The 127,778-nt window shown below is 43.3% G+C and overlaps 3 protein-coding genes, 1 non-coding gene and 1 pseudogene across 6 annotated transcripts in view; 1 reads left to right on the forward strand and 4 right to left on the reverse strand.

Annotated features, from left to right (window-relative positions):
* The first annotated feature begins 31,738 nt into the window (after window positions 1-31,738).
* Window positions 31,739-110,229, forward strand: TBC1D8 (TBC1 domain family member 8). The gene is made up of 20 exons (XM_077749190.1): window positions 31,739-31,913; window positions 39,346-39,501; window positions 58,006-58,124; window positions 62,206-62,434; window positions 65,743-65,983; window positions 75,637-75,844; window positions 77,869-78,063; window positions 79,029-79,205; window positions 80,807-80,957; window positions 83,699-83,913; window positions 84,859-84,976; window positions 87,333-87,618; window positions 88,363-88,492; window positions 88,644-88,742; window positions 89,422-89,490; window positions 94,835-95,075; window positions 95,626-95,691; window positions 107,182-107,271; window positions 107,640-107,737; window positions 109,132-110,229. Exons 1-20 carry the CDS (start codon window positions 31,739-31,741, stop codon window positions 109,591-109,593), a joined length of 3,525 nt encoding a protein of 1,174 aa, XP_077605316.1. The 3' UTR covers window positions 109,594-110,229.
* TRNAR-UCG (transfer RNA arginine (anticodon UCG)) lies at window positions 67,030-67,114 on the reverse strand. Its single transcript has one exon. It is a non-coding gene; the product is annotated as a tRNA-Arg (tRNA).
* RPL31 (ribosomal protein L31) lies at window positions 93,232-120,281 on the reverse strand. Of its 3 annotated transcripts, none has more exons than XM_077749316.1 (6): window positions 120,201-120,280; window positions 119,695-119,801; window positions 113,393-113,518; window positions 111,999-112,111; window positions 111,662-111,713; window positions 93,232-94,018 (listed from the first exon to the last, which is right to left on the reverse strand). In XM_077749316.1, the coding sequence occupies exons 2-5, from the start codon at window positions 119,799-119,801 to the stop codon at window positions 111,682-111,684; spliced, it is 378 nt and encodes a 125-aa protein (XP_077605442.1). In that variant the 5' UTR covers window positions 120,201-120,280; the 3' UTR covers window positions 93,232-94,018; window positions 111,662-111,681. The 3 variants fall into 3 exon arrangements, with proteins under 3 accessions (XP_077605442.1, XP_077605443.1, XP_077605441.1); XM_077749317.1 differs by lacking the exon at window positions 93,232-94,018 and adding an exon at window positions 109,103-109,390 and having other exon boundaries at window positions 120,201-120,281; XM_077749315.1 differs by lacking the exon at window positions 93,232-94,018 and adding an exon at window positions 110,447-111,474.
* On the reverse strand, window positions 99,656-102,696 carry LOC144219321 (chromobox protein homolog 3 pseudogene; annotated as a pseudogene).
* A 5,402-nt stretch (window positions 120,282-125,683) lies between the features above and the next one.
* Window positions 125,684-127,778, reverse strand: part of NPAS2 (neuronal PAS domain protein 2) — a 145,362-nt gene continuing 143,267 nt past the window's right edge. Inside the window, exon 21 of the mRNA XM_077749382.1 lies at window positions 125,684-127,097. Within this exon, the coding sequence (XP_077605508.1) occupies window positions 126,927-127,097 (171 nt within the window). The 3' untranslated portion in view covers window positions 125,684-126,926. The remainder of the gene's footprint in view (window positions 127,098-127,778) is intronic.

Consider the following 127,778-nt stretch of genomic DNA (forward strand, 5'->3'; position numbering starts at 1 on the left):
AACTCCAGGGAAAATCAGCCATTGTGTAGGTTAGGCCAGGTTTCAGAGTTTTACTATAAAGCTCAGCTCTCAAATTCAAGAAATAGTGATACAATCAGAGAGGTGAAGGTAAATGCAAAAAGAATCCATTACGAATGGGAAGTGGTTCCCTTCAGAGGCTGGGAAGTGGGGAGTAGGGAAGGTCATGAGGGAGTTGTGTTTCCAACTGAGCCTGGTAGAATTATGTTTTTTTACATGCACATATAAATTGGATAAAATCTAGACTAAATCTAAAATTGCGGAGAGCTTGGCAGTTTTTCTGGTTACCATCACTGTATGAGTAATGGGGAGAAGGAGAGGCATTGAAGCAATGTTGCATTCTTGCCTTATGGACCATGATTGCTCTTGGATTACCCGTGCTTCAGATACTTGTTCTCTTGGTAAACTATATTTAGCCTTCAAAATGTCTAGCATGTGTGGGGTGTGTCAGTTTCACTGAGGCTTAGGAACTATTTTCAGAAATGCGTCTAATCTAGTCAGGTACTTTTATTTGAAATTAAAAGATAGCCTGGATTTTTTTTCCTCTAGAGAAGAAATTGGTTTAGAGTTACAAGTTTATGATTTTTATCTCTTACCTAGCTTCAGAGATGTGGTTCTGTGACTAATCCATTCCTTCTGGGGCTCAGTTTCTTAACCTGAAAAACAATTATTGTTGGTGTTACTTTAAGAGGTTTGTAATAACAGTAGAAGATTTTGTACTTCAAATTGTTATATTTTTTAGATATGTTGTCAATTCATTTATTTGTTTTTTTAAATATTTATTTTTTGAGAGAGAGAGCAAGTGAGCACATGCATGCATGAGTGGGATAGAGGCAGGGAGAGAGGGAGAGAGAGAGAATCCCAAACAAGCTTCATGCTCAGGTTAGAGCCCAATGTGGGGCTCGATCTCACAACTAGGAAATCATGACCTGAGCCAAAATCAGGAGTCGGATGTTTAACCAACTAAGCCACCCAGGCACCCCCGTTTAATTATTTGTATTTAAAGAAGAAAAAGCCAAAAAAACCAGTTCATTCAGCAGTGCCAGGCCCTGTGTTCTCATGCAGCTTATCATCTAGAAGAATGGGAAAAGCTAGTGGTAGTAATGGAGTGATTATTAAACCACGAAAGACAGAATTATAGATTGTGGTAAGTGCAGAGAGGCACGGGCGATGAGAGGGAATAATGGGGAAGCTAATTTAGGTTGGGAGTGTCAGGAATCATTTTTCTGAGGACCTGTGATCTCATCTAAGACCCGCCAGGTGCATAGAATGATGTTAGCTGGGTAGAACATGGAGGAAAAAGCCTTCTGAGCAAAGGAAAGAGCATGTATGAGAGCTCTGTGGACTCTGAGAAGCTCTTCTGGACAAGTTCAGTTTGATGTGCTTGTGAGCTTTCTAGAAAGGCTTGTAGGGGAGAAAAACACAGAGGGGACAGAGGAGTGGTCAGGAGGAAATGAGCAGAGTGTATTTCCAAGAGGCCAAGAGAAAAGTGTATTCAAGAAAGAAGTAGGGGAGAGGGATGGACTCTGCAGTATGGTATGGAAAAGGTTTCAGGGACATTGGCTCCCTCAGGGAGAGCAGTTTGGGTGCAGGTAGGCATGGTGGAGTGGATGGGTGGGAAGGAAGTAGGTGTGCACGGGGAGGCAGCTTCATCAAGGTGGGATTCAGTTGGTTTTTAGTCATTATTGTAAATTTATTAGTTGTTGGAGCTCCTGGGTCAGTCAGTTAAGGGCCTGACTCTTGGGTTTGGCTCAGGTCCTGATCTCATGTTTCATGAGTTCAAGCCCCACATTGGGCTTGGCACTGACAGTGTGGAGCCTGCTTGGGATTCTCTTTCTCTCAAAATAGAGACTTAAACAAAGAGGGGGAAAAACCACAAATTTATTATTTGTCAGGAAATGGAAGGTCTGTTGAATGTTGCGTCTGTAGCTGCTGGGCCTGGAAGTGAGCCATGGCTAGGCTTGAATAGGTCAGCAAAGGAGGTAAGGCATTCAGGTGAGCAGGACCTCAGGAGACAATTCCCAAGGAAATTTTGATTTGGGAATAAGGTTAAATACTAAGTACTGGGGGAAAAATCCCTCAAAGAATCTGTAACTGGTCACCAGAAGGATGAAGTATTGTAAATGGATCCCAGGGATGCGGTCAGCACTAGATGGTGCTTGTTTCACCAGGCAAAAGAAATTCTTCAAGAAAACCATGGCAACTTAAAAATGGGTTGTTTCTTGCTTGACATTTGATGCCATGTTGAGTTCCTGTGTGTGTGGGTTACCATTTATTTACTATATAAATAACCTTTTATTATCAATAATGTTACTGGGATTCAAACAATAGGATTTATTTCTAGAAGGAAAATACAGATTAAATATCACTTCAGTAAATTACAGAGATTGATCAGGAAGTTTCGCTATCCTGAATTATCAAGTCCATTCAACAGAGTTTTAAATAAATTTGTGGCCCAGTGTTTGGGATATAGGGATATTTTCATAAGGAAATGTGTTAGCCTTCTAACTTGGAAGGAACTCCTGGACTTTTTCACTTGAGAAGCAGTATTTGCTTGACACACAATTTTAAAAGGAAGAAACAGCATAGTTCAACCTCAGGTAGAGATTTGGGTATTACACTTAGCCTGGGAGCATACTGAGCTATTAATGCTGGATTTTGAGTTTCTGTTATATTGCTGTTATAATGAGAAGTAAATGTAAAATGTAAGCAAGGCATTAAGATTGCTTTAAGAGTGTATAGCTCATGATCTTCTATCTGTTAATGATTCAATCACAGCAAGGATTTGGGTGGAGAAATTAGGTTTTAATAAAACCAGTGTCCCAAAACCATGTGTGTGGGTGTAGCTGCGTGCGTTTTGCTTGCATTTTGCGTGCGCCTGTGTGTTTTTGTTTTAACCTTTAGTTTCCCTTACGGTTTTGAAGTAAAGGAGAGTTTGGACACTCATTCAAGTTTCAAAGTGGATACTATTTAATCTCAATATAATGGAGCTGCCTCTTAATGTGGGTATTAGGTTCCAAAATCAACACGAAGGACAAAAATTGCTTGAAAAATTACCCTTATGATCAGCAGGGCCCCTTTCTTGGTAATCTCATGTTACAAGGAGTTCCTGGGAAGTTGGGGGCCTCTGTGGAGCCCAGGGTCTCCAGCCCCCCCCCAAGGGAGCTCACAGCGGGGCCTGTGCTCCTTGATTGACGGGCAAGGCGATCGGCATGAGCAGTTGTATTCCCTCTGCGTTTTGGCCAGGGCATATTGTTGAATTTGGTAAGTTAAATACGAGATGTGTGTCTGCTGTACCGCCACTTGCTAGTTGAAGTAAGGTACTTGAGCCAGCTTCGTGGCCAGGTGAGGCTAAGAATGATCACATTACACTTTGTTGTATTAATTTGGGAATTGCTGTTAGGTGAGGCTGATGTAGCTGAAGCTACAATTCTGAGGTCTACTGCTCAGATGTTGCTAATGCATTGTTGTTCTATCTTGCAGCCTTTTGCTTATATTCATTTATCCAAATAAGACATTTAAGTATGAAGAAATGGTGTTGGAGAGCCTCTTGTAGAACTGGGAAGTTCTCTTTGATAGGATGTGTATCCCACTGCAAAAGCTACTTTTCTTGTGTGATTTTTTTTAATTTCCTGTACCACCTGGAAAGCTGGATTTGAGTACTCTATATTTCATAGCCAGAAGTTAAGTTGGAACCATGTAATAGTACACTTACTTTCTTTGAATTAAAATTTGCAGAAACCTTAACTATAGGCAAAGCCAGAAATGTGTTGCTAGTGCCTGAAATCTTGGTAAGATCCAAAACGAGAATTTCCACAGGTGAGCATCCATTTATACCAGAAGGATCATTAGAAAGTCTGTGTGTGCATGGGAGGAAGGGTTGGAGGGAAAGAATGGAAAGCGAAAGAAGCAGGGAGAGGGAGGGAAGGAGAATCTCAGAGAGAATTGAATGGCAGATTTACTCACACTGAAAGAGATCATAATTGCAGAAGCTTTGAGAACACATGCTCTAATCTGCTATATTTATAATCCTGCTGCATACATTCCTGAAAAGTTTTATTTAGAATCCGAATTGTATAAATTGGACGATCTTCCCATCACAACTTCAGAGAGGTACATTTTAAGTACAGAACAAATGATTAAAACTGTGTGTAAAAACCTATACATTTGAATAAAGATATTTCAGATGTGAGCATGTTTTTATTACAAACTGAAAATAGGGGAGCTTAAGTTGGTTAAGCTCAGACTCTTGATTTCCACTCAGGTCACAATTTTATGGTTTGTGGATTTGAGCTCTGCATTAGGCTCTGTGCTGACAGTGTAGAATCTACTTGGGATTCTCTCTTCCCCTCCCCTGCTTGTGCTCATTCTCTCTCTCTCTCTCTCTCTCTCTCTCTCAAGAAAGGAAAGAAAGAAAGAGAAAAACTTGATCAAAATTGTCAAAACAAAAAAAGGGGCATGGGGGCCTTTGTCTTCAAAATGTCAGTTGTAAAAGACCAGGAAAGGCTGAGGATTAAAGGCAGCTAGAGACGTGACTAAACGCAATGCCCAGCCCTAGAATGGGTCCTGAACTCAAGAAGAAACATGCTGTGAAGGGTGTCCATTGTCGGGTCAGTGACCAAACTGGAATACAAGTGGTAGATAAAAGTACCATGTGTGTTACATTTAGTGAGGTTGATAATAATGGTATTGTTGTGTAAGAAAATGCCCCTATTCATGGGAATAGGCCTCCCTTCGAAATGATAAAAAAAAAAGTGTGTGTGTTGCCCCTATTCATGGGAATAGGCCTCCCTTCGAAATGATTAAAAAAAAAGTGTGTGTGTGTGTGTAATTATGTCATATCACATCATATCAAGAGAAAGAGCAGATACTACAGTAAATGAGGTGTGCTGTTAACGGTAGGCAATCTGATTTTTGGCAAAAGGTGTATGTTGTTCTTTGTCCTATTTTAATTCCTGAAGCTTTTCTTGAAGCTTGAAGTTATTTCCAAATAAAAAGATAAATAAAAAAATAATCTTAAGTGTGAACCCAGCAGCACTTGTCTACTTTGATAGAGGTATTTTTAGCCCATAATAAGAAAATATACACCTGTAACTTAACAACAAAACCCATTAGTAAATTTCAGCAGGAAAAATAACTTTATTATGAGTCTGAACTAAGCACCTTCTGTTTTTCTCCTCGAAACAACCATTTTGGTAATATGCTTTCTAAAGAGTTGAGGTTTGTTGGGGGTCCCAGTTACTATGTGCAGCAAGGTGGATGGCGTGTATAGATATTCCCCACCTGCCCCAAACTGTAAGTGACTGTGACATAAGATTTTTTAATATCATGTGTATACATTATGGTGTTAGGCTAGGCCTTGGTTGTGGTCAATAAATAGCTGAATTTTAAGAGAATGAAAATCATGGAAAAGAAATTCATTCAGCAGGTACTTACTGTGCGCCCATGTGTGCCTAGCTCTTTTCCGCGCAGTGAACAGAACAAAGTCCTGCCCTCAGGGAACTTACTCTAATTAATCTAGAATGATTTTTTTCTTGTAATTACTAACTCTGGTAATTAACCGAGGACTGGAATTCTCAGGTGTGCGCTGCAAATCCCCTTCACTGTGTTAACCTCATTTTATTTTATTATTTTAAAAAATTTTTTAATGTTTTTTATTTATTTCTGAGAGAGAGACAGCATGAGCAGGGGAGGGTCAGAGAGAGAGAGAGAGGGACACACAGAATGTGAAACAGGCTGTAGGCTCTGAGCCAGCTGTCAGCACAGAGCCCGACGCAGAGCTCGTACCCACACTGAGATCATGACCTGAGCCGAAGTCAGGCGCTTAACCAACTGTACCACCCAGGCACTCTTGTTAACCTCATTTTAAACTTCCTTTATTAAATCATTTTATGTTGTTTTTGCCACACTATAAGAGGGTGGCTTTTGTAGTCCTTGCTCTTAAAAACTGAAATACTTATTAGTCAAATAAGTTAGGCCTTTGAGTCCTACCTTGTAGGTTCTTGCCAGCCTTAGGGATATTATCTGTGAACCCTGTGGCACTAGCTTCTGGCCCCTTGAAGTCTTTCTGACCCCTCGTTCTCATCAGGGACAGAGGCCCTGGAATACCTGTGAGGACAGCTTGACTCCGGGCCCTTCTGGTCTCTGCCTTGGCCCTGGGGTATGGACACCCTCCAAGAGCTCGGCCCTCCTGTGCTCTGGAAGTGTCGGCACAGTGGGCCCCTGTGGTGTTTCCTGGTGCCCCTTTCCCTTTTGTAGAAGCCCTCTGCAGCCTCCTGTGGGTGACCAAAATGAGGCGGGCTCCTTTTCCTATTTAAAAATAACCTCAGCAGCTGTGGGTTTGTGTCTCCCAGTCACCAGGATGGCCTCCATGCCGCTGCTGCGACTCCCAGNGCAGGGAGCCGGGATTTTGGAGACTACCAGCCACATTCCTTCGTGTACAGATGAGGAGCTGATCTGAGGCAGCGATGCTCTTGCTGTTTTCACGTGACTGGGCTTAGCTCTTTCCAGGAAGGTGAAGGGACTCCTGAGACCAGAATCCCTCTGGTTGCACCCCCCAGCCCAGCTTAGCTCCTCCAGACCTGCTCCCCCCTCGTCCTGTGCTGGGCTGGCATCTGTTGAGACCCTGTTTTGTGTATTAAAATGGCTTAGGTAACAAATTTTTTAAAACTTGTAAAATATACAGAACAGAAATCTTACCATTTTAACCATTTTTAAATGTACAGTTAAGTGGCATTATGTACATTCACATCATCACCACATCCATCTCCAGAACTTTTTCATCTTCCCAAACTGAAACTCTGTGCCCATCAAGTACAATCTCCCCATTCCTCCCTCCCCACAATCCCTGGCAACCCGCATTCTACTTTCTATTCTAGGAGTTTGACTACTCTGGGTCCCTCGTATAAGTGGTTTCACACAGTATTTGTCTTTTTGTGTCTGGCTTATTTCACTTAGCATAATGTCCTCAGGGTTCATCCATGTGGTAGCCTGTGTCAGAATTTCCTCCTTTTTTTCCTTTTAAGGCTGAGTAAGATTTCATTGCATGGATATATCCCATTTTGCTTGATCAGTCATCTATTGATACACATTGAATTGCTTCTACCTTCTGGCTATTGTGAATAATGCAGCTATGAATGTAGATGTGCAAATATCTATTCCAGTCTCTGGTTTCTGTTCTTTTAGATATATACTCAGAAGTGAGATTGTGGAATCATACAGTAATTCTATATTTAAAATTTTTTTTAATGTTTAGTTTTGAGAGAGAGAGAGAAACAGAGTGTGAGTAGGGGAGGGAAAGAGAGACACACACACAGAAAAATCGAAGCCGACTCCAGGCTCTGAGCTATGAGCACAGAGCTCGACACAGGACTCGAACCCACGAACTGTGAGATCATGACCTGAGCTGAAGTTGGATGCTTAACCGACTGAGCCACCGAGGCGCCCCCAGTAATTCTATATTTAATTTTTGAGGAAACTCTTGATTTTTACATGTGGTTCTCAGTTTCTTCTGGCTTCTGTAGACTTGACTGGATGGCTAGAGCTGTACTCAGTTTGCTGGGGCTGTAGCACCTGGTCCCAACTTCTCAGCTTCCTGAGTACCCTCCGTCTGGCTCCTGAGACCCTTGTTTCTCTTCCCATTAGAGCTGAGTGGAGAATTGAAGGGAAGAACTGAAACTTGTTTAGAGGTGCATTGCAATCCATTAAACAAACAAACAAACAAGAATTTGAATTTGAGTTAGGCATTTTCAGGTTTATTATTATGTTGTTTGTTTTCTATTTCAAATGTATTTGTTTTTCAAAGCTAAGATATGGAGTAGAATGCTTAAGGTGAATTTGGTTTTGGTGGATTTTTTACCATGGTCCCAATCACATCTATATCTCATTTCTTTTTTTTTTAAATTTTTTATGTTTTTATTTATTTTTGAGAGAGAGAGAGAGAGATCATGAGTGGGAGAAGAGCAGAAAGAGAGAGAGGGAGACACAGAATCGAAAGGAGGTTCCAGGATCTGAGCTGTCAGCACAGAGCCTGATGTGGGGCTTGAACTCACAAGCTCTGAGATCATGACCTGAGCTGAAGTCAGACGCTTAACTGACTGAGCCACTCAGGTGCCCCTATATCTCATTTATTTAAGCATTGTTGGGGAAAAGGATAGGACTGTTAGGAGTTAGAAAAGGAGAGGAATTCTTTCTTACTTGTATGACCTTGGGCCTTAGTTTCCTCTTCTGTAAAGTGGAGCTGATATTACTAATACAAATTGTTGTAATTATGATAGTAAGTAGCAAGAAAAAAAAAGGTTCTAAAGTACTAGGACAGTGCTTGACAGCTGCAGTGCTTAGTTAATATTAGTCACCCTCCCCCCATTATCCTGGAATAATTGGAAGTTGTAGGTGAGGGCATGAGGCGGTCCTCACTTTTGAAGGGTGAACACCAAGCAGTGGGAGAAGGTGGGGGTGGACTCAGGGGTTTGGCTCCTGTCTCACAGGTGTAGTTAATTCCCGTGCTGTGGGACCCCTCAGACATCTGCCCAACCTCGTTGAGGATCAGATTCCTCACCTGTCAAAGGCAGAGGCTAGTCCCTGTCATCTCTGTATTTCCTTGTAGCTTTAAAACGTTAGCAATTTCAAAGAATACTCTTTGTGTCTAGTCTTTTTTTTTTTTTAATTGAAATGGAATGGACATATAACATGATATTAGTTCAGGTGTACAGCACAATGGCTTCATGTAGGTGTATACTGTGAAATGATCATCGCAATAAGTCTAGTTAACATCCATCACTGTACATAGTTACAAGTTTATTTTTCCTGTGATGAGAACTTTTAAGATTTACTCTTTGCAACTTTCAAATATACAGTACAGTATTATAAACTGTAGGCACTATGCTGTACATGATATCCCTGGACTTATTTATTTTATAACTGGAAGTTTGTATCTTTCGACCCACTTCACCCATTTGCCACCTGCCACTCTCCACCTCCTCCCTGCATAGTCTTCTGACTGCAGAGTTCATTCTTTTCTACATAGGCAAGCCTGCTCTTCATAGGTGGTGGACATATCCCCTCTGTGGTATGTGAAATGAACTGAGAATTTCTGGCATTTGGAGATCTGCCTCTTTAGGGCCTAGATTAATTTTACTGTTACCAGCTTGGGTGCCAAGTCTCTGGCTCTTGCCTCAAATCCCAAATACCTGTGTCTTTGGGGCTAGCCACATCTAGCAAGTGAATAGCAAGAGTCCTTCTAATCTGAGAGAGGAAAAGAAGTAAAGGGGAGGAGGAGGAGGAAGTAGAAGGGGCTGTGGATATAATTTTGACTTGCTCAGAAATAGAGTGAAGCTGTCTTCAAAGAATTAGACAGGAAAACTCTCTTACTCAAGACTTGACCAATGTCTACAATTGACCTTGTCTGTCTTTATTACTTACAGTTGTCTGTCTTCATTTTCTCCAGGAAAGAACAGCCAATTTAGAATGCCTTTTTCTTCCAAACTTCCTGTTTTTATAAATAGTATTGCTTATTGCTCTGCAATAATAATACAGCATTTTGCATATTGTATTGTACTTTTCATAGTGTTTTCATCTACTTAACCTCATCTAATCTATACATGAAGATTTGTCTAGGCCACTGGGTATTTTCATCTGGCAAAATGAGGTTGGTATGGCCATCTGATTTGCCAAGCTATTGGTTACAGGGTCCTGGCACTTTGTCTTTCTCTAAAGCTGATCAGTCAGCAGCATCAACAAGTATTTATGGAAGGTCCATATGTGCCCAGCAGAGATGCTTGCGATAGAGAATTCTTATTCTTAAGGCATTATAACCTAATTGGGTCTTAAGGGGAGGGGGATGGAGTTAAAGTTTTTTACCTGTAATTAATTAATACAGTTAATTAATGCCAGGAATTAAAATGTCTGATGGATGAAGGAAGAGCTGTAAACTCAAATGAGGTTTGGGTCTGTCTCTGAATTTAATGTGTATACATATTGGTTACTCTGCCTGACTCCGGTATTAGGGAAAGGTAATGGTTTTTATTTTATTAAAAGAAAATTTTTTTTTAGGTGAAAGTTTTTAAACAATGCATTTAGATATCCCTAAACCTCTGGGCTCTATATCATAGTGCTACGCTGTAAAAGTTGCTATACCTCATATCTGCAAGCTAGTTCACACTATTATTAGGTGTAAAAAGACAGGAAACTGTGCCTAACATAATTTATTTCTGATCTTGAGGGCTTGTGGTTTTGGTTGCTTTTTTCAGAGGATTACTGGAGGTAAAGGCAGGACTTTATTTGAAACAAAGATTTTTTAAAAAATAAATGAAGTTTGAATAGATTAGAATCTGCCTCACTTTGTAGAAATAAACTTCTGCAAGAAAGCTTTTTTTTTTTTTTTTTTAAACCTCTATAGGTCTATTTTGTCAGGTTTCTGACTTTGCAGGAGCTTCATAAAGCTGTAAAAATGCTGGTATTCGGGTCTGGATACATAAGGCATGGAAATGGGCTAGTCTCTACAATTTTTTTAAAACAGTTCATTTTGTCTACTCTTGAGAGGGAGTGGCTGTGAATAGCAGGTTCAGGAATGTGGGACTCTGTTCTCAGAATCTGAACCCTGGCCCTGGGCACCCCACGGGCCTCCAGAGGTGCTGGGTTGCCCAATGTACTTGTTGGCTGTTGGACAGAGGAATGGCCGGAAGACCACTCGATTGTTTGGATGATGAATGCATCTTTCATGGGAGACCAGTTGTTTTTTAAACAGGCATAAAAATATTTGCTCAAAGGAAATTAGTCTGCACACAGATGTCATGAACGTATAGCTCGTGGTGATCTGTATTGTTCATTTGTGAGATAGTTTGCATATTGAAGAGCTTAGTTCTAAGGCACTTAACAAGGTGAGGGCTCTGAGTCTCTGCTCACAAGCCCATTTAGGGGAGTGCTGGTCCTGTCCTGCTGTGGGGAAGTCCTACAGAGTGTCTGCAAATATTTTACTTTTACCCAGTTGGCCTTTTGTGACTCTTTGTAGGACATTCACCCCCTCCACCCCCTCAGCTTCCTAAGTAATAATCTGCAAGTACTATAGGCAGCTGGTAGACCTGGGCTANCAGGAAGATTGGAAGAAAAAGTTATGTTGGGTCTGGTCCTCAAATTCAGTCTTGCTTTCCGTGAATTTCTTGGGGAATAACTCTTGCTGACCTTCTGTCAGCTGAGAGTTTACTCCCCTTTAGCTAGCTGAATATATATTGAGTTAACAAGAAGTTTTCCCTTCAATTTGAAGAGGTTTCTTTTTAATGTTTATTTTTGAGAGACAGAGACAGAGCATGAGCAGGGGAGGGGCAGAGAGAGACAAACACACACAGAATCGGAAGCAGGCTCCAGGCTCTGAGCTGTCAGTGCAGTGCCTGATTTGGGGCTTGAACTCACGAGCTATGAGATCATGACCTGAGCTGAAGTCAGATGCTCAAACGACTGAGNTTAGGAAATTTGAAAGCATTTCTCATAGAACCTTGGAATATCAAATGAATTTTTCTTAGACACACAGTGCTTATATACTGCATTTACATAATGATGAAAATACTTTCTTAAATGTATATAAAGTAAAAAGGTTTTGGGCATCTGGGTGGCTCAGCTAAATGTCTGACTCTTGATTTCCCCTCAGGTCATGATGTCATTGTTTGTGAGTTCAAGCCCCACATTGGTCTCTGCTCTGACAGTGCAGAGCCTGCTTGGGATTCTCTCCGTGTCTCCACCCCAACCCCTCACCTCAAAATAAATAAGCTTAAAAAAAAAAAAAAAAGAGAAAGGAAGAAGGTTTGGGTTATCCTGTTGTTGGAGATTACTTAACAGTGAATCTTCTACTTCCTCCCTTCTGCTGTTTCTGGCAGCCTCTGACCATGTATTTGTTAGGTGCTAGGTGGAGATGTGGCCAGTGGCTGTGGGAGAAATGTGTTCTCTGGCTTGCGGAGAATTCCATGAGCACCTCACTGAATCTAGACAACTAGCTGTCTATTATGGTAATGAATCCTCCTGTCTTTGATAAGATAGGCCTGCACCAGTGACCAGGTAACCCCACCACACAAACATGAGTAAAATGGTCTGTCTTAGGAGTAGTGGTTAGAATCACAGAATGAAAAAAGGCTCAAAAACACCAAGCTTTCACAGATTGTGAAGGGACAAGTTGAGAATGAGGCGGATACCTTACCCAGCCTTTGTGCACAGTTTTGGGAACGTGCTTGAGACGCTTACTACATCTAGAGCGGTGGGTCCCAGTGTGGTTGGCGATCACGTGTACGGTGAATACTGCTGGAATGTGGCTCAGCACCTTGGCAACAGTGACAGCCAATCACTGCTGTGGTGTCACACCATCTCTTGGCTCTCATGCCTTTTGCCGGTTTGTGCTTTGTGTCTCTGTCCATCTCTGACTCTCCCATGCTGTCTCATGTGTTCGCAAGACCTTGGCCTTGTGTGTTCTGGTGAACATAGGTACTGCCTTGACATTCTCCGGTGCCTCTCACCTTTCATTTGCTGTAGTTTATACACCCACGTAACATAGCTGCTAGGCCTAGTATTTTGTTCAACAGATACCACAGTGCAACTCTGTATTCCTGGCTGTGGCAAAACACATTTTACACATGGACCAACATTTGGAGCCACTGCGAAGGGCTTGCAGCATGATGATGTGAGCTGTGCATTGGTGAGAACACGGGTGGACCAGTCTTCCAAATTTGGGAGCACTGTTTTGTTTTAAAAAGTAATTTTAAAGCCTTTGCCTGGGATCTTGACTGGTCTGGAAGTACATCTAGGTTCCGTGTACAATTTTATGTAATATGCAGCCACAAGAGCTGGCTATCCTTGGCACGTAGACTTAACAAAAACAGTCAATGTAGTATAAAAGAGATAATTTCTGGTCATAATTTCATTCTTTAAATTAGAAAACAAAACATTAAAAACAGTTTGTAGTGGGGTGCCTGGGTGGCTCAGTCAGTTGAGTGTCTGACTGTTGGTTTTGGCTCAGGTCATGATCCCAGGGTTTGTGGGTTTCGAGCCCCAGTCAGGCTATGTGCTGGCAGCACTGGTCCTGCTTGAGATTCTCTCTTTCCATCCTTCTCTGCCCCTCTCCCACTTGCACGCTCACATGTGCATGTGTACTCTCTCTCTCAAAATAAACTTAAAAAAAACACACAACATTTTGTAGTGATGCTTTCTCCCATGAACTTGTAAATAAATGCTGCTTGTAAGACATTGGAAAAAATATAGAAAAACAGAAACAAAACCCCAAATCCCACAGTTAACAGTTTTGAGTTGATTTTCCAGCTTTATCCATTGTTTATATAATCAAGCTCATATGGATATGCAGTTTTGTACCTTGTTCTTCACCTACAAGAATAATAGCACTGGAAAGTGTGTCACAACATATTTTGTGTGTTTGTATGATCTACTCTCCTCCCAGCAGACTTGTGCATCAACACCTACTTCCTTTGCGTTCCCCAGACCTGCCGTCCCACCCAGCTGCCTGGGATGTCGACACAGTGGGCTCCCACCGGCCTCATGGTTTTGAAGCGTGCTTATTTTTGATCCTCGGTTCAGGCCTGTCTGTGAATGGGACCCTTGTGTTTTGGATGAGGAACTTGAGACTGGAGAGGTGGCCTGCGTCACTCCTGGTATCTCAGCTTTTCTTGACACTTGGTACTAGACTGTGTCAGTGACTTGCTCGTGGTCGCCCAGGTAATGAGTAAATAACACTCTGTTCTTCCTTGTCATGGCATTCAAACAGGATGGTTAAGAGGCTTGTGTAGAGTTGTCTTCCCAAGGTCACTGCTAAAAAAAAAATATGGATGTGTTGACGAATTGGGCCTGTTTGTAGTTGGATGGTCCTCTGCACACATACTGCCTGTCTGACAGGATTGTTGTCTTCACCTTTTAAGATGCTTGTGATATCGTTTGTAGCTTTTTGTTTTTTTATATTGTTTTTGGATGTTTGTTTATTTTTGAGAGACAGAGTGTGAGCAGGGGAGGGGCAGAGAGAGAGGGAGACACAGACTCCGAAGCAGTCTCCAGGCTCTGGGCTATCAGCACAGAGCCCATGCAGGGCTCGAATTCACAAACCATGAGATCATGACCTGAGCCGAAGTTGGGTGCTTAACCGACTGAGCCACGCAGGCACCCCTCTCGTTTGTAGCTTTTAATCATTCCTTTAATCATCTCCTTGGTGGTGACAGTCCTGAGTGGTGGTGAGAGCTCACCTTGCTACCAGTGACTGGATTTCATGTGTAGTCCTGCGAGAAGCATTATGCCTTGTTAGGATTAGGACAGAATTCATACTCACCCCATATTTTCTCTCTATCTCTTCTTGTGAGATAGGGAATTCACTCCTGAACGGACAGCCCACATTTTGCTTGGTTGAATGAGAGTCAAGTAATTGCAGAAATTCAGGCTGGTTCCTCCTGGCCCAGAAGCACAGGGGACACATGTGTGGTAGGTGCCAGGCATGGACTCCTGTCAGACCCTTTTCTCCTTAGGGACCTGGAGTGTAGGTGAAGGCTGCCCAGGGGCTCTCCCTGGGTTCAGGGTTCAAGATTCTCTGTGATGGCATGGGGAATGTGTATGGGTGTTTCCTGAGGGAACCTTCTTCCCCCTCCAGTGAAGTGACTGCTCTATGGCTGTGCCTCCCTGACTTTCAGAGATTCCTCATTTAGTGAGTAGCCTGCTGGTGCCAGGGGCCCATGTTGCCACTCTATTGTCTCTGCTCAGAATACGAGTTTGGTCTGCTTAGAAGCACAGGCAGCCAGTCTAAGCATAGGAGGTAAGAGAGGCTAGTTTGGGGACAACTTCCCTGGATGTGAGTCCTGGCTCCTCACCCACTCATTTGTTTTGTGACCTTGTACCAGCAGCATAATCTCTTTGAGCCTCAGGAGTGAAACCATTTAGCATTGGGAGTCTTAAACCAAGGTAATAAGCGGGAAAAGCTTGTTGAAGTCCCTGGCACTATGTGTGTGATAATGTTATGTGTGTGATAATGTGTTAACTGATGACAGTAGTAATGATGTCCACAACCTGGGGATGCGAGTGGGGGTTGGGGGGCTGAAATGGCTGGTGTTCAGATAAGCCCAGCTGGTAACAGTGTAATAAAGGATAGAATACAGTATTGCTTTGTATTTCTTCAGTAAAGCTCTTTGAAGTTGTTTTTCTCTGGCTGTATTTTTCTTTCCTCTCAAAAGAACTCCTTGGTAACTTGAGATGGGTTCCATCAGGAGTGATGGAGTTGCTCTGTCATAGACTCTGTTAGGTGAGGCTGGTCAGTGTTGTCATGTGACTTGTAAGGTCACAATTTCCGGGCTGCTAAATTTCATAAGGGCTAGGAAGTTAAAAAATAAAATACACCCTTCAGGGGATTGCTGGTGTTTCACTCTCATAATGGGGGTCAGCTTCTGAACTTTAAGCATAACTGACCCCAGAACTTCTTCCAGGTGCGTGAGTAGTATGTGCTTATGCCCTCTGACTGCCTTCTTTCCAAAGACCATATGCCCTTAGCCCAGTGTTAGGGTCACACGTGAATCAGCTGCCCTGTTTGTCCCTGTGTCAGTCCAGAGCTTTCCTGGGATTGTGTGTCTTATCCACTGTTTCTGCTGCCAGATTAAACCTGAGATTGGCATTTCTTGCATGGGCCTTTTGTACTTGCTTACTTACTTGCTTGTTTGTTTATTTATTTATTGTACTTGTATATTTAGAGAGAGTGTGAGTGGGGTAGGGGCAGAAAGAGAGTGGGAGAGAGAAGTTCCCAAGCAGGCTCCTGGCTGTCAGCACAAAGTCCGACGTGGATCCCAAGAACTGTGAGATCATGACTTGAGCTGAAATCAAGAGTCAGACGCTTAACGGACTCAGCCACCCAGGCGCTCCCCCTTCTTGTACTTTTGCATTTAGTTATTTTACTAAGGAAACTGAGAGGTGGTTCTCTCCTAAATGTGGGTTGGTTTATTCTTTTTTTAATTGAGATATAATTGATATATAACATTGTATAAGGTGTATAATGTGTTGATTTAATACATTTATAAATTGCAGCATGATTACCACTGTGGTGTTAGCTAGAACCTCTATCCTGTCACATAATGATTATTTCTTTTTTGTGGTGGGAACTATTAAGATCTAGTCTCTTAGCAACTTTGAAGTTTATAATAGAGTATTGTTAACTGTAATCACTATGCTGTGCATTAGCTCTCCAAAAATTATTTATTAGTTGCACATGTATATCCTAAAACATCTCCACAGTTTCCCCACCCACCAGCCCCTGGTAACCACCATTTTACTCTGTTTTTAGGAGCTCAGCACTTTTAGCTTCCATGTATCAGTGATACCATACAGTGTTTGTCTTTCTCTGTCAGCATAATGCCTCAGGGTCCATCCATATTGTAAATGGTAGGATTTCCTTCTTTCTCCTGGCTGAATAATATTCCACTGTGTGTGTGTGTGTGTGTGTGTGTGTGTGTGTGTGCGCGCGCGCGCGCACGCGCACACGCTACCATGTCTTTTATCCATTCGTCTGTTGATGGACACTTAGGTTGTTCCCATGTCTTGGCTATCATGGATTGGTTTGTTCTTACCTGCACTTTTTGTTCTCTTTAGCAGCTTCATTGGATAATGAAGGCCCCTACCTGTTGTGCAAATAATAGTCCAGAACCAGTGATTCAGGACCCTGGAGAGCTCTCAACAGCCCCCCATCCCAGGCCATACCACACGTCTCTGGATTGGGATTTGATCTCTCCAGAAGATTCCAGGGCTCAGGCAGGTTTGAGAACCTGTGGAGTGACCCACGGCTAATCCTGAGATGTTGCGGGATGGATAGGTGGACAAATGCAGATCAGAGCCCCGGAAGGGTGTGTGAGAGATGGTTTGTGTTGGGAGCAGTGGCTGGAAAGGGTCAGGATGGACCTCAGCATGTGTGGGTGTTCATGTCAGCCCTATCTGGTCTAAAGATTTGGCTCTCAGATAATAGAGTATCGCTGCTGTTGGCCCCCTGCCCCTCTGATGGCAGGAGTCAGAGGTCCTCCCTGAACAGTGGGCACAAGGTCCCGGACAAAGGCCAGGAGCAGCCAGGAGCATGGAGACCAGGATTCCACGCCAGTCATTTACTCACTTGGCTTATTTTGCCTGTTTTGTGGAGAGACAAATCTTAGTATTATGTCACCTTGTTTTATCTGGTCCTTACCATGACCAGTGAGGGTGGTTATTATCCTCATTTTACAGATAAGAAGACTAAGGCTTGAATGGAATGAGCCATGTGTCAGAGACATGGTCGTTGTCCTTTCAGGGACCCCCGCAGAAGGATAGACTGGATGAAGGCCAGAAGGAATGGATAAAGAAGAAAGGGAGTGGCAAGTGTGTCAACTATTCTGCAACTTTCAAGGTGAAAGTAGTGAAACAAAAGAGCAGGTCAAGGGCAGACTAGCAGGGTCAAGGGCCTTAGGGACTAGGAGAAGAAGATGCTGGGATGGCAGTTTTCAGTCTTGCCTGCACAGCAGAATCACAGGGGAACCTGTAAGAGTGCTGGTGCCCAGGCAGCATGCCAGACCTGTTAACGCCAGACTCTGGGGCGGGGCTCAGGCATCCGTATTTTGGAAGCTCCCCAGGCTGCTCTGCATTAAAGCCAAAGATTGGAGGGAACACCTGGTTTAGAGATTTAAAGGAGTCATTAATGCAGCATTGGGGTGGAGAAGACATGAGGGCTTCTCAGTCAGCAGGGAGGTAGGGACCAGATGACTGGTGTGAAGGAATCTGTGAATAGAGTGGTTTGTATCTTCCGGGCCCCGGAAGCCCCTTCCTTGCTTCCTGTCTCTTTGGGCCCATCGACTAGAAGTGCCTTTAGGTGGGCGGCCCCCAGGTTTGTGTGGAGTGGAAGGGATTTGGACCAGCTGTTGGTCTTCACCCCTCTGCACGGCAGACCCCCTGAGGGCACTTAGAAATGCCAAGGCCAGGCCCTGAGGCCCACAGGACTTGAGTCTGTGGGCAGGGCCTGAGGTCTTGGCCATGTTCCAGGAGCGATGAGAGCCCCCTGCCCCCCACCTTGAAGTGGGCCTGGTCCTCACCTGAGTATGATTCTGTGGCTGATGGGAACTATGATAACTGTAGCTTTGGCTATTTCAGGAACTTTTTTTTTTTTAAGTTTACTTGATTTTGAGAGAGAGAGCAAGGGAGGGGCAGTGAGAGAGGGAGACAGAGAATCCCAAGGCTTCTCACTGTCAGTGCAGAGCCCGACTTAGGGATCAAACTCACAAATTGTGAGATCATGACCTGAGCCGAAATCCAAGAGTTGGACACTCAACTGACTGAGCCACCCAGGCACCCCTATTTCAGGAACTTCTGTGAATCAGCTTTGTGTTCATGTTGATCATGAGGAAGTTACCAAGAGCAGACTCTCCAACTTCCATGGGGGGGGTCTATCCTCCCAATCCCCTTATAGGGAAATTGTTAGGCATTCACTCTTCTAAAGGCTTAAAAAATGTTTTTCCCTCTAAGCAACTGACATTGACTTTGAATGAATGCATGCCTCTTCCCTGAATTTGTCTTTTTCTGTACTTAGATTATTGACAAGCCAGGACAATAAGTAAAAGAAATAACGTTAACAATTAGTAAATAGAGCTTGGTTATGAAATCCACTTTAGATTTAGGAAGACGGTTGTACATTGCATGTTGGAAGCTCTCCCACTCTCTGTGTGCATGTACATGGACCAGTAGGAAGTCTTTCCCAGTTGGTCATTGCATTCATTTCCTGGGGCTGTTGTAACAAAGAACCACAAACTGCATTGCTTAAAACAACAGAACAATAGTTCTGGGGCCCAGAAGTCCCAAATCAAGAAGTTGGTGGGGGTGGGGGAGGTGCCCATCTAAGGCATGGTGCTGGTGTGGTGCATGTTGTACTGACCCCAGCAGTGGAGTACCCCTCAAAGAAAGTGACATAGCAGGCCTGAAGCCATGAACACTGAACTGCAGGAGTCTGGGAGGAAAAGACACAGAGTCTACTAAGAAGATAACCTCACAGGTGCATGAGTGCGAACTGGGGAAGATAAAAATGGGCTGGGACCCGGAGACATGAGGAAGGGAAGGGAAACCCCCTTCATGGGGAGCCTCGGAGAGTTGAGGGGAAGAGAATGAGTGGCTGAAACTGCTCATAGAACTGTCCCTGGAGAAGAGAAAAACCTCGGCTTGGGGTGAAGAGTGATCCTATTTCTGGCTGTAGTGCTGACTTTGGGCTGGGTGCCCCGATCCCAGGCAGCACCAGGAGAAACTACTCTGCTCTTCTCTCGGCTCGATCCCCGGCAGGGAAGCAGCTTGGCCTGAAACTGCTCTGCTGCTCTCCCAGCTTCATCCCAGGCTGGGAAGAGGCCCAGCCTGCGAGATTACATTTCAGGCAGTATCAAAAAAGTGCTGACTAAGACCTGGAAACAAGGCAGGGCTTGGGACATAGAACACGGCCCACCTTGGCTATGCTGAGGCACAGGGAGATGGTACTCAAAAGAGTGATTTGCAATCCTTGGTTTGAGAAGGGACTGGGGCGCCACCATTTTTCTCCCCACAACCACCAAGGCAGGACCTCAGGGAGCGGCCCATAGGACCAGAGTGGAGGCTAAGACCTGCCTACACCAAACCGCGCCCATCCCCGCTAGAGAGCTGCCTTTTTTTTTTAAACCGGACCTGGAGGCAAGACCAGCATGGGTGCACTACTGTGATTAATTCTAGATCACTTCTTTCTATTCAGATATATTTTCCCTTGTCTCATTTGTATCCCTCCCCTCTCCTGGACTGGGCACTCTGGTCATTGGTTTGCGTAAACAGTCACATTTAATCCATTCTCTAGATGTATATTCTACACCTCCACTGCTACCTTTCTGTCTCTCTCTGGAGTAATCAGACCATATAGTTTTTCTGAGTAACATTATCTTCATTTCTTTCTCCTCGCCTCCTACATATTCTCCTCTTTTTCTCTCTGAATTAAGCCTCTTAGTCTCTCTGCCTGGTCATTGTCCAGTTTCGCTTTTTGCCGGCCACTGTCATTTCTCTCTTTGTATATGCTCTTCCCTCAGCACTGCATACACCCTGCTCTTCATTTGTAGTTGGGAATTCTGGTTTTATGCTTTTAGACTGTCCTTTGTCTTTTGTTTTTCTTTTTCCCTTTTGGTTTGCTTGCTTGTTGGATTTGTCTGTGCGTTTGTGTGCCTTTGTTCCCTGTGTGTTTGTCTGTGTGTTTTCCTTTCCAAGGCTACCTCAAGAAACAACCCAAAGTACACATAGTCGAGAGTCCTAGATACCACTATGAGTAGGGAAATAAAATAACCGAAGTCTCAACAAGAGAGACCAAGAGAAACCATTCAGAGAACTCCTCCTGAATGGACAGGCCCTGGACAGTCAGTGAGCCTTCTTTAATATAGCAGTACTCACAGGTGCAGAGCACATAACAGGCTTTTAAAACTAACGAGACAGAAAGCTAGCCAAAATGACGAAATGGAAGAGCTCTCCTCTAAAGAAATTCCAGGAAGAAATGACAGCTAAAGAACTGCTCAAAACAGATTTAAGCATCATAACTGAGCAAGAATTTAGAACAATAGTCATAAAGTTAATCACTGGGCTTGAAAAAGGCATGGAAGACATCAGAGAAGCTATTGCTACAAAGACTAAAATAGTTTAGTCTTTACTAAAATAGGTAAGACTACAAAGCTTAAAAATAGTTGTGATAAACAATGCCATAAATGAGGTTCATAATAAAATGGAGGTGTCCAATGCACAGAGTGAAGAGGCAGAGGGGAGAAGAGGTGAATTAGAAGACACAATTATAGAAAAAGAGGAAGCGAGAAAAAAAGACAGAGACTGACCCAGGAACACTAAAGGAGAGTTCAAGAGCTGAGTGATACAATCAAATGGAACAATATCCATATCATAGGAATTCCAGAAAAGGAAGAGAGAGGGAAAGGTGCTGAGGGAGTCCTTGAACAAATTTCTTTCTGGGGAAAGAAACAGACATTGAAATGCAAGAGGCACAGAGAACTCCCCTCAGACGTAACTTGAATCGCTCTTTGGCATGATGTATCATAGTGAAATTGGCAAAATATAAGGATAAAAAGAGAATTCTGAAAGCAGTTAGGGATAAAAGGGCCCTAACATACAAAGGGAGACCTATCAGAGTAGTTACAGACCTATCTACTGAAACTTGGCAGGCCAGAAAGGAATGGCAGGAAATCTTCAATGTGATGAACAGAAAAAATATGCAGCCAAGAATCCTCTATCTAGCAAGCCTGTCATTCAGAATAGGAGGAGAGATAAAAGTCTTTCCAAATAAGCAAATATTGAAAGAATTCGTCACCACTAAATCAGCCCTACAAGAAATCCTGAGGGGGACTCTCTGAGGGAAATGTTACAAGGAATGCAAGGTACCAGAGACACCACCACAAACATGAATCCTACAAAGAACACAATGACTCTAAACCCATATTTTTCAATAATAACAGTGAATGTAAATGGACTAAATTCTCCAATCAAAATACATAGGGTAGCAGAATGGATAAAAAACCAAAATCCATCTATTTGCTGTCTACGAGAGACTCATTTTAGACCTGAGGACACCTTCAGATTGAAAGTGAGGGGATGGATAAAAATCTATCATGCTGCTGGAAATCAAAAGAAAGCTGGAGTAGCTATACTTATATCAGACAAACTAGACTTTAAAGGCAGTAACAAGGGATTATATAATATTTAATATATATATAATATATATATAATAATTACAGGGTCTGTCCATCAGTAAGAGCTAATAATTATAAATGTCTATGCACCGAATACGGAAGCACTCAAATACATAAAACGATTAATCACAAACAAACAATCTTATGGATAAGAATGTGCTAATAGCAGGGGACTTTAATACTCCACTTAATGGCAATGGATAGATCAGCTAGACAGAAAATCACTAAAGAAACAATGGACTTGAAAGACACATTGGACCAGATGGATCTGACAGATATATTTAGAACTCTACATCCTGAAGCTATAGAATTCACCACCTTCCCAAGTGTGCATGGCACATTCTCCAAGATAGATCACATGTTGGGTCATAAAGCAGTCCTCAATAAATATAAAAGAATTGAGGTCATACTATGCATAGATCATAATGCTATGAAACTTGAAATCATTCACAAGAAAAGTCTGGAAAACCTTCAAACACATGGAGGTTAAAGAACACCCTACTAACGAACAAATGGGCCAATCAGGCAATTAGACAATAAATTAGACAATAAATTAGACAATAAATTAAAAAGTATATGGAAACAAATAAAAAAATACAACAATCCAAGCTCTTTGGGATGCAGTCCTAAGAGGAAAGTACATTGCACTTCAGGCCTATTTCAAGAAATTAGAAAAAGTACAAATACAAAATCTAACAGCACACCTAAAGAAGCTAGAAGGAGAGCAGCAAGAGCACCCCAAACCCAGTAGAAGAAGAGAAATAATACAGATCAGGGCAGAAATAAACAATATAGAATAAAACAACAACAACAACAACAGTTGAACTGATCAATGAAACCAAGAGTTGGTCTTTTGAAAAAATAAACAAAATTGATAAACCTTTAGCCAGGCTTCTCAAAAACAAAAGAGAGAGCACCCAAATAGACAAAATCATGAATGCAAATGGATTTATTACAACCAATTTCTCAGAAATATAAGCAGTTATCAGGGAATACTATGAGAAATTATATGCCAACAAACTAGACAATCTAGAAGAAATGGACAAATTCCTAAACACACACAGACTACCAGACTACCAAAATTCAAACGGGAAGAGATAGAAAATCTAAACAGACCCATAACTAGTGAAGAAATTGAATCAGTTATAAAAAATCCCCCAACAAATAAGAGCCCTGGGCCAGATGGCTTCCCTGGGGAATTCTACCAGACATTTAAAACAGAATTAATACCCATTCTCTGGCCATGTGTAGCAACATGGATGGACCTTGAGGGTGTAATGCTGAGCGAAATAAGTCAGGCAGAAAAGGACAAATATCATATGTTTGCACGTATAGGAGGATTAGGAGGAACTTAACGGAGGACCATGGGGGAGAAGAAGGGGCGAAATAGTGGGGGAAAGGGGGAGAGGCAAACCATGAGAGACTCTTGAATGCTGAGAACAAACTAAGGACTGATGGGTGTGGGGGAGGGAGGAGATGGGCATGGAAGGGGGGACTTGTGGGGATGAGCACTGGGTGTTATATGGAAACCAACTTGACAATAAACTATTTGTAAAAAAATAAAATAGAATTTTTGCTGGGAAAAAAAAGAATTAATACCCATTCTTCTCAAGGTATTCCAAAAAAATAGAAATGGAAGGAAAACTTCCAGACTCATTCTATGAAGCCACCATCACTTTGATTCCCAAGTCAGACAAGAGACCCAGCAAATAAAGAAAACTATAGGCCAATATCCCTGATGAATACGGATGCAAAATCCTCAACAAGATACTTGCAAATCAAATTCAACAGCACATAAAAAGAATTATCCACTAAGATCAGGTGGGATTCATTCCTGTGTTATAGGGCAGGTTCAGTATTCGCAAATCAATCAATGGGATACATCACATTAACAAAAGAGAAGATAAAAACTATATGATCCTGTCAGTAGATGCAGAAAAAGCATTTGACAGAACTCAGCATCCCTTCTTAATAAAGACCCTCGAGAAAGGATAGAAGGAACTTACTTAAACATCATAAAAGCCATTTATGAGAAGTCCTCAGCTAATATCATCTTCAATGGGGAAAAACTGAGAGCTTCCCCCCTGAGATCAGGAACACGACAGGGATGTCCACTCTTACCACTGTTGTTTAACATAGTGCTGGAAGTCCTAGCGACAGCAGTCAGACAACAAAAGGAAATAAAAGGCATCAAAATTGGCAAAGATGAAGTCAAATTTTCACTTTTCGCAGATGACACAATACACAGAAAACCCGACAGACTCCACCAGAAGCCTACTAGAACTGATCCATGAATTCAGCAAAGTTGCAGGGTACAAAATCAATGTACAGAAATCAGTTGCATTTTTATACACCTATAATGAAGCAACACAAAGAGATGTCAAGAAACTGATCCCATTCACAATTGCACAAAAAAAGACAAAAAATACCTAGGAATAAACCTAACCAAAGATGTAAAAGATCTGTATGATGAAAAATATAGAAAAGTTATGAAAGAAATTGAAGAAGACCCAAAGAAATGGAAAAACATGCCATGCTCATGGATTAGAAGAATAAATGTAGTTAAAATGTCTTTACTACCCAAAGCAATCTACACATTCAATGCAATCCCAATCAAAATTCCACCAGCATTCTTCTCAAAGCTAGAACAAACAGTCCTAAAATTTGTATGGAACCACAAAAGACCCCGAATAGCCAAAGTAATCTTGAAGAAGAAAACCAAAACGGAGGCATCACAATTCCAGACTTTAGCCTCTACTACAAAGCTGTCATCATCAAGACAGTATGGTATTGGCACAAAAACAGACACAGAGACCGGTGGAATAGAATAGAGAACTCAGAATTGGACCCACAAATGTATGGCCAACTGATCTTTGACAAAGCGGGAAAGAGTATCCAATGAAAAAAGAGGTTCTTTAACAGATGGTGCTGGGAGAACTGGACAGCAACGTGTAGAAGAATGACACTAGATATCTTTCTCACACCATACGCAAAAATAAACTCAAGATAGATAAAGGACCTGAATGTGAGACAGGAAACCATCACAACCCTAGAGGAGAAAGCAGGAAACAGACTCCTTGATTTCAACTGCAGCGATTTTTACTTGACACATCCCCAAAGGCAAGGGAATCAGGAGCAGAAATTGGCTCTGCACGGCAAAGGAAACAATCCATAAAACTAATAGGCAACTGACAGAATGGGAAACGATAGTTGCAAATGACATTATCAGATAAAGGGCTAGTATCCAAAATCTGTAAGGAACTCCTCAAACTCTACACCCGAAAAACAAATAATCCAGTGAAGAAATGGGCAGAAGACATGAACAGACACTTCTCCAAAGAGGACATCCAGATGGCCAACAGACACATGAAATGATGCTCAGCATCCCTCTTCATTAGGGAAATGCAGGTCAAAACGACACTGAGATACCTCCTCCCACCAGTCAGAGTGGCTAAAATGAGCAAATCAAGAGACTATAGATGCTGGTGAGTATGTGGAGAAACAGACACCCTCCTACACTGTTGGTGGGAATGTAGCCCCTCTGGAAAACAGTGTGGAGGTTCCTCAAAAAATTAACAGTAGAAATCCCCTATGACCCAGAAATAGCACTGCTAGAAATTTACCCAAGGGATACAGGAGTGCTGATGCATAGGATCACATGTACCCCAATGTTCATAGCAGCACTCTCAACAATAGCCAAAACATGGAAAGAGCCTAAGTGTTCATCAACGGACAAATGGATCAAGGAGATGTGGTTTATCTATACAGTGGAATACTAGATGGCAATGAGAAAGAATGAAATCTGGCCATTTGTAGCAACTTGGATAGAACTTGAGGGTGTTAATGCTGAATGAAGTAAGTCAGGCAGAGAAAGACAGATACCATATGTTTTCACTTACAGGTGGATTAGGAGGAACTTGACCATGGAGGACCATGGGGGAGGAGAAGGGGAGAAAATAGTGGGGGAGAGGGAAGGAGGCAAACCATGAGGAGGCTCTTGAATGCTGAGAACAAACTGAGGACTGATGGGGGTGGGGGACAGGGGAAGGAGGGTGATGGGCATGGAGGAGGGCACTTGTTGGGATGAGCACTGGGTGTTATATGGAAACCAACTTGACAATAAACTATGAAAGAAAAAAAAAAGTTGTGGGCCATGTTCCCTGATGCCTGTAGGAGAATACTTTCTTGCCACCTCCTTGCTTCTCGTGATGGCTGGAAATCTTTGGGACTTCCTGCAGCTGTGCAGCTCCAGTCTGTGCCTTCAGTATCACATGGCATTCTCCCCGTGTGTCTGTCTTCTCATGTGGACACCAGTCATATTAGAGTACCCCAGTATGATCTCATTTCAGCTCATGACATCTACAGAGCCTCTATTTCCAACTCAGATCACACTGTGAGGAGCTGGGGTTAGGATTTCAGCATCTTTTTTTGGAAGATACAACTCAGTCTGTAACAGGTGTGTGCTCCAGGCACTCTGCACATGTTTCAATATCCACATGGACCTCACTGGACGGATGAGGGAGCAGAGACTGACAGAGATGAGGAAGCTTATCTAAGCCACACAAATAATAAGGGACAGAGTCGGGATTTGAACCCGGGACTTTGGGACTCCTGATAGTATGACTTCCCTAGTTTACACCAACTGAGGGTTGGGTACTGGGCTATTACTTTGCCGCTGTCTTTACCTTTCTCCATCAAATCAATATCACCCTTTTGCTAGAAGGAAGCACAGAAATATGAAGTTAGTTTGATTTGTTGATCCAGTGAGACTGAGTGGGGATTTGTCATATGTTTATTTTTATTTCCACTCTTGATGCTCTAACAACTTAAAATCCTCCTAAATGGTATAAAGAGAAGACTTTTAGATCTTGGCTACCCAATACCCTGCTGAAAGTTGCTTGTCTCTTGGGGTCTTCTCATGTCCTCAGCCTGTGAAAAGGACTTAACCCTGTTTCTACTGGTGGCCAGGCTCTCCAGCACAAAAGTGCTCTGAATGGAAGAGCCAGGTCATGAGATGTCCTCGTTCCATCATTACCACAGGGTGTATGTCCACAGAATAAATGTCTGAGTGTTTTGCCAACAACTGCTGGCTTGTTAAGGATCCAGGGTCTTGAAGCCTGCTGCAGCTTTTCCTAAGTGAGGAGGGCTTTGGACGGATTTAAATATTAGAATTCCCAGTAGAAAACTCCTGCAGTAAAACGTTGTCCATGAGTCTGAGAGAGTAAATTGCAGCTGCTAAGGCTTTTCTATTCCATCTTATTAAAATTTAACTTTATTAGATTTTTTCCCCCTAATTACTGGCTCCAACTTTGCTTTTTCCCACAGGTTTTCTCCCCATGGACATTGGTAGACATGCATCTTGGGTTCAGAAAGAAATGTTTTCTAAAGGGTTAGGAGACCACTGTTACCATGATGTGTGATGGCTATAGAGATAGGGGCAAGCTGTCATTTTATTTGCTGTCCCTTTCTTCCCTCATTCTGCTGTGGACACTATCATGACCCGCATATGGCTAAGCCCTGGTCCAAGGCTTTCTTAGGACCTGAAGATGGCAACAGGCTCTGTGAGATGTGCTGACTGGCAGCTTGTTACAGACTAGGTCTATAGTAGCGTCTCCTGATGGGGAAGGCAGAGCATGAGCCATGGGAGTAAATCTCACTTCCTTATTTCCATGGGATGGAATACCTGTCCTTGGGGATATAGGATATTCTCCTTACTCTCTAGCTTGCCCTGTTTTCCTGTTTTTTTCCTGCCTTTCCTGAATTAATGGTTAAATTCCCATCTGTTTGACCCTAAAGAAGGAAGAGCTAAGCAGAGTATGTATTTAGTACAGGCTGGGACTTGTGTGCCGCGTGCTTTCTTCTAACAACAAAACAAAACAAAAAATAAGAAAATCTATTTAATCCCTGAGATAAACTGAGTTACTGAAACACTTACCTCCTGCCTACTTTGAGGTAAGATTGATTAGAGGAGTTCTGTAACAGAACCATGCAATTGTTGATATGTTGCAAGTCTCTGAAAGAGCGTGACAGATGGCAGACTTTGAGTAATCGGATTTTAAGATCAGAATCCACAGGGAGCAAAACTCCAGCTACTTGTAGCTTACGGAAAAATAATTTCTTTCAGGCAAACTTTTAAAGAAATGTGTTCTTTGATTTTATTTTATTCAGAGGATTTGTTAAGCAAATATTTATTAAAGGCATACCAGGGGCCAGGTACACCGGGTGTTGGGAACGGATAAAGGATCCCTGCCTTTCTCTTGTAACCCCTCATATGTGCATCTAAAGTAAGAAACTTCTGGTAGCTCAGTCAATCAAGTTTCTGGCCCAGGTCTTGATTTCAGGGTGGTGAGTTCAAGCCCCGCATTGGGCTCTGCGTTGGGCTCCATGTTGGACTCCATGCTGGGCTCCATGCTGATCATGAAGCCTACTTTAAAAAAAAAATGTGTGTGTGTTGTGTTTATGTATTTATTTATAAAATAAGAAACCTCTGTAGGTTGTAAACATCTAACAGTTATAGCAAATTAGGTATAATTTGATACCTAAAAAGACTTGTTATCAAGGACAGAAATGTTGAAACCAAAGTCAAAAGTATGGGCTTTATTGCAAAGGTAGTAAAGGGTATTGTAAACAATTGTACCAAACACTGGTGTGCTAAAGCTTGACCTCTTTTGGTATATCTGCATACTCTCAAGATGAACAGAAGCCACTGTGGCCTCACTAGCTGCACTTTAAAAATGATAAGAATACCTCAGGGGAAGGATTAATCAAGCTTAAGTGTGTCGGACACACAGTAGGTATTCACTAAAAGTGTCTTAAAAATTGCACGTGAGTTGCTGTATTGAAATACATGTAACTTGGTAAGCTTGATGAAACAGGCAGACTCATCCCTTTTAAGACTTGTTTGCAGTTTTACAGGCTCCCAGGGGGCTCTTTCCATGTGAGGAGCTGGAATCCAGTGAAGTGTACTGTCTTTCATTCTGAACTTGAGTCTGTGGTAATGTCTTGCTTCACTGACCCTTTTGACTTTCACATTGATTTCCATTCTGCAAAGGAGGTACTATTGCCTTGCCTTATTTATTTATTTTTCTGTGATCCTTGAATGCCCCGAAGCTCCATTTCCTGCCTTTAATTATGTACAGGGCCATTAAACAAAAAGAGGTTGGCAAGGTGGTTGTGACTGTAACAGCATAAGGTGCTGTTAGGCAGCCGGCTGTAGTTAATGAAATTTGGCTGGTAAACTGGTTTGCGCACCACATGTGAGTCTTGTTGAACAAGTTTAACAGCCTTTCGGCAACTGCCTCTGAGCAGGAAGGGACAGTTCTTTGAACTTCATGCTCAGCCTTGTTTTTTACTTCCTTTCTTCAAAATCCTCAATGTGGGAACGGAATAGTCTTCATCTGTGACTAGTTAGAAAAAAGGCCATAGGGACATGTACCAAGGGTTATTGTCAAGGGGCAAGGTGTGAAATAAACGTTCTTCTTTGTGGTTTTATATATTTCCCAAAATGTCTTCCAATAAAAATATATTTATTTTGTAATCAAGAAAAAAAACACAGGCTGCTTTAGAAGGGCAAATTGAGACTGAACTTTATTATTTTAGAAAGATTTTGGGAAAAGATAATCTTTATAACTGGTTCTCTTAATGCGATTTTGGGAGTACAGGCAATACCGGTTGGGCTTGTTAAAACATGGGATGTCAAAAGTGATAAACGATTACGTCACAAACAGGAAGTCTGCTGTTAAAGTCCGCAGGTACCCAAGTGCACCAGGTTGTTTAAGGACTTTGGCCCAAGCAGATAGTTTCTCAACAAAATAGAGAGTTCAGAGATGTTTTGTCAAAGGATTTTGGTTCTTTTGAGGAAGGAGAAACTGCCAGGGTCATATAGTTGCTTCTGTTACATTTGAATACACCAGGGTCAGTATAAAATAATTTTGTGAATTTTTTCTTTAAAGTTTATTTATTTATTTATTGAGAGACAGAGTGGGAGGGGCAGAGAGAGAGGGAGAGAATCTCAAGCAGTCTCCGCACTGTCAGTGCAAAGCCAGACTTGGGGCTCTATCTCACGAACTGTGAGATCATGACCTGTGCAGAAATCGAGTCGGATTCCCAACTGACTGAAACACCCAGGCACTCCTGTGACTTGTTTTTCTAGGCTTCTTGGGTTAGGAGATGCATCGTTCTAGTCTTCACTGGTTAGGGGTTCCTGGAATCTAAGAGAGGAGGTTTCAGAATTAAAATGAGTACCTTCAAAGAGAAGGGAATCCTGCCATTTCAACAGTGTGGATGACTCAAGGACATTTTGTGAAGTGAAATAAGCCAGTCACAGAAAGACAAATTCTATATCATACCACTTTTGTGGTGAGTCTAAAATAGTGAAATGCATGGGAGCAGAGAATGGAAGGGTGGTTGTTAGGGGCTAGAGGGAGGGGAGAATGGGGAGGAATTAGTCAAAGGGTACAGAGTTTCAGTTACACAAGATGAGCGTGTCCTAGAGGTCCACTATTCAGCATAATGCCTGTAGTTAACAATATTGTGCACTTAAATATTTGCTAAGAGGGTAGGGCTTATGTTAAATGGTCTTATCACAATGTTCTGTATTAATGATTATGAGAGGATGGGAGGAAGCTTTTGGAGGTGATGGACATAAATTTATGGTTTATGGCATAGATTATGGTGATGGTTTCATAGGTGCCTACTTTGAACTCATATATTATGTATACCATTTTGTACTTTAAAAAAAGGTGACCAGTATCTGGAAAGCGCTGAGCAGAATGGGAAGGGCAGGTAAGCATGGGGCTAGATCCATCAGGATGGTGAGCGCGTGGTCCCAGAGCACTTGGGTCCCATTTCGTAGCCATTGGGAGGGGCCAAAAGTGACATGTTAGTGTCCAGGGAAGAGCTGTGGGCAATCCCAGACTGTGCTGGGCTTGGCAGTAGAGGCGGAGCTGGTGACCATCCCCATCCATTCTGGGTGCCCCTGGCAGCTGATGTTTCATCTGGAGATGGTATCAGGCCTTAAAGTCAACTTCTTGGTTACTGTACCCCTTACCTTTCCTTTTATAGCCTTGACTCATCCCTGCACTGTAAGAATTTAATCGTAATTGCTTTACATAATCATCATGCCTGAAGACCAGATATATGGATGGTCAAGCAGATGGAAATGCTGGAGAGTTTTCAAGACAGTGTTCATTATATCCACGGTAACATGTGTCTGTTAAGGCAGGGCAGTCACTGTGTTTGGAACCGGCTGTCATGATGGTGTTTTGTGTAGGATTCTTGTTGTCAGGCACTTCAAGCATTACATCACCCTGCTTGGAGGTTCACCATGACAGGATCCTTATGTTCGGTCTGAGCCAAAGCAGGCAGCTTGGTTCCCATCCAAGGATTATTTATGGAGCCACTAGAAGAACGTGTCAGGGTTCAGCAGTGTGGACCCAGAGCGTATTTATGTTCAAATGCATTTATGATTCGTCACTTGGGGAATGGAGTTAGGAAAAGTCATTTTTATATTTACTTTAGGAGCCCAACTGTGGACCTTTCTGACCATTCGAATTAATATGCTTTTTATTTTTTTATTTTTATTTTCATTTTTATTTTTATTTTTTTTTACAAATAGCTTATTGTCAAGTTGGTTTCCATATAACACCNTTAACATGCTTTTTAAAAATTGTGGTAAAATACACATAATGTAAAGTTGACCATCTCGACTGTTTTTAAGTGTACAGCTCAGTGGTATTAAGTGTACAGTTCACATTGTTGTGCAGTCATCACCAAGGACTCTTTTCATTTTGGAAAACAGAAACTGTTCCCAATGAAGAATTTTCACAGCTTTTGAGTGAAGGCAGAAAGAATTCATTCTCCCTTAATTCCAGAATGAACAAGACCTAACGGTCTGCACTTGTAACTCTTCTTGGCTGAGCAGAGCTACCCACTGTATGCACCGTCCTCTCTTGGTTTCCTGACAAAGTGTAGGGTCATTGTGTGGCTGTCCTTGTCCCTGTGTAACCGGGATGCAGCGTGCAGTTGAGGGCCTAGTGGCTGCCTGTCCCGTTCTCGAGAACCGGGGCCAGAATCCCTCACTTGTGGTGCCCTTGAAACTCTCCTCTCTGGACCCACACTTCCTCAGGCTCATGTTGTGGATTTGGCAGGCCCAGCCTGTCACCATGATGGGCATGCAGCTGCTGTGTTAGGCATTTCGTTACAAAGATGAGCTCATCAGGTGGCCGGCACCCGAGCTTCCCGTGTGAGTCAGTTACCCTGTGGCTTTGCCCACCAATTGACTGCACTCTGAAAATAGCACCATCATCTCCTGGTTTCGTGGAGATTTGTGGGAATCATAAGGGACTCACACTGAGAGGTATATTGAATTATATAAAATGCTTTGTAGAAAAAAGTCGGAGTCTGGTAATTTGGGTTATGAATTTTACTTTGAATAGGTAGAGCCTTCTCATCAGAAATGCAAATATCCCCAATGTTTATCTTCTCTTTTCAAGCCTAGAAAGAAGGGCTTCATGTGATCTTTTACGTTATTTATTACTTTTCCCAAGTAAAAGTTTTTTTCCATTATTCTGGTTCTTTATTTGCTTTTTACCCTAAGTCTCCAAAACAGCCATAGCAGCCAAACCAAACAGCCCTAATGTGAAGACAGAGCTCGAGACCAAATTAGTTTCCCAACTGTGGATTATGGTGTTGAGCTGTGCTGCACTGTGGGTGTGCCGTCACATCAACGGCTTGGGTATAATGATGAGAAGCTCTTTACTGGAGTAAAAGAATTTTGTTTTTGGTCACGGGGCTGCTGAGGTCTATTCTAAGCCCAAAGCCATTAGGGAGACCTGCTTATTTCAGTGCAGGGGGTAAAACCTAAGACTGTTTTCTGTTTTTTTTTTTTTTAAACTTAGAGTGCTTTCCATGGGGGCTGGGTGTTGCTGTTTTTAATGGGTTTTACTATGCAAGGGTGCTGTTACTAGTGAGAGCAGAGCAGTTTGTCACTGCTGCCTGTGGTTAAGTCCCAGGCCCAACACAGAGGTTATATAAACCAGGAGGCAGTGGCAAGGCTTCTCCAAGTGTCCTTGTTTGTTTGATGTCAGTAGCTGCCATTTTGTCTTAAACTCGGTACCACCCATGTGCATGAAATCCAGCCAGAAGGAAAGATTTGTAGCATTATCACCTAGAAGCAAATTATTCATAGGCCCCTTTTGGGCCCTCATTATAAAACTTGTCACTCGACATCTATCTCAGCCAGAGTTGTTATTCTAATAGCCTAAAAATAGGAGTGTTGCACTCACTGTGCCGCCAGGAGGGTTTTCCTGTAGAGCCAGACAGGCCATATGGAGCTGCCACAGAAGGCAGACCAGAATGCTCCCCGCAAGCTGCCCTGCGTGTGCGGGGATTTGTTCCTAGAGACAGAGCTACAACTCAGCCAGGCGGGGCTTGGGAGAGCAAAGTCAGTCTGAGCGTAGTTAGAAGTGTAGGTTTGTGGGTGGTGGAGCATTTCTGAAAATAATTGTTAGCCTGTCTTTAACTGTTTTTAATGTTTATTTTTGAGAGAGAGAGAATAATAAGTGGGAGAGGGGCGGAGAGAGAGGGAAAGAATGAGTGGGAGAGGGGCCCGAGAGAGATGGGGACAGGAAGATCCCAAGCAGGTTCTGCGCTGACAGCAGAAAGCCAGATGTGGGGCTCAAACTCAGGAACCGTGAGATCATGACCTGAGCCGAAGTCTGACACTTAACTGACTGAGCCCCCCAGAGCCCCCTGTCTTTAAACAGCCCTAGAGCAGGGGAAGAGGGGGCCAGCTTTGGAGCTCGAGCTGGGGAGGGCCAGTCGTCCTCACTGCTCAGAGCCTAGCCACTTCACCCCTCCCTCCAAAGGTGGCCATGAAAATTCATGAGAAAATAGACTTCAGGTTTTTTTCTTTCTAATGAGCCTGAGTCTGGCAAATAAATACGGCCTCAGAGCCATCCATGTGAGTTATCTTCAGCTTCCTTATAAAAAAATAAGTAGGGCTGCATACTCTGTTGTTAGGAGCTGTGTGTAAACATTTTGCCGTATATTTGCCCTATAGATATGTATGTGTGTATATATTTCTGTCTTTGACCTGTGTGAAATTTGTGGACACCATACCCTGTTTTCTAATGACTTTGAATGATTTCTTTGCCACGCTAACCATTTTCCTTCACCATTCAGCAGAAATTTCAGGATGCATTTTTCTTTCGATTTTTCATTTCTCATTTTGGTTTTCCTGCTGAGGACTCTCACTGGTCTGTCTCCCACTCGTGCATCCTCTCTGCCATCTTGGACCCTCATCTGCTGCTTTTGTGTTCATGCTTTGGTTGGTTCCACCCCGAGTGCTCGCTCTGGTGTACCCCGGATTCAGAGCCGCTGCCCGCCCCTGAGGTTCCTGCAGGGGTAGTCTGCATTTGCTCAGGCGTGGAGTGGGGCGGCCCTTGTCTGCAGGCGGACACTGGCGGACCTCACTCCCCTTGTCACTTCAAAAAAAAAAAAACCCTAAACTTTATTTTTTAGAACAGTTTGATTTATAGAAACATTGTGAAGGTAGTATAGGGAGTTCTCATATACCCTACATCCAGTTTCTCCTATTGACATATTAGTGTGGTGTATTTGTTACAACGAATGAACTGATATCTGATGGATTATGGTGTTAGGTTCCATGGTGTGGGAATTAAAGGGTGTAGACAGAATTCATTGGGTTGCTAGTCAGGGGACCTGAATATAAGGAGATGCACTCAGATTATCTAGGGGGGCCCAATGTGATCACAACGGTTTTTTAAAACTGGACGAGGGTGTCATCTTGGTGTTGCTGGCTTTGAAGATGGAGGAGGGGGCCAAGAGCTAAGTGTGGGAGCTAGAAAACACAAGCAAAAAGGGGTGCCTGGGTGGCTTAGTCGGTTGAGCATCCGACTTTCGCTTAGGTCATGATCTCGCGGTTCTTGGGTTCGAGCCCCGCATCGGGCTCTGTGCTGACTGCCGGCTCAGAGCCTGGAGCCTGTTTCAGTCTGTGCCTCCCTCTCTCTCTGACCCTCTCCTGCTCATGCGGTCTCTCTCTCTCTCTATCCTAGAAATAAATAAAACAATAAAAAAAAAGAAAAGAAAAGAAAAGAAAACACAAGCAAAGGGGTTCTCACCTTGAGGCTCCAGAAAGGAGGTTGTTGACACCTTGACTTTAGCTCAGTGAGATCTATATCAGACTTCTGACCTATGGAATGGTAACATAATAAATTTGCCTTCTTTTAAGCTATTGTGTTTGTGCTAACTTGTCACAGCAGTGGTAGAAAATGGACAGTGATTGTTAACTAAAGTCCGTGTTTTTAAAAGAAAATTTCATTTTTAATGTTTATTTTGAGACAGAGACAGAGCGCGAGTTGGGGAAGGGCAGAGAGAGAGGCACAAGAATCTGAAACAGGTTCTGAGCTGTCAGCACAGAACCCGATGCGGGGCTCAAACCCACAAACCACAAGATCATAACCTGAGCCGAACTTGGACTCTTAACTGACTGAGCCACCCAGGCGCCTCCCCCTCCTAAAATCTGTGTTTTATTCAGATTTTGCTGGCCTTTTTTGTACTCCAGAATCTCTTTCAGAATACATCTCACATTTAGTTGTCATCTTGGCTGTGACTGTTTCTCAGACCTCCCTGGTTTTTAATAGACTTTGATAGTTCTGATAGTACTGGTCAAGTATGTTTTCTGTGTCACACATGAGCCTCATTCTGATGTTTGCTTTGTCTCTTTAGACTGTGTTTTCTTGCCTTTCAGCATTCTTTGTAATTTTTTGTTTGAAAGCCAGACATAATATAAGGAGTAACAAGAACTGAAGAAATAGTTCTTTAGTGTGAGTTTTATGTTATTCTGTCTAGGACTTGGGTTGTCTTGGACTTCTTGGTGTAGCTACAGATGCCCAAGGTTTTCAGATTACTCAGGTGTCCTTGCCTTGGTTTCTCTCATTGTCTTTGGGCTTCTTTAAGAACAAACTCCATGACACCTGGCTGGCTCAGTTGGCAGAGCATGCAACTTTTGATCTCAGAGTTGTGAGTTCAAGGTGCGCACTGGGCTTAGAGCTTACTTAAAGACATTTAAAAAAATCCAAGAACTTGAACTCCTCACATGGAGTCTGAGAGTCTTTCAGTCCTTCCCAAGTGTCATTATGTCAGAATCTGCTGATGTGGTGGTAAAGTATGGTGAGAACAAGCGCCCTGTAAATCTTATCAAAGATTCTTGGTCTTTCAGTGGGTCTATGTCCCTGGGATGTGCTCTGGACAGTGTTTCTTGGAGGCCTCTCTTACCCTGACCCCTCCCCATTCACCAGGTGAGACCAGAAGGCTGAAGGGAGCTGGAGTCAGAGAAACGCCCCTCCCCCAGCTGGGATAAGGTTCTGGAAAGTCTCCACCCCTCACCAGAGAGCAGGCCTGTGTTACGGGGAATGTTCCGGGAGACCATGAGAGGTTTTTCCTGGCTCTTCAGAGCGAGAACTGAGTGGGGTTCCTGGTAGTGAAACCTGTACAGGTAAAACCTAAGACTGTGGCCATCAGGAGTTTCTTACTCTCCTGCTAGTCCACATTCAGCCCCCCAGCAATTTGTCAAAACTGCCATCTAAGTGTTCCTGTCAGTTTATGGCCCCAGCGGCTTCTGCTTCAGGTGAACAGATCTGGGCCTGTGACTGGATTGCCTCCTCTCTCTGGATTTCTGGGTTATGATTTTGTCCTGGGCCCTTCGGTCTCTGAAGGGTCCCAGAAAAGCCACGGATGTTCAGATTTGTTCAGCTCCTTGTTAGGATGGGAGTGAGGACTTCAAATTCCTTACGTGGTGGAGCTGAAACTAGAAGTCGCTTCCTTGTCATCCTCCCCGCCTCCCCGCCAGGTTGGTTGTGTTGGTATAAAACATCCTGACCATCACAAAAGCTCTTGAGTCTTGAAGAAGAAGAAAAGAGCACTGTTTCCAATCAGAAAGGCTTCCGCTTCTGTGTTATGGCGACACCAGGCTATTGCCCTCCCTTCTCACGTCCTTCTTTTGTTGCTCAGGTTCTTCTTACTAGCAAACTAGATAGGGCTTCTACAACAGATCTCTTAAATTGGGAAGTACTGGGTCTGCGTGTGGGATGGGTGGGGTTTTTAGCACCTTTCTAGTCTCTGCTTCCCTATCACTCACCGCCTCCAAGCCTTGACAGGCAAAACTGTTTTATCAATCTTACACAAATGTAACTTTAACTTGACCTGTCCCTCGCCTTCCTGCCTGTGCTTTTTTTTTTTAATAGTTTATTGTCAAGTTGGTTCCCATATAACACCCAGTGTTCATCCCCACAAGTGCCCTTCTCCATGCCCATCCCCCTTCCCCTCCCCACCATGGTTTGCCTCCCTCCCTCTCCCCCACTATTTTTCCCCTTGCTTTTTTAAAAGTTTTATTTTTAAATTTATTTTGTGCACGCGAGAGAAAGAGTACAAGTGGGGAAAGGGCAGAGAGAGGGAAATACAGAATCCCAAGCAGACTCCGTGCCACCAGTGGAGAGCCCATTGTGGGTCACGAACTTATAAGCCATGAGATCATGACCTGAGCCAAGATCAAGAGTCCTCAAGAGTCGCTTAAGTTACTGAGCCACCCAGGTGCTCCCCACCTGTGCTTTTGATCCCAGAGCTCCCCTAAGCAGATGTGCAAGTTCTGTGTTAAAGCAGCAGCTCCTGTATTCAGCTGACAGCTTTCAGGCCCCCTCAATTACATGTTAAGTCAAGAACAAACCAGTGAGGGGCGCCTGGGTGGCTCAGTCCATTGAGCATCCGACTCTTAATTTCAGCTTAGGTCATGATACCAGGGTCACAGGATCAAGCCCCACTCTGGGCTCTGTGCTGAGCATGGAGCTTGCTTAAGATTCTCTCTCATCCTCCGTCCCTCTCCCTGGCTCATGCATGTGTGTGTTCTCTCTCTCTGTCCAAACAAACCAATAAGGCAAAAATACTGAGTAGCTTAAGGAATAATTGCTATAAAAATTCATGCCCCCTTCCTTCTTTCCCTAAAGCCATTAATTGGGACAGATCAGGGTGATTGTATGCGTGGGGTGGATGGTCATTTGGAGCCTAGATAGGGGGCAGAAGGCATCTGTCAGAAAGGGGATAGAATTGATCAGATAAGTAAATATATTAAGAATAATGAAAGCCGAGTTCCTGTGTTGCTGAAGAGTTGGAAAGAAATATGGAAAGAAACTGGAATGACCCTGGTATTGGATCACAACACTGGTATTGGATCGTACTTGGAGGTGTTGGTGTGAACTCAGTTTTTTATGTATATAATCAGTATAAAAATGAAAATGTCAATGAGTACATGTGTGTATACATATATAAATATATACCCATACTTATACGCATATACATACGTATGTGTACAGTCCCAAGCTCTGTCCACTGAAAGGTTTTGGGAGCAAGCACCCCCAGAGCAATAAGTGTACCCGGCTCCCAGATCTTGGCTTTTAAATACCATTCTTCACTAAATGAACCAGGGCTTCCTGGAGAAATGGCTGATTCCAGGGCTAGAGCAGGAAGAGTACAGGACGAACTTGGAATATTTGCCAGAAAGTAGAATAATGGGAACATGTCCAAAGGACACAGAAACCAGTTTGAAGGGGCACCCACCGGCCAGGTCAAAGACGTGAACAATCAAAATGATCGCAGTGCTATATTGGATAGGGTAGGGAAACACGAAACCATACTGATAGAAATAAGTAAGTTAAATTTAAGGAGGAATATAGTTCCAAAGAACTTCATAGAATACTTGTTAATTGCAAAGGGAAAAAGGAGTAGCTTTACAGTGCAGAAGCTTGGCAAACACTTGTACGAGGAATGGGACAATACAGAATCGTCTGCCCCCTGGTGTGTGGGTGTGCGTGTGTGTTTGCTGTGATTCACGAACAGAATGATAGACCTTTACTTTGTATACTCTCTGGTCCGTGAAGGACTTCAATATTTTATTTGCTTCTCACAGTCCACTTTTAGAGTGGGCAGAGATGATTCTCTTACCTTTGAGGATATGATATGAGAGCAATGGTAGTTCTTATAGCCAGACAATAAATAGTCTAAGAACTTTGAATGTTGCATACATTAATTCTCACACTTACCCTATGAGGTAGATATATCATGATTTTTCCATTATACAAATGAGACCAAGGCACAGAGAGGTTAAGTAACTCGCCCAAGGTCACACAGCTTACAAGTTGAGGATCCAAGACTTGGGTCAGACATTCTGAGTCCAGATCCCCAGCTCTTTATTTACAGAGTCCTGTTGCCTCTGTAAGTGAGATGCTGAGGAAAGAAACACTTAGCTAGGTTAGGTGATTTGTCCAGGGCCCCTTGTTCCTGTGGTCGTTGGATTCTGCAAATCTGTACCGAGTGCCTGTTAACGTTGGGCCCTGTTTCAGCTGCCGGGTGAGTGGTACTAGGCAGCCAGAGCCCTGGGCCTCCTGGAGCTCAGGCTCTTGTGAGGTGAGTTGAAGAACTGGACACGAGCCTGCTGGTTACTGGTGTGAAGTCTAGACACAAAGCAGACTGCCTTGTCTTGCAGGGAGTGGGCAGCTGGTCAGTCTCCATGCTCAGTGGTGCACTTTCTTTTTTTCTTTTGAAGGTCGCCTGGTAGGTGCTCTGGATGCAGTGCTGGATTCCAATGCACGGGTCGCTCCATTTCGAATTCTGCTTCAAGTGCCTGGGTCCCAGGTTTATTCTCCCATAGCATGTGGTGAGTTACTGAGTGGATCAGACGTTTACTGGGCCATAGCCACTGGTGAGTTTTGTTCCGGTTGGAATATTCCAAACCTTAAGGTCTAAGCATGCTGAGTATCTGCATGTTGGTGAAGCTTGAAGGTAACTCCTTTTAGAAACTCATCTGCTTTTATGAGCTCCTTTTTCTTTCTTTCTTTCTTTTTTTCTTTTTTCCACCTATCAAAAGCACATAAAAGCTACAAGCTTGGGCATGCCAGGCTTTTTGCGTGGTGTGCTGTTCCAGGGGGTGCTGTATATCATTGAATATGAGTGGAGCCCTTTTCTCCTGAATCTTGTTTCTGACATAACGAACGCCTTCCTGGGTGTATGCACCTATTATAATGGTATGGGGAGCAGCGGAAGCGTCTGAGGGCTGGGTCTGACTTAGGGGAGTCTTCACCCCCTTGTTCCACGTTTGTGCTGCATCACCGGACTGCTGCACCCCGTGGGAATTTTGCAGTCTCCCTCCCCTGTCTTTCTGGTATTTCAGTCCTCCTGCACCGTCTAATGCTCTGCTTGCCACTCCAGCACCTCTGGGGCTGGGGATCAATCGTTACATCCGAGAAGCCCCTTCTATTAAAAAACTGAAGCAAGATGTGTCTTTTTTTAACCGCACAAGTCATAAACGTTCACCTTCCGGAAATTAAATGGGTAAGAGAGAAGGAAAAGAAATCTTCTGTACCCCTTTATCAGTGCTGATCACTCTTCTGAGTACATGTGCTGATACACGTAGAAGCTTCTAGTTTTGGTTTCAAATGATAAAAGCCATGCATGTTCAATATACTCCATGAACCCTTGACAAGTTCAAAGAAGAAAACGTCTCTCGCCCCACATCCTAGCCACCCAAGGTAACCTCTGGCCACACTGGGTTCACCTCATCGAGAGCACTTGATACTGCACTTAGGACAGGTACAACACTCGTTTTGGAGATGGTCAGAGGTACCTTTGTAAAAATGCAACCTACCTGACAGTGCTGCTTCATAATAAAAGTGTTATGGTTTTACTTGCTTTCAGTAAACAGGAAGCTGAAGTAAAACCAGAGAAACTTCAAAAATGTTTCCTTAACGTGAGAGCTTATTTTCTAAAAGGTTCATCTAAGGTTAAGGGAAGAGATTTGTGAAAGTGTCACAGGAGTAGGATTGCAGCTTTTTAGAGCAGTGTTACAACTCTGACCGTGCCTGTTGACTCCTCAGCCTGGAGGACAGGATGCCAGCCTTTTTATGCACCCCCTCTTCCTCTCCAGTCTCTCATTTAAAAATGTGTTATTATTAACTTGACGTTGTAATTTTCATTCCGCCATCATGCTGTCCATCATTCTTTGGCTCTGTCCTCTATTTAAATTGATCTAATGCTTTTACTCAGGTAGGGCTTTCCTAATATAGACTCTTTAATTTTGGTTCATCTCTTGATTAACTAGATGACAGTTTTCTCCCCCCAGTTAGGTCTCACATTTGTAAGTGCCTGTCCCTTGCCTTTGGACTTGAATGACACCTTGGCTGGGTATGATAGTCTCTGGCCATCCAGAGTATAGTGACAATTGCTCCAGGGTCTTCCTGTATTTAAAGAGGCAATGGGAGAAGTCTTAGGCTGGCTTTTTTTTTCCCCCTCTCCTTTTTATCCCCTTGTAGGTGATGTGCTACTTTGCACTTTTAACTGTGTGTATCCTTGAAGTTAAGTAGTTTAGCAACTTAGTTGTGATCCATTACTGCCTTGAGTACATTCTGTTACATTTTTCTGGAACTTGATGTGCTCTTTCAGTATGTAGATTGAAGGGCACCTGGGTGGCTTAGTCAGTTGAGCATCTGACTTCAGCTCAGGTTATGATCTCACGGTTCGTGAGTTTGAGCCCAGCATCGGGCTCTGTGCTGACAGCTCATAGCCAGGAGCCTGCTTCAGATTCTTTGTCTCCCTTTCTCTCTCCTCCTCTCCTGCCCATGCTCCTTCTCTCAAAAATAAAAACATTAAAAAAATATATAGATTGATTTCTTTAATCATTTCAGGACATTTTTTTGTTCTGTATATGTATTTTTGAAGATGTGTTTTATGTTTCATTTATTGGAATCCCTGCCTCAAAGATCCTTTATGTTAGAGAGCTGTTGTCTGCTTTTCATTCCTGGTTTTCTTGATTTGTCTTTTCAACTTGCATCCTCTGTACTGTTCATAATCCTTTCCTCCAAGTTAATAATTGTGCCCTGGATCCCACACTTTGCTTAACTTCCTCCGTTTGCTGTTTTTTTTAAAAAAAATTTTAAGTGTTTATTTTTGAGGGGGGGTTGGCGGGAGGGAGGGAGGATGAATATGAGTGAGGGAGGAGCAGAGAGAGAGGAAGACACAGAGTCCGAAGCAGGCTCCAGGCCTGAGCTGTCAGCACAGAGCCTGATGGAGGGCTCGAACCCACAACCCGTGAGATCATGACCTGAGCCGAAGTTGGATGCTTAGCTGACTGAGTCACCCAAGTGCCCCTTGCTATGTTGTTTTTGATCAGGATTTTCTTAGGTGTCTGCTCTGTCTTTCATGTGTAATTTCATCATCTCATCTTCACGTTCTTGTTTTACTGAATTCACGTTCTTACTGTCTTGGAGCATGAAGCATTTGTGAGAATTTCCCTTCCTTCCTTGAGGGTTCCATTTTTTCTAGGACACAGTCTCTGTCTTTTGAACACCTTCTGTTCATCTGTTGATGCTCTTTTGCTGTCAGATGTTGGCTTGGTTGCTGTGCTGTTCTCTGCCTCCCTGGACGTGCTCATGCTTGGACATGGTTATCTAAGACTGACACTGTTATTTATACCAGTGTTGCGTGACTTTCTGACTGGTGTTTAGGGGACATAGCAGAGAGGACGGGTGTGCTGCTGGGCTGGATGTGTGATGTGAGGCAGCAGGGCTTTCTGCCTTTCTCTGGTTTCCTTTTGATCTCTCTCCCCTCACTCTACCCCAGGCCAAAGAGTTGGTCTTGCTCTCTGCATTTAGGCTTTTGCTGGGAATGTCTAGAGTGTGGTCTTCTCACTAGATTGGCTTCTGGGGAGTCTATGGAGTCCTGCTCAGTTCCTGAATCTCTGTACCTGGGAGGCCTACAGAAGCCATTGGGGAGCATTTTCAGACCACAGTGAGTTGATGGCGGCACAGCACTCAACTTTACTCATCCAGTCCTTCGTTAGATACTTCATTGATTCTGATGTTTCAGTATTTTAAAAACTTACATGAACATCCATACACTTAAATATTATTTCAGGGTACTTCTTCATCCTCAAAGTCCATTCATGTGACATGTTGGGTGACTGCCACGTACCAGACATGTGCGTGGTGTCCGGGTTCCTTGGGGAGTGCGTGAGGGGTTCCCCCCACCTGGCATTACCGGGCCCTGGGGGAATACAGAGAGCAACCTGGCAGTGGCAGGTATAGCGGGCCCGAGGATGAGGAAAGCAAGAGCTGGCAAGGCCCTTGACGAGCACATTGTGTCAGGGGGATGTCCTTTCTAAGGCCTTCTGTACATACACTGGAAAACTGNTTCTCTTGAGCCAGGATCTGCTTTTTTTAGTTTCCACTTGGCTGAGTATTTGCTTTGGACCTGACCCATGGCAGGCATACAGATGCTTCATGTTCTCGAGCTGTATTGCCCACAGAAGGTCCCCTGTGTAAGCTGCGGTTCTTTCCAGGGCTGCTTTTCTTGGGTTAGGGAGGAGAGAGCAGGGAGGGTATTTGTGTCTTGGGCTTGTGGTATTGATTTAGATACTTAGGCCTCTTCTGGGAGTTATGTGGGCATCCTGCACTGTGATATTGACTCACCATATTTAATATTTTATTGTGTCTTGAGCACTGAGAAAGGATCCCTGCCCAGGATTTTAAGGCTCAGATAAAGCACAAACAAGAACTGTAGGAAGGGCCTGGGTGGCACCAGGACGTGGGCAGGGACAGGAAGAGTGGCCTGCAGGAACGATTTATATCTTCATTGGATTTTGGCTGTTTGCACAGCAGGATGGGGAGACATAGGAGAGCTTTGGAGAATAATTTTTTTTTCTATTTGCTTTTAAGCAGAGGTGGAAGAGCTAGATAGAGCATTCCATGGGTGAGCAATATTAGTTGCCAGCAGATCTGTAGATGAATGTGGTTAGAAGGCATAAGCAATAAGTCACTATTCTTTTTTAACTTGCATGGACCAAGGAATATCAAGGTTTTGTGGACTTCGCTGGCCTCGTCGGATAAAAGACACATGTTGAGAGAGCGGTGAGGACTTGTTTAGAAGAGGGGGAGGGCTATGCCATGTCTTTCAGGTTGGAGCTCAGATGCCCCCTTCGAGAGACCCCACACCATCCCCTGCTAACCGCCTCCCCCACTCTGCCGGTGGATTCCCTGCAGCACTTACCTCTGCTGTCACTCAGCTTTCTTTGTTGCCTGCCTCTCTAATGAAAATAAAAGTTTTCTCAGGGTCCTGCTCACCACTAACCCCTCAGTGCCCAGGGTAGATAGAGCCCTGTATTCGGCAAATAGTAGGTGTGCAAATAAGCGAAGCAGTCAAGTATGGACTCCTGCGTTAGGTATGAATAAGTAGTTGGTTCCTCAGAGAAGGTGATGGGCTCAGCATGTCAGTATCCTGTCCGTGGGGAATGAGAGATGGCGTGCAATCACAAATAAGACTTCTTGGCCCTTTCTGAAAAGCCAGGGCAAGGAAGTTCGTGGCTGGGTGAGGAGGGTCAGGAGCTCTGTAATGAGCCACCAGCACCATTGAACAGTAGAAAAACTTGCAAAAGAGGGATCTTGGTTTCTTCAAAACAACAATAACAAAAAGAAAAACAAGCATGCAGTTTTTTTTTTATTGTGGTAAAACAGATAACCTAAAGTTCTCTATCTTCACCATTTTTAAGCGCACAGTTCAGTGGCGTTAAGTACATTCACATTGTTGTACAACCATCTCCACTGTCCGTTTCCAGAAATTTTTCATCTTCCAAAGCTGAGACTCTGTCCATTAAGCACGACCTCCCCATTCTTCCCTGCCCCCCAGCCCCTGGCAACCCTACATTCTACTTTCTGTCTCTGCAAGTTTGACAACTCTAGGTGCCTCATGTCAGTGGAATAGTATAGTATTTGTTGTTTTATGACTGGCTTATTTCATTTAGCATGGTGTCCTTAGGGTTCATCCATGTGGCAGCAGGTGTCAGAATTTCCTTTTTTTTAAATGACTGAGTAACCTTCAATGCGTGTCTGCTTTCCCTTTGAAATTGGATATAGTGATTGGTGCATGAGTGGGAAGCAAGGCCGTGGTGAGGGGAACTAGGAGAGTCAATTCCCGGGAGCCAATTTCTGGTCCAGGTTGGGAGAGGAGGGAAGAGGCAGGGGGAGGAGATGAGGGATCTAGGGCTCCAGCCTGGGATGGGTCTGCTTCTGACCGAATTGACACCTAAGCCTGAAGAACTGTTGGGGACCCTGGAATAGCAAGGAGACTTTGTTGGGGTTTCTCATCTGATGTCACAGGGTATACTTTATCCTGCAGTTGAAAAGTCCAGGCCATGCCAGGCTGTGAGTTAGTGATTTATCATTTCATGTTCCTGTTAGTACGTGACTCTTCTGTGCTATTGCTGTGTGCAGTTTTCACCTTCGTAGCAAGGTCTAGGCCCGTGGTTTTGAGTGAAATGAGGGAGAGCAGGAAAATGGGGGAAAGGCTAGTAGGTGAGTGTGACAATGCCATGACACACCTTATATCAGTTCAGAGATTTTCAAGCAGACCAGAGGGAGATACCCACCTGGATGGGCAGAGGAATACCTACATCTTGAGAGGGAGTTAAGTGGGTAGTTTGAAAAAACGTAGTTAATATTTTCAACTTGGAAAATGAAAAAAAATACAAGATTTTGAAATTTCCGAGGTCCTTAAAGGAAGCTGTGGTAGTTTTGGTAACAAAAATGTGTGGCCATATATTTTTAAACATTGAGAATCACAGGAGTTAGGCTTTCCAGCTTAAAAAATGATTTCCTTTCACAGGCTTTCCTTATTTGTTCTTTTTTAACAATGTATAGGTATGTATGATTACTGACTTTGGAGACGGAGGCAGCAGGCCTAAGTTGCTTAGTAACTTGCCAGGGCCACATCTTGCGTCAGGAGGGGCTCTCTGGGTGGCTCAGACACAGGCCCTTCTAGAACGTTCTCTCCAAGTGTTCTTTCTGATGTGTCATTTCTTATCTCTGCCCTTGACCATGGCTGGCGTTTTAGTTTCTTGTATTCTGCATCACCGTTTGCTTTGTCTTTGGAGAGAGAATTTCATTACGGGAGGAAATGTTCCAGGGTGGATCAGATTAGTGTCTCAGTGAACTTGGTGCCAGGGCAGCAAAGGAAGTGCCAGCCAGATCTTTTTTCAAGAACAGAACTCACTGTGCACTTCAAGGAAAAGCCGGGAGGCAGCCCTGCAGGAGGAAAGTAAGAACTTTCTTCTGGGTGCACACTCTGAGGTCACTCAATGTGAGTTGTCACATTTGTTTTCAGTTGCTTGGGATTTCCTTCATTATAACTAGCTGGCATTTTCCATGTAGGATTTACACTTGGAAATGGCCAAGGCATGCCACGGCTAGTACTGCTTTTGGGGAGCTTCTGTCACCAGGCTTCTACTGTTTTAAATAATTTTGCTTTGTGCTTAAAGAATTAAACTCACTGAAGATGTTCGTCAACGAGGGATGTTGCATATTATAATTATTTTTAAAAGCAGGAAAATCCTGAGTGTAACTTTCAGACTTGGTAAATTTGAAGGTCAAAAGTCCTATTTAAAAAAATGCATGCTTTTGGGGCGCCTGGGTGGCTCAGTCAGTTAAGCATCCGACTTTTGCTCAGGCCATGATATCATGACTCGTGGGTTTGAGCCCCGCGTCGGGCTCTGTGCTGACAGCTAGCTCAGCCTGGAGCCTGCTTCAGATCCTGTGTCTCCCTCTCTCTCTGATCCTTCCCTGCTCATGCTGCCTCTCTCTCTCTCTCTCTCTCTCTCTCTCAGAAATAAATAAAACATAAAAAAAAAAAAGAAATGCATGCTTTTAACCCGAGTAGATACTTGTAGACCACATAGTCTTGCGTTCCCCAGGTAGCCACAGCCCCCTCCCTCTCTTGCAACAGGCCCCGTTTCTTCCTCTTGAAATAATTCTTCCCCATGAAGTCTCTCCTTACCTAAGTCCTTATTTGTTGCTGGACGTATGTCAGAATAAATATGACCTGCATTAAATCTCAGAGTTGTGAAGCTGGGACTCCGACTTCTCTCTCTGGCATCTCACAGATTGCCCGACATCTGTGCAGAGCACGACCTGCTGGACCATGGAAAGCACCGGGAGGGCATCTTCACAGACATCTGGTTTCATGCCTTCTGTTTTAGTAGATGCGAGGAGACTGACCGAGGCCGATGGGTTTCAAAATAAGATGACTTTGGCAAATGGTTTTTTATTAAATGATTCCTTAATGATCAAAAATGAAGGCAGAGCTTGGGAGCGGAAGCCTCCAGACTCACTGTGGTGCCCAGAGCGCTGCCTCTCCCTCAGGTCTGGCTGGCCTGGGTGTGTTGTCTGCTGGGGTCACCCTACTCTCCACGCCATCGAAGCTGTCTACATCCCCGATGGCTCACTTCAGGGCCTGCTGTCGCCCTGGTTTCTCAGACCTGCACTGTGAACCTGATGTATCTGAGTGGCCTTGGCATGAGAGTGATCCTGACTGAAAAAATTCATGTTTTCTTGCTCTATTTTCACTTCTGATTTTACAAAATACTCTTCCTCAGGTGTGGAGGTCAGCTTATCCAAGTTGATGACATTTTTTTTTTGTTAAGAAGAGTTTTTAAAGTGTTTCTCATTGTGAGGATTTTGGAACATACCCCAGAGTACTGAGGGCAGTGTAATTACGTCCTCCAGGCCCATGCGTCGGGATTGGGACACGGCTGCACTGGGGTCATGGTTTTCCCCACTTGGCTTTATTTCTTATTCTCTGCCTTCCCCTCACCCCCGATGTGTATTTTGTGAAGCATAGAAACTGGTATTTCACGTCTGCGTATTTTAGTAGAGATCTCTGAATCTATGGCCCTTCTTTTGCCCCTCCAATGGCATCGTTAAACTTGTGGAGTTAATGGGGACTCTCTGATGTCATAGGGACTCTCCGTTCCAAGGTTGCCTGTCTGCTTAAAGAGTCCTTCATAGGTCTGGATGATTCTAATCCACATTCAACAAGGACCGAACACCTCATTTGGTGATTGTGTCTCTTGTCTCCTTTAGTCAGGAGATCCTCCATTTCCTCTCCCCCACCCTCCGCTTTTCCCTCAAGTCATTGACTTAGTGAAGAAATTGGGTCAGCTTTTATGTAGGATGTCCTGGGTCCTACGCTTCTCTTTGTATGGTTCACCTCCTTGTATGTCCCCCTGACTAGTGGGTACTTGGAAACATTCAGTTAAATTCAGGCTCAGTGTCTTTAAATGAACTTAATTTTTTAAAGAGAGAAAGTGTGAGTGGGGGAGAGGGTCGGAGGGAGAGAGAGAATAGAATCTCAAACAGGCTCCCTGCCCAGTTCAGAGCCGATGCGGGGCTCCATCTCACAACCTTGAGATCATGACTTGAGCTGAAATCTAGTTGGACTGATTAACCAACTGAGCCGTCCAGATGCCCCCAACAGCTTAATACTTGATAGGTGGTTCCACCTCTTTAATACCAGGTCCTCTCAGCAGGCATGTATCCCCTGGATGTCTTACTCTTAGTGATGCTTAGACTAGCTAATGAGTTCAGGTGGTTCTTTTTATCGCCTCCATCCCCATCAACCTTTCACTAGTGGTTTCCCCTGTTATAGACACCTGCCCAATGAACTTTTTCTCCATATGTCACAAAGTGGTGATTCCTACCCCCATAATTCAGTCTGTGCTTTCACAGCCGTGAGCTTCAGCTGGACTGTGTAGAAGAACTTTAACTCCTTAACTGGGGGTTACTTGGTCACCCTGAGACATAGTACATTCAGAAAAGGGGGAGGAGAATGCTGATGTTGGCCCTTTATTTGCTTCTGGTTAGCATGAAGAGTGGGTGCCCTGGTGATCTGCGGTGGTGACAGTGAATTGTTTCAGGTTTTTCCTTCTTCCCACCCTCTCCCTTTTTAGTATCATTTTAAAGTTTAAAGTGCTCCTCACTCCCCATATTTTATCATGAAAATTTTCAAAGCACAGGAAGTTGGGAGGGTGGTACAGCGCACGCTAAACACCAGGAGTTTTCATACATCCAGTGTGCGTCCGTTAATTGTGGTCCTTTGTCATGCTCACATTGTGCTTGTCAGGCTCCTCTGCCCCTTGGAGCCCTTTCCTGTGGCTCTCAGCACCACGTGGCCCTTCTCCCAGTCACCTTTGCGTGCTTCTTTGTTTTCTGGCCAGTGAGATGTTGAAGGTTCCTCTCGTGCATTTTCCGCTTCCTGGGCGGATCTGCCATTTCTCCAGTAGCCCTCGATTCCTTTTAGTGGAGAAGGGTACATAGGGACCACAGCCTGGTGTAGGGGTCCTTCATTGTCACTGCGTTGTCACTGCTTCTAAGGCTTTTCAAATAAGCATGAGCTGAGAACTGTGTTATGAAAAAGGAAAATAAATCATGAGTTCATATTTCATATCATAAATATGAGTTCATATTAAATTTTTTTTTAAGTTTATTTATTTATCTTGTGAGAGAGAAAGAGTGTGAGCAGGGAAGGGGCCGAGAGAGAGGGGTAGAGAGAGAATCCCAAGCAGGCCTTGCGCTGTCATTGCGGACCCTGATGCGGGGCTCAAACCTATTAACTGTGAGATCATGACCTGAGCCGAAATCAAGAGTCGGGTGCTTAACCGACTGAGCCACCCAGGAGCCCCAATTATATGGGTTCATATTAATTTTCTAATTGAGCTATAAAACTACATAGTTATTACTTAATTTTGATTTTATATTTCTCTCTTAATCATTGAAAATCTTGGTTTCTAACAATACTCACAAAATTATCTATGTCACACATCCACATATGTATTATTTCTAAATAATACCAATATTAACAGTAAGGGTGCCAAATGAAATTTAAGTTTTTGCAGCTCTGTTTGGCCTTCAAATATATTTAACGATGCATATATAGTCAACATTGTTTAAAATAACTATTTTCTCTGTAATCATTTCAATAACCTGATAAGTCTGTCAATTTACTTACATTAAGGATTGTTTTTTCCTTTATTGATTTCACTTTCAAAAAAAAAAAAAGGAAAACTTTTATGATTCCTTAATCAAACCTATAAAATTTATAAACAAGATATGTGGAAAGGAGCCAAGCTTTCACTGCTGTCCCCTCCCTGCTCCTTCCCTCTGCTATCAGGAAACCTCTCTTTTTTCTGGCTTAGGTTTCTACTGTTTTGTTTTACAAATATACATACATTCTCCCACCCTCCTTTTACAAAGGTCACACATACTGTGTTCTGAGCCTTGCCTTTGTTCACTTAGGGACAGGTCCTGGAAATCATTCCATATCAGAGAGCAGAGATTATCTTCTCCTTTCTTTTGTCTTTCATTTTGTAGAAGTACCATAGTTTATTCAACCTGTTCTCTACTGAAGGACACTTGTGGGTTTTCATCCCTGACCGTGGCAATGTCTCAGTGAGTAACCTGGCAAATAGTTCTGTACTTCTACTGCTGAATCACTGGGTTAGATCACCCTTTCAATCTCGCAATCCCATCTCTAGTAAATGAATATGAAGCTTTGTTAGATATTACTGTATTCTCCTCCCTCCGTTAGATTTGTGCCGTTGGAAAAAAATTACCATCAGCAGTGGATGAAAGTACCTGCTTTCCCAGATTTGTCATTGGATCTCTAATCATACCTGTGGCTTTCTGTCAGCCTCATAGGTGTCTCTGCATGCTTCTCATTTGCTGTCTTCTTATTATGAGGAACTTGAATGTTTTTCATGTTTACGGCTGTTTTCAGAAACTCCTTGTTATTATCATCTCTTTTTCTGTTAGGTGGTTCTTTTCTTCCCCTTAATTTTTAGACACTGTCTCTATATTAGGAATATTATTCCTTTATCTGAGAAATGAAGTGACAAAGCTCTTTTTCCAGTTTATCAGATCCTTTAGTGGCTTTGCCTTTGGTGTGTTTTTCCTCCTAAAGGTTTTCTTATGTAATGGATTTAGAATGCCTTTCTTTTATACTTTATGATTTTGAGGCTTGGTTAGGAAGGTTGTATTATTCCCAAGTTATGCGTGAATTCACTCAGTTTCTCAAGTACTTGTAAATTAATTTTTTTATTAATACTTTTAAAGCTGTTCTTCTCTGTTTTCTGGCTTGCATCGTTTCTGACAAATCTACTCTCGTTCTTTGTTGCTCCATAATTATTGTCTTTTTTTCTTTATCACTGGCTTTCAGCAGTCTGATTAGATAGGCATTTATGTGATTTTTCTTGATGCTTTTTCTGCTTGAGAACAGTTTGTTGAGATACTTGGATCTGTATGTTTATAGTGTTCATCAAATTGGAAAAAATGTAGCTGTTTTTTCCAAAATATACATATTTTTCTGTTCTCTGGCCTCTGCACCCCCCCCCCTTTCCCCTGGGACTCCAATTAGTCGGCTACTTGCTGCTGTTCCACAGCTCACTGATGCTGTTATTTCTCTTGTTAATCCCTTTCCTTCTGCTTTTCATTTTAGTTTCTAATCACTATGTCCTAGTTCCCTACTCTTTTTTTTCCACTGTAATGTGTAGTTTACTTTTAATCCCATTCAGTTTATTTCTGATTTCAGACACTGTTTTTCCATCCCTAAAAGTTTGATTTGGATCTTTCTCTATATCTTCCATTTGGTCTCTCACCATCCTCATGCTTTCCTCTGCTTTTTGAATATTTGGAGTATATAATGGCCTTTTTTGTCCTTGTATACAGATTATTTTACCTTTGTCCTTTCTGGTTCGTTTCTATTGATTTTTTTTTTCTTTTGATTAATGGTCAGACTTTCGTACTCCTTTGCTCCTGATTCTGAAGTGTTTCTGATGGCTCTAATACAAGGACATTTTAATGACTATTTCAATTACAAATTAAAAATATTTTACTTTCAGTGCCAGGGAGGTTGATCTTTTCACTTCTTGCCAAGACTTTTAGGGACTTAATATTTTAATTTGAAGTCAGAAAAGGTCAAGGAAATTACGTAAAAGTATTTAAAACTTCTTTTTTTTTCCATTTTATTTTTTTAAATAGTTTATTGTCAAGTTGGTTTCCATATTAACACTTATTTTCTTAAGCAACATAATGAGGTGTGCATGGCTGAAATACTGTCAGTAATGATGACGTGATGTTGATATTGGAGTTTCATAGGTTTCTGTAAAGAGACTGCTTCAGGCATGGGTTAGATGTTAGAGTGTCCACTCGAAGAATGTGAGGTTTCTGAAAATTAAAGGCTTTGGTTCAACCCTCTCCCCTGCTCATTTGTGATTTTTACTCAGATGCTGTTTCTGAGTTACTATGTATAGGATGAGTGTTGAATGAAATTGAGAAATGCAGTGTTGCTTTTAATTAGCCCCTTTATGGGCCATATAGCTTTTAGTTCAGGCATTGGATGGTAGACATTTAGTGTTTGGACAGTAGGGAAATGTACTGTTTCAAAGGAACAGATCTGAACTACGAACACAAAATGCCCATTCACTGTACATTAGGATATAGGTGGCCAGGAAAGACCCTTAATTCAATTGGATAGTTATTAAGCAGAGAGAAACAGTTGCTCTGTAAAACTGAAGCTTGGATCATGTTATTTATGGCTGTGTTCGTGCAGAAGCTGTAGGTATAGACAATGAGATGCTTGTTTTATTTCCTGAAAACCTCTCTGGGGGAAACCTAGGCGAATAAATACTGTGTGTGAGTTTGAAAGTGACTCAGCTCTTGGAAACTGCCCGCCCAGCTCCCCAGGCTCTTGTCTCCACTGTGGGTTGTGATAGAGCGAGGCCTTAGGAGCCAGGAGAGGTAGCCTTGAGGTTGGCTCTTCTCTGTCCTGAGTTTGCTTACCCATAAAATAATACCACCTACCTTGTGCTATTTTTATTAAGATAAACAACGTCAAGTGTATGACAGATCTACAAAATGCTTGGGAACATGCTAAGAATTCAGAAAACTTCCTGTGTCTCCCACCTCTGGCTGTTCTGCCTTAGAGTTGATAATTTATAAATCATCATGGTTGTTTGATCTGTGCCTAATTGGGACTTCTAATCCTGGATTTTAGTTTTGTATCAGCATTTATAAGCCTGATTTGAGTTCTTATGTGAGTAATGTTTAAGATCCTCTGAACTTTAATTTTCTTAGGAAATAGAAGCCTTATTCCACAACAATAGAAGTCTTATTTTGTCTTAATAAAACAGGGTATAATTTTGCCAATTGGACTCCTGTTAAAATTCACAGTACGCTGATAAAGTGTGGCTTTAAACAGCTATATTGGCCTCCTAGGACTGCCATAACAAAATACCACAGAGTGGGTGGCTTAAACACCAATATTTATTGTTTTCCAGTGCTGGAGGCTGGAGGTCCATGAACCAGGAGCTGAGTGGCTTCCAGTTAGCTGCTTTCTCCCTGTGTCCTCACGTGGTCATTCCTGGTGTTTCTTCCTCTTTTTTTTTTTTTTAAGGTGGACTTTTTTTTTTTTTTAAGTTTATTTATTTATTTGGCAGGAGGAGATGCAGAGAGAGGAGAGAGAGAATCCCAAGCAGACTCCATGCTGTTAGCACAGATCCCAATGCAGGGTTCGAACTCATGAAACCATGAGATCATGAACTGAACCGAAATCAAGAGTCAGACGCTTAACCAACTGAGCCACCCAGGTGTCCCTCTTCCTCTTCTTAAAAGGGCACTAGTTCTCTTCAACCAGGCACTACCCTTATGATCTCATTTAACCTGAATGGCCTCCTACAAGGTCCTGTCTGCAAATAAGGTCATTTGGGGGGTTAGGGCTTCAGCATATGCATTTGTCCAGAGCAGGAATACACACCAGTCCAGAACAACTCTTCTCTGTCTTAGTTTTGGAAGGTCTGCAGCAGAAGCAGTGGGAATATTGCTGTGCTGTTCATTTGTAGACTTTTTATCATTCTGCCTCTTCAGTGGTGACACATTCTCATGTTCTTACTTTTCTCTTTACATTTTCTGCCCCACTGGTATGTCATTACGTGGTGGCTTTCCAACTTTTAAAAAAAAATGTTTATTCTTGAGGGGAGAGAGAAGTGGGGGCGGTCGGGGGGGGGTGGGGGAACAGAGGATCCGAAGTAGGCTCTGCACTGACAGCAGAGAGCCCGATGCCTTGTTTGAACTCACAAACCATGAAATCATGACCTGAGCCAAAGTCGGACACTTACTCGACGGAGCCCCTAGGCGCCCCTCCAACATTTTTTGAGCATGACTCACAGACAGAAAAACATTTACATATGTGTGCTTACCTCTAACAAATACTTTACAACCAGCGGTTGCCCTTATAAAGTGGCACATATTCTCTTTTCTATTTCATTTTTTCAAAAGCTATTTTCTGATGGGCTACTTTGTGTAATTTGGGAAGCCTGGCTCCAGGATAGATTCAGAACTTTGGTGTGTGAGCTTTGATAGTGCTTTCCTTTTTAGTCCTTTGGGGCCGAGGACATGCAGTTAGTTTGCACTGATTTACGGTATTTTAGAAGCCTATCATAAGACTTCCCTGCAGAGGAAATTATACTTTGGAAAATTTCCCTGCCATTTGGCAACTTTTGTAGGAAATGGAAGACAGTAGGGTGGAAAAGTTTCATCATATTGATTGTCTTGGCCAGGAGAGGCATACAGCAATGTCTTCTATTCAGGAACGGGGCGGATTGTAATGAAATCTAACTGTGGTTCAGTGACAGATTTTTATATTTTTATGTGCCTATTTTCTCTCTCCCAAGGTGTAGGCTTGGTTTTATTTTAGAATTCTCTTTCCCTGTCATAAGCTTCTCTGCATAGGTAGAAGAATCTTTTAAAGAACAGGGACCTACGTTTTTGATGACATTGTCTCAAATCTTAGTTCCATGTGCTACACTGTTGGGGCTTGATTATAGTTTTAGTCATGGTGCCTGTGGTTATCAGCTGAGGACTACCTACTTGTTTAGCTGTTAACACTTAACTCTGCTGGACCTGTGAGCTTCATCAGAAAAATGAAAACCTGTTTCACATCATCCAGGAAGATGCATTCAGGAAATTGTAATAATGGCTCTAAGTACAAACACAAAATGGTTTGTGTGTGTGTGTGTGTGTGTGTGTGTGTGTGTGTGTGTGTGTGTGTGTGAGAGAGAGAGAGAGAGAGAAACCAGAGGAAGTAATGGACCTAAGGATTCTGTAAATGTTACTTTGAAATTGTTGGGGCGCCCAGGTGGCTCAGTTGGTTAAGTATCTGACTTTGGCTCAGGTCATGATCTCACGGTTCGTGGGTTTGAGCCCTGCGTCGGGCTCTGTGCTGACAGCTCAGAGCCTAGTGCCTGCTTCAAATTCTGTGTCTCCCTCTCTCTCTCTGCCCCTACCCCATTTGCACTTTATTTCTCTCTCACTCTCAAAAATAAGTAAACATTTTTAAAAAATAAAAATAAAAAATAAAAAAAGAAATTAAAATGCAGCTTTTTAGAGGAGGCCCCCCAGATACTTCAAGGTTGTAGAGAATGAGTTCATTCCCTGCTCTTGCCTTTCATTCTATATATTTAACCTTGGAGAGGTGTTTGAGCCTCCATTTCCTCATTCAGTCTTCATTACCCAGCAGTGAACTAGTCCCTGGAATAGAAAGGTCACACAGGTGAGCCTTCTCCTTTTTCTTGTTCTTCCTCATTCCTCCAAGTTTTTTCTTTTTTTTTTAAAGAATTAAGTTGTGAAAATATACTCAAAAGATTGATGACCAATAAAGATAATTTTTCCCATTTATTCCTTACTTTTATTGAAAATATTCTGACTAGGGGTGCCTGGGTGGCTCAGTCAGTTAAGCATCCAACTCTTGATTTCAGCTAAGGTCATGAGTTCGAACCCCTTATCAGGTTCTGTGCTGACAGTGTGGAGCCTGCTTGGGATTCTGACTCCCTCTCTCTCTGTCCTTCCCCTGCTCTCTTCTCTCTCTCACTCTCTTTCTCAAAAATAAATAAATAAACTTTAAAGAAAAATAAGAATAGACAATATTCTGACCAGTTTTATTATAATAGATAATAAAGGACAAAGATCTCGAAAGAGTAAATCTTAAAGAGAAAGGCAGAGGCCCAGGCATCCCCAAGGCGCCGTTGCAAATTTATTGGCTTCAGTGAAGACCCAAGGCCCCTCTTGAGATGGTGTGATGTGCTGTCTGCCAGCTATGAAGACACCATTGCTGACCCACAAATGTAGGAGGTGTTTTTGTGACTAACACCTACACAGTTGCCATTGGAGGGTGCCTACGGCAGAGATTCAAGCCAGAAGTGGGCAAAGCTGACGTCTGCCTGAGGCACCTCAGCACCGAACGTGAGGAACCACACAGGCAGTGTGGGGCCGGAGTTCAGGTAGACAACACTTAGAAGCTTCCCAAGAGTCATGCTGTGGAACGTGGGATCACTTGGTTTGATTTTGTTTTAAAAGTATCTCTCCCCCTTGTAAGAGGAATGGGGAACCTGAAGGGCCAGGGGTTCCCACCACAAGGGTCTCCTGGATGAGAGGGGGCTGGAGAGTGAGAAGGCCCTGACCCCGCCTGCCCAGCGCTGGCTCTCCTAAACCTTACCTTAAAGAGCAAGGCTGGGTGGTGGGGCTGACAGAAGGCTGGGCAGATCACTGGTTGGTGTGGACTGAATGGTGACCACTCCCCCATGTCCATATATTGAAACCTCAGCCCACAATGTGATAGTATTTGGAGGTTGTACCTCAGATGCTAATTAAGTTTAGAGAAGGTCCGGAGGGTGGGGCCCTCATGATGGGATTCCTTCTAAGAAGAGGAAGCGAGACCAGAGTGTGCTTTCTTTTCCTTATGAAGAATTCTCTGATTCCTCTGATGACTCTTTCCCAAACTGTCCATTCAGACCAACAGTCCTAACACAGATGTTCTTGATACTCCAAGTGCACAAGTCTGGGGAGTGAGTTCTCTGGCATTTTATGCCTGAGGTTTTCCCAAGATCCCTGCATTCATCTGTACTCTACAGTGAGGAAGGCTGCAATATGGAAACACAAAGTTTGGGGTCAACAGAATGCCTGTCTGGTTTTTGTGTAAGTGGTATGTGGCTCCGTTGACCACTGTGCCTCACACATCAGCAAGCGTATTCTGCACTGGTGTTTGGTAGCCCTTAACCTTTCAAGTTAGAATATCTCTTTCCCATTTTGGAAATCTGATCCTCTTAGCTGGGCATTTTATCTAGGTCCGTCCTACACACGCCTGATGCACATGGTGTGCCTTTTTTGTCCAGGACCATGCTTGCTTCCAGTCAGGGGACTTTATGGAGCATGTGCTGTGTGCCAAGTGCATCACGAGGAGCTGGCGTGGTCCCCGTACCAAGGTGCTCATTGTCTAATGGAGAGTACTAGGAGGCTTCTTGAGAGGAAATACTAAAATAACTAAGCTTTTTGGTAACAGTGTTGCTGGCTGCTTCAGTAATGGGATGGGTTTTTTTTTTTTAATTGCCTTTGAAAGAAATTAACTTGCTATAAATGACTTTGTGTGTTTTTTAACACGTATTATACAACCTCGTTTTATGAATGTCCTTTTTTTATTATAGTTTATTGTCAAAGTTGGTTTCCGTATAACCCCCAGTGCTCATCCCAACAAGTGGCCTCCTCCGTACCCATCACCCTCCTTCCCCTCTCCCCTGCCCCCATCAGCCCTCAGTTTGTTCTCAGTATTTAAGTCTCTTAGGGTTTGCCTCCCTCCCTCTCCTTAACTGTTTTTTCCCCTTCCCCTCCCTTATGGTCTTCTGTTAAGTTTCTCCTGTTCCACATATGAGTGAAAACATGGTATCTTTCCTTCTCTGCCTGACTTATGAATGTTCTTAGGGATATTGTTGTGAATGACATGAAGTATAGATGGGTGAACCCGGAAATTTCCTAGGTTGTGGCTGTTGTATTTAATGATGCCCGTTGTAAGTGGGGACACCCTCGGGCAATCAGCGGCGCTTTCTCAAGAAGCTCTTTCCTCTGTGAACCTGGGCGAAGGTTCCTCTCGAGGGATCCCTGTTCGCACAGGGGGAACTATGTGAGACTGTTCAGAATTGGCCTGCTTCTTGGGGTTTGTTTCCCCCAAGATAGCTGCATAGTTAAAAATGTTTATGTCACTGAGTGGATGTGGTAGGAAGTCCGTGCATCAGTGAGATGGGTAGGATATCTACAGGACAATCCCAAGAGTAACCTGATTGCTCCCCTGACCCATCCATGTGGCCGTGGACCGGTGTTTGCAAATCCCAGTGCCGTGGTGAGGGAGACCGAGGCTCCGAAGGAGGGGGCCTTCCAAGTTGCTGTGGCCCGGGATGTGAGAAGCTGAGATGTTTTAATAACAAACACAAGATTCATAATATTTGGAACATGAGTTCATGTGCCAGGAGTTACTTTTAATCTCGGTATCCTTCTCTGTTCTAACCCAGGTGCAACATTAGAGGAAATAAACCAGCACTGGGACTGGCTGGAGCAAAATCTCCTTCATACTTTGTCCGTCTTTGATAATAAAGACGACATTGCCAGCTTTGTCAAAGGGAAGGTAAAGGTAGGTCCTTGGATTGAAATGCTTCTCCTCAGTTCCCTGCCTTTCTTACAACTTTCATATGATGTTTTGAGCACCGCAGCATTTTTTAACCCGATTTAAAGTGTTCTCCACCATAACTGAACATCTTGGTTTTTAATACACAGTCAAAGCAGTTAGACTTGTTACCTGTCAAACTTTGCAGACAGTTAGGCAAAATACACCTGAAATTTAAAGATCCACACCTCATTCCCAGACCTAAGTTTTTGTTATCCTTACAAAAGTGAAGGTCCTCTTTTGTCTTAGGAAAAAAAAGTTATAATATATGTTTCTGTAGAGCAAAAATGTTATTTGACTCCTTTTTTTAATTAAAAAATTTTTTTTAATGTTTGTTTATTTTTTAGGAAGAGACAGAATGTGAACTGGGGAGGGCTGAGAGAGGGGGAGACACAGTATCTCAAGCAGGCTCCAGGCTCTGAGCTGTTAGCACCAAGCCCGACATTGGGCTTGAGCCCTCAAGAGAGATCATGACCTGAGCTGAAGTCAGATGCTTAACCGACTGAGCCACCCAGGCGCCTGTGTTATTTGACTACTTAAATTAGCTATTCCTTCCCTTTTGCAGTTGTGACAGCTTGTCACTCTATTTTGTTGGACCTGGCACTTTCTCTTCCTAAAATTGGCTGTTTATTTTTGAAATATGTTAATTAAATGGAATTAAAACCAATTATATTTTGAGAAGCAAGAGAGGAATATTTTGGAAGGTATCTGTTAATATCTCCTGTAAGTTATATTTTCTGTAAATGCCATTGCAATAACATGATTGGTAACCATTGTTTTAAAAGCCCTATCAGGCAGGGGTGCCTGAGTGGCTCAGTGGGTTAAGTGTCCAACTTTGGCTCAGGTCATGATTTCACGGTTCGTAAAGTTCGAGCTCCACATCAGGCTCTGTACTGACAGCTCAGAGCCTGGAGCTTGCTTCAGATTCTGTGTCTCCCTCTGTCTCTGCCCCTCTCCTGCTCACACTCTGTCTCTCTCTCGCAAAAATAAACATTAAAAAAATAATAAAAATAAAAGCCCTAGAAGACAGGGAGGGACTGTTTCTCATTCTGATAAACACATGTTAACACATTAGCCTGTAATATAGTTTTCCTCCCTGAGGGCAAAACATCCCATACGATTGATTTTGTTTTGTGTGTGTGTGTGTTTTTCTCCTCAAAAGTTTGTCTTTTTAACTCCCTGAGTGCTTCAGCTTTTAGTAAAGGGCAGTAAAGTGAATTCTTGAGTTTAAAGGGACAAAACAGAACTATTCTTTTCCTCTGAGCGTCAGGGACAGTTGTGGGACTAGGTAGAAACCAAAAGTCTCCTGAATCCAGGCAGGTGACCTCTTGGTGTCACCTTTGGCCTATGAGGTTGGCAGGTGGACCCACGCTGTGGTGGGGACTGTCTGTCATGGCTTACCATCTTTGCTTGGTTTGACTGACTAGCTTGGTTCCCTGGGTCAGATCACACTGGGGCTTAGCTACAGAAATGCCCATTTCATGGTTATCTTTCACACTTATCTCCCCTCTCCTAAGTCTCATATAGGTTGTGATGGTTCTTTGATTTAGGGTTTTTCCTTTTAATTTGGAGGAAGGAAATTCATTTTTGCTACAGTGGCTTTCGGAAAGCTTCTGTAGAGGAGGAAACAACCTTCCCTCTGCTCTCCTAGGTTCTCCTCCCGTGGCCTGGAGATTAAACTGACAAAAGTCAAATTAATGAGAAAACCGGTTTCTCAGCACATGCAGTGTGCGTACACATGGGGGAAACTCAGTGATGAGTAACCCAAAAGGGTGGCTAGAATGTAAGGCTTTTACAACATCTTAACAAAGAACCAGACGTTTGTAGAGAAGTGACGGGACAAAGAAGAATTTGGCTGCGAGGGGTAGCAAACTGTGGGAAGGTAAATTAAATGTGTAGGGGGAAATGAAAGGAAGAGAAGGCCTATTTTTGTGAGGGTTGTTATCCTCCAGCGCTGGTCACAGTCTAGAGTTACCCTCCTCTTCCTGGCACAGGAGAGGGAGATACCTTCACAAATGGGAATTGATGTCCTTGTTTTAGACAATTAGTGGAGGAGGGCAGAGAGCCTTTTTAGTGTCTGCTGTTTCTCAGTTGTTTTCAGGATGATTCTTAGGCCAAAGTGGTGTATTTTGGGATGGCATAGTCTGATCCCCTGCACATCAAAGCTAAAATGCCTTAAGAAAAAAACCCAAAATACAAAATGAGTCCCAGGGAGGCTGCTGGCCTGGAGCAGGGATTGAGGATGGAACAGTTCTTGTGGTCTGAGATGGCGTTATACCTTTGGGGCCACCATATCAGGTGGTGGTTCTCCATCTCCTCTGGGAAAACCCAAAGAAATTAGGAGCTGAGTCTTTCCTACTCCTATCCTGAACAGTTGGCCACTGTCTGAAGCTTTAAAGAAATCCCTGTGCTCTGAACTGTGCTTGTCACCAGACCCTGGAGTCCCCAGAAGTCAGGAGTCTGTACAGCCACCACCACGGCTGCATCTGGAGCCTGTGGGTCCTGTTCTGCTTCCATGACTCTTTGCTATAGAGCCTTTGTAAGGTCCTCTTCACACCACCTGGTCCAGAGTTTTATATATTAGATACACTTTTAAAAATGTTTATTTAATTATTTTGAGAGTGGGGGCAGAGAGAATGAGAGAGTGAGAGAATCCCAAGCAGTCTCCACACTGAGCCTGTTGCGGGGCTAAGTCCCACAAACCATGAGATCGTGACCTGAGCCGAAATCAAGAGTCAGATGCTCAACCAACTGAGCCGCCCTGGTGCCCCTGTATTACATATGTTCCCTTTAAAAAATTTTTTTTTTTTTTTTTTATTTTTTTGTTTTTGAGAAAGGGACAGAGAGAGGAAGTGAATGGGGGAAAGACAGGGAGAGAGAGGGAGAGAGAATCCCAAGCAGGCTCCACACTGCCAGCACAGAGCCCGAGGTGGGGCTTGAAGTCATGAATAGCGAGATCACGACCTGAGCTGAAATCAGGAGTTGGATGCTTAACCGACTGAGCTACCCAGGTGCCCCATACATATGCTTTTAAAATTATTCATCCTTCTTATAACTTTTCTAGTTTATAATGTCTGGTTAAATGAAATTTGGGAAAGAAGAAAAACATAATGAGGAAATGAAAAGCACTTAAAATCTTATTAGCCTTCACATTCATTTTAAACATAATTTTTATTTTAATAGAAAGTCTCAGGTTTTCTAAATAATTTTCTAAAATCTCGTATAGTTCAGGGTATGGTAGCTTTGCCCCCAAAGTGGTTTTGTCTTAAGAGACCTAGTCCTTCATGAAACACAGAATTCTGATCTTGTCAGTGAGTTGTCACCCCTCAGCAACAGGCCACACGCTTATGTTCTAGACACTTCTACAGTCTTACCCCAGACTGAAAAAGGATCCTTGCTGTTACTTGTTGGCAAAGCAGTTGTACGTTCAGATGCTTCCTTTTCCGTCTTGCCTCCTCGTGCACCTGAGTGCTTTGGAGGTGTTTCCAACCTTGGCCAACATAACTCCTTGTCTACCTTAGAAGACTGTAGAATATTTAGAGGTAGTGAAAGGTGCCAGATGCCACACGGTCAGGTACCTGTTGGCTTTGTATTAAAGTTTTTGAATCTAAGGAGGAAGACATTCATTAGCTTTTTAAAAAAGACTAATTTGTAACTCAAACTTGGGTGGTTCTTCAGAGTTGACGCATCGAGTTCATGCCAGAGCCAGTAATTTGATCATCCCATCCCTGTAGGGAGAACAAGGAGGTATTATAAAGTAGTAATTTGTTAGAAAACTAAGGCTTATAAGTCAGTGATTTGTCCAAAGCCTCAGGGCTGGTAAGTGGTCAAGTGAGAGACTTGTTCTTGGTTTTCCATATCCATCCCCAAGCGTGGCCATGATTCTGGGCGGTGGACAGAAGGTGTGTTGAGCCGCTCTCCTTCACCCTGCATGTTAAGCAGTGCAGACTCCTCAGGTGCCTGTGCTTGGCTGTTCCTTCCCACCTCTGCCTGTCCCTCCCCTCGTCCCTTTCACTGATGTGGGGACTGTTATCTTTCTGTGCATCAGGCTCTGATTGCCGAGGAGACAAGCAGCAGGCTTGCGGAGCAGGAAGAAGAGCCGGAGAAGTTCCGAGAGGCCTTGGTAAAGTTCGAAGCCAGGTTCAACTTCCCGGAGGCAGAGAAGCTGGTCACCTATTACTCCTGCTGCTGCTGGAAGGGCAGGGTTCCCCGCCAAGGCTGGCTGTACCTCAGCATCAACCACCTCTGCTTCTACTCCTTCTTCCTGGGCAAGGAACGTAAGTGAAGCATTTGGAGAGATTTGGGAGCTCACAGATGAAGTTGACCCTCGGGATGTTTGTGCTGTCCTGAGACAAGATGAAGAGTTAGAGAACAAAAGATTTAAATGAGTAGTTGAGATGATAATGCCCGATACTTGATTAACTTCCATATGACTTGTGTCCACAATTGTATTTATATATACTGCTACCCCTGAGGGCTTTGATTTTGTGACAATTCATTTTTTCTACTGCCTTACATGTTTCTGTGTAGTTCACTTCATATAGCTCCCGAAGGTTTTTTACTTTATGTTGTTCTGAAAACACATTGTTAAAACTGATAGCCCAGTACTTCTAAAGGAGTGGAACATTGTTGTTTCTTTCTTTTTTTTTTTTTTTTTACAAATAGTTTATTGTCAAATTAGTTTCCACATAACACTCAGTGCTCATCCCCACAAGTGTCCTCCTCCATGCCCATCCCCCCTCCCCCCCACATCCATCAGTCCTCAGTTTTTGTCAGCATTCAAGAGTCTCTCATGGTTTGCCTCTCTCCCTTTCCCCCACCATTTCCGCCCTTCTTCTCCCCCTTGTTCCTCCGTCAAGTTCCTCCTAATCCTCCTATACGTGCAAACATATGATATTTGTCCTTCTCTGCCTGACTTATTTCGCTCAGCATAACACCCTCAAGGTCCATCCATGTTGCTACACATGGCCAGATTTCATTGTTTCTCATTGCCATGTAGTATTCCATGGTATAGATAAACCACATCTTCTTGATCCATTCATCTGTTGATGGACACTTGGGCTCTTTCCATGTTTTAGCTATTGTGGAGAGTGCTGCTATGAACATTGTTGTTTCTTAAGATGGGGGGTGGGGGCATATAAAAAATTCCCAGCCTTGGGGCACCTGGGTGGCTCAGTCCATTAAGCCTCCAACTTTGGCTCAGGTCATGATCTTGCAGTTCGTGAATTTGAGCCCCACATCGGACTCTGTGCTGATGGCTCAGAGCCTGGAGCTGCTTCGGATTCTGTGTCTCCCTCTCTCTGTGCCCCTCACACACTCACACTCTCTCTCAAAAATAAAGAAAAACATTAAGAAAAATTAAAAAAAAAAAAAAAAAAACAAAACTCCCAGCCCTGAAGGTCATGACTGCTCCCGGAAGAGTAGCAAGATGTACTGTTGTTCCTTGGAGTGGGAAGGAATTCTTCACCTGGGTCCACTTGAGATTCAGGCAGTAATTAACTTCTCATAAATTTATCCACTGACCATTGCTGTGCTAGATATTAGATTCCAAGGTAAGAGAAGAAAAACCACAAGTGTCAGTTGTATGTTGAATTTTTAAAAAAGTCATTCCCACTGATACTTCTTTTGGAACCAAACATTGTTTCAAGCACCCATGCAGGGTGGAAGCTGTGTGTGTATATAAAATGAGTATATGTATGTGTTTATATACATAGTTTTTTTTTCCCTGCATCTAAGTTTATATTTCAAGTTGAACCCGTGGGAGGGGCTCCTCTTGAATTTTGCTGACCCAGCTTCCTGCACAGGGTCATCACTTCTCTTTCTCACGCTGCCAGCCTCAGTTCTGATACTCTAGTACGTACACCCTGTGTACAAAGCCTTTCCCCACCCTTGGAATGTGCTCTGACCTAATGTTAGCTGTCTTCATTCTTGTACTTTCTAAAATACTTCTCAAAAAATTATCTTTAATTTTATTTTAGAGAGAGAGCACAAGAGGGGGAGAGGAACAGAAGGAGAGAAAGAGAGAGGAAGAGATAGGATCTTAAGCAGGCTCCACACTCAGTGCAGAGTGTGACATGTGCCCACAACCCTGGGATCATGACCTGAGCCAAAATCAAGAGTCGGGTGCTACACTGACGGAGCCATCCAGGCGCCCCTTGAAATGCTTCTCAAAATTAATTTCTTTCTCTTCCCTATTCTTGTGCCTGTTTGGAAACTCCTGTTCACCCTTCAAAATCAGTTCAGATTTTATCACCTCCAGGGACTTTCCCTGGTCCCCTTATGATTCGTACTATGTTTGTGTTTCAGTTTGATTTTGTCAAATTAGTGGTTCCTTATTTTACATGTCTGTTTTCTCTATTTGAATAAGCTTTTTAAGTGCAGGGCTTTCGCAAAGAAGACGCTTAATGAAGTGAAAGTTGATGATTTATAGAGTACGTATGTTTGTGTAAGAGACTTACGTGAAAGCAACTAGAAGTAGCTGAAGAAGCTTCTTCTCAAGCCTGAGAAGATATGTGGCCTTTTAAGTTATTGAAGCACTGAAAACATTATTGCAAAATAAGTGGAAAAATTAGAAACACTTAATGATCCCCTCCTTGATTTGAAAAACAAAAACAAAAACCCAACAACAAAAAAACAAGTTATCTTCTGACCCTGATCGATCATGGTCACTAAACCAAATTTTGTTAGGATACGCTTTGAAAAAAAGAAATGCGGGGCGCCTGGGTGCCTTAGTCGGTTAAGCGTCCGACTTTCGCTTAGGTCATGATCTCGTGGTTCGTGGGTTCCAGCCCCGCGTCGGGCTGACTGCCAGCTCAGAGCCTGGAGCCTGTTTGAGCCTGTGATTCCCTCTCTCTCTGACCCTCCCCTGCTCACGCTGTCTCTCTCTCTCTCTCTCTCTCTCTCCTAGAGATAAATTTTAAAAAAAAAATTGAAAAAAAGAAATGATTTCTGTATTTGAGGACACTTATCATTTCAAGTTGTTGCATTGTCCCTTCTCCCTTTGCATTGGCAAGTTAGCTTGGCTACTCACTGTGTTGGAAACAGTTCCCAGAATAGAGTCCTTGTTTATAAAATGTACTGTTTGTACTGTATTACTTTAAAAAGAATTCCATAAAAATTTGTACCGTGTCTTCTACGACTCTGTCATTCGACACAGTCTAAATGTTAAGCCTGTTTCTCTCTCCAAGGTCATGAATAATCCTCTTTTGCACTTCTTTTTTTTTCATAGCTTACACCATGAATGCTGCCTTTGAAACCAGAAATTATGTAGATTGAGAAACTTTTGCATATTTTGCAAATATTTAAGTTTTTAAGTATTTTTGACGTTTTCATGTTTTCAGAACAGTGTCCCCCTCTATGTGTGCAGTAGCCAGCAACTTAGAAAATTTCACTTAAATCTTTAAGAAAATCATTGAACGTGAATTGGATTCTAACACACAGCAGTATTGTGCTTCCTCTTTCCTGCTCTGGTTTAATAGGTATTTGCATTTCAGCTTAAGGAGATCCTTGGACTCTTTGTTGATACACTCAAGTTTGGCTCAACAGTTAGGTTAAAATCTCTAATTGCCTTTTTCTTCTCTTCTAGTTAAACTTATAGTCCCTTGGGTTGATATCCAGAAGTTAGAAAGAACGTCCAACGTCTTTCTGACAGACACCATCCGAATCACCACGCAGAATAAGGAGCGTGATTTCTCCATGTTCCTGAACCTTGATGAGGTATTCAAGATCATGGAGCAGCTGGCCGACGTGACGCTCCGAAGGCTGCTGGACAATGAGGTCTTTGACCTGGACCCAGACCTGCAGGAGCCGAGCCAGATCACCAAGCGGTAAGAGCTTCGCTTTTCAGTTGTTCCTGACCCCAGGACCGTGGCTTCATTTACGTGGGCTTTGTTAGTCTTAGTTGTACTAGATTTAAATTTCCCTTGTGGCAAAATGCAGATTTTCCCCATGTTGTTAATCATGATGGTGGCATAATAATTGGCAGCGATTGTTACAATTTTTTTTTTTTTAATGCAGTAGACTTTGATTTCTGGATCCAGTTCTACTTTCTTTCCAGATATTTTGAAACTGATTTTTTTAAAGAAAAAAACTACTTCTAGGAAATGTAATATGAATAGCTTCCTGGTAGAATTCCATTCGATGCTGTGCTTTATCAGTGAACATTAAGAAATGTTACATTTCCATATGAAAAAACTTTGTAGAATAAGTTTTCATGACAGTGGGAATTAGTTTTGGTACTGGTTTGTCATTAGAAATGTGCCTTAGTAATATTAGTAGGTTAACATTCTTTATTATTGGTTTGCCCCAAATCGATGCTAGTTGTGGAGATGTCTGAGGCAGTTGCTTGAATTATTAGTCACTTTGTGTGTTGATTGATTGACTGAGAGAGGGATAGAGAGTATGCAAATCAGGGAGAGGGGCAGAGGGAAAGGGAGAGGGAGAATCCAATGCAGAGTCCATATCCAGCATGGAGCCCATCATGGGGCTTGATCTCACAGCTGTGAGATCATGACCTGAGCTAAAAGTGAGAGTCAGACTCTCAACCGACTGAGCCACCCAGGCACCCCTGAATTATTAGTCTCTTTAAAGAAGTTCAGTTTTATGATCTAAAATTTAACCAGTGGTGTTCAAGCTTGACTGTGATTTCTGACTTAGTGGGTGAGACCAGGTAACTGCAGAATTGATATCAGGATATCCTTTGAGGAGCAAGTCCTCTGTCAAGTGCTGTCTTTTTTTTAAAAAAAACTTTTTTTTAATGTTTTATTTATTTTTGAGAGAGAGATAGTGACAGCATGAGCAGGGGAGATTCAGAGAGAGAGGGAGACATGGAATCCGAAGCAGGCTCCAGGCTCTGAGCTAGCTGTTAGCACAGAGCCTGAGGCGGGGCTCGAACCCATGAACCATGAGATCATGACCTGAGCCGAAGTCAGACGCTCAACCGACTGAGCCACCCAGGCACCCCTGGCAGGTGCTGTCCTGGATGGGTATATTTGACATCATTACAGAATCACCACTGCTATTTGAATACTATTAGTCATTAACAACATTTTTTTTTTTTTACATGGTACAGAACACATAACCTAAAATTTGCTGTCTTAATACCACTGAACCATACACTTAAAAAAATGGTTAAGTATATTCACATTGTTGTGCAACCATCCCCACCATCCAACTCTGGGACGCTACATCTTGCAGAACTGAAACTTCATCCCCATTAAGCAATAACTCCCCATTCCCTCCTCCCCCAGCCTCTGGCAGCCACCATTCTACTTTGTCTCTGAGTTTGACTACTCCAGGTCCTTCATATAAGTGGACCCCTACAGTATTTGTGTTTTTGTGGCTGGCTTTATGTAATTCCTTAAGGTTCATCCATGTTGTAGCCTGTGTCAGAATTATTTTCCTTTCTAAGGCTAGGTAATATTCCTTTGTATGTATATACCATATTTTGTTTGTCCATTCATGCATCATTGGACACAAAGTTGTTTCTACCTTTTGGGTATTGTATATGATGCTGCTATGAGCAGCTATGCACAGATATCTGTTCAAGCCCCTGCTTTTACGACTTTTGGGCATATACCCAGAAGTGGAATTATGAGATCATAGAATAGTTCTGTGTCATTCTGTGTCCAGTCATTAAAAAATCTTTAAAAAATTTTTCAATTGTTTATTTTTGAGAAAGACCGTGTGAGTGGGAAAGTTGCAGAAGGAGAGGGGGGTACATAGGATCCAAAGTGGGCTCTCCTGACAGCAGACAGCCCGATATGGGGCTTAACTAACAAACCATGAGATCACAACCTGAGCCAGAGTCAGATGCTCAGCCAACTGACCCACCCAAGGGCTCCCCCAGGATCTTTATAATCTACTATAGCATTCCTCTTATTCTTTAGACACATTTGCTGTCTTCTCCAAACATCTGGGAGAAGATGTGACTAATTAGTGGTCTCTAAATGGTCCTGTTTTTGTAGTCTACATGTACTCAGCAAGAATTCAGAGCCCTTGCTATGTGCATATGTTACAAATTGATCACATAGAGTCACAAGTAAGGCAAAAATCAAAAAGTGCACTTTCGGGTAAAAGTCCAGTGAATTTCACTTGGTGTTGTGTCCTTTCTGATAATCTAATAGTTCCTTTGTGAGAGGGGATGATGCTCCTTGTCACTCCCTTACGAAAGGGGAACCTTGGGGTGCTGCCCTTGGGTCTTCTGACTCCCAGTCCTGAGCTCCTCCCTGTGCCTCCTGACCCCGAGTTTCCCATTATATCTCTGGCTCCGTCTTTGGTCCAGAGACGACAGTCCAGCACAATGGTCGCCACATTCTCCCATGTTTATTTAATAAATTTTTTAAATGTTTGTTTATTTTTGAGAGAGGGAGAGAGAAAGAACAGGGGAAGGTCATAGAGAGGGAGGGAGACACAGAATCCAAAACAGGCTCCAGGCACTGGCACTGAACTGTCAGCACAGAACCTGACACAGGGCTTGAACCCATGAGCCATGAGATCATGACCTGAGCCAGAGTTGGACGCTTAACCTACTGAGCCACTCAGGTGCCCCTATAAAAAACTTACTTTAATGTTTATTTTTGAGAGAGAGTGAGAGAGAGTGTGAGCAGGGAAGGGGCAGAGAGAGAGAGACAGAGGATCTGCAGCAGGCTCCAGCACAGAGCCTGACACAGGGCCCGGACTCACGGACTGCGAGATCATGACCCGAGCCGAAGGGATGCTCTTCCGACTGAGCTCAACCGACTGAGCTACCCGGGCGCCCCTTCCCATATTTCTTTAAGTATTTCTATAGTGGTTTGGTATCAGAATCTTTTTAGTCCAACAAAGATCAGTTACAAATGAAGAAGCAAGTCTCAGTTGTAGGAGTTGTTAAAGGGCTCCTATAAATCACTCATTAAAGCTTACACTCTTCTGTGGGTTTTGCATACAGATGTGTATGTGTGTGAATTGCAGCTAGGGTTTTTGGAATACGAGGCCAGCTAGTAGCCTTGTGTTCTGGTTAGTTCCATGAGCACTGGGATTTCGGGTGACTGCTCACAAATTTCCTGATGTGCCTTCACGCCTCTGCTTCTAGATGTAGCATTCTGGGTTGGGGTAGAAATAGGGAAAGTAGAGGCAGATGTCAGGTTTGTAGCACTTACGATCCGTTGGTATACTCCTTCATTTTCTAAGAAATCAATCAGTATAGACAGTTTTCATTGACATTCCAGAACTTAGGTGAATTATACAAGGTTCTCCTTCCTCTACTTTCTATCCTGGAAACAAGTAGAAAGGAGAAGAGAGAGAAAAGGACAAAAAGGAGTCCTGGCAGTGGTTGGTGGTGGAGCCTCTGGAGACCCATGGGTGCCTAGGGCTGGCCCCAACGTGGACGGCAGGATTCTGGTCTGTGGGGTGTTTTGCTGGTCACTGCACTTTGAGTGACTTCTTCCAAAAGTGAAAGGCATGTCCTTGCACACCAGTTGCTTGCTGGGTCTTGTGTGTAGCTTTCTGTCATGGAGACATAGGTCTGTGGACATAAACAGGTAATGACTCAGTCAGCTTGACATCCTGCCAAGAGAGCCCAGGTTTAAAGTTGAGGAAAACAGTCTCTGGATGTGAAGGGCACAATCAGAAGTGCTGGAATGCTCCTCAGGCTCCCCTTTGTTGATGTATTTTCACTTCCCTTCCCAGATAAGGTCTTTAGAAAGGTGCCCTTGGGGTCACGAGTGTGGTGAGCCATCTGATTATAGATTAGTCATGATCGCTGCTTAGGCGCAGTCCCACGGGACTTCGGGACAGAGCAGAGCAGGGCTGGAGCTCCAGCGGGAGCCAGGAGGATGGGAAGGTGCATCGCACAGTAGGACGAGTCAGACAGGTTAGAGCCAGCGGGGCTGGGGATGCCCCTAGCCCAGCCCTCGCATTTCACGGAGGGCCTGGACTGGGGATTCTGCGCTACAGTAACAGAATCCCGGAGGGGGTGGGGACCGAGGCTGGGGAAGGGGCTTCCAGGAGTTGGACAGAACAAATACATTGATTGGTCCTGCAGTTTACAACAGAACAGTTCTGAAGCTGTGAGTGATAGGTTGAGAACAGGGTGGCCAGCTATTTTGGGGGTGGGCTCTTGGTGAGGTGATGGGTTTCACTAAATCAGAATTAATATCATCATTAAAACCTGTGTTGACCGGCTGAACAGTGCTGGAGGAAAGGTCAGTTAATGCAGTGTAGTAAATGGAGACTCGTTCTCATGGTGTAAGCTATTACTGCGATCTCCAGAGGTGCACAGTGGCTCTCAGGGTGCTGATGTCTTCAGTTATGACCTGAGCCCTCATCCTCATGGGGCTGCCTGGGTGGCTCAGTTGGTTAAGCTCTGGAATTTTGCTCAGGTCATGATCTCATGGTTCACGAGTTCGAGCCCTGCACTGAGCTCTGGGCTGGCAATTGTGGAACCTTCTTGGGATTCACCCCTCTCTCTGCCCATTCCAGTCCCCTCCCCCCCCCTTCCCCACCCCCCCCCCCCCGCCAATAAATAAAACTAATTAAAAAAACTTTAAAAATTAAAAAAAAAAGTTTTAAATCCCTTATCCCCTGTTGCCTGGCTGATTCTCAGCTCCCCATCTGGCTTGTCAGACCTTTGGCCTTTCCTGCCTAGATTCACTCCCTTTTCTGCTCTTCTCCTTTGTCCCTATTCAGAATTCCCATGCTCACTCTGTAATTTATTTGACTTTCAGCCCTTGTGATTCTAGGTCAGAGTTGACATCTCTTGGGGCTCATGCAGCCCTGAACAGGTCACGTCTCACCAGGGAAGGCCTGCAGAGCCTGCCCTGAGCTTGTGTGGGTCATTCAGGTGGCTCTCTCTGGGGCAGGACAAAGGCAAGAGCTTTGAGTGTGAAAAAGCCTTCTGGATGCCTGTGTCGTTGAGGTCCTGGTCTGTGGGGGCTCCGTGGCTGGATTTTCAGAGAAATGGGGGCACTGCCAGCACCAGCTGAGTCCACCTCCACACTGCTGGCTGCTGGCTGAGGGCCGGGTTCCTTCATGCCACCACTGTGCCCAGGAGACCCAGCGTAAGATGTTACAGGGCAACATTGTCCTGCTTCCTGAGTGCTCTTGGGGGAAGGATGAGGAAAGGTGTTTTAAGTAAACATACACTGGAGAAATGCAGTGTTTTATGTGCAGACTTGGGCTTCGAGGACAAGTAGTGTATCTGGCCTTTCTGCCATATTTCTACATTACTGGTTCTTGGTATATCCCAGAGTTTCAGATGAGCTGGTTATGGGTCTGTGAGCGAGTATGTTAACTAAGAGCCTCCAGAAATCTTAGTATGTGTTTTTCTGGGGCTGACTGACTGCAGAGGACCAAGATATTCTAGAAGGGTGGGGGTGGTGCTTGAGGCCTCCTGTTGAGGACACAGGAAGTCCTCACACCCTGAGCTACTGGGGGAGCCCATCTGTCCCAGCCTGCCACACAGACTGAGTCTGGGGAAGCATTTGGCCTTGAGCAGCTCTGAGCTGCTGACTGTAGGTCTGTATATGTGGAATGAGTGATACGAGGGAAGGAGAGTCTGTAAGGCCTGATACAGGTCTTCCCTAAAGTATTCTAAACGGTTGATGGGGAAGAGAGAGGGGAAACCTGTTTTTGATACATCTGTTCCTAAACTTGGAGGGGAAAATCTAATTCTGGGTTTGCAGAGAAACCAAAGAACTACCTACCCCTTCATTTCTTGGGTCTAAGGTCTGAGAATTAAGTCTGGATATTTAAAAAAATTATTTATTTTTAAGGCAGGTGGGAGCAGAGAGGGGCAGAGAGAGAATCCTAAGCAGGCTCTGTGCTGTCAGTGCAGAGCCTGACGTGGGGCTCAAACCCATGAACCATAAGACCATGACCTGAGTCAAAATCAAGAGTCAGATGCTTAACTGACTGAGCCACCCAGGCACTCCAAGTCTGGATTTGTAAATTGTCTGCATGTAGTCTGGAATTTTCTGCATAGTTGTCATGCACGATTGCACATATTAATTTCAGCTTTAACAACAAACTTGGTGTTGCTCCATATTGTGATGAAACCCTGTTGATTTCCGGATGGTTCCGGGTTCATACAATGGCATGTGTTAAGACCGGGTGATTTGTGGGACCTTCCCCTTCTCTTCTCTACTATAGCTTTCTCTTGGAGTAATTGCTTTGGCTGGTGCATACTAGCATCGTGTACAAGGGGTAGTAGATACCATTGGGGTTGCTGAGCTAGTTTCCATCTTTATCGGGGTGCTTCTGCTGTGGCTTTCAGGCCTGAGCTTAGCTAGTGCTTTCCAAATGGTAGGTTATGACCCATGTGTGTTGGTCATCTCTCTGGAGGATAAGTGGGAACCTTTAGTAAGTACCGGAAGGTCTGAAAGGCAAATTGTGACCAGCAGGCGTTGCTCTTGGTGCTCTTCAGAAAGAAGAGCTGACATTTGTAACATCAGAGCTGTCACCTGCTTGGAAACAGACCTGAGGAGATGAGATGGTCTTACTCTGAGCTTCATAAAGGCCTTGTGCTCCTCATCTCTCAAGCTGCTTGATCTTCATCTCAGTTATGTTAGAAAGTTAAATACCACGTATACGTGTGTAACTCCTATATAGAAGTAGAGTTGAAGGAGCACTTTCTAAGGATGGAAGATGACTTAAGAAGTCCCTCCTGCTGCTTTCTGTCTTTTAATGCGAGGTCTCTGGTTGCTGAATGTGTGAGAGACGGACCCCTCTAGTGACAGGGAACAGCCCAGAAAGAGAAAGGAGGTGGTGTATAGTATGGAGAAGAGGGCTGAACTGAGCTGCTGGCTGATGCAGCAGATGCACGGAGTAGAACAGTCAGATAACTGAGCACCTTACTCTTAAATTGAAGAGCTGGATACAGAGTAAATACAAAAAGTCCTTCCACTCTCTCTCTCTCTACTTCTAGGAAAGAATAGACAACAGGTGAATTCAGTGGTGGCTGGAACCACATCTGTATAGACAGGCTGCATTGGCTTCACTTTCACCAAAGCCAGCCTGGCCAGCATACTTTGGGAATAAGGATGTAAGTCTTCCAGCGTAAATGTGTTGAATATAGGTCCACTTGCAGGGAACTGGGGTGATCTTGAGGGGCCTTGCCTTCCACCCTGTAGTATGTGAATTTCTAGAGCATTTCACAGTGCTTTCCTGTCTCTTCCCGGCTCCTCTGTGGAGGAAGCGTAGGCTCCTTTGGAAACAGCCATCCGTGGAGTAGCAGGGACTTCAGGGGAAGAACTTGTAGCTTTGGCCCGCAGTAACTGGACCCATCTTGATCTGTAGAATTTATATAAATTCTCTCTGTGCCCAGAGGACTTTCTGGACATGTAAGTGTCTTTTCTTTGTGAGGGTTTGATAATAAATCCAAGCACTCTCCCATCTCTTTGTGGGGTCTCTGGGAAGACAGTTGTGCGATGCTGTGAAAATGAGGACTGGGTTGGGAACGAGAACTGGGGCAGAAGGGGCATCTGTGTGCAAGCACGGCCCTGGTGAGGGGGCATGTGTCTAAAAGGTCACTCGGGCTGCAGTTTCATACTTGTCTTTTATGCAACATTTAAAAAGTTACTCTTCCTAAAAGAAAGCGGCATAATTTTTTAAAAAGCTAATGGTATGTGGTTAGGTAGAAAATATAAACAGAATAAAATGAAAAGTGGGAATCGTACTATGCAGAGTCAACTGCTATTAACATTTTAGGCAAAGTGTTTTTACACATCATCTTCTGCCAATTTTTAAGAGTCTATATAAATGGGATCATACTGTAGATGCTGGGGTTTTTTTTAATTATTATTTTTTGGTTTATTTTTTTGAAAGAGAGAACATAAGCTTGAGCAGGGGAGAGGCAGAGAGAGAGTGAGAGAGAATCCCAAGCAGGCTCCAAGCTGCCAGTGCAGAGCCCAACATGGGACTTGGCCCCACCAACTGTGAGATCATGACCTGAATTGAAACCAAGAGTCTGACGCCCACCCAACTGAGCCCCCCAGGCACCCCTGTAGATACTGTTTTTAACCTGCTTTCTCAATATTGTGGACATGATTTTATGTTTGCAGGGATCCCTTAACGCAGAAAGGTTAGGTATTGTTTCCATTTTACAGATATCAGGATGTGATACGGAGGAGTGTTATCTAAGGTCACACAGTTAATAAGCCAAGAGTTCATTTTCCTTACTTTGAGCATAACGCTGATTATATTAGACAAAGTTAAAGAACTCTTATTTAATGTGGCAAAGGAAAAAAATGTTTTTTGTTTTTTTTTTTTGAGAGAGAAAACATGAGTGGGAGAGGGGCAGAGTGGAGGAGATAGAGAATCCCAAGCAGGTTCCACACTGTCAATATGAGCCCGATGTGGGGCTCGATCCTGTGAACTGTGAGATCACGACTTGAGTCGAAACCAAGAGTCTGACACTTAACTGAGTGAGCCACCCAGTCGCCTCTGGATTTGTTTTTTAAAGGTAATAATAGCTAATGTTTATTCAGCACTTACTATATGCCCAGCCCAGATCTAAATTTTTTAAAAGCTTTTTTGAGCTATAATTCATACATGGTACAATTCACCCTGTTAAAGTGTGCCATTCAGTGGTTTTTTAGTCTATTCCCAGGGCTGTGTGACCATCACCACAGTTGGTTTAGAACATTTTCACCCCAAGGAGAAACCCTGTAGTCATGAGCAGTCACCCCCCACTTCTCCTTTTATCCCCAGCCCTAAACAATCACTAATCTGTTTTCTGTGGAGCTTTGCCCATTCTGGAAATTCCATATAAATGGGATCAGGCAGTGTGCAGTCTTTTGTATCCATAAGGTTTTCAGGGTTCACCTGTATTGTAGCATGTACTTTGTTGCCTTGTGTGGCCGAGTAATATCCCATGGTGTGGCTCTGTGACATTGTGCTTATCCGTTTACCAGTTGATGGACATTTGGGTTGTTGCCAGTTCTTGGCTGTTCTGAATAATGCCGCTATGAACACCTGTGTACAGGTTTTTGAGCAAATGTACGTTTTCAGTTCTCTTGGGTATCTTCCTAGGCAGGGAATTGCAGGGTCTTATGGTAACTATATAGAACCTTTTGAGAAACAGCCCGACTGTTGTCTAAACTGGCTGCACCAGTGGACATTGCCACCAGCAGTGTGCGAAGGTGTCCATTTCTCCACATCCTTGCCAACACTTGTTGTTATCTGACTTTTGAATACTGGATTCTTCATTGTTTTATGGTAATTCACAGTGTTACTCAAACCAGGACTTAAGGTCTGTTTTGGTCTGTTTGTTCATAACACTTTTGCATAGGGGCAACCTCTTCTGCCTTGAGTATGCGTTCCAAAGGTTGGCTGTGAAGAGGGGTGCGTGTTAATGACCCACGCAGAACCTGGCGGGGCTCAGCGCCTTTCGGCATCCACTTCGATATCTGGCTGGGCCCGGGGGTTTCACAGGGTTTTTCTTTGGACTCCTCTGTGTTCATTCACTGTTCCTGCCTCCTCTTCTCTCTCCCTCCTTCACCAGGGACCTGGAAGCCAGAGCCCAGAATGAGTTCTTCCGGGCTTTCTTCAGGCTGCCGAGGCAAGAGAAGCTGCACGCGGTCGTGGACTGTTCGCTGTGGACGCCGTTTAGTCGCTGTCACACAGTCGGGCGGATGTTCACATCGGACCGTTATATCTGCTTTGCCAGCAAGGAGGACGGCTGCTGTAACGTCATCCTCCCGCTCAGAGAGGTAGCCGCCGCCCCGCAGGGGCTTCCTGAGCCCACCTTGTATCCTTGAGCCTACAGTGACTGTGAGGCCCGGCCCAGGCAGGGATGCTCACCCAGCAGGGTTTGGCCGGCTACGCACGGGCCTCTGGAGGGAAGCACGGCCTGAATTTGACCAGTACCCGTTTGGTCGTTGCTTTTTCTGTCGTTGCTACAACCACTTGAAATTTGCATAGAAGTGATTGGCGAGAATAAAACACTCTCACCTCAGGGGTATTGATGAAGTTCTCATTAGAAAGCACATGCCTAGCAACTAAAGCTTTTCCAGCAGCTCTTAGGAATGAATCCCCCCTCCTTTCATTCACAAAAATGGGGAAAGCAAAAAAGCAACTGACAAAAAGTATCACCTTGGAAAATGTCAGTTTGCTTGGCTTTTATACCCTCCTGGGACTTGAGTTAAACATTTAAAAAATGTTTCCTTTACTATGGATGAGGTCCCTTCCTACTAGAGAATTCTGTAGTTCTGTTCCTGGAAATGCAGGGCCACCCGCACCCACTTCTGGATCTGTTGGGTTTCAAGGCTTGTCTGTTGGGAGGGTTACCACAACCCTTGTTTCACACCAGGACCTTCAAATTCTAAGCATTGCTCTTTGGAAAAACTCAAAATTTTTTCATTTGTGTGATTTCATTTTACAAATATTCTTACCTAGGAGTAGAGCAAGAAATCCAAGAGTTGTCTTGTATACTTACTTGTTTTATTGTAACATATATAGGGCATTGCATTTATCACTTCACCCATTTAAAAAATTGTTTTTGATGTTTTTTTTTTGAGAGAGACAGACTGTGAGCAGGGGAGGGGCAGAGAAAGAGGGAGACCCAGAATTCAAAGCAGGCTCCAAGCTCTGAGCTGTCAGCACAGAGCCCGGCATGGGGTTCAAACCCATGAACCATGAGATCGTGAATTGAGCCAAAGTCGGACACTTAACCAACTGAGCCACCCAGGTGCCCCTCATTTCACCCATTTTTTAAAAATTTTTATGTCTTTATTTTGAGATACAGAGAGCAAGCGGGGGAAGAGCAGAGAGAGGGAGACCCAGAATTCGAGGCAGGTTCCAGGCTCTGAGCTGTCAGCACAGACCCCGACGTAGGGCTCGAACCCACAGACTGTGAGATCATGACCTGAGCCAAAGTCGGACACTTAACCAACTGAGCCACCCAGGCACCCCTCATTTCACCCATTTTTAAGTGTTACGTGCAGTGGCATTGAGTACATTCACATTTTCATATATCCATTACCAGAACTTCCTCATCTTCCGAAACTGAAACTCTGTCTCCATTAAGCACTAACTCCCCATCCTCCCTCCCACAGCCCTGGGCAGCCACCCTTCTACCTTCTATCTCTGAATGTGACAGCTCTAGTTCCCTCTTACAAGTGGAATCATACAACATTTGGCTGTTGATGTCTGGCTTACATAACTTAGCATAATGTCCTCAAGGTTCATCCGTGTTGTAGCAAGTGTCAGAATTTCTCTCCTTTTTAAGGCTGAGTGGTATTCCCTTGTGTGGATAGAGCACATTTTGTTTCTCCGTTTACCTGCTGATGGCTACTTGAGTTACTTTGTTTTTGCTTTGTATTATTTTAATTTTTTTTTTTTTTTTTTTTTTAGTGTTCATTTTTGAGAGACAGAGAGCACATAGGCAAGTGGGAGAGGGTCAGAGAGAGAGGGAGACACAGAATCTGATAGAGGCTCCAAGCTCTGCGCTGTCAGCAAGGAGCCTGACACGGGGCTTGAACTCACGCCATGAGATCCTGACCTGAGCTAATATCAGACACTTAACCACCTGAGCCACCCAGGCGCCCCTTGAGTTACTTTGACCTTTTGGCTCTTGTGAATATGCTGCTGTAGGTACTTTTTAGCCTCTGTATCAGTTCCTTATTGAAGTTACTTGGTTTTACTTTCTAGCTTATATTTTTTAAAATGTGTAATTGAAATGGCTGCCCTCCTTTTTCTCTTGCTGTACCTTTGTGTATAATCTTTTTTGCAACAGGTGGTGAGCATTGAGAAGATGGAGGACACAAGTCTGCTACCTAATCCCATCATCGTCAGCATCAGGAGCAAGATGGCCTTCCAGTTCATTGAGTTAAAGGACAGAGATAACTTGGTGGAGAGCCTGCTCATGAGGCTGAAACGGGTGCACGCCAACCACCCCGTGCATTATGACACCTCCCAAGATGAAGACATGGTATGATCCTTAGAAACAGCGGGATCCAGTGAACTGAGGGCCTCTTTCCTCACCACCTCTAGGGCAGTGATGGCTAAAACGTGTGCACATGATGCTGATATACTTGGGTGATAGAGATGATTGGGCCTGCGTATCAAACACTGTATCGCTTCTGGTACTCGAGGGGTCCTGAGTGGGTGCTATACAGGTTAGAGGGTGCCCCACACAGATGAGCGGTTGGAGGGGCTAACAGGGCCCCCTGCTCACAGGTTAGAGGGGTTCATGGGGCACCCACCCCTCACCAGAGGTGAGTGGATCTGATGGGCACCTCTCTGTTAGAGAGGTTGATGGGGGACACCCACATGGCGAAGAGATTGACAGGGCACCCCTTACGGGTTGGAGGGTTTGATTGGGGAATCTGCCCACAGGTTAGTGAACACCCCCCTCACAGGTTGGAGGGGTCAGTGCCGCCCACCTCTGACTTTCGAGGGGATATTATTTTGGGGCAGATCTAACTTGTTGAAAGAGAGGTTACATTGTCCTTAAGGTTGGATGGCTGTAAAACAGACCTGAATCTGCTGGGGCCTTGTTTCCTGTTGTTTCATGCTCGTCTCTCTCTTTCTTGACCTCTTCTTACCCACATAGTGACAGGGAGCAAGGAGATAGTCTCTCAGTACCGTAGGGTGGTTTTCTGAAGATGGACATCCCCGGTTCTGGAAGCATACAAGAAATGGTGCCTGGCTGACTCCCTCTTGGACCCATGCTGTGCGTGTTGTGAGCAGCCTTACCAGGAAAGCACAGTGTGGACCGTATTCCTTCCTGAGGATCCAATCTGTTGGGTCTAATGTTAGTCTTTTTCCCTGGAGTCAATAGGCATGTTGAAGTATGTCACCTACATGCCTCCAAAGGCGAAACAATGACTCTTCCGTTAAGTAAATCGGTGACTTTCTTCCAGCTTCCCCCCTTTTTCTTTTTCTTTCCGGCAGACTTCACCTGTGTTTCATTCAACAAGCATGTGCGGTGACCACAAGTTTGGGGATCTTGAAATGGTGTCCTCTCAAAATATCGAGGAAAGTGAAAAAGACAAGAGCCCGCACCTGCACCCTGGGGCCCTGATATCTGTCTTCCAGCAGTCGGGCAGCCAGAGCCCCGACTCTCGAATGGTGGGTGGCATGGCTCTGCCTTCCCGGGTCCTGGCCCCGCAGGCCTTTGGAGAGCACGTGGTGTGGGTGGCCGTGCAGCCCCAGCAGCTAGCACCCCTCCCTCTTCCTCACTGGCGGTAGTGGGAGAGGCTCAGCTGATGCCAGTTGCCTGGGCACATCTGGATACATGAAGGATGTGGTCAAATGACTGAGGGCAATGGCTTTCCTACCTGCCCTGGAAGTGGCTCTTTGATGCAGCTCTTGGCCATGTGACCTACAAAGCCATCGGTGCTGTCCTTTGTGGGTTCTTCTAGACACAGAACAGGTGTTCTCCTCTTGCACAGTGGTGTCTGTGTGGGTTCCTTTTACAGCATTTCTTGTTTCTCTCCTGGAATAAAAGGCCTCCTGTGCTGTAGTTTTTCTGGACCGAAAATATTTCAGTTACACTTACTTACACTCACCCTCTTTGTAGGGAGAATGTAAGGGCAAGGTTACGTACAGTGGGGTGAATGAAGTAGAAGATGTACTCTGAAAAGAGACCATGGCCGGAAAGAAGCTGCGTTGGGACCCGTATGCCGGGGTATCTATGGACATCTTGCTTAAAATGCACTAAGAACTCCAGACATCTAGGGATAAGTTTTTTAAGTGTATTTATTTAAGAGAGAGTATGAGAAAGCATGTGCATGCACGCAGGGACTGGGCAGAGAGAGAATCCCAAGCAGCCTCCGTACTGTCTGCACAGAGCCTGATGAGGGGCTCAGACTCACAGACCATGAGATCATGACCTGAGCTGAAATCGAGAGTCAGATGCTCAACTGACAGAGCCACCCAGGCACCCCTATCTATGGATGATTTTAAAGGATTTTTAGTTGCCTAGAGAAATAGTATCTTTCTTGTTTCTGATAATGAGAATGTAATTTTTTAGGTTTCAGTTTTTCCTCTGGTTGTCACAGAGCTCAGGGCAAATACCCACCCCCTGCCCCTTGCCCTCATTAGCCCTCTGAGCCAACCTGTATTTCAGCATCAGGCTTGCTGTCAACATCCTGAGAAGCTTCCCTAATGTCCCCCGCTCCTACCCCTCCCTCCCGTCTGCTTTGGGTGACTTGAATATTTGGACAAACATATTCTTTTTTTTTAATGTTTTATTTATTTTTGAGAGAGAGAGAGAGAGACAGCATGAGCAGGGGAGGGGCAGAGAGAGAGGGAGACACAGAATCCAAAGCAGGCTCCAGGCTCTGACCTGTCAGCATAGAGCCCAGCATGGGGCTTGAACCCATGAGTCGTGAGATCATGACCTGAGCCGAAGTTGGACGCTTAACCGACTGAGCCACCCAGGCGTCCCCGGACAAACATATTCTTACCATCAGCTTTGCCAAGGAAACAGCATTTTATTGGTGTAAACACTCCTGCTGGGCTCTGAACTCCAGAAGGGCTGGTACTGCTATTCATCTTTATATCCTCTGTGCCTGGAAGTGCTTCAGAACTATTTGCTGAACCAGTTGCACATTACTGCTGGTTCCTCTGTTAACAGAGGCAGTGTCTGTCTGCTATGCGATATGGACGGGCTGTAGTGGGAGGTATAGATGGGCTTCTTTGTACGTGAACCAAATTTCCATTTCCAGTCCAGGGAGCAGATAAAAATAAGCCTGTGGAATGACCACTTTGTGGAATACGGCAGGACCGTGTGTATGTTTCGCACAGAGAAGATCCGGAAGCTTGTAGCCATGGGGATCCCTGAATCTTTACGTGGCAGACTCTGGCTGATTTTCTCAGGTAAGTGTTTCTGGTATTTTTAGGCCAAGAGTTATTTCTGGAGCAGAACAGGAACAGAGGCCCAGATCTGAACAATGTGTGTGTGTGCGTGCAGACAAGTCATCCATCTTTAGATTCTTCCTGTGATGTTCCCAGCCCAGAACTTGAGCACTCTTAACTGTTTTGGCTCTGGGACCTTGGTCAAGTTGCCTGAGACCCCTGGGCTGCAGCGTCCTTCTTGGTCAATGTGATAATCTGGCTGAAATGACCTCTCCTTTCAACGTAATGTCGAGTCTATACGTAGTCCTGAGAATGCATTAGGAACCTCCTAGAAGGGAAGTATCTTTCTAGGACATGCATTCTGAAATAGACTAAACAAAAATCTGTGTGTGTTGTTCCCTTGCAGTGTCATTCAGATAAATCGCCCAACATACTTTCTCTTGGTCCCATCTCTGTTGAAGATGCATAGCATCCCCGAGAAGTACAGTTGTGGAGATTTCTGCCCACTTCTTCTTCTTATACCACTTGACCCATTCAGTGATGGCCTTGTCTGGCCTCAGGCCCCAGGACTCTTGCTCTGCTGCTGTTTGGTGATATGTGGGAGTCCCTCATCAGGACGCTCACTGATGGGTGGACAGACAGGGACCGACTTCTCAAGAGACAGGCTGAGCAGGCATTTGTCTCTGCATTGAGGGTGGCTGTTTCATCTGGCTCAGTTGAGGAGGTGGGGCCCTGTGGGCAGGAAGGGAAGGCCCTGTCCAGGGTGTGACCTAGCTGCTCCTATCAGGGTGCAGCGGGAGGCATGGCGAGGAGGTCCCCTCTCCTTTGGTGTTCCTGCTGCTCTCAGGTCAGCATGGACTTCCCAGCGGCCAAGCCTGGGCACCTGTCCTCTCCCTGCATGCTTTTTTTGGTTGTTGTTAAGTTTATTTTTTTAGTTTGGTGGGGAGGGGGAGAGAGAGAGATTGAGGGGAAGAGAGAGAGAGAGAGAGAGTGAGAGAGAGAATCCCAAGCAGGCCCCACACTGTCAGTGCAGAGCTTGATGTGGGGCTCGAACTCATGAACTGTGAGATCATGACCTGAAGTTGGGAGCTTACCAGACTGAGCCACCCTGGAGCCCCTCCCTGCACATTTCTTTTTTTTTTTTTTTTTTTTTAAAAATTTTTTATTTATTTCTAGGAGAGAGAGCGAGACAGCGTGAGCAGGGGAGGGTCAGAGAGAGAGGGAGTCACAGACTGAAACAGGCTCCAGGCTCCGAGCTGGCAGTCAGCACAGAGCCCGACGCGGGGCTCGAACCCACGAACCGCGAGATCATGACCTAAGCGAAAGTCGGACGCTTAACCAACTAGGCCACCCAGGCGCCCCTCCCTGCACATTTCTTATATTCCTCTCTCATGTCAGCTACGTGCTGACCCTCACCCTGCCTCACCCTCTGTCTTCCCTCTTCCTAGTCTCTCCCCCAAATAACCAAGCCCACCCCCTCCCCAGCCCTGGGTGCCCAGATGCACATTTCCTGCTTTCCAACATACCTGCTTGCCTTTAGTGATAGGCCCACTACCACTGCTCACCCTGTCACACATGCTGAGTCCCCCTCCTGTTGCCTTGTTTCTGCAGCTGCCCACCAAAGACAGGCCTTTTTAAAATTAAAAAATGTCTTCTATATTTTTGTATCTAATAAAAACAATCTCTACTCAGAGTTGGAAAGAAAACAAAGGAAGGAGCAAAGAGAGTATCATGACTCATAAGCTTACCACCCAACGAGTGACACCTGTTAATGACACTGGCTTATCGTCTGCCTGTTTAATGAAAATACACATAAAAAAAAAAAAAGGCTAGTTCATAAAGGGCTACCTTTCCTTTCAAGCAATAGCGTTGACAGAAAGATTGCTGTAGTGTTTAAGCTGTCGCGTGATGAGTGACGGCTGTTAGTACTAAGCGTTGATGATGGGAGTGCCTGGTTGATTATCGGATGTGACGGGAATCACAGCAGTTGGGAGAGGTGAGGGGGGTAGTGTACTAAGCCCAGTCAGAAGTGAAAAACCTGCACTAACACTTAGAGGCAGACCCGGGCCCTCTCTGCTTGGCCTGCTCTCCCGGGACCTCCCTGGGTGGGGCTGGCCTCAGTACCGGAGCCCTGCCTGCCGCCCGTGCCCCAGCGGGACCCCTGGCCGGAAGCACAGGTGCCATGGTGCTGGCTGATGAGGGAACGGGGGCCTCGTGCGGTACGGAAGCCTCACCCCGGACGTCATGTGCCTGTCAGAGGCGTGGGTGGGCTGCGCTCAGTCCACGTGCACATCATGATCCCAGCCTCAGAGTTTCTTGTTGGTGGCTCGTTGGCTCCTTGATAGTTGCTTGATTACTTAAGCATAATTGCACACGTTTCACACATGCATGCCCAGCAATTTAGTGTTGAATTTATGTATGAAACTCGTGCGTACATCTGTATGAATACGCACACATATCCATTCTTCCTGTTACTAGAGAATACAACTTATTAAAAGCATATTAGTACAATTATTTCTAGTATGAGCGGTTTCCCTCTCTCTGTGTAAGGCTGTTCTTAGAAAAGCCATGTTCTTTCTTTTCTTTCTTTTTTTTTGTTTTTGGCAGAAATGAAGTCCTTTTGGTTGTGTGTGGTCTCAAAATATTTTATGTCCCTCGAGTAATGAGACCCCATTGAGGTGTTCCGGCAGGACGAGCCCCCTCCCCGTGTTGACTCTATTCCGGTAATCCGCCCCCTTGAAAAATTACTTTTAAATCGTCAGATGCCGTAACTGATCTCGCCTCGCATCCCGGTTACTATGGTAATCTGGTGGAGGAGTCCATGGGAAAATGTTGCCTGGTGACGGAGGAGATAGAACGAGACCTGCACCGTTCCTTACCAGAGCACCCCGCCTTCCAAAATGAAACGGGAATTGCTGCTTTGAGGAGAGTCCTGACGGCCTATGCCCACCGGAACCCTAAAATTGGGTACTGCCAGGTGAGGCATGCAGTGAGGAGCAGTCATGTGTTGAGTCCACGTCTTGTGTTGATCCGCTGGGGTGCGGGTCCTGTTGTTCTTGGCTGTCCGGTACTGACTGTCCTGTGAAGTCTCCATGCTTTGTCTCTTCCCTGAAAGAATGCGTCAGGTATGGCCAAAGGAGTCATCTTCGTATAGTCAAACAGGCTGATTACTTGAAATTAGAAACTTTGCTTGGAGCAAAGACCAGTGCACGTGCTGAGCCGCTGTCCACAGCAGGACACGTTGTTTCCTCCGCTGCTCCAGGCCTTGGCTGTAGTACGGCACTGATGATGCTTCTGTGGAGTTTTATTTTTCTAGATCCCTATAGAGGTTATGGGGATTATTTTTAAAATATCAGTGGTGTTTGGGGAGGAAAAAAGATGTTTGTGGCCAATCCGTTTCCTTCAGGAAGCACAAGTGGAGGTAAGATGTCCTCTGAGCAGTTGCTGAGTTTGCTGGAGAAGTTTACTCAGGGACGTGGAAAACAAGCACAAAACGAAATTCAGTAAATTAAAACAGTCCCTCCCCATCCCCTGCCCCCAAGCTCCAGTACGAGACAGGGTTATAGAGACGTTTCTGAGATTTGAAAATGGAAGATTTTAAAAGTCGTTTTCCTGCGAATAAGCAAAATCAGTGTGTGAACGTTTTGTGTGTTTGAACATCTAGAATGGCTGGATTTGACCTGGGCCTGAGGCATGCACCATGGCTGACCCCAGCATTACTAGATGGGGATGGTGATGGGATGATGGCCGATCCCTCAGGCTGGTGTGTCTTGTGGGGACCATGTTGGTAACATGATCATTCCACCTCGCCAATGTCAGTGTGGTTGGGCTGCCCTGGGTCTCTCATCTGCGGCCTGACTTGTGTGGCTTTTAGCATCTGTGTGGTCAGGTCACTAACCGTGCCCTCTGTGACCCCGAGCAGTCCATGAACATCCTGACCTCCGTGCTGCTGCTGTACGCCAAGGAGGAGGAGGCCTTCTGGCTGCTGGTTGCTGTGTGCGAGCGGATGCTCCCCGACTACTTCAACCACCGAGTCATCGGTAAACTGCCTCTGCCCTCTTCCTCCTCGTCCCCTGTGCTTGGGGAGTAGGGACAGAGCCTGGGCAAAGACACGTGTCGTCAGTCCTCAGCCCCTGCGCCACTCAGCTGGTCTCTGTACAAGCCCTGCTTGGCTCTTGAATTTGTACAACTAACCGGTGTGATGCTCTGCACTATCTTGACAAAATGGTGGAGTGAGGTAACCTGAAAAAAAAATTTCTGAGGCTCAGGAAACAAGTTGAAAAGTGAAAGCCAGAGGGGTGTTTCCCTGTGGCCTGGAAAGGGGCGGTGGTCTTGCTCTCAGTACCCAAGGAGCACATGCGGACAGATGTCCCCTCTCCCTTAAGGAGAGGAGGCGCATGGAGCAGTGCTGGCAAGCCTCCAGGCTGGACCTGCCCCCCGCCCCACGCCCTTCCTGCCACTTGCAGACTTTGATAGTGAGAAGGAACATTTGTTGCTGCTGGGCTCCGGGCAAACCCTTGACCACACAGCTCCCAGGCACGCACTCGGTGCCTTCTTTTCTTCTTATGGCTGATTTGAACTTGCATCATCCCTGTGGTCCAGCACCTCCTAGTGGACTAATACAGAAAAATTGCTTTGGCTTGGTGATACCTTACTCTTTCTGGAGGTGGCCTAATATTAAGGTGGCAGCTGTGGGAACACAAACAGAAGAATGAATTTGAGACAGACTTGGGCAAAGGACTGGATGTAGCAGCAGGCCAGGAAGAGGATGCTTTCTAGAGACTGGTGTCCAGAGAACTGAGGGAGTGTGATGGCCACCGAGAGTAAAGGGGAGGTTAGCTGGGAAGGGGGTGGCCGCTTGGTGCCTTTTAGCCATCTTTCGGTACACTTTAGACTGTCTTCCCTGGCTCCTCATGTGCCTGAGTGATGGGCTTGCTTCCTTTCGTACTTTATGTTGTGGGAGGCATTTAAGCATGTACACGGTAGCACGGAATCGGCGGAGACTCGGGACATTGGGAGGCAAGTTGCCAAAGCCATCATCTGTTGATGGTGTTGTGATGGGACAGCTCATACTCCTCGGTGACCAGCAGGCCATCAGTGATCGTGTGTATACCGTGTCACCACCACCCCAGTACAGGGTGGAGCATTCCCGTAACCCACAAAGTTCCCTTCTGCCCCTTCCCTGCCTTTGGCGGGGTACTGATTTCCATCCCCACAGATTAGTTTGGTCTGTTCTTGTACTTGGTATAAATGTAATAAAAGAGAATGTGATCTCTTCTGTGTCTGGCTTCCTTTGCACAACATGAGGTTGTTAGTGCATCAGTAATTTTTCCCTTCCTGTTGCCGAGTAGCCCTTCACTGTACATTTATGCCATGATTTGTTTATCTAATCACCCGGTAGTAGAGATTTGAGTTGTTTCCGTTTTTTTTTTAATTATTATTATCATCGTAAGTAAAGTTGCAATACGCATTCCTGTAGACATCTCTTTGTGAATAAAGATTGTCTGTTTTCTTGAGTATTTACCTAGGAGTAGAATTGCTAGGTCATGGGTTCGATGTATTTTTAACTTTGTAAGAAACTGTTTTTCAAAGCAAGATATTCTGTGGTCACACATCTCACACCAGCAATGTAGAAGTTCTAGCTGCTCCACATCCCTGTTAGTCCTTGGAAATGACTTTTTAATTTTTGCCGTTTTAGTGGGTAAGAAGGGATCTGTCATGGAGGTTTTAATTTGCATTTCTTTGATTAAGGATCTTGCACATATTTTTCTTTGCTTCCTGGCCATTTGTTTATTTTCTGCTTTGAAGTGTCTGCTCACATCTTTTGCCAATTTAAAGAAAAAATTCGTTATTGATGACTAAGTTGCAAGAGTTGTTAATTCTGAATACAAGACCTTTGTCAGGCATATGTATTATAAATATTTTCTGAGTTTGAAGTTTGCATTATTTTATTGTTTTTTTGAAGAACACCAGTCTTTAATTTTCATGAAGTCCAATTTGTAACTTTTCCTGTGGCTAGTGCTTTTTGTATCCTAAGAATTTTTGCCTTTTTCCTATATTTTCTTTGAGAAGCTTATAGTATTAGCTTTTATATTTAGGTCTGTGACACATTTCAGATGTATTTTCTTGTATGATGTGAAGTAGGACTTGAGGCTCCCACCCCCAAGCCTCTGCCCCACGCAGGTATCCACTGATTGAGCATGATTTTGTGAAAATACTATCCTTTCCCCACTGAATTACCTTAGTCACTGTCAAAAATCAGTTAAATGTGAGTCCTTTTCTAGACTCCAATTCCGTTTCATTGTTCTGGTCATCTCAGATTAGTTTCAGTTTCAGGCTAACTTGAGAAAGTGTGACTCCCTCCCCAACCAAGTCTCCACGGCCTGCCTTTTCCAGGGGCCCAGGTGGACCAGTCTGTCTTTGAGGAGCTCATCAAGGAGCACCTCCCCGAGCTGGCGGAGCACATGAACGACCTCTCAGCCCTAGCGTCCATCTCTCTCTCGTGGTTCCTGACTCTGTTCCTCAGCATTATGCCTCTCGAGAGTGCGGTGAGCGTTGTGGATTGCTTCTTCTATGATGGGATCAAAGCCATTTTCCAGCTGGGGCTGGCTGTCCTGGAAGCCAACGCCGAGGGCCTGTGCAGCAGCAAGGACGATGGCCAGGCCCTCATGGTCCTGAGCAGGTAGGCTCACATGGCGGTGAGGCAGGCAGCCAGGGCTCTGCCAGACAGATGATGGGTGGAGGCAGCAGCCGGTGCCCAGCAGGGCCATCACTGTGGAATTTTTCCTTCTACGCTGCCACTTGTCACCCTATCAGGTGGCACTGTTGCCTGCAGTGGTGGAGAGCGCCATCTTCCCCACTCCTCTCCAGCTAGTGAGAGGGTACAGGAAGAGAGCAGGCTATCGGTGCTTGTCTCTCACGAGATCCACACAGAGTGACCTTGAATGGGGCGGGCGGGCACTGGGAAGTGGTGGTCTCAGGCAGCCAGCTGGAGGTTTCAGACATTTGGTGTGTAGCGGCTGGTGTGTTGTGGTGAAAGAAAAGCCCGATGAGGCTGAGGACTGGAACCTGAGTTTCTTGGAGCTGAGGGCATGTTGAAAGAGAGATGAGAGTTTCCCTTTCAGAACACTGTGGAAGCTCACAATTCTACGTTTGCACAGAACTCTGTATTGACTTCCAGGGAGTTCCAGATCCCTGCAAACACACTTCCACAGAGCCCAGATCAACAAGTCTGGCATTAGGGATGTCTCCTTTTCTCTAAAAGAGCACAGTGGTTGCTACCTTGTCCTCCTCGCAGTGTTTGAAGACAAATGAACTCTGTCTGAAAGTGCTCTCAGATATTTCATGGCCCCTGTGAAGGCAGCGGGTGTGGTGTGGTCCTCAGGTGAGGAGAAACCGGTGCTTCAGTGGTGGGTTGTGTGCTCAGGTTTCTAGATCACATTAAGAATGAGGACAGCCCTGGACCCTCGGTCGGCAGCCACCATGCCTTTTTCTCTGATGACCAGGAGCCCTACCCTGTGACTGACATTGCCGACCTGATCCGGGACTCCTATGAGGTAACTGGGCCTGGCCTCATCCCCACCCTCACCCTCTTGGAAACTTGTTCAGTGGTGGATTTTGAAGGAGGTTCCCCCGACTACTACTACTTTCCTCTGTTTGTATGCACAGAGGGATTCTGTGCGTGAGTGACTCTTTGTTTCTCTGCAGAAATTTGGAGACCAGTCTGTGGAGCAGATTGAGCACTTGCGCTGTAAGCACAGGATCAGGGTTCTCCAGGGCCACGAAGATACCACAAAGCAGAACGTGGTGAGTCAAGGGTTGTCAGAATGACAGTCAGGCACTAAGCTGGGCTCTGTTCCCCTGTTGGTCTCATAAGAATGCCAGCTTTGGGGGTGCCTGGCTGGCTCAATCAGAAGAGCCTGCGACACTAGATCTCAGGGTCATGAGTTCAAGCCCCACATTGGGTGTAGAGATTCCTAAAAATAAATACATAAACTTAAGGCCAGCTTTGTACCCTTCCCCCATTGAATTGGAGTGACCTGGTATAGAAACAGCAGGGGTTTTCAAGTCAGATTGTGAGCAATTTAACCACCATGAGCCCCAGCTTCCCCAGCTGTAAAATGAGGATACTAATACCCAGCATCTGGGATTAAATGAGGTCTGATATATAAAATGCCTAGCACAGAAGGCCTGCAGAGTTCGTTGTTATTCAGGAGGAACTTCCTGCCCAAGCCCCGTCTGTGCTAGAGTTTGACTTCCGTCAGAACCTACACTTTTGTCCTGAGACACCGATGTGTGAATTGGAAAGGTCAAGGGTAAACACCTTGAGAAAGTTACCATATGGTGATCTTTACATCAGAGAGGAACAGGCTGCTCTAGTAGGACTGGTGCCTGGCGTCCCCCCTACCCCCGCCTCCGAGGAGCAAGAAGAGCTCGTCTTCCTAGGCACAGAACTCACTCCATTGCTGTTCACTCTTCCCTCAAGCTCCGCGTTGTTACCCCAGAAGTCTCCATTCTTCCTGAAGACCTGGAAGAACTCTATGACTTATTCAAGGTAGGAAGCTCTGGGCAGATGAGGGAGCGAAAGGCCAAGCCCGTGTTGTCGGCCTGCTGGTGGGGGTGGGGAGGTGAGCACGTGGAAGCCGGGGAGTCTGCCACATGCCTGTTTGGTGGCAGCAGAGGCCAGAGCTGCCCTTCTCCTCGCCTGCCTGTGGCTCACACACAAGGGCTGCGCTCTGCTGAGGGCCTTGGGTGCCGGTAACCTGTTCTTCACTGTTCTCCACGGAGTTCCCAGGCCAGGGTACATGGAACAGTGACCATTACTGTCATTACCACCTCCTATGCTGGGTACTGACTCCTAATCCCATCCATAATACATGTCAACATATTTTGATGCTTGTCTTTATATAGTGTGCTGCTTTACATTATATTGGACTTTCCCTTGATACTCCCTATCAGCACTTTTCCACATTGCCGCATAGTCTTACTCATTTTAAAATGACCGTATAGTCTGTCATATTGGCAATACTAAATATACTAAACCGTATTTCTAATATTTGTATATTTAGGTGGATTCCCAGATCTTGCTACTTAAATCTCCCAGCATCCAGAAAATTTTCCGGAACCCTACTAGAACTGTCCTTCCTACAGCAGATAAAAATGAGGGAAGACAGGAGGGCTTCAAGTGACCCACACCTGACACTGTGGCAGTGAAGGGGGAGAAAGAACAGTTGCAGAAAGCAAGTCTGGAGTCTGGCTTCCAGAGCCCTTCCTGGTTGGCACTCTGAGCCGCTGTCCCTCCTGAATCAGATTGTCAAACTGATGGAAATAGTACTACACTGCTTGTCAGGTGCTTCTAAGCAGAGCAGTAGAGGTTGTCTGAACCTGGCCCACATCCGTCGTGGCATATTCTCCTGTAGTCACTGAAATGGCTGTTGGCCTAGAGTCCTAGCACCCTCATTCCTGGTAAGCAGAATGTATAGGGAGGACTTCTCAGATCCTTGTCTTCTGTGAAGATCCCCTGTCTTCAAGTTTGATAGTTTCCTTTTTTATTTATTTTTTAATGCTTTATTTATTTCTGAGAAAGAGAGAGAGACAGTGTGAGCAGGGGAGGGTCAGAGAGAGAGGGAGACACAGAATCTGAAGCAGGCTCCAGGCTCTGAGCTGGCAGTCAGCACAGAGCCTGATGTAGGGCTCGAACCCACGAACCGTGAGATCATGACCTGAGCTCAAGTCGGACGCTTAACCGACTGAGCCACCCAGGTGTCCTGATAGTTTCCTCTGTTGAGGAGAAAATAAGTCAAAGGTTACTGGTGTCCCAAGCCCCCACCCCTCTTTGACTTTGATGCTAGAAACGTAAAGACAGGTAGACAAATGTATTGTTTAGCATGAAAAGTATTTCATTTATTTAAGGCTGACTATTCTCAGTTTAAGACCTGACACAAATCTGAATTTATATAGTTTAAACGATTGCTTTAAATGAATAAAAATAAAATGAAGTGCTTCTGTGTCTGCATGTGCCCCATGTAAGAGCCCTGTCAGACTGTCCTTTACCTCTATGCTCCTGGCCTACTCTGAATTTCCTTGGCTTTCATAGTCTGACTTAAAGTGTCCTAATATTTGCCTAAGTACTGTGGGGTATAATGTTCTCTAGTTGGGTTTTACATACACCTGTGGTCTTTTCAATCAGAATTTCATTTTCTTGGGGAAAGGGTCACACAGAGATACCCTTCCATTGTTTAAGAAATACATGATAGGTTATTAATAAGGAGTCTGTTCCTTCACTGCATCCTTCCCTAAGCCTGGAATGAACGGGCATGATCCTTCTGTGTTAACAAGAAATAACACTGACCATCTTCATTACATACTCTTTCCTAGTCGAGATGAACAGTGTGATACTTAACAAAATCTATTTTTATTGGTAATTTAAATAAATTTTTAAGGCATGAATGCAGTTTTTTTCTTTTAGTTTTATTAATATGACACAGCACTGTGTAGGTTTAAAGTATACAGCGTGATGACTTAAGTATATTGGCAAGTGACTGGTACAGTAAGCTTAATTGGCATCCATCTCATACAGATAAAAAAAATTTTTTTTTTCTCCTTGTGATGAGAACTTTGAGATCCCCTCTCTTAGCAACTTTCAAGTATACCACATAGCCCTTAACTATAGTTGTCACGTTGTACATTTTATCCTTAGTGGTTCTTATAAGTGGAAATTTGTACCTTCTGGCCACCTCACCCAGTCCCCCACTCTTCACCCCAGCCTCCAGGAACCACAAATCTGACTGATCTCTTTTTCCGAGTTCGGGGTTTTGTTTTTAGATTCCACATAAGAATGAGATCATACAATGTTTGTTTGTTTGTTTCTGTCTGACTTATTTCACTTAGCATAATGCCCGCATGGTCCATCCATGTTGTAAAGTAGTCTTTCAAATTATATAAATTCAGATTTGTGATGTCCATCTCCTATTCTCTTAAATTGAGGACAGCATCATTAATCTTACCCATGTAAGATGTGAACAGTATAATACAAACTCGGTGTCACAGAATATTTCTGGAAACACCAAGGACCTGAATGAAAAACAGCTACTTATGTATTCCATAAACCTGCTCTTATTAATGATCTACTGAATTCATTCACTCTTGAATGAATTATCAGGCTCTTTAATAATAATTATTTGGGGGCACCTGGGTGGCTCAGTTGGTTACGTGTATGACTTTTGATTTTGGCTCGGGTCGTGATCTCCTGGTTTGTGTGCTTGAGCCCCATCGTGAGCTCTGCTGGCAGCCTAGAACCTGCTTGAGATTTGCTCTCCCTCTCCCACTCATTCTCGCTACCCCCCACCCCCTTGCTCTTGCCCTTTCTTTCTCAAAATAAATAAACTTTAGAAAGTTTACTTGGTCTTGTTAATAATATTCTGCTTATTTCCATATTCTGGTTAAGACTTGTTTTCAACTTTTAAAATCACAAAACAAAGAAAAATTATACCTACTTTAACATTAAAAAAAATGAAACTTTAAAGCAAAAAATGAAAGGGTCTCATCCTGTCTCCACCTGCAGTCCTACCCTTGTACAGGTAATTCCTGTTAACAAGTTGATGACTATCTTTCCTGATTTTTCTCCCTTTTATGTATCTTTCATACACACACACACACACACACACACACACACACACTTTTTCCCTGCACCTAATAGTGATATTATGCTACACGTTAGCCTTCATTTTTTTTTTTTTTATCATGGACATTTTTTTAAATAGTTTATTGTCAAGGTGGTTTCCATATAACAGCCAGTGCTCATCCCCACAAGTGCCCTCCTNTCATGGACATTTTTATAGATAATATATACAGATCTTTTCTCATTCAAAAAATAGCTGTATAGTTTCAGGGCACCTGGGTGGCTCAGTCAGTTAAGCGTCCCACCAGCTCAGGTCATATCTCACAGTTTGTGAGTTTGAGCCCCACATTGGGCTCTGTGCTGACAGCTCAGAGCCTGGAGCCTGCTTCAGATTCTGTGTCTCTGCCTCTCTCCCTCCCCCCACTAGTGCTCTGTTTCTCTCTCTCAAAAATAAGTAAAAACATTAAAAAAGTAAAAAAAAATAGCTGTACAGTTTGACTGTAGGGCTGAACCATAATTTACTTAACCATTTACCTGTTGAGAGACATTTAAATTTCCAGTTTTTTGCCACTTTATAAACTGCTGCCCTGAGCAGCTCTGTGCCTTTATCTAGACACCAGTGCTGCAGTTTCTGTAGGAAGAGTTCCTCAGGGACGCACAAACCAAGCTGTAGCCTGTGTTGCTAAGTGGTTTTAATTTTTTCAAAATTCAGATTCCACTAATGAGGTCCAACAGTGCCCATTTCCTACACTCCACACCCATTCAGCATTCATTATAGATCTTTTACAATTTTGCTGGTCTTGTAGAAAATTGCATTTTATTTTCAATTTGTTATCCAATAGTGAGGTTAAGTACCACAAGGCTAATTGTATACTTCTTTGTATCACCTGATTATGTCCGTTGTCTATTTTCATAATGGTTTGTTTCCCTGTAGGATTCTGTGCGAACTGGTTGCATTGGTCCTGGGCTTGCTTGTTGTAACTTTTCTTGGCAGGATTCTGTGGGTGTTTAGCATCAAGGGATGCACAAACGTATGTGGAATTTCATAGTATGTCTGGCATTTTTAGGAATGGAAATTCATGTGACCTTTGTTTCACGATGAAAAGTTCCTGTGGCATTTTTCATAATTCTACAAAGACTATTTGAAGAACTTGGCTGCCAACCAACACGACAATAAACTTAGAAATGGCATTTTGGTTTTCATCCAAGGATATGTGCTTACGTATGGCAGCATCCACACTTGGGTCTGTGCCGCTCTTACGGGTGGAGGGCGGTGAAATTGTGAACAACGCTGCAGTCCTTGGGAGCCATTTCCATGAGTCGTGATGTCCCGGGAGGTGATCTAGTAGGGGTGTAAAAGATGATCCTAAAGAGACGAGCCTCAGGGACAGGGCCTGTTTTGATTGCCGTAGTTGGTATAGTCCTAAGACTTTTTTTTTTTTTTAAGTATTTTTATTTATTTCTAGGAGAGAGAGAGAGACAGCGTGAGCAGGGGAGGGTCAGAGAGAGAGGGAGATACAGACACTGAAACAGGCTCCAGGCTCTGAGCTGGCAGTCAGCACAGAGCCCGACGCGGGGCTCGAACCCACGAACCGCGAGATCATGACCTAAGCGAAAGTCGGACGCTTAACCGACTAAGCCACCCAGGCGCCCCGGTATAGTCCTAAGACTTTGAGTCACCTTTTTTTGTTTGTTTTTACTTCTAGTTTTTTTGAATTGTTAATATACTCATGTGGGTCAAAATTCAAAATTTAAGCAAGTATGCAGTAAAAAGACTTGGTTCTACATTGGGGTCCCCACCCGTTTTCCCTCCTGACAGGCAGCCAGTGCTACTGGTTTCTTCTGTATCCTGTGGATTTGTTTAGCACTTTGTCGTTTTCAGCTGTGATTTTATGAGACCGCAGCAGAATAAAAATTAGGTCTCCTAGAATTAACACCGTGGCAGCTGAAATGCACACTAAAAAATAGTTAAAAATGGTAAATTTTGTTAGGTTTGGTTTGCTACCGTGAAAAAATAACCTTAGAAAAAGAGGTCAGCATATTCACGTGGGCAAGAAAGTACAAGGTAACAAGGGAAATGTTCTACATGTCTGGTTAGAGTAAAGAGATTGTAAGTACTTTAATTTTTTTCATTTGTGTTATAACGTTGCTTATTCAATACATATTTTTCAAGGCCAGGTGAGTCCTGAGAGAGGGCCATGTTGAGCGTGGCTTGTAAGCATGTGACCTCCTCCAGGGGCCACCATCTCTCACAGATCCCTCTCTCCCTCATTTTAAGAGAGAACACATGATGAGCTGTTACTGGGAGCAGCTCCGGCCTGTGGTCCCACGCCATGACCCCAGCAGGCCCTATGCAGAGCAGTACCGCATAGATGCCCTCCAGTTTACACACCTGTTTCAGCTGGTCTCGCCCTGGACCTGTGGGGCCCACACAGAGATCCTCGCTGAAAGGACTTTCAGGCTCCTGGATGACAACATGGATCATCTGATTGAATTCAAAGCATTTGTGAGCTGTCTCGGTAGGACTGTGTGGTTCTTTACCACAGCAAGTTAATTTGGGACGGGACTCCTTGAACACAAGACAAGGCGGACTGTGGAGCCGGCAGACCCACACAATGAAATATATTCGGGGATGGCCCTGACAGGATTTTGTGATTTTAGAAACCACTCTGCAGGCTCCTCTCGTGTCTACTTTTATGCTTCCTTAAAGAGGCTGAGAAGGGCCCACCCTCTCAACATACAAGGTCATTGCACCTTGTTCTCCTCCAGTCAGTGCCAGGGGTGTGGTGCTGCATGTTAGGAGCCACGTTCCTAACTCGTGCACATAAAATTAAAGTCTTGCAGAATGTATGAGGCCAAAGTTCATGAGGTTATCTTGCCGGACAATAGTGACCAATCGCTACCTTTTACATTTTCATTTCAAACATAGTGTGTCTGGGGGTAGTGGCAAGAAAGTATTGGGTCAACAAGTATTGACCTTACTAAGTTCTCTCCCCCACAGTGAGTTTGTGTCCCGACAAATGTACTTTAATCATTTGAATATACTCAATCTCTTTTCTGTTTTTGCAGATGTTATGTATAATGGAGAAATGAATGAGAAAATTAAGCTGTTATATAGACTTCATATTCCTCCAGGTAAGAAATACTAAGGAAATAATTTAGGCTCTGTTCTGCTTTGACACGAAGAAGATTTGGGCATGACTCTTAAGTTTTTCTCATTTAAAATTTCATCTAGACTTGAGTCCACAGATGTTTCTAGTTTGGAGTTCCTGGTAACTGGTAACAGATTTTCAGTACTGTAGTGTATGGCCTATGATAGTGGTTCCCAAACCTGAGCCTGCATCAGAATCATCTGGAGAGCTTGTTAAAACACTGGTTCCTGGACCCCACTCTAGAGTTTCCTACTCACTAGTGTTGGGAACTGCTGGCCTGTGGAATGTGTGGAGCAGTAGACCCTGGTTGCCTTAATGGATGGTTATTTTCGCCTCCTCTTTTGAAGGACCATATCATTTTTCCAGCAGGTAAGACCCTACTTCCCTTGAGTTTCAGCCTTGGTAACCAGGAACAAAGAAACCAGTTTTGATGCCTATGAGGTTATACTTGGCTTTAACCATAAGGTATTCCTTGGATCTTTGAAACTCCTAGAGTTGGGTTAGTAATGCCAAAAGGGTCTCTGGACCCAGGGCCATGTGGTTCTAACGTTGGATGGGGCTCTGACAGGACTTCCCAACAAGGGAGGCCAGGGAGGGGGTTGTCAGGGTCATGGGATCCTGGTGCCTTTACAGCTCACACCTCTACAAAAGTTGGAAATGCGGGTGGACGTTATTTGAGGGCTTTTTTGGTACACTTCCTGAATTGAGCCATTACTGAACTGGCATATAATATATGCTGCTCAGTATCCCCAGGGAACAAATGTCTGTGGCAACCACCCAGCTCCTCCTCCACCTTCTCACAGACTCATTATTATTTTACTGCAAACGGCTTAGCATCAGTGAAGTTCTTTTATGCGAGTATAAGTTAGTGACTTTTGTTCTTGAATTTGCCCTTATTTTTCACAAATGTATTCCTACCAACATAGAAGACATGCGTAATTATTCCTTTATTATTATTGCTGTCACTCTTTCCATGATCATCTGTATCTAGTATTGCTAAATAGGACATGTGATTGATTTTATTTCATTCATTTATTTCATCTTGATTTTTAAATAAGTATTTTATTTTTAAATAAGCATTTACAGAAAAGTTGCAAAGATAGTAAAGATGGAGTTCTCATTTTTATGTATCTTTAAGTGTTTTAAAGTTGTTTTATTTTAATTGCAGTATAGTTAACATAGTGTTTTTAGTTTCAGGTGTATAATATAGTGATTCAACACTTCTGTACATTAATCAGTGCTCAGCCCCCCACAACCATCAGTTTGTTCTCTATAGTTAAGAGTCTGTTTCTTGGTTTTCTCTTTTTTTCCCTTGTTTCTTTTATTTCTTTTTTTTTTTTTTTTAACATTTACTGATTTTTGAGAGACAGAGAGAGAGCATGAGCAGGGGAGGGGCCAAGAGAGAGGGAGACATAGAATCTGAAGCAGGCTCCACGCTATGATCTTTCAGAGCCCCACATGGGGCTTGAGCTCACAAACTGCGAGATCATGACCTGAGCAGAAGTCGGATGCTTAACTGACTGAGCCACCTAGGTGCCCCTTATTTCTTTTATTTCTTAAATTCCACATGAGTGAAATCATACGGTATTTGTCTTTCTCTGACAGACTTATTTCACTTAGCATTATACTCTCTAATTCCATCCATGTTATTGAAATGACAAGATTTCATTATTTCTTATAGCTGAGTAATACTCCATTATGTATTGATACCACATCTTCTTTATCCATTCATCAGTCAGAGGACATTTGGGTTGCTTCCATAATTTGGCTGTTGTTGATAATGCTGCTATACCATAGGGGTGCATGTATACCTTTGAATTAGTGTTGTATTTTTAGGGTATATATCCACCAGAGCGATTACTGGATCATAGTTCTATTTTTAATTTTTTGAGAAACCACCATACTGTTTTCCACAGTGGCTGCACTAGTTTGCATTCCCACCAATAGTTGACGAGGGTTCCTTTTTCTTCACATCCTCACCAACACTTGTTTCTGGTGTTGCCGGTTTTAGCCATTCTGACAGATGTGAGGTGGTAGCTCATTTTAGGTTTGATTTGTATTTCCTTGATGATGAGTGATGTTCAGAATCTTTTGATGTGTGTGTTGGCCATCTGGATCTGGATGTCTTCTTTGGAGAAAGGTGTTCATTTCTTGTGCTCATTTTTTAATTGGATTATTATTTTTTTTATTGGATTATTTTTTGGGGGGTGGTTGAGTTGTATAATAAGTTCTTTATATATTTTGGATACTTTAACTTTTTTAAAATTAAAAAAAAATTTTTTTAAAAACTTATTTCTGAGAGAGAGACAGCATGAGTAGGGGAGGGTCAGAGAGAGAGGGAGACACAGAATCTGAAACAGGCTCCAGGCTCTGAGCTGGCTGTCAGCCCAGAGCCCGATGTGGGGCTCAAACCCACGAACTGCGAGATCATGGCCTGAGCCAAAGTCGGACACTTAACTGACTGAGCCACCCAGGCGCCCCTGGATACTTACCTTTTATCAGTTACATCATTTGCAGATATCTTCTCCCATTCCATAAACTGCCTTTTTTTTTAATTGTTTCCTTTGCTGTGCAGAAACTTTTTATTTTGATGTAGTCCAATAGTTTATTTCTGCTTTTGTTTCCCTTGCCTGAGGAGACATACCTAAAAAATGTTTCTATGGCTGACGTCAGAGAAATTACTGCCTGTGCTGTCTTCAAGGATTTTTATGGTTTCATGTCTCACATTTAGTCTTTAATCCATTTTGAGTTTATTTTTGTGTATGGTGAAAGAAGATAGTCCAGTTTTCCAACACCATTTGTTGAAGAGACTATCTTTTTCCCATTGGATATTCTTTCCTCCTTTGTTGAAGATTAATTGACTATATAATTGTGGATTTATTTCTGGGTTTTCTATTCTGTTCCATTGACCTATGTGTCTGTTTTCGTGCCAGTACCATCCTATTTTGATTACTATAGCTTTGTACTATAACTTGAAATCTGGAATTGTGATACCTTCAGTTTTGTTTTTCTTTTTCAAGATTGCTTTCATTGTTCAGGGTTTTTTAAAATTTTAAGATTGTTTGTTCTAGTTCTGTGAAAAATGCTGTTGGTATTTTGATAGGGATAGCATTAAATCTGTAGATTGCTTTGGGTAGTATGGACATTTAAATAATATTTGTTCATCCAGACTATGAGCATGAGACGTCTATTTATTTGCATGTTCTTGAATTTCTTTCATCACTGTTTTATAGTTTTCGGAGTACCGGTCTTTCATTTCCTTGATATAATTTATTCCTAGGTATCTTTATTTTTGGTGCAATTATAAGTGGGATTGCATTCTTTTCTTTTTTTTTTAAAGGAATGTAAAACTATTGACCACTGTTTACCAGTATTTATAATAAACACTGTATAGTTGGATAACAAACTGACTACAAAGGTATTGTTTCTCCTGGTTTCTGCTGAACCAGCAAACTCAAATACTTAGAATATTGAGCCTCTACATGTAAGGAATGAGTTGGGGTTTAAACAAAAACAACATGCTGGTCAGGAATTTAGATTATAGGCGTTTGTCTCCCCATATATTCCAGAAGGTGCTAAACTGCCAACATCTCTAACCATCTGATTATGATTAGCTTTCCATGAACGAAATGTTAAGACATTCCTTGAATCATGACCCCTTAGTTATTACAGCACAAGGATTTCAATTTCTTGAAAAGGAAAGGTTCACTAGAAGGAAGCTTTAAATGTCCATTTAACTAAGTTTTGCTTACCGAATTAAAACACACCAGGACTTAGACATCTAGTTTTCTCATTTGGGTGGGGAACTGTTGGTAGTGATAAAATTTTCCTTTCAGGGATCTTGCAAATAAACTTGCATTTGTATGAATGTAGATACGGATTTGGATATGGCTTTTCAAACTGTCCCATTTAAATTGCTTATAATTTTTTTAAATTGCCCAATTAATTACAAAATTAGAAAGGTTACAGCTTTAGGAAAAATGTCAATTTAAGTGATTTATTTCTTAGGTTGCTAAAAATGATGGCATCCCAGAAACATGAGCTTATCCGTGATTATAAAATGCTGTTTTTATTTTGGGGAGTGTTAAAAAAAAAAAAAAAGGAAGAAAAAAAAGAAAACCTTTTACATATGTATTTTAAGTATACACACAAAAAAACCCCAAACAAACAAACAAACCCCAGAGTGGTCCTTAGGCCTATAGGAGTTAAACACAAGTTCTGACTGAGTAACAACTATGAAGATTTCCCCCAACGTTTAGAAAAGGTGTTCTCTAAAGCAGAGGAATAATATACCATGGTCTCAAATATTCTTTTCTGATAAAGGAAGCAACTACAGAAAGCTTTCATTTGTTCTAAGTACCCAGTGATATAGATGCAAAATCCCCCAGCCACTCCCCCACTACTACTTCAAAACAAACATATCAAACTTGATTTTCATTAGAATGGTATTTCTTCACACAATAAATTTAAAAAAACCAAGACCTAGATTTTATGTATGTATAAATGTATATAAAAAGCAACACAATTACTGAGCTTATCTCCTGGACAAGAATGCCAAGTTAGTCAGTCTTCATAAAAAGCAATTACAATCTGAGGACACTTCATATTTGCCTCTTTTGCCAGCACCAAGCCTGCCTCATCTGAATCTTTACATTTCACGAGAAACATGAAATCTCCACTGCTGTCTGTGGCACCGATTATTCATTTGAGATTAAGACCTCTGGCAAAAGCATCTCTTTTCTTCTTTGACTTGCTATCATCAGATTCACTGTCAGATAAAGATTTTCTTTTTGTGCCATCTTTTTCTTTACCACCTTTCTGAGAATTAAGAAATGCTTCTATTAACTCTGGACAACCTAAATTTTCTGCAGGTTCCCAAGTATTTTCAGCGTCTGTAAATCCCTTCTACTTTACGAAATGCTCTACTTCCCCATTCACTACACATTGGTCCAGTTCTGTTCTCACCACAAATTCTTCAGGCCCTGCCTCTTCTACTTTTTTACTCTTTCCATTCTGTTTCTCATTTTTTGCAAGTAGTTGTATTGGAGGCCATTTTTTATTACATACTTGAAGAGCTATTATTTACCACCTCTAAGCTGGTCCGGGTCTGGGGATTGTTTTCTTAATTTCACTTTTTGCTGCTTCATTATTAATGTATAGGAATGCAATATATTTCTGTATACTGATTTTGTATCTTATGACTTTACTGAATTCATTTATCAGTTTCTAGTAGTTTTTTGGTGGCCTTTGGGTTGTCTCTATATGTATGATGTCATCTGCACATAGTCAAAGTTTGAATTCATCTTTACTGATTTGGATGCCTTTTATTTCTTTGATTGCTGTGGCTAGAATTTCCAGTACTACGTCATAAAAGTGGTGAGAGTGGACATCCTTGTTTCGTTCCTAACCTTGGGAGAAAGTTCTCAGTGTTTCCCCAAAGTATGATGTTACCTGTGGGGTTTTCATATAAGGCTTTTATTTTGTTGAAGTATGTTCCCTCTGGACCTACTTTAAGTCTAGTTGAGGATTTTTATCATGAATGAATATTGTACTTTGTCAAATGCTTTTTCTGCATCTGTTGATGCAGAATTGAAATGACTGAAATGATCATATGGTTTTTATCCTTCCTCTTGTTGATATGACATATCATGTTGATTTGGGAACATTAAACTGCCCTTACATTCTGGGAATGAAATCCCATTTGACTGTAGTGTAATATATCTTTAAACTTACTGGTTTTTGATATTATCATTTGAGATTGATATTTGATTCTTGATCTAACTTCATATTGAATTATTTCACAATTACAAGTTTATTTCTAAAAGACATGTTTTAATTAATTCATTAACAGACATTTGTAGACCTTTATGGCTTTTGAAAATCAATTTTTCAAAAACGTTTTGAATATATGGGATTGTAACATTTATTTTATGACTCCAAATTTAAATTTTTAAATTAAGTGGAAATTAATATTTGATGTTATTTTGCTTACCTATATTTAACATTTGAATTTTTGATGCAGTTAAAGAAAGTCTTAATAATGCAGATAACCCAAAACCTACTTAGGCATCAATTTGTTAAGGCCATGAAGATCCACAGTACATTTAGTTTACATTTAAATTTAACAAATATTTACTTCCCATCATAATAACTTTTTAAGTAAAGGTGGGACAAACACACTAGTGGGGGAAAAGTCTTAATTAATTAGGAGGTATACTGAGGATTACAAGTTTGAATTTGTACCCTCAGAGACTAAGGTCTCATTGGCCAGATTAGGGAGGCCTGGTACCAAACTAAGCACAGCAGCCCCTGGCCTCACACACCCACCTCGTGCAGAGCACTTGCTTTTAACTCTGCAAGGGTATTATGGGAGGCCAAGGGATTTTGTGAGCTTGCTTACAAAGGTTTCTGATGCAAAGTGCTAAGCCCAGGGCCTCATAGTTCCAGAAGAGCTCCTTTATTGGCTCCATAGTGACTGCAACACTGTTTCTTTAGTAGAGGAGATAGAAGAGAAACAGTTCAGAGGATTGAATGCCATATCAGGTGACAGCCATATGGATGAACATTATTCCAGAAGATTATTAAATTGGGAGTTTTCATTGCAGACTGATAAATCTAAGATATTGGTGATTTTGCTCCGTGAATTATACTAATTGGACTTCCAGAAGACCATTTTCTGGAAGTACATTAGATTCGTTAGAAGCATCAAAGCAAGCTACCAAGAATGCTCTACTGGAAATGGTAAATGAGCACAAACAAATGAGACACCGGAGGCTTTCTGTAAAGGAACATAATACCCCCAGGTCCTAGAAATGCCGAGATTCAGGGAATACATTATGTTTGCAGAGCAGCTCTCCCCAAGGGGTCCTGCTGGTCTGGATCCATAGTAAATGATCTTCAAGTGTTGAAACTAATAAAATTTGAGCTGCTCCAGTCTTTCCATGAAGAAATAGGTTTCTTTTTGAGGCCTTATACGCACAAAAGTGAATCTGCTGTCCAAAGGAAGGGTTTTGTCAAGAAGTGGAGTTAAAAGGAAAAAGTCTTACAGATAATTCCAATTTGCCATTTGGTTAAAGATGGTTATTTTAGAAAGGATTTCATGTTGAAGATCTGAATGAACTTAATTGAAAATTGAAAGCACACATGAAAATAAATTAACATGTAGTAACAAAGTATGGATTCAAAGCAAAAATTCAAGAATGATGTTACAAATGCTTAATCAGTGATGTTTAGTCAGTGTTAGAATTTGAAATCTGAAACCTAACAATAGACAAATATAGCAGTATCTGTGTACAAAAGAGGTAAAGCTTTATTTTTAAATATTTGAGGTAACAAATATTAATAGGATTCAAAATCCAGTCATATTAGCCCCCCCAAAAAAATCTGTATTACATTTGTCAGTAAGGGAGAAGCTGTGTGATGCTCATGCTTTATGTAAAAAAAAAACACTTGAGCCAAATTCTCAGTGATGATGCTTCCAGCTTTTTGTTCAAATAGTTTTCACTAATAGTGACAGCCTGTTTTGAGAAGATCATTTTTTAAAAGTCCTAATCAGGAATTGCATGTAATATTTCAATATAAATGGTGGCATGAAAATTAATATTAAGAAGTCCTGAGTATTGTAAGATTTCAGTACCATTAGACCCATTTTCTTTTTTTTTTTTTTTTTTTTTTTTTTTTTTTTTNTGAACCCACGAACCGCGAGATCATGACCCAAGCGAAAGTCGGACGCTCAACCGACTAAGCCACCCAGGCGCCCCCCCATTTTGTTACTTGATAAAATCTATTTTAAGTTTACTTAGAATGGATCCACTTTCTAAACCTATGCAGTACAGTAGAAATACACATGATCTTTGCGAGACATTGTCTGCTTTGTCAAGAGTAGTGGCATATCAGATGATAGGAATGGATATATACAATCATAGATTTCACACTATAGTTACTGCAGATGAAAACCTTAGCAGTATTGTGAAATGGAATGTGTGTGAAATTAACATCAACAGGACCAAAGATAATGGAACATGTGATGACCATGGTTTGCCTAAGAGAAACGTTTGGCACCCAAGTTACACCCACCATATTGCTTCTCCACTTTTTGGTTAGCCTTTTCTTATGGTTACACTAAAAAACAATACTGATGATAAACTCTGTCAACTACTCTGCTTTTGAGAATGTGTTAATACATCAAAGTATCTATTAGAATCCAAGAAACTGAAAGACACCTGCACTGCCTTAAGGACCAAATTATTAATGGAAATGGCTCAAATGGCACACATGAAAAGGATTCACCAAGTGAAGTGGAAACAGATGAGCTAAGTGATGAATCCAGCCAAGATCAAGAACAACTCTCAGAGAATGGATATAGTCTCTTGGAGGAGATGATGCTGATAATTGATGATATAAGAAGCAAACATTCAAAGGTCAGCTTTTCACAGGACATACAAAAATAAGATTACATTCTAGTTTAACAACTGAAGCAGCTTAACAACTGTCATTGACAATGACATCAGAAATTATACCATGCACAGTCATTTTGGTGATAGCTTAAGCTAGACCGAAGATCTGTTTTGATTGGTGTTGGAAATGCCAAAAAAGGATTTTGAAAAATATGAAGTGTAGAATACAAACCTCCTAAAATATCTTTTATGAAACTGTAGTATTGCATTGAACCTTTTAGAAGAGCTGAGCACTGAAAATCCTTGGTATTACCCAAATTGTCAATAAGCCATTAAGAAAATTGGATCATAGCATCCAGGACTTGTTTACAGCACGTGTTTTATTTAAACTTACATTCATTTAAAAAATTTTTTAATGTTTATTAATTTTTTGAGAGGAGCAAGGGAGGGACAGAGAGGGCGACAGAGGATCTGAAGTGGGCTCTGCGTTGACAGCAGAGAGCCTGATGGGCTCAGATTCACCAAACCATGAGGTCATGACCTGAACAGAAGTCAGGTGCTTAACCAACTGAGCCACCCAGGCGCCCTTTAAGTGATTTTCTTAGATATTTGAGACCCAAGTTGGATACTTTAGTTGGTTTTCCTAAGAGACTTGGATATATTGGAATTCCTAATTAATCTAATTGCAAGTCCTGGCCGCTCTAATTTGGTTGCTGTTTTCAACCACTGTGAAGGGCTAGGAAGGCACTATTCTGTTTTTGCAAGAAAAAAATATGAGAGTGGTATTATTTTGATGACTGTAGTGTCTCAACTGCATCTGACGACCAAATTGTCTTGAAAGTAGTGTATGTACTCTTCTACCAGAGCTAAGAGGCAATAGAATCAGCTTTTCCCTTCCACAAGAATCCCATTTAGAAAGGTGACTAACATAGCAGTGGTGATGACGAAGTCCTTGAAGCCACAGAGACTTCCCTGCTGGTGGCATTTACTGAAGCCATGAAGTTATCTACCATATTATAATAAAAGTTTGAAATAGAACAAATGTAAATCCTTCAAGAGATTTTAACTTGTACAGTACCTGAAGTGAGACACAATGAAAACTTTAATAGAAATGACTCTTAATTCATTTATAGTCTTGAATTGCAAGTTACACATCAGAACGCAAAAATGTGACATTTATCATGAAAGTTCAGATACCTAATTTTAAAAGGTGGAAAGTACATTTAAAGACTGTAAACAACCTTTACTACTTCTTAATGCATTGTACCTTCTATTTCTTTTGATAGATTAACAGTTTTCTTCAGTGATTGTTTATCTGTCTCCTTTCTGGACATTCACCCTCCTCTTGAATTAACCATTCCTCTCTATGCTCCCATGACATTTGTGTGTATTGGTTCTTCTGTTAGAGCATTTTGTTAGTGGCTTGTGTACACATTTCACCTCTTTGAGGCATTAGAGATCCAGTATCCTCTTGACATCTAGCAGCTATTACCTAAAAAAGCTTCCATCATGACTGCCCTAAGTACCATCCAGGGTTTATAATCTTCCTTGTGTTCAACGAATGGATGCTCACATGTGCCACTGTGTAGAATTTTTGTACAAGCCTGGAAAAATGACTTAACATCTGTTAAGAAAACCCCCCAGAACTAAACCCTAAACCACTCCCACCCCCCCAAACCCCAGTAGGAAGGAAGTACCTTATCAAGGCTTTGGTGCCATCTTGGGGATATTTGTTGTATTACAACTGGATTTCGCCTTTATTCTGTGAGTGGCAAAGTAGGAGGATCCTGTGTCCGTAATTCTTTATAATTGTTTTTTTTTTAAATTTATTTTGAAAGAGCGAGTGCACTTACATGCAGGGGAGGGAGAGAATCCCAAGGAGGCTCTGTGCTGTCAGCACAGAGCTGGAAGTGGGGCTCCATCTCACAAACTGTGAGATAGACCCTGAGCTGAAATTAAGAGTCAAGAGGCTTAACCCACTGAGCCACCCAGGCACCCCTGTAATTGTTTTTTATAAGAGCTTTTTGATCTGTAGTTCCCATACCATATAGTGCATTTATCTAAAGTGTACAAAACCCATTGATTTTTAGTATTTTTAAACCATCATCATAATTTTACGAATTTTCATCACTCTAAAAAGGTCCATACCCTTTTGCTGTTGCTACCAATCCATTTTGCACTGCCTTCTGTCTTTATAGAATTGCCTGTTTTAGATTTCTCCTATAAATGGAATAATGCAATTTGCCATTTTGTGTGGCTTTCACTGTTTCCATGTTGTAGCCTGTCTCCATGCTTACACCTTTTATGACTGAATTTGATACTCCATTTGATAATTATGTCCTAATTCCCTCATCAGTTGAACATGGGTTATTCTTGGCTCTTGTGAACAATGCTTCTATAAGTATTTGTGTATAAGTTTGAGTGGGTAGGTTTTCATTTCCCTCTGGTATATACGTAACAGTAGAATTTCTGGGTCAAATGGTTAACTCTGTGCTTTACTTTTTGATGAACTGCCAGATTGTTTTTCAAAACAGCTGTGCCATTTTCTATTATCAATAGTATAATGATTCTGGTAGGACTATTTTTGTATATTTCAAGAAAACTAGCAATGATAAAATGCTTTCGATTCAGTAATTTTTTTTTGAAACTTAGTATATGCTGTGGAAAATGATGCCATGAAGTTTAAAATGCTAATCTCACCACCCAGAAATTTAGTTGTATATTTCTAGAATTTGTGTGTATGTATATTCAGACACATATTTTAAATTTTAGAAAATAAGATTTTACTACCTTGTTTCTCCAGGTATCAGCAATGTCCTATGAATTTGTATTTCATTAATTAAAATTATGTCTACGTAAACCCAGAAAAAAGCTTTATGTGGTGTGTTGTTTTCATTACTGGGTATCCAGACAGTGCTTGGTGTACACATGGGTTCAGAGTCCCTGCAGCCCACAGGGGGTGGGGAGGGAGTGGTTGCTATTGGCTTAGCCTTTAGTTCTTAATTACATAAAAAGCTAAAATTATGGTTGGGTTTGCTTAACATGCAATAATTTGTTCAATGTAATTTTTTTTAAAGCACTCACTGAAAATGATCGAGACAGCCAGTCCCCATTAAAGAATCCTCTATTGTCGACATCAAGACCGCTGGTTTTTGGGAAGTCAAATGGTATGTAGCTCATTAACTTCCCTGCAGTTGTTAGAAGCCACTTCACAGCTCTTAGAAGCTGTACTTACCTAGTCCCGCCCTACCTACTGTGAATCAACAGCCTATTGCTTCCAGAGGCCAGAAAGTTTTCAAGTGGCAGTGTGTTAAGGGACTGTCCCTCGACCCTACCACCTCTTGCCCAAGATTTGAGGGGTTCTTTTGGAGCAAGAGAAGTCATGCAGCTACCACTCCATTCATCAGCTGTAGAACTCTATTTTCAGTTCGTTTAAAACATGTTTGGTGGCGTCCCACCGTCACTACCCCACTGTACATTGTTCCTTTTTGCTTTCCCTGAGTTTTAAAGTATATATTGTTTTCTGTTTCTTAAGGTGATGCAATTGATTATCAGAAACAGCTCAAGCAGATGATTAAGGATTTAGCCAAAGAAAAAGATAAAACTGAGAAAGAGTTGCCCAAAATGAGCCAGGTATGAATCTTACTCTGTGCAGAGAATTAACCATTTTGCCAGTTTGTTCAGAGGTAAGCTTAAAAGTTGAACTGGGCCCCTCGACTTCCAAAACTTAAAGGATCTTGTAACTGCCATGAGCCAAACACTGTGGTGACTAAAAGAGGGAAATATTTAAAGGATTCCTCCCAAAGTTTAGGCAATGTAGGCTTTCAGTTGGAAATATTCCTTTATCGATCTTTTTGGTGCTGATGTGGACTGTGAGCCTTCAAGAGTAGAATTTAGCATGCAGTGTTTCTTGGTCACTTTTGACCACAGAATACAAGGCATACACATTTCTTAGAATACTTCAGAAATGTTGCTCTACTTTGTTGGGGAGTGGCTTTCAAATTTTCATTCTCCTTCTTGAATATAGTCACATTTCAATGCTGTATGTCAACTCTACCTCACTTTAGAAAACCAGTTAAATCTCATCACCCAGGGCTACCAGTACTAACATTCTGATACACAGGGTATCAACGAAGTTTATTTCGAGAGGCAGAGGAAGGATCCCAAGCAGGTTTTTGCAGTGTCAGCAGAGCCCGGTGTGGGGCTCAATCTCACAAATCATGAAATCAGGACCTGAGCTGATATCCAGAGTCAGAAGCTTAACCAACTGAGCCACCCAGGCACCCCTTTCCCAAATTAAATTAGGTCTCAACCATGTTCCTATTCCTAGAGTAAATGTGTAGCTAAATCCCACTAGACGTGCCTTTCATCACATTAGATTCTCTGTTTGAGCAGCAGCGTGCATATATTTTGAAAACGCATCGGGCATCACTGTTTTGCTTCATTTTACAGCTTTAAGTTCCTACCTGGTATCCTATCAGATGAACAAGCCATCATCTTATTTAGTCACAACATTTTTTTTTTTTAGATATTTCATTTTTGAGAGAGAGGGAGACACAGAGTCTGAAGACAGACTCCAGGCTCTGAGATGTCAGCACAGCCCGACGCAGGGGTCAAACTCACGAACTGTGAGATCATGACCCGAGCCAAATGCTTAACTGACTGAGCCACCCAGGCGCCCCTAGCTGTAATATTTAAACATCCAACATTTTCTCTATTGTAAATCCTAGATTAAACATCATTGTAAACAAATCTCTATAGCTTTTGGATCTGTTTCAACAAGTTGATTTGGCTCTAGGGTGCACAGATTTCTTAATAGTTGCTGTATAAACAAAGAGCACACTTCTAAGAGTTTGGTAAAATTCCCTGAGTTACTGTTGGTAGTACTTTTCTGAGTAGAAAGGCAAACTATCTTATTTGCTTCAAAGACTACTCTGTAGCTTTCTCCAAGAACTTTTAAGTAAAAAAAAAAAAAAAAAAATTATACTTCTATCCTGGTTATGTTGCTATGTATTTTTTAATTTCAGAGAGAATTTATCCAGTTCTGTAAAACTTTGTACAGCATGTTCCATGAAGATCCAGAAGAAAATGATTTGTATCAAGCCATTGCCACAGTCACCACTCTGCTGCTACAGATTGGGGAAGTGGGGCAGCGGAGCAGCAGCTCTGGAAGCTGCTCCCAGGAAGGTGGGGAGGAGCTGCGGGCTTCAGCTCTTTCTCCAGAGCAGGACTCGGTTTTTGCAGACACCAACACTGAGAAGATTCCCCAGGGCTCCCGGACATTTCCTGAAGAGGCAGAAGGGGACTGGACTGTCTCCCTTGAACATATTTTAGCTTCACTTCTGACTGAACAGTCATTAGTAAACTTTTTTGAAAAGCCACTGGACATTAAATCCAAACTTGAAAACGCCAAGACCAATCAATACAGTCTCAAAACTTTTGAAATGAGCCGCCCATCACAGCCTGAACTCAAGCTGAATAATGTGTAGCAAGATAGCGGTTTGCTGAGAGAAGTCAGCCATACCAAAGCCTGGACCCGTTTTGTAGGGGTCAGCCCTTCAATGCTCATTTCAGTCCAATTCATTTTGAGCGTATTTTATAAGCTGGGTATCTGGATAAGCAACCTGACAACCACAACTGTGGCCAGGGGAACTGATGCAACCCTCAAGCATTTGTTTATTTTTTAAGAGAATTATCAGTTGGATCCCATCAGTGGTATAGGGCATCTGTACATTAGTTCCCTCAATGCTGTGACTTGCTGTTTCACTTTCATCAGATTGGCTGAAATGGGCACTTCTGCTGTGACGCTAGTATGATTTTTGTTCTCACATGCAACAGAAAAGTTGAATGTATCATACTAAACCAGAGACAAGAGCCCAAGTTCTCACTTTTCACTTGGGTAATGGGAGAAGTTACAAATCAAGTTCACTTTCAAGATCCAAGCGCTACTATCTGTGCAATTGTATTTGGCTTTCTTTTGCACTAATTTTGTTTCAATGCTGGTAATTGAAACCATTTTAATATATTTGGTTGTACTCACTTTGTCTTTCCAAAAATGTGTACAAACCATGCTTTCAACGTTGGCCTCAAAGTTTTTTTAATAAGAAAGTTTTGTATTGACTTGGTCCTTGTTTATAATTTATTTGTCTAGAGGTTCTCTACCATTACCCCCAGTCTGTGTTCTCTGAATAGTGATACTGTAGTAGGTGCTCAACTCCCCACTGTGGTTATGTAGTACTCTTACCCCTGGGGCTTCAAAAATGAAGGACCTCTTTACAACAGCATTCGATATATGCCAGGGGTCTAAACATTTATGAAATATAATCCCCACAACACACTGCTTTCAGGCTCAATTTAGTGGATTTTATTATGGTTACCTGAAACTTTACCTCTGAGCTTTGGTTCCACATTAATGGGGTTTAAAAATACTTCAGGGGACCATTACAAAGAAATGAACTGTACATACAGTATAAACTATATAGAAGCCTTAATTGGCTTAATCCAGCAGAACTGATTTGGCTATTCTATACCTTTTGACAGGTATACTCAATACAGATATAAACAGAAGCATAAGTAAATCATATTAAAAACAAGCTTAATGAGCTATCAAATATATTAAGTCTAAGATACTTCCATCATTTAAATCTGTTAAAATGTGTAAAGTGGCCAATGGCAACTGAATTCTTTCTACATGCCAGTCTCTAGAAAAATGTTTCCTAGAATTAAGTATATCCCCAATGTCTCAGATACCTAAGATACCATTTTCCTAGGGCACAATGCATTTCAAAATCACTTTTAAAACCTGCTTAGGTTCTACTCTACCCAGATACTCAGAAAACCCATTTAATGGGCAGAAGGGGCACACAAAGGCATCCCCTTTAAATGAAAAGATCTCCATGTGATCCTACGGAATTAGGAACTGCATAAAGATATTTCAGTTAACCCCGAAATAGCATTAGGTCCACTTACATGTGGATTTTTTTTATACGTTTACTTTTGAGTGCACACACACGAGCAGGGGAGGGGCAGAGAAGGCAACACAGCACAGAGACTGATGTGGGACTCGAACCCACCAACCGTAAGATCATGACCTGAGCTGAAAGATGCTTAACTTACTAAGCCACCCAGGTGCCCCAACATGTGGGGTTTTTTTGGATAGAGAACTGTAAATTTATTTTCTCTTGATTTAAACATTTTTCAGGGTACCTGTGTGGCTCAGTCGGTTAAGTGTCCAGCTTCGGCTCAGGTCATGATCTCAGTTTGTGAGTTTGAACCCATGTCAAGCTCTGTGCTGACAGCTTGGAGCCCAGCGCTGCTTTGGATTCTGTGTCTCATTTTCTCTTTGCCCCTCCCTCACTTGTGCTTGGTCTCTAAAAAACAAATAAATGTAAAACCAAATTTTTAAAGACATTTTTCCTTCTAGCTTACTTTTTTGGTAAGTCTATTAAGTTTTGGGTACTCGACTGTGGGAATTGGCACCCCTAACTCCACACTGTTCAAGAGTCAACTGTACACTGCAACTAGAAAAGGAAAACGAAAACAGAAAGGCAGAAATACCTTTATTTGACAATCAGCAATTAGTTCTCATCCACATTAACGGTCTGTAGATCTGCAAAAGAAGTGGGAGTCAGCCAATTTCCATCCCCATACCTGGAACTTTAAGGTTCCAAAAACCCGCTTTTGAAGGGCGTAGGCTAGTATTATATGACACTTTTACAACTCAAATATGCATCTGTTTTGTATCTTCCTGCAATTTCCCACACCATGACAAAGGTTTACAGTGATTATGCCTCTAAGAAACAGGTGGCACAAATCAGTCGGGACATGAATTCAGGTTCTAAAAGGGCTAAGGCTGCTTTTCTAGTTCTAGCAGCTTTGTGGGATTTCAACTTACTTTTGAAAGTGGTGACAGGTACGTAGGTAACCAACGTATAGAGCTTGTTTGGTGAATCTTCATCCTCGTTACGTTTTCTGGACAACCGCACACGGATACGGTATGGAACATTCCTAATAAAGATATAACCGTGCTAAAAGTCAATGCCTCCTATCAAGAAAATAACTGCTAATGGTGTTGACACCTCCTCTCCCCACATCTGTGCTCTGTCCTTTATTTGAATCTGATCAGATACTACAAGTAGACAGCAGTTCCCTGGAAAAGAAACACCCACATGTGGACATTAAATGCGGTCTCAGCATGCAGCGACCACAGATACTCAACCTATGCTAAAACAAGGATCCAAACATGCTAGTTCTTTTCCCTCTTCCCACTAACACCCAAATCTTACATATATGATTTGTCTATGTTCAGTATAAATTTGGAGAAACACCAAACACTGCAGGATACATTCAACACAAAAACTAGTGACTGTTCAGTTTCTCTACCTTATGCACACAACTGTCTCTTCACATCCAACCTTAGCAGCATTACAACAGACTACCTCCTTTTATTGGTCTGAGGACACGAAGCATTCCAAGACTCAGGACTCCTCTTGGCTTTTGACACCCCTGCCCCAATCATCTCAAGGAACCTCTTTGGCCACCCCTTTATTAGACAGATATTCTCTACTAGAATGCTCAATGACAGCAACTGTAGGGCTGAATGAATCTCAGACCCCTCTGTCATCCCTCTAACTCCAGAGGCAGAAAGCCCCCTCCCCCCCGATGCAGTCTTAATATTATCACTTAGGTCCACTCCAGCACATTACATCATCCTCCACAGCAAAAACCACTCTCCTGCTTATAAGGAGGGCTTGGCACTCCTGACAACTGGGCTGGATAGTTGTGGGGGTGCTGCTTTGTGCAACGTGGGGTATACAGCAGAGCCCTTGACCTGTGGCAACCTCTAGTAGTGACACCAGAACTGCCTACTGGTGAAAACCACTGTGCCAAATGTTTCCCATTATGTCTAGAGACAAGATCCAAACTCTGCCATGAAAACAAGATGCCATATAGTCTGTTCCCTTCCTACTCCATCTTCATTCACTATTCAAGTCACTTACTGTACTCCATCTTCATCAACTTGTTCCAGCTCACGCCAAGTGTATTCTTTGTGCAATGCTCTTACCGACCCTAACACTGCTGGCTCTTTATCACCGAAGTCTCAGTTCCAATAACACATCAAGGGGCTTCCCCGCAGAGGCTACCCTACCCTTTGATTCACCAGCACATTTTAAGGAAATATTTCCGTGTGCATTAGCGAATGACCACTGAACTTACATAGACTGTGCAGAGTTGGTTAAGCTAGCGTAATTTTAAAAGTTCATCTTATAACACAGATAACTTTAGCACCTTATTCCTTTGGCCCAGACAGCTTTATTAAGCCTGGTGTCAATGCGCACATCTGGGGTTCCCATCTCCTTCATAGCAAACTTCCGGATCTCTTTGAGTGCCCGAGGGGCACGCTTCTTGAATCCCCTGAGAATCAAAGAAAATAAATTAAGTACAAAATTAAATGAAATATATAACATATGATGTCCTGTTTTCATGAAACAAATCCAAACCAAAGCCTTAAGATAATAATAATCCTTTTTTCCACCAGTGTGTAATGCCCAGCAATTTGTGTTATATTTGGTAAACAGAAAATGCACAACCTACTTTCAATGATGTGGGATAAGAGCTCTGCATATGATCCTAAGATATGCTAACACAATTCTTTCCTGATAAAACACCCTATGCTCTAACACCATCTGCCTAGCGAAACCAAAGAATAGGATATGCTTGAACATAAAATATTTACATTATAAAACTAAAAGTGTTCTCAGCTCAAAGTACACATTATTTGTCATACCCTAAGACATGGCATGTTTTTGGAAACTACACATTTCGTCTCAAGAGATATGAAGACAACAGTTCATTCTTTGGAGCTCTTAGCATAGGTCAGGCATGGTCATTAACTCATGTCTGTTTCAACTCTGAGTTAGATACTATTAACCTGTTGTTTAAATGAGGGTATACAAATTCATTTGAATTTTATACTTTGAATTAAGTAAAAAAATGTGAAAAAGCAAAACTTTACTACAAACTGAAGTGGTCAAGTATTTGGACAGGCGAAGGCCATTTCAAATGGGAGCAAAGTCTAAAAAAGTGCTCCTAAGACTGAAGATCAGAGAAGGGGTCATGTCAACCATTCACCCCTGTAACCCAATGCAGGCCCTGGGACGTAACAGGTGCTTAACTTGTTAGACGAAGTGAATTTTATGAAATCCAATACAGGTAACACACAGAGCATGGTAGAGTGACTTAATTCTGGTCTAAAACCTTCAGTGATTTCCCATGCTTACAAAAGATGTCCCCTGTGCCTCACCTCTTACCACCTTCCCTACTCCCTTTACTCCACCTCACTTAGCCTCCTTGCTGTTTCTAGAACCCATCAGGCAAGTTCAGTTCATTCACTTAAACATATGACCATCTAGAAATAAAAGGTGCCTGAAATAACAGCAGTAAGTAAAACAGACAAAATCCCACTAACCAGGTAGCTTATGTAGGCAATATATGGAGTAAAAGAGATGGTATCAAGTACTACAGAGAAAAAATAAAACCGGGAAAAAAGAGGGAACATTAGAGAAAGGGAATGCAGATTTAAATAAGATGGCCAAGAACATACTAGAGTCAAGATCTGCAGATCACGAGAACAGCCATTTAGGAATCTCAGAAAAGCATTCAGGCAGAAGGAAAAAAAGTAAAAACAAAACAAGAACAAAACAGCTACCCTGAATGTCTGGTATGATTAATTAAGAAAATAAGTTGCCAGCTCATGTGGAATCAAAGTTGTTGGGCCTCTAGCCTGAGTAAGTCAGGAAGCCCACAGAGGGTTTGAGAATGGGCCAGGAGTTTGGGAATGAAGGAGGGACCCAGGAGCAGGAAGCTGCTAACTATAACTATTCAAGTGAGAGAAAACGGTGATGGGACCAGGCCACTGGTCTAAATGTGGCATGCAGAGGCAACACGACATGCTCACCTGACAATGACTTAAAAAGGGGAAAGCCACAAGAGGAATGGGAAAGTCAGGGGTGCAGATGAATGCCAGGAGCTTGGTTTGGGACCCTGTGAAGTTTGAGATGCATGAATAAATACTCAAACCAACAGTAGTTGGATATGAGGCCCTGCAGCCAGTCGTTATTACCCAGCATAGAGAGAAGACAGTCTTGGGGCTCTTCAGCATTAAGAGGATGATGGAAGGAGGATTAAGAGGATGTGAGGAGGAACCACAAGGTTAGCAGCTAGAGGAGCAATGAGAAAAGGACAAGACTGTAGAATGTTCGGAAGTTAAAGAAAAAAAAGAAATAAAGCATTCCCACAGAAGAGTGAACAATGAACTATCACTTGTTACCTATCAAGTTGGGACTGAGAAATGACTAAGGGATTCAGGTCTTCAGTTGGGGGTTTTAGAACAAAGCACAAATTGCCTGAAAAACTTGTTTCACACCTACAATTTTCAAATGTTCCATCATCCGTATGGCCTTTAATACAGCATGCACTTTCACAGATGAGTGGCTTTTCACTTGGTACTTTTTACCACTTTGAATCTTAATCCCTTACTAAATAAATTTGAAGGACAGGGTTTCTGATTTCCTAATGAATCTGCAGAGTCCAGGACTGTGTCTAATACAATTAAGTGCTTGATGTGCTCCCAAACAAATGTATGAATGTCCCAAATAAAGGGGTGGAGAGAAGGAAATGTGGTTACTCCCAAGCAATATCAATGCAAAAAGGCACTGGATTTCGGAGCACCTGGGTGGCTCAGTAGGTTAAGAGTCCGACTTTAGCTCAGGTCATCTCAAGGTTTGTGAGTTCGAGCCCCGCATCAGGTTCTGTGCCAACAGCTCAGAGCCTGGAGCCTGCTTCTGATTCTGTCTCCTCTCTCTGCCCCTCCCCCACTCTCAAAAAGAAACATTAAAAAAAAAAAAAAAGACTGGATTCTTGACCTAGAAGTCACTGCACATGATGTTCCTGGGCTCACACACAATCAACACTTGGCTGGGAATGCAATGCTGAAGTAGGAAGCCCAGTGTGGGTACTGACCCACATTTCATTCAATCCCTCACAAAATAAATGTTTTTGTTTTTTTTTTTTGAGATAAAGAGAATGCCCATTACAGTGTAAGAAATTTTGCTCCACAGATTGGTGCCTCAATAGACTATTCTGCTGTGTAACATCTGTTATTAAAAACTCTCAGGGGCACCTGCGTAGCTCAGTTAAGCATTCGACTTCAGCTCAGGTCACGAACTCACGGTTTGTGGATGCGAGTCCCACGTCGGGCTGACAGCCCAGATTCTGGAGCCTGCTTAGGATTCTATGTCTGCCTTGCTCTCTGCTCCTTCCCAACCCACACTCTGTCTCTCTCTGAAAAATGGAATGAATGTTTAAAAACAAAAAACTAACAAAAAAACCAGTGCCTTCAACAAGCCTCAGAGACTGCCCCAATGGCACTGTGGATCACAGGAGAAATCCAGGTGTGTGGCAATAACCCCACTTGTGCACAAATCTGTGATGGCTCCTGTTATTAATCAGAATTAATTAATCAGAATGGGGAGTATCCCAGGCATCCAGAGTTACAGTAGATGAAAAAACCAAGTACTATATTCCACTTGTTAAACCAAACAAACATTCTCCATCAGGCATTTATAGTATTAGTGTGACCACATCAATCACTAGTTAAAGAGCCTACTTCAGGCAAACTATAAAGGAATACTCAAAGTCAGAGGTCTGCTGGCCTGAACTAAACTATAATCATCTCCCTCAACTAAGAGCCTTGGAAGGAATGGTTCAGAATTCCAGCCTAGTAAGGCTCCTCAAATTCCTTCCCTGGCCACTATTGACTTGTGTGCCCCAGTACTGTATTCCAGGCGGTATCAGGATCTCGCTGTCAGATGATTTGGAGGTTAATCTGCCGGGAATCGAACGCCAGCACTGAGAGTCACTTTGGTTCTGAACTGGATGCTCCTTGTGAACTGAGAGGACATCTTCCTGCAACAAAAGTGCTGGTAACCTACAAGGACACCTACAATGACCAAATGTAGTTTTTTGGTCATTTACTTTTGCACTGCTTGCGTTTTCTGAAAAAGACCTTGCAGAAGAGAAAAAAAAACAACCATCAAGATTTCTAAGTGTTTCAAAGACGACTGAACAAGTACCCCACCCCAACTGTTATCTCATCACCTTACTAAGTCCACTATTTCAAGATGTACCCAACCAAAGAATAGTGATTGGGTATTCCTTGCATGAATGTGTTTACTATTAGTAGATTATGTGTTTAAAATATCTAAGATTAAAGATGAGTTTAAAAGGGGAGAGAGAAACATGAACGCTGGTCACTGTATTAGGTGAATTTGGCCCCTTTATCCTTTAAGAACCATACTCAGTCAATTTCCCAAAGAAACCTTTTATAATGACTTAGTATGACTCTGGCATTGGGTAGTCCTGAGTTGTTAAGATTCTGGTGCTGATGTTCCTGTGTGCAGGAAGACTGGAAAAATGGTCAAGGACAATTTTGTAAGTACACTCCAGAGTACCGCGCTTCTCACTGAATAGCTATCTACAGATCTACAAAATTAGGACATGGGAAGCAGGGCTATCAATTTGATGAGGACTCACTCCTTTTCTCTGGGCCAATTACTATTGAAGTCTCTAGATGAAGAGGCTTTGGGGACAGAATGTCTACTGTTTGGGACCTCACTTCTATTTACGGATAGTTTGAAGTCGGTATTAGAACACAGACATGTACCAGTCTTGTTTCTGCATACACCTAGGCCTTTCCCAAAGCTCTTCACCAATAATGTGAGTTTACCTACAGCCATCTTTTCTCATGCCCTGGTCCACAACTTTCAGCCAATCTGGCTCCAGGTTTTTGGTTTCTTGTTTGTCAGTTATACTCTATCATTTTCGAGAACGGATGTTAAGGGGACCAGACCTTGTGTGGGTCTTTGCCTTAACCAATTAACAAGGTGTTGGTTCTTCCAAAAGGGACAGACTGTAACTCGGCCTAAGAATTTAGCTACCACTTGCTCTATTGCTCTGAGGAGCTTAATACTGAAACTTCAGAATGATATCAGGATATTCCAGGAGGCAAAATAAAGGGCTCCAATGTAAAAGTTTATGGGCGGCCCAATTAAAATTTGGTCTCAATGCTGACACTATTTTTAACCTGAGTAGGTGTTTGGCTAGAATGCTATAGTAACATGCCAAATAAAATTAATGTTTAGGTATTAACAGGCTCCACATACATTAGAATGTGGTTTTATTTTTACTGAGAAATATTGCCAACAGACTCTACCGAATAGAAAGCAGATAATACTTAAAAGTCAAGCAACTTTCCAGCTTATACCAATGTTATTTCTATTTTGTTGTTTATCTTTTGAGAGATAGAGCACAAGCAAGGGAGGGGCAGAGAGAGGGAGACACAGAATCCTCTAATCAGGCTCTAAGCTCTGAGCTGTCAGCATGGAGCCTGTCGCACGGCTCGAACTCACAAACTGCAAGATCATGACCAGAGCCAAAGGTGGACGTTTAACTGACCAAACCACCCAGATGTGCCCTAGTGTTTAAAGATCAGTGTGAAAATATCATCTCAATGCCCAAGGACCTAGGATGAATCACCTTCTCCTTTCCATATTTGTTTTTGGGGTCTTTTGGGATAGAAACACTTTGTGAACTTTGGAATTAAGGAAAAATTATTTACTGTAAGTCCAAGTTGAGGCTCAAGGATCATATCTGTTTAGAACCTTGACAGAACTACTTGAAACATTTTTGCAAACTGGGGCTATGGATACTGAAGCAAAATAATTTTTTTCCTTCAATTTAAGGTTACTTTGTCTCTCTTTACAAGGCTATGATTAAGCCAAATAGAAAATCTGCATATGCACTAGTGGGGGGAAATGTGCTTGCTGGTGGATGTTTTAAAATTAACGAATAAGAAGGGTTTGGGTCTCCATTTTCAGCAGCAAACTTAAGAACTAAAAACCATAAAAGCAAAAAAAACAAACCAAAAAAAACCCCTAAGAACTAGAACATTCAAAATAATTCCCAGTGTTCTTGTCCATCACAAATCCACAACAGCCATGTGTCCTTTGCACAAATATTGCCCTAATACTCCACTGACATAGTCTTTTCTTGTCTAACAGTCTCACTTCTGGTATCAAAACTCAACCAGCATTAGTTAATAAGTATTTGTGTGAGGCAGGAACTAAAAGAATCCCCTTCAAACGTCCACATGCTGGAGTAAATACAGCTTTTTCAGGTAATTGGTTAGCTTTACCGGAGTCGAGAGATTTAAAACAGGTCTGCATTTCTTCCTATACACCCGTTACCCTGCCCAGGTTTACTCAGTTACAAAGCACCCTGTGAAATGATTTTATCACCACCAAGTTCCCCCCCAACTGTCTATCCCAGAAACTACTATTCAGCTTGTGTTTCCAGCCACGAACCTCCGAGGACTACGCTTTAAACACTATAAGCCTTAAATAGGAGATATGGAATAGAGACCCGGATTTTTAGCTTTTAAACAACTAGACAGACTTCAGAGTGACAGCCAGACGCGTGAGTTCGGAAATTCCCAACCAGCAAGGCACCGGACCGACTGCAGAGATACTCACACTCCATGGATGCGCTTGTGAATGTTGATGGTGTATTCTCGGGTCACTACCTCGTTGATGGCAGAACGGCCCTTCTTCTTCTCGCCACCCTTCTTTGCGGGAGCCATCTAAACCCAGGCGACAAGGAAGTTCAGAGCAGAGCGGGGCCAGCGCAAGCCAAGTCCTCCCTCCCGAGCCCGGCCTCACAAAGCCACCCTCGGGACGCTTCCGGGTACGGCGGGTTCTGCTAGGGCCCCGAAGTCCCAGGCATGGGCAAAGCCAAGTCGGTTACTCCGCGGCCAAAGCACCATGCCCCTCAGATGGTCCCGCCCCAGAAATCCCTGAAGCTCGGCTCCCGTAAGCCTGGCCACATTCCTTCCCAGGTCCCCTAAACAGCGCGGATTCCCGTCCCCGCGAAACGCGGATTCCTGGGCCGGCTTAGAAGAAATCTCGCCGTCCCGGTCAGCACAACCCCGAGCGAGGATGAAAGCAGATTATCGAAGCCGGGACCCAGCAGCCATACTCACTCTGCCGGGCCCGGGTTGGAAAGGAAGAGCGCGAGGTATTGTGGGAGAGGGAAAGCGGCGTCTCGCGTACAACTTCCGGGTCTCCCGGAGGTGGGTGGAAGTGGGAGGCGAGGCTGCGTAGTAGGCGGTGCCCGGGCGGGGAAAAGCGAGCACGCTTCCGGGGCGGAGCCGGGGAGGGGGTCGCGGCTTCGCGTTCCTGCCGCGCGCGCTTGGCCCCCGCCTTCTAGCAGCCTAGTTTTCTCCGGCGCCCTGGAGGCGCGGCGGGGTCTCTTTGCTCTGCCTCTAAGTCTTCAGGGGAAATAAAACCCAGGCCCACAGCTGAACGGGACCTGGGGCGGGAAAAGAAGGCGCTACTTTGTTTTTCCCATTGTCCCCTTGATTCGGCCGACCTTTGCTGCACCTGGGAGCGGCGCCGTGCCTGGCTGGCGGTGCCGTAGAAGTCGGAGACAGCTGCGGCCCTGGCTGGGTCCTTTTCGAGCAGGGACGCTCCTGAATGGGAGTGCTTACTGTCCTGGACGGTGGAGCCACCCGAGGGTCGTGTCCGGCCCGATGCATGGGTGGGCTGGGGGTGCAGAAAGCAGGGAGGCTTGTGCTGCGCTGAAAGGATGGGCAGGAGGTAGCCTGGCTGAGACGTGGTGGAGCGCGGCAGGTGAACCGTCTGAAGTCGTAGGGCTTCCTGGACTCTAGGCGGAGAGGTGAGGTAGTGTGGGGCCTTACCCAAGAGTTTGAGTAATGCATCATTGAAGTTTTAGTGCCACGATCGGATTTGTTTTAGAATTAACTCAGTTACATTGTCAAGAATAGATTAGGAGCAGGAGGGCAAGATCGTAGCAAGGAAACTAGTAGGAAGAAGCTATTTACACGACAGAGACGAGTAAGGATCTCTGAACTAAGGCAGTTGCATTGGGTTTGGAAAGAAGCAGACCGATTTTACAGATACAAGTAGGTAAAATCAAGAGGAGTTGGAAAGAGAAGACCAGTGTAGACTCACTACATTTAAGAGATGGGGGCTGAAGAAATTAGCAACGTGTCATTGGAGCAGTTGGAAAAGACTTAGTTGAACATGTTCTAAGTCAAAAGGAAGCCAGAGTGGTCAACAAGTTCTAAATGCTACAGGGTACAAAGAAGGCAAAAACAGATGGGCCCACTAGATTCTCCAAACAGGAGAGTATCAGTGATTTTAGCAAGTTTCACTATTGGAGCAGTGGGGAGTGGGGAGGAGCCAGATGAAGACAGAGTAAGGAGTCTGTTGCTTTCCACCAGTGCTGTCCCTTAGGGCACAAAGGCTGGGAGAGAAGCCATACTCTCAGGGGACCTGGGGAAGTAGTAAGCAGTCCAGTTGAACAAATGGTTTAGATATGATGCGAGAAACAATAGGGAGCTCTGAGGAGGTGCCCAGAGGCATGATTCTAGAGCTTCCCAGAGACCTAGAAACTGGGTATCAACCAGTTTGGGAATTCTAAGACAGTTTGATCCATGGGTCCATGCTTATTCGTGATGAACTCCCTTACTTCACAGGAGCACACCATTTAATGGCTTCGGAAGACAGGGAGGATGGGAGCTAAAGTTGTTGAGCCCTCACATACCTGAAAGTTTTTATCAACCCTCAAATTTATTAATGTTTTGACTTGTATGGAATTTCAGGTTGAAAATAATTTCTCCCCACTGTTTTGAAGGCATTCTCCATTGTCTTCTTTCAGTGTGGTTGTTGAGAAGCCATGTGTCCTCCTTGGTGATGTTTTATTTTTTCTGAAACATTGTAGGATCTTTTTGGATCTCTAAAGTGGTGAAGTTTTCAAGCAAATAGACCCCACCAGTTGAAAATCTACAAAACAGTCCTCTCAGATGTCAACTGTGCTGCTTTAAGTCAAGGTTGAACAGACATATAAAAACCATTTAGTTTAAAGGACTGATCATCATTAGCCTGGCTGGGGCTCTCCTGTTTCAGTTTAGCCCAGCAAGCTCTTTCAGCCTCTTCCTTCCCAAGCCTCAGCGGTCAGGCCAGTCACTGCTGGCCTCCCAGAGACCAAAACCTTTAAGATGAACTTTGTGTCCTTTGTAAGTCTCCAGTATTTGTTAGCTGGGCTTCTCTCCCATGTTTTTTACTTTTAGTAATTACCAGGGAATCTTTAAAATGAACAGGATCTGAATGATTTCCTGTGGGGGGAGCAAGGAAGAAGACCCCAGTTTCAAGAGGGCGACAAACCCTCAAGTGCTAGAGGGTCTTTTGGGGTAGATTTGTGCTGGGCTAAGCTGGAAGGTCCAATGGGACTTCCTAAGAAAAGCCACTGGAAGGTTTTTAAGATGAAAGGGGTTTCGTGGTGCAGAATGAAGGCGCCAAAGGAAGATATGTCCAGTGGCAGCATTCTAACACTTGCGTATTCAAGTTCACATTTCGTCCACTTCTTATGAGCCAAGACTACAGTTTTCCAAAGAGAAAAGTCATGATTTTTCTGGAAACGAGACAGGGTTGCAAAACATTTTAATGAGCAGAATTAAATGAATCAAAATCTTAGGGATTAAACTTCCACTGATGTTATGTGCGTTGTTTTTTGTGTTTTTTTGATGTTACGTGGGTTTAAAGAAACGTTGCACAATAAGAGTTTTCTGAGTTTATCCAGATTCTGAACGTGTATGAGCTTTAAGCAATGCTAAATTAAATTAGTAGCATGGTTTATACTCCACCCTCTTTCAATGACTTCCAGCCTGAAAATCCCAGTACAATATATATGCTGTTTCCATTAAAAAACTTGCTTTACTTAGGATTCCGATGGCCAATTAAAATACAAATACAGAAAAATCAGATTTATAAACCTTCAAATTTACAAAACAGCTCAGTTACAAAATAGTTCATCTAGTTTAGCACAGACTTTTTTGTGGTGTCTAAATTGTGGTGTCTCTCCTGTTGTTTAACATAGTGCTGGAAGTCCTAGCATCAGCCGTCAGACAACAAGAGGAAATAAAAGGCATCAGAATTGGCAAAGAAGAAGTCAAACTTCACTTTTTTCAGACAACATGATACTCTACGTGGAACACCTAACAGACTCCACCAGAAGCCTACTAGAACCGATCCAAGAATTCAGCCAAGTTGCAGGGTACAAAATCAACGTACAGAAATCGGTTGCATTTTTATACACCAATAATGAAGCAACAGAAAGAGAAATCAAGAAACTGATCCCATTCACAATTGCACAAAAAACCATAAAATACCTCGGAATAAACCTAACCAAGGATACAAGAGATCTGTATGATGAAAACTATAGAAAACTTATGAAGGAAATTGAAGAAGACACAAAGAAATGGAAAAACATTCCATGCTCATGGATAGGAAGAATAAATATAGTTAAGATGTCATTACTACCTAAAGCACTCTACACATTCAATGCAATTCCAATCAAAATTGCACCAGCATACTTCTCAAAACTAGAACAAACTATCCAAAAATTTGTATGGAACCACAAAAGACCCCGAATAGCCAAAGTAATACTGAAAAATAAAACCAAAACGGGAGGTATCACCATCCCAGACTTTAGCCTCTACTACAAAGCTGTCATCATCAAGACAGTATGGTATTGGCACAAAAACAGACACATAGACCAATGGAACAGAATTGAGAACTCAGAAGTGGACCCAAAAGTATACAGCCAACTGATCTTTGACAAAGCAGGAAAGAATATCCAATGGAAAAAAGACAGCCTTTTTAACAGATGGTGTTGGGAGAACTGGACAGCAACATGCAGAAGAATGAAACTAGATCATTTTCTCACACCATGCACAAAAATAAACTCAAAATGGATAAAGGACCTGAACGTGAGACAGGAAACTATCAACACCCTAGAGGAGAAAGCAGGAAACAACCTCCTTGACCTCCACCGCAGCGATTTCTTACTTGCTACATCCCCAAAAGCAAAAGAATCAAGAGCAAAAATAAACTGTTTGGACCTCATCAAGATTAAAAGCTTCTGCACAGCAAAGGAAACTATCCATAAAACTAATAGACAACCAACGGAATGGAAAAAGATAGTTGCAAATGACATATCAGACAAAGGGTTAATATCCAAAATCTATAAGGAACTCNATCATAAAAAAAAGAATAAAATTGTGGTGTCTCTCCTGATTGGATCATGGGGGTCAGCAGTGTGGGTGGTGAAAGAATTCACCCAAGGCAGAAAGGTGATAGACGTTTATTGAATACACCACAAAGAGTGGCAGGCCAGAGAGCAAAAGAGAGGCTGTTAGCAACAAGACAGTGGGGGCTGTTTTTAAAAAGGGGAGGTGAGGAGGTATGGTGAGTTATGGAATGTCCCCTTTTTTGGTAACTGCACCTGGCTGTATGTAGCCCTTTGGTTAGTTAGGGCCTGTGGATATTTCGAGGTGGGTCACCTGATGGGTGTGCTTGTACTCAGCCACAGGGCCGCTGTCCACCCTTTCTATATTCCATTCTTGAGTCCATTTGCCTTAAAAGCAGCCTCTACATTTCTTTTATTTATTTTTAATTTTAATTTAAGTAGGCTCCACGCCTAACATGGAGCTTGAATTTATGACCCTTAGATCAAGAGTCACAATGTTCCACTGACTGAGCCAGCCAGGCACCCCCCAGAATTTTTGTTTTAGAAAGAAGGTTCACTTCTGATTCCTTTAAAGCATAGTAAATGATCCTAAAGCATGCACAACATTTAGACTTACCTTTTTTCAGGAATACAGCAATTTTGTGAACAATAAAACTCCTTTTTGATGATTTTATTCGTATAGCCTCTTGTGCCAACGAAAAGTGATCCTTGCCACAGAACAGAGGAGTTACCCCTATTTCACAGGGAAGCAGGTGGAAGCACAGAACTTTAGCAATGGAACAAGGAAAGGAACTCAGTTCTCTTGGGCTGTTTATGGAAAGGGCTCCTCATCTCAGTGACTCTCAATCATAGTGTGCCAGGGCACCCTTATGTCGGTGTGATGAGGCCTCATGGGAGAGAGGGAATGTCTGTAGTTGGCAGAAGTCTCCTAGGTACTACTGTTATAGCTCCCTCCATCAACACGTGTACACACTTCTCACACACAGACACACAAACCCCACGTGCATCACTGATACCTAAGTGTTGGCAGTTGGAGCCCATGAACTCCAGCCCGGGTGAGTTTAATTATGGGCTGTGACGGCTTTGATGCAGAACGTCTCAGTCATCTCCAGAGATTCCCTATGTCTAGAAGGCAGAGATGTTTCCAGGAGCCTTTTCTGTTTCTGTTTGTTGTGCTGTCATCTTTACAGTGAACCACTGCTCTTTTTTCCGGCACAGCCTTTAGTTATGAAGGTCAGGACCCTGATGGGCTGGTGCACATGTTGCAGCTCAAAAAACTTGGATTTATTCATTGCTTGCTTTCACCTTTTCTGTATCTTCGATTATCCTTAGAAACATCTTGAAATAAGAAAAGATTTAAAAATGAAGATGTCTGCATGCATATATACCAAGGGACAGAAACTGCCTCCAGAGGAAATTGTACAAATTCGTTAATTTATTACAAAATTTCCACTCACAGAAAAACACAAGAAAACTTTTATACTTTTATATTTGGGAAAGGAACTGGTGTCTCAGATACAAAATAATTTACACATAATCCATACAATTTTATTTTATATAGAAATAGGTCATTATTACAACAGCTGTACAGTTCACTACACTTCGTCTTTTAATTACATAAAACCCTTTTCTTTAGAAACATCTCAACATAACAAAACATACAAAAAAAGCAAAGTGCATTTGGAAAAGGAGAATCCAATCCTCGGTCTTATCATGAAAGATCTGTAGAAAGATGCAGCATTCTGATTCAAGGGGCCGGTGCGTGGTGGGGTCTCCTCAGGGACCTGGGGCTCCACAGGCCTGTCTGGCTTGTGAAACCTCTTCCTCCAAAGTCTCCTAGTTCCTAACAGAATTCCGGAACATCAGCTGCATGATTGTGCTTTGCTTTGAGTCGGCCTTTGTAGTTGCAATCCACCAAGTAAACAGGAACAGTCCAGTGTTATATTTAGGGGAAACAATAATCACCAGAATGGGCATGGGGTGAAGAACCTCTTTCCATTAGGTTTTAGGCCAGAGGGTGTGGGTGCAGCCTGGTGAAGAATGACCAGCTCTGCCGTCTGATTGGTGGGCTGGTTTTGTTACTGCGGTCTCCATGTGAAGTCATGAGACCTTATTATTTTTAAAACCTAAAGTGCCTAAGTTATCTCCTCTCTGCAGCTGTGCAAATTAAAACAAAAACAACCATTTAAAAATAATGAAAAATAATCTCTTTATTCTCTCTCTTCAACAGATCTCTGACCCAGTGCTTCTCGAATGCAAAGGAAAGAGGGTCAAGAGAGTGAAGGCCAGCTAGCAAGCGTGGACAGACCACAGCCAGCTAGAGCAACCAGTGCGCTCTCTCAGGAGGACGCAGTGAGCCGTGCCACCTGCTTGGTAAACTGAGTAACGACACTTACGTGGGGCACTCGGTTTCCATCTGAGTATGGCTGTAGAGTGTGCCCGAGAAACACAGAGGCAAGGGAAACTCGGCCAGTATCCTGATCATGTGTCACATGCTGGCCGCTGTGCTCCGGAGAAGGTTACCATCCAGGAGTTCTGAAATGTATGCACTGTGCATAAAAGCCAAGGATTTAAACTCCTCTCCCCACTCTTGGGGCCACTCCATCGTCTGTCCATTGGTTAAAGCTGATTGTGACCCGACTTCCGTGCCAGGGCACTACCGGGGTGGCTGCTGGAGGCCGGAGGACTCAGACAGGCTGCTGACCCTTCGGGGTGGGCGCGGGGGCTGGGGCGGCGGGGGGGAGCCCAGGGTCCCTGGCGGCTGTGAGTAGGTGGAAAGAAGTAGGGAGTCCTGCTGCTCACTGTGCAAAGAGGTCGGCGCCTGCACCTGTGAAGAAGAGACAAAGGGCTCCAGAGGTGCCTCTGTGCTTTGGCAACTCCTCCGTGGAGATGCTGGGGTGGCAATGACCATGTGGTCAGACTACAGGACTCGCCTCCACGGCTGGTGGGGGTGGGGACCTCGTGGCGGCAGGGGTGCAGGGTGGGTGGGGAAGAAAGGAGCCTGAGGCTCCCCCAGATGGGTGTGAATTTGGAAGCCAAGCACCAGGGGTTCTTTTGGGCCAGTGGACCAGGAGCTGGGCTTTGGGGCGTGGTTTCCTGAACATGTGCACATGACTTCCATGTGGCCTATCTGTTTTGGGATGTTGGACCCTGAGACCACATGCAGATAACTGACAGGAGAGAATCCAAACACACATGCGGTCAGCATACTTTTCACCACGGTCCTTGATTTGGTAACTACTTCCAAATACTGCCATTCGCCAGCACCTATTGGGGAACATCCTAACTTGAAGCTCAGAAACTTCCATTGGTCAACCTCTAACTTTGGAACCTTCAGCCCCATCTCCCACTATTCGCATCCATGAAATCTCTCCCATCCAAACAACCCAGGACACCACAGGCACGCCTCCTCCTCCACTTTTGCTCAGTCTGTCCCTCTGTTGGAGCACGGTCCCTTCCTGTCCATTCACTCCATCCACACCGTGGCTCTGCAGTAGGTGTCCCCATG

Source organism: Crocuta crocuta, unplaced genomic scaffold (genome assembly GCF_008692635.1).
Source record: "Crocuta crocuta isolate KB4526 unplaced genomic scaffold, BGI_CrCroc_1.0 scaffold118, whole genome shotgun sequence".
NCBI lineage: Eukaryota > Metazoa > Chordata > Mammalia > Carnivora > Hyaenidae > Crocuta > Crocuta crocuta.

Bases quoted from the DNA above. Each gene is read 5' to 3' on its own strand.
- TBC1D8 (XM_077749190.1), top strand. From the start codon at position 31,739: ATGCAGCGTGCAGTTGAGGGCCTAGTGGCTGCCTGTCCCGTTCTCGAG. The intron at 88,743-89,421 runs GTGAGTCAAGGG...TCTTCCCTCAAG, and splicing joins ATACCACAAAGCAGAACGTG to CTCCGCGTTGTTACCCCAGA. The intron at 95,076-95,625 runs GTAGGACTGTGT...CTGTTTTTGCAG, and splicing joins AGCATTTGTGAGCTGTCTCG to ATGTTATGTATAATGGAGAA.
- RPL31 (XM_077749316.1), bottom strand. From the start codon at position 119,801: ATGGCTCCCGCAAAGAAGGGTGGCGAGAAGAAGAAGGGCCGTTCTGCC. The intron at 113,519-119,694 runs GTGAGTATCTCT...TTTGATTCTCAG, and splicing joins CACAAGCGCATCCATGGAGT to GGGATTCAAGAAGCGTGCCC. The intron at 111,714-111,998 runs GTAAGTTGAAAT...CTTCTTTTGCAG, and splicing joins ACCTGTCACCACTTTCAAAA to ATCTACAGACCGTTAATGTG.